The sequence below is a fragment of the Castor canadensis genome, chromosome 16, assembly GCF_047511655.1.
Source record: "Castor canadensis chromosome 16, mCasCan1.hap1v2, whole genome shotgun sequence".
Classification (NCBI taxonomy): domain Eukaryota; kingdom Metazoa; phylum Chordata; class Mammalia; order Rodentia; family Castoridae; genus Castor; species Castor canadensis.
This window is the reverse complement of record NC_133401.1, coordinates 67,350,248-67,494,426: the sequence shown is the minus strand read 5'-3', so window position 1 is coordinate 67,494,426 and position 144,179 is coordinate 67,350,248. Positions and strand designations below refer to the sequence as shown.

General features: G+C 42.2%; 2 protein-coding genes and 1 non-coding gene across 10 annotated transcripts; all 3 read left to right on the top strand.

Annotated features, from left to right (window-relative positions):
• The first annotated feature begins 26,844 nt into the window (after positions 1–26,844).
• On the top strand, positions 26,845–78,201 carry Gfpt2 (glutamine-fructose-6-phosphate transaminase 2). 4 transcript variants are annotated; one of them, XM_074057477.1, is made up of 19 exons: positions 26,846–27,045; positions 43,611–43,718; positions 45,876–45,974; positions 46,487–46,612; positions 51,000–51,058; positions 51,704–51,838; positions 54,901–54,962; positions 58,729–58,808; positions 59,470–59,587; positions 64,044–64,207; positions 65,365–65,460; positions 65,554–65,651; positions 65,955–66,075; positions 68,286–68,443; positions 68,791–68,905; positions 70,730–70,857; positions 72,574–72,741; positions 75,103–75,264; positions 77,303–78,201. In XM_074057477.1, exons 1-19 carry the CDS (start codon positions 26,865–26,867, stop codon positions 77,345–77,347), a joined length of 2,223 nt encoding a protein of 740 aa, XP_073913578.1. In that variant the 5' UTR covers positions 26,846–26,864; the 3' UTR covers positions 77,348–78,201. The 4 variants fall into 4 exon arrangements, with proteins under 4 accessions (XP_073913579.1, XP_073913578.1, XP_020019784.1 ...); XM_020164195.2 differs by lacking the exon at positions 26,846–27,045 and adding an exon at positions 27,670–27,791; XM_074057478.1 differs by lacking the exons at positions 45,876–45,974; positions 46,487–46,612 and having other exon boundaries at positions 26,845–27,045.
• LOC141418349 (small nucleolar RNA SNORA19) lies at positions 34,665–34,794 on the top strand. Its single transcript, XR_012443006.1, has one exon. It is a non-coding gene; the product is annotated as a small nucleolar RNA SNORA19 (small nucleolar RNA).
• Positions 78,202–84,208: 6,007 nt separating the features above from the next.
• Mapk9 (mitogen-activated protein kinase 9) lies at positions 84,209–137,357 on the top strand. 5 transcript variants are annotated; one of them, XM_074057474.1, is made up of 12 exons: positions 84,211–84,383; positions 95,298–95,468; positions 106,087–106,216; positions 110,761–110,819; positions 113,326–113,464; positions 123,192–123,357; positions 124,302–124,373; positions 128,859–129,041; positions 130,431–130,555; positions 131,366–131,429; positions 132,920–132,991; positions 134,369–137,357. In XM_074057474.1, exons 2-12 carry the CDS (start codon positions 95,347–95,349, stop codon positions 134,509–134,511), a joined length of 1,275 nt encoding a protein of 424 aa, XP_073913575.1. In that variant the 5' UTR covers positions 84,211–84,383; positions 95,298–95,346; the 3' UTR covers positions 134,512–137,357. The 5 variants fall into 5 exon arrangements, with proteins under 5 accessions (XP_073913577.1, XP_073913575.1, XP_020019786.2 ...); XM_020164197.2 differs by lacking the exon at positions 124,302–124,373 and adding an exon at positions 124,717–124,788 and having other exon boundaries at positions 84,212–84,383; positions 134,364–134,514; XM_074057473.1 differs by lacking the exon at positions 124,302–124,373 and adding an exon at positions 124,717–124,788 and having other exon boundaries at positions 84,214–84,383.
• Positions 137,358–144,179: the final 6,822 nt, after the last annotated feature.

Genomic DNA, 144,179 nt, shown 5'->3' with positions numbered 1-144,179 from the left:
AACACACATACATGTGCACGTACTCACGCGTACATGAGACCGCCCCGTTTGCTGAGACAGACACACTTTATGGTGCTTTGCAAAAAGTTAGCCGTGTCCTCACCTCTTAAGAGCAAGTTCTTATGTCTGTAAAAGTTCAAGTCTTGTTAATAATAATAACAACAGTAATAATAATAATAACAGTAATAATAATAATAACAACTTATAAGGACTGCATAAAGGCTGGAAATATAGTTCAGTGATAGAGCACTTGCCTAGCATGCACAAGACCCTGCATTGATCCCCAGCACCACACACACACACAAATCATAAAAAGGACTAGCTGTTCTCTGGCTGTTACTTTATTATTTTCTTTTTTTTTGAAGTATAGTTGACACACAGTAACATGCACTTACTTAAGCAAGCGGTGGTAAATTTATCTGTGTGTATGTCTATATCCTCCACTCAGATTAATATAAAGAGCATTTCCATTACCCCAAAGTTCCTCCATGCCACTGACTGCCCCAACTTGGTCAGTCTCCACTGCAGCCTGCCCCACACACACAGAGTAGGCAACCACTGTCCTGATTTTTCTTATCATCCGTCCATTAGTGGGGACGGTTCCTAAACTTCATTCCAGTTGGCTCATACTGTATAACCGTTCTTGTACGAGTCCAGGAGAACTGATGCTTCTTTTCCTCCTAGGTAAATGCCTACCGTGAGATTGCTGGAGTGGATCATAGAATAGCTACATGTTAAACTTCATAAGAATCTGCCCAAGTTTCCCAAGCGGCTGTCCATTCACACTCCCGCCAGCAGTGCACGCAAGGTCTAGTTGCTTCATATCAGCATTTCGTACTGTCTGTCTTCTAAATTTGTTGATGCTAGTGCCTCTGTAGTGGCATTCCACTGAGATTTTAATTTGTATTCTCCTGATGACTCATGATTTTTTTTTCCTTTTTTGGGAGAGTAGTTCTTTTTGATGAGCAGTTCGTTATATATTCTAGATACTAGTCTTTCATCAAATATATGTTCTATGAATATTTTCTCCCAGTCTGTGGTTGCCTTTTGGCTTTTAATAAGCAAAAGTGTGTGTGTGTGTGTGTGTGTGTGTGTGTGTGTGTGTGTGTGTGTGCTTAGACAGGATCTTGCTAAGTAGCCCAGGCTGGACTGAAATTCTAGATTCTCTTGCCTCTGCCTCCCCAGTGCTGGGATTACAGGCATGCACCACCATGCCTGGCTCCAGAAAAAGTATTTTGAAATGAACCATCAATTTAAATGTGAACTACAAAATAATAAAAACTTCTAGAAGAAAATATTTTTATGATTTCAGAGTAGACAATTTAAAACTAAATATAAAATGCATGAATCATCAGAGAAGATGATAAATATGACTTCAATAAAATTTAAAACTGTTGCTTATGCTATTGTACACAATATTTTTACACCCTTTTGGTTACTTTCTTTTTTTCTTTTTAAATTAGCATACATTAATAATACAAGGGCATTTCATTGTGATAAATTCCATAGATGCATACAGTATACTTTGAACAAGTTCACCTCCTCTGTTCCCTTAACAGAAGTCTTTGGTCTCTTTCCTTTTTGGAAGTACTGAGGGTTGAACTCAGAACCTGGTGGTTGCTAGTCAGGCACTCTCCCACTTAAGCTGTTCTGCCAACCACCTTAGGTCTCTTCCTAAGGACATCTTTTATCTGCTATTCTTTCTCAACCATTGTATACATGTTAATAATCCAAATTTGAAAGGAGTTAATCTGATTGCCAATTTAACACCACAATTGCCCTAATCAGGGGACCAATCTGACCCCATTACCAAGCACAGCACACTAGGCAGGAGACTCAGGTACACTATTTTCTCATGGGAAGGAGAGACGGTGCATGGCAATCACTGGGTTCAACATGCCACTACAGTTCCATAGTGTGTTGAATGTCCCCTCCTCTCCACAAGGAAAGGTCCACCTGGAATCTCAGAATGTGATCTTTGCAACTGTAATTAAGGTAAAGAACATGAGGTGAGATCATCCTGGATTAGGGTAGGCTCCAAATTCAACGGTGGGGCTGCTTGTAAAAGACAGAAGAGAAGATACACAGGGAACAGAAGGGCATATGAGGATGGAAGCAGAGATTGGAGTAATGTGTCCACAAGCAAAAAAACACCAGGATTATCCATACTCACCAGAAGGAAGGGGAGAGGCAGGAATGGCTTCTCCCTCAGAACCTCAGAAGGAACCAACCCACTGGCACCTTGATTTCAGAGGCCTGGCTTTCAGAACAATGAGAGAACAAATTTTTATTTTGGCCATCTAGATTGGGATAATTTGTTATAACAGCCACAGGAAGCTAATACGTCCATAGGCTAATGACTGATGCATAAACAGCCACTCTGAACTGATGGGCACCTGATTGTATGACAGAGCTGTGCTTCCAGGGTGCAGACAGAAAGTGCCTCCTTCTTCTTTCACATCACACCTTTCCTGTAGGCTACCTGACTGTCTCGTTGTAGCCCCAACAGGAACTGGATGGATTCCTGAATTTCAATGGTTCCAGCCTCAAGCTGGAATTCCTGTAGTAGAAAGAGGAGGCCTAGTGGTTCTGTCACTGTTCTGTGACATGCTCTTCAAGCTCTGGAAGGCTGGGAGGAGAGGGACCATTCTTTACTTGGTGTTGAAGCCATCTGAAGGTGGGAAATATCTAAATGTTGATTCCTTCCCTGCTGAGTGCCCCTGGAGCTCTCCCGGTGACCCCTGGCAGGGAATTCAGCTGCCAGACTGGCAATTTATCCTTGTTTGGCTGTGAAAGACCCTCCCTCTGCCTCTGACTGCAAGTTCACCCCGCAGGACCTTTGGGGTCAACTGAAGGCCAGCTACCTTCCAGAGGTCCAGTGGCCCATGGACAGCTTGCAGGTTTTGTAGTGCCAGTCTGTAAACACAGGCCATTCACAGCATGCTGTTCTCATTAAAGTGACCGTAAAATAAGATTTCACATCTGGTAGCTTAATTCCCTCTAACCATCTTACTTTAATAATTTCTTTGCAAACTTACACTTTGTTATAAACTTTAAAATTATCCAGTTCCCCCTCCTCCTCCTCATCTCTCTCCCCTAGTCCACAAAAAGCCAAAGCACATTAAATTCAAATTCTAATTTAGGGGAAATGACGTTTTAAGATGCTACATTTTTACCATCCAAGAACTTGATTTTAATCCACGTGTTCCACTTTTGCTCTGGGTCTTTCCATTCAGTTTCAATTTGCTCGTGTAGATGTAGCATCCTTTAAAAATATTTTGCCTAAGGTTTTATAATATCGGGACTGCATTGTTTGTGTTTCTGTTTCTAGCTGTTTTACCGGGAAGGGGGAGCATTTTTCTTAGTAAATATTTCATGGCATATGTAAGGCCCTGGGTTTGATCACCCAGCACTGAAAAAGAAATCATATTCTCAGCCATATTAAATTCTTTTTTCTTTCTTTTATTTATTTTAAAAATTATATTATTGTTGTATTGGGGATACATTGTGACATTTACAAAAGTTCTTACAATATATCACAGTTGAATTCACCCCCTCCATCATCCTCCTTTATTCCTCTACTCCCTAAATTCTCTTCTCTATCCTAGCATTCTTTTTCTAAAAATGTCTTTTCTGGATGGGTGATAATTTCATTTGCAAGTTAAAGATAATTTTGTCTGTTTTTCCAAAATATAACCACTCGGTTAACTTTGTTCTGTTTCACTATTCCTTTCTTTGCGTTGTTTTGTTGGTGGTGGTTAGTTGACTAGGTGGTTTTTTTCCTTGTTTTTGAGATAGGGCCTTGCCACTAGCCAAGGCTGGCCTCAAACACATGATCTTTCTGCCTCCACCTCCTAAGAATTGGGATTATAAACAGCATCACACCCGCCTCTTGCATTATTTCTTTAGTGAGCACCTTTAAAATGTCCTTGAACTGAACGGTCACGGCAGACACCCACTTTTTGATACTTTTAATGAAAATCATCTCAGTCTATCAGTGACTAGTATATTTGCTGTTGGTGTTTATAAATAAGCTTGCCTCAGTTAGCATTGTTTTGCTCTATTCTTGTTTTATTTGGCATTTTTAGTAGGAATGACTGCTAAATTGTATCAAATGCCTTAGCGTATTTCTTGATATAGTCACATAATTTGTGTAAATGTCTACATAGTCCTACACTCAGATAGAAATACACTCATATCCTTTCTCCAGGGAAGTCTCTTCTAGAGATTCCATGATAAAGGGAAGAAATCTCACCAAGGATATTCTTGCAGTGCGTTGTCTCTGTGACACAAAGAACATCATTTTATTTTTATTTAACTTCACTATTGTTTTTTTTTTTTTTGATGATAGTACTGGGGTTTTGAACTCAGGGCCTCATACTTTCTAGACAGGTGTTCTACTGCTTGAGCCACTCCTCCAGCCCTTTTTACTTTATTTTTCAAGTAGGGTCTTGCAAACTTTTTCTCCAGGCTGGCCTTGAACTGCAATCCTATCTCTACTTCCCAGGTAGCTGGGATCACCAGCATGGCCTAGTCTTTTTTTTTTTTTTTTGCATATATTAATCTTACAAAGGAGTTTCATTTTATTATTTCCATACATGCATATAATGTACTGATCAAATTCGCCCCTCTATTTCTCCTTATTATTCCCCTCCATTCTCTGCCCCCTTTTTAAAAATAATTTTTAAAACTTTTTTTATTCTGTCTTCACACATGCATATGATGTACTTTGATCAAGTTTACCCTCTCTTCTCCCACCCCGTCGGTCTCCCCCTCAAAGTCCCACTTTCACAATCACGTCATATTATTATTATTATTGTCATTATCATTATTATGTCTAGATGACACATATGAGAGAAAACATAATATTTGTCTTCTTGACCTTGGCTTATCTCCCTCAACAGGATGAACTCCAAGTCGATCTATTTTCCTGCAAATGACACAATTTCATTCTTCATAACTGAATAATCCCCATTGTGTATATGTACCACATTTTCTCTATTCGTTCATCAGTTGTTAGGTACCTAGGCTGATTCCATAGTTTAGCTATTGTGAATAGTAATGCTGTAAGAAAGAGTGTGCAGGTGTCAGTACCATATCCTGATTTACATTCCTTCAGATATATGCCCAGGAGTGGGGTTGCTGAGTCGTATGGTAGTTCTGATGTTAGTTTTTTGATGAATCTCCATACCAATGTCCACAGTAGCTGAGCCAGTTCACGTTCCCACCAGTAGTGTATGGTGTTCCTTTTTATCCCACATCCTCATCAGCATTTGTTGTTTTCTTGATGCTAGCCATCCTGACTGGGGTGAGATGGAATCTCAGTGTGGTTTTGATTGGCATTTCCTTTATGGCTAAGGTTGTTGAACATCTCTTTACGTATTAATTTGCCATTTGTATTTCTCTTGAGAACTGTCTATTCAGTTCATTTCCCATTTATTAATTGCATTATTTGTCCTTTTGCATTTAATTTTTTTAGCTCTTTATAGATTCTGTATATCAATCCATTATCTGATGAAAATCTTGCAAAGATTTTCTTCTGTTCTGTGGGTGGTCTTTTCATTCTGGTAATTGTTTCCTTTGATGTACAAAAGATTTTTTAATCTGATGCAATCTCACTTATTTATCTATTCTTGCTTTTATTTCCTGAGCTACTGGAGTCCTATTCAGAAAGTCATCACCTCTGCCTATTCCTTCAAGTGTTTTCCCTATGTTTTCCTCTTGTAATTTCAAAGTTTCAGGTCTTACATTAAGGTCTTTGATCCATTTTGAATTGATTTTTATATAGGGTGAGACAAGGGGTCTAGTTTTAGTCTTCTACATATGAACATCCAGTTTTCCCAGCATTTATTAGTTCTTCTCCAACATAGTTTTTGACACCTTTGTTGAAGATCATGTGGCTATAGGGACTAACTACTGGGTCTTGTATTCTTTGTATCTGTTCTTTGTATCTGTTTTTATGCCAATGTCATGTTATTTTTGTTGCTTTGGCTCTGTACAGTAATTTGAAGTCAGATATTATGATACCTCCACAATTGCTCTTGTTGCTCAAGATTACTTTGGCTATTCAGGATCTTTTATGATTTGCATATGAATTTTAGGATTTATTTTTCTATTTCTGTGAAGAATGACATTGGGATTTCGATGGGGGTTGCACTGAATCTGTAGATCTACTTTTAGTATAGTATAGTATAGTCATTTTCACAATAGTAATTCTGCCAATATTCTAGTATCTCCTTCAGTTCCTTTCTTTCATTGTAGATGTCTCTCACCTCAGATAAGTTTATTCTTAAGTATTTTTTTAGGCTATTGTAAATGGGATTGCTTTCCTGATTTCTTTCTTAGCCAGTTTATTGCTAGAATATCAAAAAGCTACTGATCTTTGTGCATTGATTCTCTATCTTGCTTCACTATTGAAAGTGTTTATCAGATATAAGAGGTTTGTGGTGAAGTCTTTAGAGTTTTTTAAGTATAGGATCATATCATCTGCAGTTAGGGAAAATTTGACTTTCTCCTTTCCTATTTGTATCCCTTTTACTTCTTTCTCTTGCCTTATTACCCTGGCCAGGAATTCCAGTACTATAGTAAAAGTGGAGAGAGGATACCTGTGTGTTGGTCCTGACTTCAGAGGAAATGGTTTCAGCTTTTCCCCATTTAGTATGATGACAGTGATAGGTTTGTCATCTATAGCCTCTATTACTTTGAGATGTATTCTACTCTATTCCTTCTATTCTTAGTTTCTTCAGAGCTTTTATCATGAAGGGATGTTTAATTTTGTCAAAGGCTTCTTCAGCATCTATTAAGATAGTCATGTAACTTTTGTCCTTAATTCTGTTTATGTGCTATATTACATTTATTGATTTACATACGTTGCACTATTCTTGATCCCTCAATGAAACCAACTTGATTGGGTTTATGATCTTTTTAAATGTGCTGTTGAATTCAGTTTGCAAATAGTTTATTAAATATTTTTGCATCTATATAAAGAAACAATTTTAATGGCACCTTCCTTAGTAACAATCATACTGTTTGTCCTTTAAGTCCCCAAATCTTCCCTCTTGTGGTTCAAAAGGAGTTAACTTTGAAAACTGGAGGGGCAAGGGTCTCATTGCCCCCCACCAAAGGCCTCAGCCTGAGGCCAAATAGGCCAGAAGGAGCCCTAGACCAGGAGAGGAGGTTGTGGGAGGCTCTATAAGAGAAAGGATCTGATGGCCCAAGGACTGTGGACACAGATGTTTGTAACAATAGGACTGAAAGGAGAGGTGAGTGAGAGGGTCCGCTACAGAAGTCACAGGCTGAGCGAAGACAGGGAAGTGAGATGCAAGGCAGGAGGTGGGGACCAGCCACAGAGACATGGCTTATAAGCAGGGAAGGGAGGAGCCATCTGGGGCCACATGGAGCAACTGACAGTGTTAGTGAGATGGGACAGACACACTATTAAGGCCTCAGGGCACAGCCCCAAATTTCAGCAGACACATCTGGATCTTTCTTGTGGGAAGCTATGTCCTGACCACGTGGCCTTCTCTGCAGCTTCTTCTTCCTCCCCAGTGGCTCTGTCTCTCCCCTATCCCTGCTTGCCTGGCCTCCAGCAGCCTTGCCTTGTCCAGCTGCTCAGCTGTGCTCCAGGCTGAGTCTGGAAGTCATTAATGGACAGCAGGGGCCTCCTGCTGTCTGCACCCGGTTAGGAAAGCAAACAGAGCTGGGGTGAGGGGCACAAAAGGGTCCCTAGTACTGCCTCAAAAAGAAGCAAGCTGGGGGAGGAGGAAAGAGAAGTGAGACAGGAGAAGGAGGGCATGGAAGAGAGAGGACAGGGGACTTGGGGGCTTGCATATCTTTGCAAAGGAGGAAGGGACCTGCACAGGACTAAGCAAGGGAGGTAGCAGTGACAAGGATACCACTCTGGCCACAGCTCTGTGTCTCCACAAAGGAAGACACTGGGGCTCAGCTAGGTTAAGGAACCTAGGGGTGGGGGTGGGGAAGATGGTGCAGGGCTGCCCTTGCTTTTCTGGGATCCTCCTCTGGTCATTACAAATGACACTGAAGAGTTGAAGAAGGTGACCCACCAAAAAGCCAAAGTCAAGGGCAACTGCAGAAGTGAGGCCCAGCTGGGTTGTGGTGGCTCACACCTGTAATCTTAGGTGCTCAGGAGGCAGAGATCAGGAGGATCATGGTTCAAAAGACAGCCCAGGCAAATAGTCCACGAGACTCTACCTTGAAAAAACCCATCACAAAAAAGGCCTGGTGGAGTGGCTCAAGGTGTAGGCCCTGAGTTCAAGCCGCCTAATACTACACACACACACAAAAGAAGACCTGGAAGAGGTCCAGGCCCAGAAGGGGTGCCATGAAGGTAGACATGGGGAGGAATGTCAAGGCCTGGCTCGGGATGGTTGGAGGCCAGGGGATGTATCTCAGGCCCTCTTCCCACTCTGAGAAATAGCACTGCTTGGATTTTTTTCATTGCCTCAGAAGTCTGAGGGTTCTGGCTGTCAAACTGAGCTTGTGTTTAAGAGAATAAGTAGAGGTGGGATAGGAATGAATCTCTGACCTTGCTGGAGGGCCAGCCTGAAGCAAGTGTCTTCATACCCATGGCTGATTGCATGGTCACTACTATCTGGGGTGTTATTAGCCCATTTGCAGACAGAAAGCTGTGGCTCAGAAAACAAGATCACGTGTGCAGGGTCACCAAGCTGGGAACTTTAGTCACCTGGGTCTTTTAGCCTCAGGCTCCCCAAGTCCCAAGAAGAACAGGGAGAGGAAAGTTGTGGTCCAAGTGTGTTCCTGCAGATGAGGGAGACTACTGGGCTGCAGAATGGGCATTCTTACCCATAGGAAGCCCTGCTTCTCCTGCCTCCTGCCCTCTAGGATGCTCCAGCACATTGTTGGCTTCTTGCTCCAGGCTACCCCAGAGGCAGACCTATCCTGGTGCCTTCCTGTTCAAGTTCACAGGCACAGGATGCAGACTCACAGTTGGAATTACCAGGTGCTCAAATGAGGCTGAACAAAGTTTCTTTTCTTGCTCCATGAGAAGAGTGGGGCTGGACCCTGGGCTCTTCACCATGCAGGGGAGGGACTTGGCTCAGCCAAAGGCTCCACCAGAAAAAAAAAGCACAAAATTCTCCAAAGACAGGCCTTCTCCTTTTCAGGGACTCTGCGTTCCAAGTTTAAAAGTAGTTTCTTTGAATTTTTGGCAAGGACTAGTTTCGGGTTTCCAGGATGGAGGCCTCCCATGTGTCACCAAGACGGCTCCAGGATTCTGTGAGCTGCTCCCTTGCTCACAGATCCTTCTCTGAGGACAAACACAAGCAAACACAGTCCCTTTCTGGCATTCCCTGTGAAAAAGACCTTTGAACATGCTTGGTAAATTTTTTTCTTTTGTGTGTGTGTGTGTGTGTGTGTGTGTGTGTGTGTTGCTTTAATTGTTTATAAATGATGATTTCACTAAAAAAATATAAAACAAAATTTATTTAAAAAGATAAGTCACTGCTTGGGTTATTTGGAGTTTTACCTAAAATGAAGAGCGGGGAAACTTTTCAGAAACATCTTAGTGTGCAAATAGACCAAACCTCCCCTTTCTTCCAGCAATGGTTTTAAGGAGGTTTGTCCCCCACAGTTCATGGGCTGGAAGCATAGTCCTCAGGCTGGCCATGTTAAGAAGTGGTGCAGCCTTTTAGTAGGGCTTAGTACAGGTAAATAGGCCCTTGATGACACTGCCCTTAGAAGGGATTAATGCTGGTCTCAAAGAGTGAGTTAGCTCCTATAAGAGTGGATTGTTATAAAAGAATATCCCCTTATTCTTCTGGCTTCCTGATTATCTCTCTATGCAACATCTCCCTCTCAAACACAGTCTCACCACTGTGATGCCATCTACTACAAAGTCCTTACCAGAGTCCCGCAGAAGCTGGTGGGTACCATGCTGTTGGACCTTCAAAACTGTGAGCTAAATAAACCTCTTTTCCTGATAAAGAATTCAGCTTCAGGTACTTTGTTGTAGCAACAGAAAATGGACAAAAACACATTCTAAAAAAAGTTACATCATCATTTGATTCTCAAGAGAAAGGTAGACAGAGAGGCCCTTACAAATAAACACAGGGACAGGAGCAGTTTGAGTTGTCAACCAACACTAAAGGTCCAAAGTTGAAGTCTCCATGTTATGAGGTGCTATTCTGCCTCTATCACTAGAACAAAACGCCCAAGATAATTAACTTATAAAGAGAAAAGGCTCATTTTAGCTTGTGGAGGCTTCAGTTCAAGATCATGTGAAGAGGTGTCTCTGGTGAAGAGGCGGCACACCATGGCAGAGTTTGTGGTGGAACAAAACTGCCCACTCATGACCAGGAAGCAAATTACCCTCAAGGACATGCCTCTTATGACCTAGGGACCTGTCACTAGGCCCCGCCTCTATAAGGGACCCCACCCTGGGACCAAGTATTAAAACACCCAAATCTTTGGGGGATGCTCATCCACACCATAGTGTCAGGTTTGGTTGGACCCTAGACTCCCCACCCACCTGATTCCACCCTCCATCCCAAACTCACACACTCTTCAGCCAATATAAGTGGACTGAGCTCCTACTGTGTGTCAGGCACTATTTTAGAATCTGGACAGAAGCAGTGGACAAGATGAACAAAAACCCCTACTGTCATGGAGTTGGCCTTTCCAGTAAGACAAACAGACAGTGAACACATAACTAGTGTGTCGTATGAACTCCAAAGAGAACTAAAGTCAGAGGAAAGGAGGAAGATGTCAGGACTTGGGGTGAGGGTAGGGTTAAGAGCTACACTATTAAGCATGGTATTTAGGAAAATGTCTCATTGAGAAGTGACATGGGAGCAGAGGCCTGAAGAGGTGAATGAGGAGCCTCAGATTCTGGGAGATGAGATTTCCAGGCAGAGGGAAGAGACCAGAATGTTCTAGAAACATTATTCTGTGTGGTTGGAGTGGCTGACAGGGAGAATGATGGAGGACGTGTAGGGCAAGATGGTGGCTCTGAGCAGAAGTTGCACAAGACCTCTTGTTGGACAAGAGCCGAGGCTATGTGTGGAGGATACACTTGTAGTGTGTGAATGCTGACCCCTACTATGGTTTGGATATTCTCATCAAAATTCCCATTGGAGTTTAACTCCTATTGTGAGATATTAAGAGGGTAAAAATACAACTATGGTATTTGAAGGTAAGAGCGGTAATTAAGGTTAAATGAAGCCAGGAAAAGAGTTCTAATCTCAAAGGTTGGTGGCTTTATAAGAAAAGGAGAGATGCTTTGCCTCACCATGAGATGCCTGCAGAGAGGAGTCAAAGGCAAACTGGCAGGAGACTCTGTGTCCTACACCCTTTAAGGTCAGCGTTATCCCACGTTACACAGCCCATACTTGTACCAGAATGACACCTACAGCTCATGACCCCAAGCCTTTGATTGCCCCAGCCAGAGTAACCATATGTGATGCCAGCATAGGGTGGTGTTGGTATCCACTGGGTGTGGGAGAGCGTTTTCATGATGTGATGGAGTAGGGGCAGGGTCTTGCTGACCTAGAGGGGTTGGAAGATAAAGGCCATCTTGTAGGGAGGTGCACAGAAGCCAGGCTTGGTGCCCACAAAGGCACCTCTGTGACTGAATGGTTTAAGTTGGTGTGAGCATCTCCCTTGGGCAATAAAGACAGTCTTGCAATGTGCCCGGATTTATTGGTAAATGTTCAGGGATAGAGTGAAGTGCACAAATATTTAGTTAAACATTGACTTTTGTTCTGCATGATTTTAAAACCATGTGCAGGACTGGGGCTGTGGCTCAAGTCATAGAGCGCCTGCCTAGCAAGTATGTAGACCTGAGTTCAAACCCCAGTACCACCAAAACAAATAAACACATAACAATAACAACAACAACAAAAAAAAAACATAAAAAAAAAAGGATTCTGACTTGAATTTCTCAACCCACAGAACCATAAAAATACAGTTGGCCTTCCGTGTCTGTGGGTTCTGCATTCATAGATTCAATCAACCTAGGACAAAAATACTGAAAAATAGAAAGAAAGAAATGTGTCTGTATTGAACATATGCAGACTTTTTCTCTCATCGTTACTCCCTGAACAATACAGCATCACAGCTATTCATATAGCATTTACATCAAATCATGTCTTACAGTTAATCTGGAGATGATTTAAGGTGTAGGAAGATATGCACAGGTTATATGCAAATGATACACCATTTTATAGAAGGACCTTGAGCATCCTTGACTTTTAGTATCCTTGGGGGGGTCCTAAAACCACTCCCCCTCCCGCTAGATACTGATATTGTGCCTTAGAGGGATTCTTGTGGTCAAGCTCTAATGATCAAGCAAAAAAAAAAAAAAAAAAGACAGAGTGGCACTATTTAAATATTTGTCTGGTTTAGAAACAAGCTCCCTTACCTCAAAACAACACAAAATTGTAGGAGACCCAAATTTCAAGCCAAGAACTCAAAAGTGCAAGAAATGAATGCCAAGTGACTTTGGCTTACCTTGCAGAGCCACTCTGCTTCCTGCCCCTGGAGCCTCGCCTCTGGAGTAAACCAACAGGCCTTCTTGAGAGGGGAGTGAGTAGTCATGATATTTATTCCCCAGGTCCTCTTCCTGCAGGGTCCATGCAGTCTGACCATGTTCCCTTGCCAAAAGCTGCCACATTTGAACTGATGACCCTCCAACACATCCTCCTCTTCCTTGTTTCTGATTAAGCTCGCTGCTCTGTTCCTACAGGCTTGGGGGGCTGGGGGGGCTCGCAGCACCTTGCTGTTAGGAGCTCTGAAATGCTGCACCCTCCCCTAGGACTTTCCTACACCCTCACTTTACTTTGGTAGAAATTCTTGATAAACTCCCTCAAAAAAAGGAAATCCTGCATTTGCAGTCACATGGATAAAATTGAGGACAATATGCTGAGTGAAGTAAGCCAGTCACAGAAGGACAAATGCCGCTGGATTCTACTTACATAGGTGTCTAAGTAATAGCCAATCTCACAGAAGCAGGGAACAGAATGGTGGTTGCCAGGGGCTGGGGGCAGGGGGAAATGGGAATTATTCCTCAGTGTCTTATAGTTTATTTACAAAATAATTAAGTTCTAGAGATCAGCTGTGCCCCATAGTGTTTATAGTTAATAATGAGCCCTTTGAACTATGTCAGGAGGCTAGATCTCACGTTAAATGTTCTTACATAAAATATGCACACAAAAGAACACAAGGAAAAAAATTAGAGGTAATGGATATGATTTTAGAGGTGTTATTTTTAGAAGTGTTAGCTGTGATGGTATCAGAAGTACATGCCTGTGTCCCAACTTACCAAAATATGTACATTAAAATGTGTGCAATTTTTGTATATCAATTCCACCTCAATAAAGCTTTAAAAACCTCTTCTCAATTTACTATATTTGAATGTGCCTGGGAAACAGATCCTCACACTGATCTCTGGGATCTGTCTGGTTGCTCACATATTTGAGGAACACGCAGATCTCAACGTCCTGCTAGGCAGAAATGGGACATGGGACATCTAGCATGCTGTGGCATCATAATTACTCAAAGGGTGGCTGGTGTTGGCTTGAGAGAAGTGCAGGTGAAGAGCAAGGCATGGGAGCATCAGCTGGCTGAGAAACTTAGCTGCTATAGCAACCAAGGTCCAGATGATAGTAATGATCCTAGTACATCAGTTTTCAAACTGTGGTCCCATCCACAGAGCTGTGCCGAACACTCACTGCTTATTGCTGATCAGAGATGATGGAAGTTCAGAAACTGAGGGTGTTTGGAAAACTAACATTTTGTCACAGCTGTGACATCCAAATGTATCCAATAGTATGACCAACATTTTCATCTTACTGCATAAGGCAGAGGTCCATTCTGGCATTGTCTAACTCTTCATGGTGAATCTCCCATGGTACAAGCTTGACCTTGTCACATACATCAGTACTGTGGTGTTACTATGTGTGAGATGTTAGTCTTCACTGTAATCTAAAAGCTTTTCAAGTATGGAATCCATTTCTTTCTTTGAAAGATAATTTAAGTTTTAACTATAACGTGTAGAATAAATTGTTGGGACTGACTGCCAATGAAGAACTGAAGAATTTTTAAAATACAATGTATTCACTATCTTAGCCCATACAGGAGAAGTTGACCTGCTTTCATATTGGGAATTATGCCCTTCTACAAGGAGACAAAGTTGTACCTGAATAAACGGGATACTGAGAGTAAAAGGTATTGCTCTTTTGGATATATTTTGCCCACCTTTCTGGACCCTTTCTCTACCTTTCTATATCCCCAGAGGCTGATCTGCATAGGCCATATCACAGGGATTTTTCCTCTGACTTCCCTTTGGGTTTAGCCAATGGGAGGTATTAAGCAGAAGACTAGGGGACAGAAGACAGTAAGATCCTGTACAGTCACTTGTATCCCACCACCAAAGGTCACAGCTTCTATCAGATAACCTCCACACAGCCCTAACAGTCTTGAATTCCAGACCCTTCTCCCTCCCTTGCCCTTCATGTGCAGGTGCAGTCATTACTGTTGTTGTTAGCACCTGAGGACTGCTTATGACTTCTCAACAAGTTGTCCATTCCTTTGCAAAGAGATCTTAAACTTTCCCACTTGAGGGTACCATCTATGTTCTGTAGGGACCTTGACCAATGCAAAACATAATTTCAAGTATTTTTGCTATAACTAAACTCAATTTGAATTCCACGAGGATTGGGTTCCATTTTAGTTGTTTTCTGGTCACTTCTATTAGTTCAGGGTTTCACACACATACATCACACACATTTGCCCCTGCTTTCTCTAGGGTTATATTTGAGTAGAGTGGCACTCTGATTTATGGGGACTAGTGCCAGTTTACATCTGTTGTCTTGTCATAGGTTCACTCTGAAAAGTCCCAGGTTTAGACAATAAATTGTGAAATGACTCTACAGAGAGTTCTGGGTTGGTTTGAGAGGGACAAACTCGTTCTTTTTTTTTTTTTTCCTTTAGTGGTACTTGGGTTTGAACTCCAGGCCTCATGCTTGCTAGGCCGGTGCTCTACCACTTGAGCGACTCCAGCCCTGTTTTGTGTTGGGTGTTTTCAAAATAGGGTCTGATGAACCATTTGCCTGGACTGGCCTCAAACCAAGATCCTTCTGATATCTGCCTCCTGAGGAGCTAGAATTATAGGCCTGAGCCACCAGCACCTGCTGACAAACTTGTTCTTTGTCTGTACTTTCCAGGTGACATCAGTCATACTACCACTTCCCCAGTCTAGCCCTGGAGTTTCCATCCTCAGAGTTTCTAACAGCTTCGTTCTCCATTCTCTCCTCCTCCTCCATCATCTCTGAAAACATGCCAAACTAAGGTGAGCTATGGATAAATTTGGGGGTGATAGAATGAGATCCAAACTCGAGAGCACAGCCCCATCAGAAAGATCCTCCTGAAGTCTGTACCCACCATCATTCACCTCGAGGGTCCCCAACCTGTTAGATGATTCCAAACCAGGTGCCAAGTCACTGGACCCCTCTCCCAGCTGTCCAATGGGCTCAGACCCATGGTCTGACTCACACACACTCTAAAAACAGGCAACACACTGATCATTTTCTTCATCTGCCCATGACAAGACAATCTCCAAAAATCTCTTTCAGCTGGGAGGGGTGACAGAAAGGCCATCTGGCTAACGCCCATCCTGTGGCCAGTGATCGTTTATTTCCCAGCTGTGTGTTTGGAAGAAAATAATTAAGATTCTGAATGCTGCCAACAGGGTAGCTCGTGCTGTCCTTGGCAGTGACCCCTGCAGCAGAGCCACGCAGTGAAGCTCTCTTCTCCTGGCTCCAGCTCCACCCACCGGTCTCTACAAGGGCCACTGGCATTTAACTCACTTGGGAAATCAGAAGCAGCTGCCCCCTCCATAGATGACCAGCCCCTTCCTGCACTGAGCTCTTCAACCCTCCCTGGCCTCATACCTGCTCCAACTGCCTGTTTCCCTGCTGTCCTCTGAGCATCTACCTGTTCTTCCTGGTTTGCAAAAGCCCATTCCCATCTGACCTCACTGGTCACTAGCTGCCTAGGAGCTAGGCTTTCTCAGCCCCATTGTATAAATGGTGAAACTGAGGCTCTGGGAGATGAAGGGGCCTGACCAGGGTCCCACACCAGCAAGCTCAAGCACTAGAACTCAGATCAAGCCTTCCAATGTGGATTCCTCAGCATCCTCTCTTCCTTTCCTTTACCCTGCCACCCTTCAAATCCATGTTTCCCATCTTGGATCTGTGTCTAGCACAGAATCATATTCCATAGCCTATAGACCCCTCCACTGGGGGAGAGGAGAAGGTCTATTGGCACCTCAAATCCAACTAGACCCAAATAGCCCCTCCAACCTGCCATCTTATATTCCGAAAGCCAGAAAATGACTCTCCTGTTGGCTCCTAGAGCTGGATCCATGGGGGCTAGACTCTGCTTCTCTTCCCTTCATGCCCCATACTCAAGAGCCCTGCAGCCCTGTTCGTACTACTTCCCAGGGCCCCATCCCCTCTCCTGCCCTTTCATTCCATGCCTGCACTGAAGCCTGCCCACCCAGCCTCCACTGCCCCACAGATCTTTCTAAGATGAAGTTCTCACAAGGTCACTTCTGCTAAAAGACTTCCACTGAGCCTCTGACAATAGACAGGGTGGAGGCCCTGTCCAACCTGCCCAGTCTCTGGGTCCCATACCCCAGACCCCTGTACTCTGGCTTCTAGCCCAACCCAAGGTTACAATTTTGGCTGGCTGGCTCCCTAAGTCTCTCTTACACTCTCTGTCCTCCCAGAAAAGATTGGTGATAGACGAAAGGCTTTTATAGTCATGTCTTTGTTCTGGTAATAGCACTTCTGATTTTATTTAGAGATGTCACCCCCATCCCCACGGATCATGTCATGTGATTGACTCAACTCATGGATGCATGATTCCCTGGACAATCCAAGGAAGTCCCAATTCTTCTGAAATGTTTAGAGGAGGATGCTGCCTGTCTGCTGGACTTGCTAAATTAGTAGAATATAAGCCAGGAGCTTCCAGGGGCCATCAGATAAAAAAACTGACCTAAAGAAACACAGAAAAAAAATCAGATCCTGGAAAGGCCCAGAGATGGCAAGAGAAAGAATCTTCATCATCTGAGCACCTAGATCCAGCTGTACCTGCACTTACCCCCTGAATTTTTCAGTTTTATGTGAACTAGTAAGTCCCTTTTTGATTTGTACCAATTTGATTTTTTCCTTCCAGGTGCACACCATCAAGACAAGTTCAAATAACTTCACTTCTAGTACCATGGTGGCTCCCTGTACTTGTTCCTCATCATCTATTACACTTTGCAGCACAATGGGTATTTGTGTGTTCTTCCAGCTTGACCTTGAACTGTCAAGAGCAAGGAAGGAAGTTGATTCATCATTGTCCTTCAGGGTCAGCACAAGTCTGGCTGCCCTATCAGCCCAGGAAGTGCTCAGGAATGAATGATTCTCTCCCTAGCTGGGAGAGGAAGCCAGGAGAGAGGTTTCTCAAACAGACACTCATCTTTGCCTTTGCTGTTGCTGTACGTTCCTCCCCTTCCGCTCAGGTACTGTCAGGGAAAGAGAAGGCCTAAGGAGGAATAGTCTCCCTCCTTTGCAGCCTGTCCCCTCTTGAGTCCACCTGAGACCCTGGGACACTCAGTGAGTTTGCACCAGGACCACCTAGTCTCCTCTTCCTTCCCCTGGTGGCCCCTTTATCCTTCATTTTAGGTGATTCCAGGATGAACTCCAGTCCCCAGCTTCCAGAACAGACTTGTGCATGGCGAAGTAAATTCACCCCTCTCTTTACCATGGTGGCTCATTGTAATGACCTCCCCCTCGCCATCAGGAGGGGGCATTTGCCTGAGGCTAAGTGGGAGAAAATGGGAGACAAGAGGAGCATATGAAGACACTGGCCAAGGCTGTGGATCTACTTGCTGGAATAGTAAACTTTTTTCTTTTTGGTTGAGGTGAGTTCCCAACCCATGAACTAAGCAGAGACCTGAGGCCAAAGCTGCATGGGACTCCATGACCTGGTGGTAGTGTGCGTGGGGAGGGGGAAGCTGGTAGGAGAAGGCAGGAAAGGACCAGGCAGAGCCCTGGAGCAGAGGTGGGGGTCTAGTCCATCATTAGTCATCAAAGTCTTCCAGTCACAAGGACTTGCTTGTGGGTTGGCAAATGAGAGAACACAGTGTCACATCCCAAATTATCTTCAGACAGACAGGGGTTGAAGAAACCTGGCATAAAGTCACACGGTAGCCAGGGCCCAGGAGCCTCAGAATGGGCAGTCACCATGACCGCCCTGTGTGTTTAGTGTCAGTGGGAGCCAGGACAGGGTTAGGGTTTCCTTTCCCAGAAAGCAGTGGCTTGCTATCAGTGCACTTGGGCGTATCAGGGTGGAGGGCAGGAGTCTGGACGCTGCCTTGTTATCAGTTACTTTTGCTCACCAACGTCTAAAGATCCATGAGAAGGTCCAAGGCATTTCACGCTACAGACTGAGATCATGACACGAAAACATCTGTACCCTTAGAGGACACAGAGTTCCTTGTTCTTCTTGCTCTGGCTTCTCCACCGATGAGGAGGCCAGTCACACTACCTGGTGCCAAGAAGCCCTTGACTCTTGCTTGATTAGCAGGCTCAGTGGGTAAGGAGGCACAGGAACCTCCGAGAGAAGCTAGTGGTGGGAGGGGACACTTGGATCATCACACCCACATGGCCAATGTCTCTCCAGTGAGCCTGTGAGCTCCAGGGGGCAGAGATCTGGTCCCCCTGTGAGTCAGCTCATGCCAACTTAGTTCCTTGATCTCACAGCACTTCAGGGGTCCTAAGTCACAGGCCTGCCACTGATCATTTTGCAGAAAGGACAGGAGGATCACATAACTTCTCCCAGGCAGGGGGCCAGCCTCTCTGCTTCCAAGAGTATGATGGACCCAAGAAGACTTTCCTCCACATCTGGGAGCTTGTTCTCTCTCTCTCTCTCTCTCTCTCTCTCTCTCTGTCTCTCACTCTGTCTCTGTCTCTCTCCTTCTTTCTCTCTATCTCTTCCTCTCCCTCTCTCTTTCTCTCTTTCTCTTTTAGAAGGATGATGAAAATGTTCCAAAGTGATAGTGGGGATGGTTTCACAGCTCTGTTACACTAAAAGATATTGAACTGTACACTCTCTTTTCCCCCAACTTTATTGAGGTGTAATTGACAAATAAAACTTATATGCATTTATGATCTACAATGTAATGTTTTGTTAGATATATATCTTGTGAAACCTTTAACACAATCAAGCTAGTTACCATGTTCATTCCCCTCACACAGTTACTGACTTTAGGGTTTTTTTTTTCTTTTTTGTAGTGAGAATATTTAAGATGTACTCTCTTGGCAAATTTCAAGTGTCACCATTAGAGTCACCATGCTATGTGTTAGATCTCCAGAGCTTACCCTTCTATCTAAATGAAACTTGGTAACCTTCGACCAACATCTCTCTATTTTGCACACTTTAAATGGGTGAATTGTATGGTAAGTATATGATAGTTAAATAAAGCTGTTAAATATAAAACAAGAGCACAATGCCGATTATGCAGTACAATAACGTATTCATGGCCCTCTTTTCCTATTTAACAATACAGCCTGTGCTGTCATCTGGAGCCTCTGGGAAGGTCCATTCTTCATGTACCAGCCCCTACTAATGGATGCTAACTATTTCCAATGTCTGCAAAGTATAACAGCACTAGATAAAAATCTGGGCTATATTTTGCCCAGTTGTTCCTTAGCTCATTGGAATAACGTTGTATCAGAACATGTATATTTTAAGATCTTTGATATATACTGCCAAATTTCCCTCAAGAAGTTGTGCCCATTAATGCTATCTTGGGCAAAGCGTGAAGAGTCCTGCTGTCTCTGTGGGTGCATGCTTGATGCTGCAGGGTGTACAGAGCTCAGCCCTGGCCATCCAACATCAGGGCCAGCTCTTTCTACACCCTTGCGGCTGCCTCTGGCTTGTGCTGGCATTTCCACCCCTCCCTCGTCTCCAGTGTGCTGGCTCTGGGCCCTGGAGTGGCTGATCTTCCAGCAGCATGTGGTCCCTACACAGTCTTGGTGTCTGCCAGTGAGCCAGGCAAGAAGGAGGGGTCCAGAGGAGCACAGTTACACAGGCTTTGCAGGGTGGAAAAACACTTGCTGCAGTCAAATATTCCAGGTGGCAAGAGCAAGTGACACGAGGGAAGTTGTAATGTTTTTATCAATTACATATTTCAGAAGTTTCAGAGACAGCCACCATTGCAATGGATAGATGCTGTTTGTATTATGATTTAAACTGATAGGCTGAAAGTAATTTTTGAGAACTGGGATGTAAAAATCTTGGTTAGCATGTGTGATGCCCTGTATTCGATACCCAGCACCAGATATGAGAGATAATTAAGGAAGTTTGAATAACAAATGAATGTTGGATAATATAAAGGCGTTATCATTTTGATTTTTTTTCTTTTTGGTGGTACTGGGACTTGAATTTAAGGCCTCATGCTTGCCAGGCTTGCTAGACAGGTGCTCTATCACTTGACCCACTCCATCAGCCTTAAAGGTGTTATCATTAATTTTGTTTGATATGATACCAGCATTGTGGTCACAGAGTCTTTATTTATAAATCCACCCAAAAAATTATGAACAAATTAGACCATATCAGAATTTGTCGCAGGAAAGCAAAAATAAAAGCTGGAGGACTAGTGAAACAATAGTGGTTAAATGCAGATAGTGGTTGACTCAGAGAGATGAGTAGGTGCGAATTCATCGAACTATTTTTGTAATTTTTCATAGGAAAAAGTACATGCTAAGACCAAAAATATTCTCTGCAAATAATATTGAAGAAGGAAAGTTGAAAAGTGTACACTCCAGTTTCTCTTCATGAGAAGGAGAAGATGGTTTTTGTAGGCAGGTCAAGTTATTTCCTAACATAAGCAAAACATTGTGTATCAGCAGATATGTGGAAATCCTGTTTTATTGCCCATCTTTGTGTGTGTGTGTGTGTGTGTGTGTGTGTTTTACTGGGGATTAAACTCAGAGCCTTAAGTGCTTGCTAGACAAGAGCTCTACTACTTGAGCCACACCTCCAGCCCTTGTTGGTCTTACGTATGCAGGTGTTTTCCCTCCCAGAGGCATCAAGGTCTGCCTTCTTGTCAACTCTGCCTAGCAGAGAAAATCTCCATCCTTAGCAACAGCACCATTCACTGATGCAAAAGAGACAGAACAAACATCCAGGTAAATGCTCGTCCGGTCTCTGGCAACTGTTTGCCCCGAGCAACGTTAGCTATGAGATTTCCACTCTCAGCATTTTATGGAAGATGGAAGTTAGGGGAACCATCATCTCACAAGATATATACACAGATTGTAGTACTTCCAGTGCCCCATGAAAACTTCAAGAAGTTTCTCCAGGATCAGTGCCTGGAGGACCACATCACAGGAAGGACACCCCAACCCCCAACCCACCGCAGTGTGCATGAAGGTGATGAATGCCTAGTAACTGGGCAGGACAGCTGGAAGAGCCCCCAGAGAAGCAAAGGCTAAACAGTGCAGAGTCCCTGAGGGAAAGGGTCAGCCTCACCAGGTAACCCAAGGCTCTCACCAAGCAAGGAACAAAAAAACCTGAGACTTGTCAGTATGCCTGACAAGTATGCTGGATCCAGGCACACAGGTCTCCTTTCTTCTGTTTTATCTTCACTTTGAGTCCAAGAGACAGCCATGGGCTCTTTTTAACTCTGCTTTGTAGGCAAGAATGCAAGGAAATGAGAAGACAGTATTAGGGTCTCTGTAGGAATCAGGTGGCAGATAGAGTGACCAGTCTTCCCTGTTTGCTCAGGATTGAGGAATTACCCAGGACATGGGAATTTTAGTGCTAAAACTAGGACAACCCTGGAAAACCTCAGTTAGCTGACTCTCCTCCCCCTGATCACACCCTGAGCTGAAATAATTGAAGGGACTATGCAAGGTTAGAGGGATTCCAGCTGGAGTATAACCACTCCTAGACCCAAAGGGGCAGACATGGGAAAGGCCAACAGGCAGACCTTTTGGGGACATCATCACCTCTTGGAGAATAAATATCTTGATCTCAGTGCCCTTTCTCCTTAGACCTTCTGCTGAGTGAAGCCAACCAGAAGCCAGATGGCCTGGTGACTCTGATGAAGCTAGCCTCACAGGACATAGAGCAGGTTGAGTGGGTACAGAACTTATCTGCAAGTATAAGGGTAAATACTATGTACAGAGGCAAAATTATGGTCAAGAGACCCAAAAGCAGAAGAATACAAACTCACCAAGGCAGACTCTACCTCAGCCTCTAGCTCCCACCTCTCCCTGATCACCCTGGCACAAGTGAGTGACCCAAGCTACACGAGGCTCCTCTTGCCTGCCTCATCTCACCCCTCCCGAAGGATGTACTCTGGTAAGCAGAAATAAGGTCCCCACACTGGGACAGAGTTCCTCTAATACCTGTAATACACATGTATCTTTCTGCAGAAAGCATGCAGACCTGGTCTTTTGCCAATCAAAGTATACCTTGTGCAGTGCAGTCAGGGCCCTGCCCTATCCCTGGGCTGCTTCTGGGGTATTCTGGATGGTTCTGGAAGGCAGATCTCCCATGAACCCTGTTGGTTTCCTGATCCTGGTTCTCTGGACTTCTCTTTGAGCTCCTCACTCACTGCCAACAGCAGATGGAGTCTCGGTTGGCTTTAAATGCTCACAAAGTAGACTAGTACAACCCCTCTTCTACTGAGGGTTGAACTCTATGGCCAGTCCTGGACTGAGTAGTTCCATTAAAGCAAGGGTCAGCAAAGCAAGGTCCACCAGGCCAAATATTGCCCTTGGCCTTACTTTCATATGCCCAACAAGCCAAGAATGGTTTTCAGATTTAAAAGGATTGTGCAAAACAAACAATAACAATAAAGTATTTACCTAATAGACTTTGTCTTGTCTTTCTCCGCTGGGCCACTTCCCCAGACTTCAAGCTAGGCCGAGTTCCTCATCATGACCCTGACTGTCAGGGAGCCTTGCCTCTGGGATTCCACAGGGAAATGCTCCACGCAACGGGAAAGGCTCTGATGGGCAGGTGGACCTGCAACTACCTTCTTCCAGCTATTCAGAGCACCTAAGCTTCCCAGGTCAGCACTGACACCCAGAAATTTGCTGCCAAGAACTCCCTACCATGTCTTTCAGGAATGGCCTGTTTATACAGAATGGGAAAATTAATAAAACATGAAATACTTACCTTGAGTTATTAAAGAGAGGCTTTTGGGTCCTCCCTCTCTAATCCATCTCTGCCCAGGGGTCAACATCATGTCCCCTTTTTTGGTACCAAGAAGAGCCTTAAATGGGGCACATGATCCCTGTCTCTATAGTCCCCAGTATTCCCTATTTTCTCCTACTCACTTTTCTTATTTACATCCACTGCTTGGACCTGTGAGCATTTGGTCCTAGACAAACTGTGATCAGCAATCACACCATGTTTAGTTCCTATGCCTGACGCCTGACATGCTTTTGTCCCTCCCCTGGTCCTGACGCATGGGTTGTCCTTTCTGCCTGAATACTCTTCCCACTTCATTTGCCAGTTGAATTCTTTCACAACTTACAAAATGCAGTTAGAATCTGAACCCTTCTGTATTCTCTCTCTCTCTCTCTCTCTCTCTCTCTCTCTCTCTCTCTCTCTCATGCGAGTGTGTGTGTGTGTGTGTGTGTGTGTGTGTCTACTAGGCTATGAGCTGCCTAGGATGGAAGCTAAGTCAGTTTCTTGTCTGTACCCCTGCCTAGCATAGGACAAGCACATGGGGCCATCAGGAACATTTGTGGAAAGCTTGAATGAACATGCTTTAGTTCATCTAATGGTCCACAATCGTGAGGCCTCTCTCTACTCCTGCAGGGCCCTCAGTGTGTGCTTTTTGTCCCTGAGGAGATGCTATGCAGATTGGCATGGGGTAAGCTTATGCAGTGCCACGTAGGACTAGAAAGACCATCATCAGTTCATCCACTGTGGAAATCAGTATGGAGCCTCCTCGAAAAACTAAAGCGAGAACTACCATTGCAATCCTGCTAGTCCACTCCTGGGAATACATCTAAAAGAATGTAAGTGTGCATACAATAGAGACACCTGCACACCCATGTTTATTGCAGTGCTATTCACGACAGCTGAGTCATGGAATCAGCCTAGGTGACCATCGACAGAAGAACAGATAAAGAAAATGTGAGATATAAATGTAGTAAAGTATTCTCAGCCATAAAGAAGAATGAAATCATGTCATTAGTAGGAAAAAGGCTGAGCTGGTGGAGTGGCTCAAGTGGTAGAGTGCCTGCCAAGCAAGCATGAAGCTCTGAGTTCAAACCAAAACCAGTGCCACCAAAAAAATATATATATATACTATTAGTAGGAAAAAGGCTGAAACTGGAGGATATTACATTAAGTGAAATAAGCTAAACTCAGAAAGATAGATATCACAAGTTTTCTCTCATAAGTGGAATCTAGATTAAAAAAAAGAGAAAGACAGGAAAGCAGGAGGACTATTTGAGAAGAAGGGGACCAGTTGAGAGGGACAAGACAGGGTGATGAGGGATGAATATGATCAAAGTATGTTATGTACACATATGGAAATGTCATAATTAAGCCCATTATTTTGTATAGTTAGTATACACCAATAAAAATGACAAAGGAAAGGTCCCAGCAACTCAGGAAGTAGAGGTAGGAGGATCACAGTCAGAAGCCAGCCAGGTCAAAGTTAGTGTGAGATCCTATCTAAAATAAAAAGCAAACTAAAAGCAAAAAGGATTAGGGGCGTGGTTCAAGTGGCAGAGCACTCAAACCTAAGTCCTTGAGTTTAATTTCCAGTACTGCAAAAAAAAAAAAAAAAGAGAAACCACCATTAGCCTAGTCTGTGCAGGATACTTTAATAAAATACCATAGACTTGGTGGCTGATAAGCAACAGAAATTTATTTCTCACAGTTACGGGGACTGAGAAATCCAAGATCAAGGCAATAACTAGGCTGGAGGAATGACTCAAGTAGTAGAATGTCTACCTTGAAAACATGAAGTCCTGAGTTCAACCCCCAGTACTGCAAAACAAAACAAACAAAAAAGGAAGCAGCAGATTGAGTGTCTGATGAGGCCTGTTTTCTGGTTCATAAATGGTGCCTTCTCATGTGTCCTCACATGGGGGAAAGGGAAGGCAGCTCTCTAGGGCCTCTTTTATAAGGGCACTCTTATAAATCCCCTTATAATTTGCTCTCATGACCTGATCATCTTCCACCAGTCCACCTCCAATCACCATCATCTTGGGGGTTAGGATCTCAACAGGTGAATTTGAGGAGGACTCAAATATTCAGGCCACAGCACTAGCTCTCTTGTCTTAGCCAGAGAGCTCACAGGGATCACATAGCTTAGGGTACACCTGCCACTCCCTCATCACCTGCTTCACAGCCAGTGCGTGGTGCAGTATCAGGTCCTGCTTGGACCTCACAGACCCCCACACTCTCCCTGCTGAGCAGAGTGAAGGCCTAGCTGTTTCTGTGAGCAATGGTAACAGAAAGGTTTTCCTGGACCAGATCCCATATTTGCAGCAGGTTTGAAATTCTTTCTAACCAGAACTCAAACTCTGGCCACAAAAAATGTTTCAGCATGACCATATCATTTAAATAATGACCATATATAATATATATGTATACATATATACATATATTCAGAAAATAACTTTGGGAGGGGTGTAAAAAGACAGTGGATACCCTTTAAAACTTTTCAACTGTTATTTCTTAAAACAAATGTGCATTTCTTCTGTAAAAAGGAGGCTATAAAAATGTATTAAGTAGTCTTATTTTTCAGAAAATTAACCTATGGTCATAAAAGAATGTGGGAGTTCAGCTTTGTGGCATACCTCATCCTAAGCTCCTGCAGAAGAAAGACAGCAACAGAAGTCATCACCAACTGCTCGGCCACAGCCTCTGTGTGTGTGTGTGTGTGTGTGTGTGTGTGTGTGTGTGTGTGTGTGTGATTGGCATTTCTGCACTGTGAGGGGTAAAAGGAGAACAAGCAACCACTCAGGTTCCCCCCACCCACCCAGCCACGGCCTAGCCCGATTCCAGCAGAACTGGGCAGGTGGAGACTGGTAGCAAGGCCTTGAACAACCTGAAAGTTGATGAAAGTCCAGGACCCCCGCAGGAGTCACAGGGCAACTTTCACTATATCATGTTCCCTGTAACCCTCCCCAGACCCTAGCAGAAGGGTCCCAGGGAAAAGCAGCTGAAAGGGGATTGTGCTTGGGGGCTGAGGGAAGGGGACAGTCACATATGATATCTATCCAGACGACCATGGGCTGTTTATGTTGGCAGCAGTGGGGTAGGAGGAGCACAGTTTGGATCTGTTCTCCTGCACCAAGTCCCTAGCACTGGGACAGGCTGCAGTGGGCACTTGGGAATTAAAAAGCTAGCAAATGAATGAACCTGCACAGTAAAGGGTAAAGAGCACATGCTCCCAAACCGATTCTGCTGTTTCCCAGCAGTGGTTCAGACAAACCCTCTCCTTTGCTGTCCCTGAGACTCAGTTTCCTCAACAATTCAATGGGAACACCACCTTCTCCCCTGTCTACAGAGCCCTTTGAAGTGAGAGAGGGATTTATCAAGAAAAACACCCTAGACAAAACGTTGCTTTTTTTTTTTTTTTTAACATTACTAGGGAGTATCTGTTTAGAATTTCAGGATTTAAAAACAAAACAAAACAAAAAACACCAGATGGCTTCAAAGCACGCAAATGTTGGGCCAGTTCTCGTGACCTTCCTGGGTGTGGGGTGGGGTGGGAGTGGGGCGCGCCTGGAGAGCAGTGGGGAAGGAGGAGACAGCCAGGAACCAAGGAGGGGGAAGGCCAACCTCGGTGACTCATGGTGGGTCAGATTTGGGCTCCAGGCCACTCCAGGGCAGAGGAGCCCCTTGCTTTCTCATGCTGGCTAGCTGCAAGCAAGACAGGTCTGTGGGCGCAGCCCCAGGACGGGGGTGGCTTCCTGGGCCACCCCGTTTTGCTTCCAACTTGGGGAATCCCCACCTACAAGTTCCGGCTCTACGGTAAATCCCGAATTCGAATTCTATCATGGCTGTGGCTGCGGAGATTTGATAAAGTCCCTTTCCATCTCCAAACAGCCCTGGTTTCTTCTCCCTCAACCAAGCTGTCCTCTCAGGGTGGGAATCCAGCTTACGGGTATAGTGTGTGTCGCTTTTTCATGCTCTGAAAGGAATCTGGTACACAGAGGGGGCACTCTAAGAACAGAGGCACACTGGAGGTTTTCTTGTATGTGTGTATATGTACCTATATGCGTATGTATATGTATATGCCTATTTTTGTATCTATATCTATATGCCTGACATGTTTTCTGTGCCTTACCACTACCGTGGAGGTAGGTTCTATTATCCCTAGCTTACAACTGGGAAACTGAGGCTCAAAGCCATCAGTTCCCTGAGCAAGGTCTCACGCCTAGTCAGTGGCTGACTTGCGGTCTGAATTTAGGCTGTTTGCTGCCCCTCAGGCAGAAGCCGTCGCTCACAGCCGCGATTTGAGCTTGAGAGCCGCCCCTCACCCTCTTCTCTGGCTCTTGGGGGGCCCAGTCCCCGCCGTTGTCACGACAACCGGGGGGCCAATGGGGAGCAGGCAGACGGGAGGAGGCCCCGCCCCAGCCCCACCCCTCTCGAAGGGCTCCGGGCTATAAGGGCCGGAGGCCAAGCGGCGGGAGCCGGAGCCTGGAGCGCAAGGCGCGCGCTGAGTAGTCGGAGTGTCTGGAGCGAGCAGGTCTCCTGAGCAGTAGCCAAGATGTGCGGTGAGTGCAGCGCCCACCCGCCGCCCCCTCCTCCATGACTTCGCAGGGGCCGAGAGCCAGGCGCAGGGGACCTGGTTGGGGGCGCTGATCTTCCCCTGTACACGACCCTGGGGCTTGCTTTCATTGGCCAAGCCTGCCTCTCCCTGTTCTCGCCCCCGAGTGTTGTCTTGAGGGGGGTGGACCCCAACCTGTCTCCGACATTGTGAGAAGACCCAGGCCCAGACGCCTTCAGAGGAGAGGCAATGGGTCCGGTCTTAGGCCTGGACCCCCATAATACAGAGGTGCCGCTACCTCATGTCCGGTGAGGGCGCTTTCTTCCACTTTGCCCGAGTAGCCCACAAAGGCCGCCACGCGCAACCTGGGCGCGGGGTGGCCAAGCCCTGTCTCAGCCCACCGCGCCCAGCCAGGACAGGCGACCTCACCTGCGCGCTCTCAGCTGCCCGCCAGGCTCGTCCCCGGGGCATCCAACACCGGGTGCGCCCAGGAAGGGCCTGCACGTCTTTCTGACGACCCTAAATGAACCTCTTGTCCCTAGAAGGGTGGATTCAGTGTTGACGCTTCTTTGCTGAAAAGAGCCAGGCGCGTAGAAAAGACTTTGTCGGGGAGCCTCGAGCTGAAGCTAAGAAAGGGAGTCCAGGTCAGGGATTGGGGCATCGCTCCAGGCGATTATCGCGGCGACCAGGAGCTGTCCTGTTTGGGGCAGAGCGGAGGGCGGCGGCGGCTCTAGGCGCACATCTGCAACTCCTTACTTTCCTGGCTGGGCCGCCTCCACTGGCTGGCCGGGAAAGCCGGGAACTTCTGCTGGGACAAAAGGTCACTGTGCTTCCCCCATACCACCCCCCCCCCCCACCTCCTCTAGTAGGATTCAGTTACCCACTCCAGCCCCCTGTGGCTGGAGAACCTGGTGGAACTTTTGAAGCCATGAAAGGCTCTCAGACTGCTGAGGGGTGAAGGGTGGAGTGTGCCAGCGGTGAGCCCTGGGCCGAGGTCTATACAGGCCTTGTTTCACAGGCCAGCTGCTCAGGAAAAAGGAACGACTGACCAAGGAGTTGGCACCCGGTTTTGGGATGCAGCCTCACACAGGCGGAGAAAGCATTGGTTTAAATTCCTGAACCCTCAGCCAAAAATCTCAAGACTCCCAGGCATTGCTGACCATGCGTAGGACTGGCTCCAGGTGTGTCTGGGGACAGAGACAAGGCAAAGGTGGCAGCTTTGTCATATGGCAATATCTCAGGTTCCAAACCCTTCAGTGTAGCATTGGAGGCCATTGGCCTATTGGTGACCTTAAAGCCAAACTTGTATAAGGAGACCATAAACCCGTGAGGCTTCCCATCTCTCCTTCTCTCAGCCTCCTGGTCCCCACTACCACCCCACTCCTCCATCCTCCTTCCTTCTTGCACCTGACTTTCTCCCGTGTCTTTCTGAGTTTTGGAGGGCTATCACCTTCAACTCCTCTCAGAATCAATTTTTTGTTATTGTTGTTCTTCTTTCTTTCTCTTTTTTGGCAGTACTGGTATTTGAACTCAGGGCCTCGTGCTTGCTTGGCAGGCACTTTACCACTTGAGCCATGCTTTAGTGATTTTTCTGTAGTGTCTCACATTTTTGCCTAGGCTGGTCTGGACCTCTATCCTCCCCTTTAGGCCTCCTTCATATCTGGGATGACAGGCATAGGCCACCACACCTAGGTGTTTATTGGTTGAGATTAGGTCTTGAGAACTTTTTGCCTAGGTTGGCTTCGAACCACAATGTTCCCCATTTCTATCTCCTGAATAGCTAGGGATTACAGGTGTAAGCCACCACATCCAGTTTGTTCTGTATTCTTAAAGGTCTGCACATGTATTTTTCCCTTTGGGAAAGGTTGTGCTTTTGGTTGTAAGTAACCTGTATCTTCACATCTCTGGCACTGATTGTTGTTGAAAGTGAAAAGAGCCCTGAGGTCACCCACCAAAGGACATCCAGGACTCAGGAGCAGCCTTGGCCCATAGGGGTGCCCATTCAGAGCCAGAAGCACGGAGGATGTACTAGACTAGGAAGCTTCCTCCAAGTTCATTTCCCTAGGGACGATGCTTGCTGATGCCCTTCTCCCCACTCTCCCTGCCTTCATCAGGGGAGTCATGCAGAATTCCCCTGTAGGAAAGTCATTTCCTTTTCAGACAGCGCGAGAAAGACTCAGCTTGACGCTAATGTGTCCTTAACGTTATCTGACACTTACCAAGCACCCTTTGCACAGAGGCAGCTGCCCCTTGGAGGGTGGGGGGGGTTGGCCAGAACTGAATATGTTAGTCTGGGGCTTGGGAGATCATGTACTATGTATGTATGGCAAAGGATACTGTTCTTCCTTTTATGATTGTTTTCTTTTGTGATGGATTCATTTAAGTTTTTGAAAATGTAGTCAATTTTACAGAAAGTCAGTTAAAGAAATGGTAAAGGATAGAGCTAAAATTGTAAAGATTCATCTAGAAACATAACCTCTTTAGTTTACATTGGGGAAAATTGAGGCCCAGAGAGGTTTATAGACCCCCCTGCGTTGCACAGGACTCATTTTAGATCATTTCCCTGGGCCATGCTTGCTGCCACAATTCAGTGTAGCCTCAGGTCTCAGATCTTCTGGGCTGTTCTTACAGGGGTCAAGACTAAAGGCCCTTCCTTATCAGCTGGCTAATAACCATGTTCAGATGGTGTCTTTGATGCTTCTCCCACAGAAGGCCAGGACCCAACAGTAGTTGATCCTCCACAAACTGAACAAGTGCCCTCAAAAACAATCGTGCACTGAGTTTAGCTGACATGATACTTGCTCATGTGTGTTTTTTGACATTTGAGAGTTGCTGGCATTTTGCTGACTTTTTGGCAATAGGAAGGTTACTTCTATTTCCTTTCTCTGTCACTTCTTTCTGCCTTCCTACTTTCCTTCTCTCTTCTTCATGTAGTCACTAAGTGAATGAACACTTGTGGAAAGGCTCTATCCTTTCTAGGCTCTGGGGTTTCAAAGGGCACGGGAGTGTGCCCCCTCAAAGAAGGGTCAGATGAGTTGGAGGGCCAGGCTAAGGCCAGTCACTGACTGGGCATAGGAAAACTCAGAGTTTTCTTGCCATAGAGGAGAGCCAGGCAGACAAACATCTTTTTGTTCAATGTACAGGCTTTAAATATTTTTTAAAAATTAGTTACCAAATTAAAAAATTGGGAGGTTTCACAGAAGTAGGTGTGATTTTTTTTTAACTTCTTTTTGGAAAAAATCCAAAGATCTACAACTTTGAGTCCATACTTCTGTAGTACCTGGGTGGCCCTTGGATGACGGGCACCAGCTCCCAGTTCTCCCAGCTGCCTCGCTCACTAGTGTTACCTATTAGCAGCCAGTAATCTGAGCTTGGGACCGTGGCACAGAACAGACATGAAATAACTTTCCCAGGAAGAAGGAGACAGACCTGGGACAGTGCCACAAGGGTCCTGGCTCAAGTATGAACTCTGCTTATAGAGGAGGCTAACAGACCTGCCAGGTGAGGGGCACAGCATCACTGTCTCTGCCTCCGTGGTCATATGGCCTCTGCCTTCCTCTTGGAAGGACACTTGGGATTACTTTTAGAGCTCTCAGATTATTCAAAGTAACCTCCCATCTCAAGATTCTTTAACTTACACTCATCTATAAAGACCTTTCCCCATAAAGCAGTGGTTAGGGCCTGGTATCTTTGAGAGTCATTAGTCACCATACTACATTTGGACTGTCACTTTCAGGTGCCCTTCCTCCAGAACAGACCCAGTGTCTCAAACACCAGATGCTCCAGCCTTGGCTGTGAGGACCTAGGCCAGAGCTCCACCAGCATCCCCTTCCCACAGTGTACCGCAGTCACCTGTGCCCACATTCTCAGACTGGACCCATCATGGTCAGAAGTAAGTGCAGGCATCAGTGAAATACTCTGCTCACTGGCATGGTGCCACCTACCCAATGGAACTGAACACATTTCACTGTCCCTTTAAAACTCAGCCACCATGTCATATCCTTATGAATTTCACTGAATCTTGCCCTACATGTGGTACATATTCTACCTGGTTCTTATATTCCTGTGAGAAGTGGGCATAAACTTTAGGGTTTTTTTGTTTTGGTGGTACTGAGGTTTGAACTCAGGGCCTAGCACTTGCTGACAAGCATTCTACTACTTGAGCCACGCCTCCAGTCCATGTTGCTTTAGTTTATTTTTCAGATAGGGTCTTATGCTTTTGCCCAGGGCTAGCTTTGGACTGTAATCCTCCTACCTCTGCCTCCCATATAACTGGAATTACAGGTGTGAACCCATGTTTGTTTTTTGAGATAGAAACTCACTAACTTTTTTGCCTGGGCTGTCCTCGAACCTCAGTCCTCCCATCTCTGCAGAATGTTATAGGTGTGAGTTACTATGCCCAATTAACAGGCATGGTTTTTATTCACCAGAATCAAGAGGGTCCAGGGACACACTCACACACTTGAGAGTGCTTGTCTAGTGCACAAAAGGCACTTGCCTCTCATCTCAGATGGAACTGAGATCCTCTACATTGATAGCTTGGGAAGTACATTCGGGGAAGTTAAACCACTCAGGAGAGGGCTTACCTTTTCTCTTCCCACTTCCTCCTGCTCTCAAAATTTCATCAGAGCAGAGGAAGGAGGATCAGGGTTCCAGATCAGCCTAGGCAAAGTTAGTGAGACCCTACCTCAAAAACAAATAAAAATCAAAATAAAAGGTCTAGGGACATAATTCAAGTAATAGAATACCAGCCTAGCAAGCTTGAGGCCTCAGGTATAATCCCCAATACCACAAAATTTAAAAGGTAAAACATAAACCTCTTTAGACATAACACTCCTTTCTTCCTTGTAACGTTTAAGTGTGTAGATGAATTCCTCAGAAAGATATAGCGTGTTTTGGAGGACTAGTTTGTGAGGGCACAGATCCTGGGGTCAGGTTGCCTGGCTTGATCCCTCTCCAAGCCCCTCTGGTAGAAATGGGTGGAATAGAGACCCCTACCCAGTGATGTGTTGGTGCATGTTGAACACCAGACTTTCTGGTGTACTGATTTCTGTGGTGTAAACACTCCCACCATGGCTAGTTTCAGATCACCCATGTGAGTAAGGTTCCTGACTGTGCAGTTGGGAAAAGACAACACACAGTTAGCTCTTGGAAACCAGTGCTAGAAGCTCCAGCACTCTTGGGTAGAGGATTTGGACTTAGTGGAGTCTGCCCAGAGCAGGGCTCCCTCTTCCGCACTGGCCTCCTCCCCACTGTCCCCTTCTGCCTGTCTCGGTGCTTCATCCATGGGTTGGTCTTATACTGTCAGGGCTTTCTCAGATTTGGAGAAACCGTCTCGAAATATTGTAGCGTTAATAACCAGTGCCTTTAAATGGAGGAATTATTTTTGTATTTGGCGAAATTAGCTTATAACGAGAGATTAACTGGAGGTTACAAACAATTGGGGAGAAAATGCTGAAGGTGAAAATGATGGAAAAGCAATTAAGCAATTTCATCTGATTATCTGCCTCTTTTTGGTTTTCAAAGGAAACATTTCTCACTGGAAAAAAAGAGTTAGGGCTTCTTCTATAGCCACATTTTGGCTATTTGAACAAACTATTTTTTTTTGAAGTTTTTTTTCCTGGTAATAAAATTTAGAGTAAATAGCACTTCCTGCTTTGTGCTTTGTTCTTGGGGAAATCTAAGATGCCACTGACATCAGGAACTCTTCTATTAAAAATAACAGTGTCTTGTCCTATGTTTGCTCCAGGAAGCAATCCACTGCTGTCTGGTGGATTTGTCTGGTGGTAACTTTAACCCAGGGACTTCTAAGGAGGCCTGAGGCGAGATTAGGCTGGCTCTGGGGAGCTAATCTCTCTACCGACCCTAAGCCATGTGTCGGGTCCGCTCAGGGCCCTGCCTGGCCTTCAGGCTGCCTGTCTGTAAGAACTTGGCCGTGGGAATGCATCTTTCCTCCTTTCCTCTCATTCCTTCTGGAAGGCAGGAACTGTCATCCTGCCATAGATAAAGTGGTCTGCTCTAGTCTGCGAGAGTGAGGACCAGACAGTAGAGAGAGCACAGTCTCCTCTGCAGTTCTCCCCTTTGACTCTGTGGGCCTTTCCCAAAAGAATAGACTTACTTCACCTTTCCCCAACACTCCTGTTCTCTTCCTCTTCCTCCTCCTGCTCTCTCTCTCTCTCTCTCTCTCTCTCTGTGTCACTCTTTTTCTTGCCACCCCCCACCCCTGGAATTTTATGAACATTCTTTGAGATAGAGACCTACTTGGCTGTACTCTCCTGTTCTTGGGGAAATTCTAAAATGGCAGGAAGCAAGAAGTAGTCTCTAGGATTTAGAGTCGTAACTAATCTGGATTAGGTTCATGGACTAAAAAGGTCAGCCCCTTCAATTCTGAGAAGCAAAGGATGGTGGTGCAGAGCCCCAAGGTCCCCCCTGCCCAACCCTTTCAGACACCCAGCCTCTGTCACAGCTGCATCTCCTGCTACCCCTCCATCCTTTATCATTCCACTTGACAGATAGAACTGCTCCCAAATTCTGAAGCCCTGTGCCTCTTCCCTGTTGGTTCTACAATCAGATTTCCAAGTGTAAAAAGCATTAAAGAAAGTGTGCACACACTCCGCCCGCCCCCACCCCCACCCCAGACTTCTTTCTTCTTCATTTCAATGAAAAAACTGAGAAAATCAGAAAGGGAAGGAGTCTGTCCCATACTGGTTTGGTGACTAGGTTTACTGCCCCGTCAACTTGGCTTATTTAAACTCCTGTCACCTGTCAGTGACACCTCTTCTAAGCTGTAGGCATCCTTTGGAGTGGAGGCCACTAAATGGCAAGAAGTGGAGGTAGAGTGAAGGACAACTTAGAAAAAGGACAAAAAAAATGGAAAAGGGTACACATTTCATTGTCTTTTTTTCTTTATATCAAGAGAAAAGAAATTTCTGATGTGCTAAACAAGCCTTTGGAGATAAATTGGCAGCATGACTAATTTAGCCATTGCTGTCAGTGACCTTCAGACAAGTGTCAATAGCTTCCTGAAAAATTTTGTATTTTTGCATTGTATGACGTTTTTGTATATTGAGAGAATTTCAGATGTTTTAATGTCTGTTGCATAGAAAATGTCATTCTTGTCCAATTTAACGGAGTATATAGAAAGAAAGAAAAAATGGAAAAGGGAGTTCAGAAAAGCGAAAGATTACTTTCTCAGGGTGAGATCAGAAGAAGTCTCACATGGAATCAGAATGGGGACAAGGGGAGGGGGACCTGAAGGCTGGATACCTCAGAGGGGCATGGGGAATCAGGGTGCGTGGGTGAGGTTGAGTGGGAGGAGAGGTTGATACCAGGATGAAGACAGCAGCTGTGAGCTTGCGGGGAGGGAGAGATGCATTTGAAGCCTGCCTTGCTGTGGTTACCGAAGCCCTAATGAGGAGGGAGCTGCCCAGAAAGCAAAAGGTGGAATCAGAAGCAAGTGTGCCCTGAGGTGTGCCAGAGGAGAGGGAATCCATGAGGCCCATGAGGCAGCACCTGACCTGGGCCTTACCAGAGCAGCTTCGAACTCTGTCCAACCAGTGAGGGGCGGACATCTCACCCAGGGGCAGAGAGTGGAGCTTTTCTCCCTCCTTAAGCCAGGATTCTCTGCTCATGTTGGGGCATCGGTGATGAGCCAAGGCTTACAATCAAGCAGCCCAGACTGTGAAGCTCTTCCTGGAGCGCTGGAGCGTCAAATACCCTCTCTATCCATAGGAACCACAGTCTGTCTGCACAGCGTACTGTGAGGGTTAGACAGTGTAAGGTCAGAAAGATGTGGCACAGGGAAGTCTATGTAAAAGTCTCTGATAATGACTTACCCTGTAGCCCACCCAGCAGAGGTTTGGGATCCTTCCCCAGGTCCTGGTCTATTTGTCTAGGAGGCTATTCTCATATCAGTCCTGGGACCATCACAGTGCATGGACAGTGTGAGAAAGGTGAAGGACCTAAGTGCCTGTGTTTGAGTGTCTTGGGGTTAACCCTGAATGCTGGCAGTGCCACCTTGCTATTTTGTGGTTCCTACCTTCCTGGCCTTTTCTTTCTTCATGGGTTCCAGCAAACAAATCTTCTGCAGGGCTGAGCATGGCTGTGTCTCATGCCCAGCTTATCTTTGGTCATCTCTCTCCACTCATGTATCCAAGCACTCATTCATTCAAACTCTTATCTGAGCACTTAACATATTCTTGGGCTAAAAATTGAGGCTACAATAATGGATGAGACAGATGAGGTCTCCATCCTCATGAGGGCTGCAGTACAGGAACAAGGGAGCAAATACTGTGTGGGAAATAAATGGCTATAGGACTTTAAAAGGGGAGGAGTGGGAGACCTGTATTAGATCTTATGGGTAACCTGTCAACTGAAACCTGCAGAATGAGACAAAGCCAACTTTGTAAAGAGTCAGCTCTGTTTGCTGCTTACCTCCAATTCCACAGGAAGCCCCTTCCCACCTCTCAGCCCCCAGCCTCTCTACCTGCAAATCCGCTGAGGGCCTGGGAGGCCCTGGTGCATTGGTGTCCTCTCTTGGCCCACTCTGTGAGGTCCATCTCACATCTTGCTGCACCCAGCACAGTGACAAGGCCCTCACGAAACTGTTTATGGGATGAATTAAATCTTGCGCAAGTCACAGCCAAATCACACATAACCATCGTTTCCCTGGGCAGAAGTCCAAGAAGAGATAATGGTGACATGGTACAGTTTTCCCCTTGGTTTTATTTAACAATAACTTCTCCAGGGCTGACCATGCATAGCAGGCATACACTGCATTTGAGCCAACAGCATCCTAGGAGTAGGAAGCTCCCCTTGCTTGTTTTATTTGAACAGCCACTTGTTACAGGGCAGGCTCTGTCGTATGGGCTTTTTGAGGACACTGAATTGTCACAACAACCCTAGTGAGTATTGTCATCACCAATAAGAAAATTGAGGGCTGGGGGCCTGACTCAAGTGGTAAAGTGCCTGCCTAGCAAATGCATCCTCTTACCACTGAAGAGAAGGAGGAAGAGGAGAAGAAGAAGAAGAAGAAGGGGGGAGAGGGGAAAGAAAGAGGGAGGGGGAGAGGAGAAGGGGAAGGAGAAGAAGTAGGAAGGGGATAGGGAGGGGAGGAGGGGAAAGAAGAGGAGGAGGAAAAAATTGAGATATGGGAATTCAGTGACTTGCTGAAGGTCACACAGAAAGCAAGGGATAGGGCTGATAATAGAGATAGGTATCTGACCCTGGGTACAGGCATCAGCTGCCACCCTCAGTACTCAGTGCTGTCAAACAGCTAGTGGATGGCACAGGGAGGAAGGAGGCCAAACCTAGGTGGAATGACCTGTCTTATTATGGGTCAGATGGGAAGTTGTGCCCAGGTGGTCCTTTGTGCTCTTTTGTGGCTGCTGTTCCTTCAAGTGAATGGGGCTAGAGAGCCACAGTGAGGTTGAGTTGGGCTGGTCCAGCTCTAAAGATAGAGGGACAGGAGGGTCTGGCCAGGCCTGGGGCTGGCGTCTGAGGCCCTGCAAAAGGGAAGGGCAGGGATGTGGCAGGGAAGATCCAGGGGAAGGTTTAGAACAGCCCAAGATGTTCTGTTCCCTGGGAAAGAAGAGCTAGGTAGAGGTTAAGCTAGAAGTCCCAGTACCTCACCATCACTGTCCCTACAAGCTCTCAGCACCCCCTCACTGGAATGGCTGTCCCTAAAGGAAGTTGGGGTGAAGCAGGGCTGTGTTGCATTCATCACTATCTAGATAACTGTTATGCATTCACCATTAACTAATTCATATTGTAGCATATGGCAAAGTACTAGGTACTGGCCTGTGGGGACAAGCAGTTGAAAGAGGAATTTTTTGCCCCACATTCATTGGCCTTTTCAGAGATCACTGTTCCCTGGGTCTTGCAGTCCCTTCTGGAAGCACAGTTGTCCCTTGGTACCAGTGAGATTTAATTTCAGGAACATGGATATCAAAACCCACAGACATTCAAGTCCCTTGTATAAAAAGGCATAGTATTTTCACATAATTTATGTACCTCTTTCTGTATATTTTTAATCTTCTCTAGATTCTTGATAATAACTAATGTCACATAAATTTTGCTATACAGTTTTGTTTTGAGAATAATGACAAGAAAAAACATCTGTGCATGTTCAATACAGACACAGCGTTTTTTTTCCTAATGTTTTTATTCTGCAGATTCAACCAACCTTGAATGGAAAAATATTTTGGGAAAAAAGTCCAGAAAGTTCTGAAAAGCAAAACTTGAATCTGCCACATAGAGTACTATGCTGAATCCAAGAAAATGAAGTGATGTAGAGGTGATTGAAAGTCAGGAGAGGGCTGGGAGTGTAGCTCAGTGGTAGACTGCTTATCTAGCATGTGCAAGACCCTGGGTTTAATCCCCAGTATCAAAAAAAAAAAAGTATGAGGAGGAGTGTAAGTTATATGCAAATAGCACACCATTTTATATAAGGAACTTGAACACCTTCAGATTTTAGTAACCTTGGGGCATCCTGAAACCAGTTCCTGTGCAAAGACTGGAACTGTGCAACTCTTCCCCACACTGCATAACTTCCTCATGTCCCTGCTTTCTTCACTTGACATACCTTGAGATTTCAATTGCTTTCCAAAACTCATCTTTCCAGTCTCATCTCCTTTGTGAAGAGCTGCTTGCCTCGCTCTGTGCACCTACACTGGTCCTTACCTGGTCCCTGCCAAGATGCTTCAGTCTTTGGTGACCATAAACAATACTGAGCACACATGCATCTCTACAAAGATGTCTGTTGTATATATTTCTAAAAGTGCAACTGCTCTGGTCAACACACATGTACATTTTTTATTTTGAGAGACTGACAAATAGCCTTCCATAGAGAACTAACAAATTTAAACTCACTTATTGTCAAACTATTTGATTACTGATCTAGGTTTAAAAAATGGATTTTCACTGTAGCTTTTATTTATGAATGAAAGCGATTCCAAGAGGGAATTCTGACTAGAGAAATTCCTGGGAGAGCAGCTTTGTTTTATTTTATTATCTCTTTAAAAATTTTTAAATAATAAGAGCTATTGATAATCAGCAGTATAAATGGTATTTTATTCACTTCGGTTCGGCAAAGTGCAGAGAGAATCCAGCCAAGAGGATGATCTATGCAAGCAAAGAGACAGTGCTCCATTAATGAAAGAAATACTGACTAGATATTTCATGTTGAAAATGAGATTTATGACTTCTTGCGCAAAAGACCTTGAAAACCACTCCTTGGCAGCCTCCCTCACTGAAGTCAGCTCTCAAACTCTGTCCCAAGTAACCGCCTGGCTGGGTGTGGACACCTCTGGTGGTCCTGAGGACAAGGACTCTTTAATGGTTCCAGCTCACCTCGGGCTCTGATGACATCCCATGCCCCCCTGGGAGGATGTTGTGGATCTGAGGTGCCATGCGCACAGACGTGGCAGACGTGTGTTCAGTGAAGTGTGGCTGGGAGAAGGGGAACTGCAGAGGGATCTGGGGAACTGAGCCGGGGGGGGGTCTCTCCTAGAAATAATTCAGATTGAAAATCCTTTCTGACTTGGTGATGCTTACCTTTCTTGGCCTTTATGTCATGTGCAGTGCCTATCAGCTCCCCTTAATGAGCACAGGTATAATTCTGGAACATTTCCAGAATGCTAGGCAAGTTTAGTTTAAAAAACTCCAAGAATGGACCTATAATAGTCCCTCCTTACCCATGAGGAACCCCCCAATGGATGGGCACCTGAAATTGTGGGCAGTACCAAACCGTGTAACTTAGTGTGTTTTACACCTCTACTAAACACTTACCAAGCACTGTAGCTGTAAATTTGAGGTGGAGTTGTGGCAGCAAAACTGGGGTGAATTTCTTTTTCCTTCTTCACAATTTCATGGATAGAAGATTCATTCTTACCACAGATCTTAACAATCTTCTATGATATCTTTTAGTTTCTTATTCACCCAAGAACTTTCACTTTTTCATTTAAAGGAAGTATGTTATAGCTTCTCTCTAGTATGTCTGAATTGCTGGCATCACTACTCTAGCACTTTGATGCTATTATTAAATAAAATAAATTACTTGCACAGAAGCATTGTGGTACTGTCATCGTTGATCTGATAACACAGAAAGCTACCAAGTGACTAATGGGCAGGTAGCATATACAGCATGGATATGCTGTATCCATATATAAAGGGATAGTTCACTTCCTATGTGGGAGCAGATCTCATTACACTACTCAGAACGTATGCAATTGAAAACTTACAAATTTCTTAGTTCTAGAATTTTTCATTTAGTATTTTCAGACCAGGATCAAAAGATTATAATTAAAACCTCAGAAATCAAAATTTCTTAAGCTATTCCAGGAAGTAGGTGGAGGGGAGATAAAAGAGAGTGATGGAGAAGGTGAATTCAAGTATGTATATTTGAAGAAAAGAAAAAGAAAAATCAAAATTTTGGATAAAGGGAAGACCACTGTATTAATTTGCTCCGTCCTTCATATAACTGTCTCCCATAGATGTACACCCTTTTATTATCTGAAATTTAGCCATATCACCCAGGGAACTTTTTCATTGTTTGCAGAAAAATTAAAGTTAGGAAAAATTTCATCTAAGCATAGATTGTGGCAATGCCTGTACCACTTTGTAAGTAGACTAAAATCCATTGACTTGTGCTCTTTAAATGACATAAAATGGGCTGGGGGTGTGATTCAAGCAGTAAAGTACCTGCCTAGCAAGTTTTGAGGCTCTGAGTTCAAACCCCAGTACTGTCAAAAAAAATAAGATATCATATTATGGCATATTTATATTCTAAGAAAGATATAAAAATTTTATTGTTGATATTAAAAGGTAACTTTTTAAAAATAAGTAAGGTGACAAAAATACATCTGAGAGCCAGATGTCTTTTCAGTTTGAAACGCAGGTATAAAGTGTGAGCCCCTGCATCACTAATGGTCAGTAATAGGCCTGCAGTGGCAGGCCCCTTCTGTGCAGGGAAGGTGCTGCTCCACACCCCTGGGAAAGGACCCAAACTGCACACACAGCCTTTCTGTTCAGCACCTCTCACCTGACCTGACGTCAACAAGGAAGACAGAAATAGCCAACTGTCAAAACCGCCCTTGGCCATTTTTAAAAGAAAAACATCTAACGGCTCTGAAAGCACCCTGTGCATATTTTTTTTTATATTTAAGCCCTGTTCTTAATCTGTGCGCTTGCACACATACAAATAGTATACCTATATCCCATGCAGCATAATGTACAGTGTAGAGGCATACTAAATATAATTTAAGTACTATTTTTTAACCAAAAGTGTATAGATTAATTTTAGTAAGTTAATTTGATGGTATGATGGGTCCCTGCCTACTGCGTGGGAATACAGCATTTCATTCTTTGAGGCTTAATCATTCATTCCAATATCCTAGGAAGACTTGAATTTAATCTTCTTAGTGATTGGAGATACTACAGGTATATAGTGTATAATCATGGTCAGCCCTTGGTTATCTGTGAGCAGGTTGTTCTCTGTTAAGGCTCATTGCTGAAAAAATTGTAATCCTGGTCTGATCTTCCTCTTGACCTAGAAAAATGTAATTGGAAATCAAACATCTTTGGGCTTCACCCAATTCATTGCAGGGGCAGCAAGACATTGAACACTTTTGAGATTTGACTGACAGCTTAGTGGGAAGGAGTGGCCGGTGCTGGGCACAAAGTTGGTTTTCAGTAAGATTGGTTACTGGCATGGTCTAAGTGATTATGTTACCCTAAAATTAATATGCCAAAATCTTCTCTCCAAAGCTGATGGCATTACGAGACGGGGACTTTGGGAAGTGGTTAGGTCATGGAGGTGCATGAGAGACATGAGGAAGGGCCTTCATCCTTCCACCATAAGGTTCCAGTGACAAGACGACTGTCTCTAAGGAAGTGGGCCTCCACAAGACACTAAACCTGTTGGCTCATTGATCTTGGACTTCTCAGCTTCCAGAACTATGCAGAATAAATTTCTGCTGTTCATAAATCCCCTAGTCTGTGGTATTTTGTTATAGCAGCCTGAATGGACTAAGACAGTTGCCATGGATATGCCTGAAGCTTAGTAACTTCTTTATGTTCCATGCTGCTGCTTTCTTTCCTTAATACAGATTTATGGTCATTCTGTGCCACATATGTTGTTGAACAAGGACAGTGTGCCAAGACACAGAGAAGAATAGAAAGATGTAAGTGCTGGCCTGTGCCCTTGTCTTAGTCCATTTTGCGTCTCTAGAACAAAATGCCAGTCTGGATACTTTGTAAGTAAGATGTTTGTTTGGTTCAGCAACCATGATTGTGGTTGCTGAAAGGTCCAAACAGTATGGCGCCAGTGTCCCAGTGAGGGCCTCCTTGGCACATAACAGCATAGCAAAGAAGCAAAAAAATAGAGCTGCTGTGTGAAGAAGAGGCCAAACACAAGGGAGGACTCACTTCATAACAACCCACTTGTGAGAACTAATTAATTCATGTGAGACCCAACCAATATCACAATATCACTATTAATCTGTTCCTGAGGGTGGAGCCTGCGTAACCAAATTACTTCCCACTAGGCCCCAACTCTTAAAGGTCCCACTACCTCAACACCACCACACTGGGGACCAAGCTTCCAGCACATGGACTTTTGGAAGACAAACCACAGGAAACCTAAATGTCCCTTGATGCCAAGACTTGCATCAGAGATGGGGGCACTTCTGTTGGAGCACAGATGGCCTCCTCTGGGAGGTAGGGTTGGGGCTGAGCTTTAAGGTGGGCAAGTTTTACCAAATAGGGACAAAGAGGATGAAAGGACAGAGGGATGACAGGATGGGGACAATTTCAGGGCAAGAGAGAAGTAGATCAAGGGCCCATATTGCTAATGGGGTGGAAGAATTTGGAACACAGCATCAACATGACAACTATTACTTCAATCTGAGAAAATAATATTTTGAATTATAAATCCAGAAAATAAAGCCAAACAAAATCTTCTTGGCTTGCCAGGCTACCTTGACAATAAGTGTCCCCCAGGGGCTAAGGGACATGAGATGGATTTACTTTTGCTGTTGTTAAAGTATGCTCACGGACAGTCAAGCCCCAAGCCATATGGACAGGTAGAAAGTGGAAGCAAAGGCTACAGCTCCTGTCCCACCTGCCACAGGGCTTCTGTGACTACCTTATGACATCCCGGGCTGCTGTGCAAAAATCCAAGAATGCATGGAAGTGGGACCTCGCATGTCTCCAAGGGTTTGGGGATGCTTTGCTAATCTTTATGAACAGAATGTGCTGCTGTGACAGGTGTCTCCTGCAAGTGCATCCAGAGGACGAATTCTCTGTGGTGGAGTTGCAAGGCTAAGGGGCACGACACAAGGTTCATAAGTGTTCTTGTCACAGAGAAATGCAGAGCACACGCCCTTCCAGAAGCAGGAGGGGAGCACCATTCTTCTTCACTTATGCCAGGGACAGCCCCAGTTTCCTGTGCAGGCAGCCTGGGATCCATCTTTGCTAGCATCTTCAGGAGTGTTTTCTTCTAAACAGGATCCAAGTGGGTTTTTGTTGTTGCTTTGTAGTTTTTTCCTTTTTTGGTGGTACTGAGGTTTGAACTTGGTACCTAGTGCTTACTAGGCAAGTATTCTACTACTTGAGCCTTCCTATGCCTCCTACCTATGCCTCCCACATAGCTGGAATTACAGAAATCTAATACCACAACCAGCTTATTGGTTGAGATGGGGTCTTACTAGCTTTTTGCTGAGGCTGGGCTTGAACCTTGATCCTGTCAAGTAGCTGGGATGACAGGTGTGAAACACTGTGCCTGGCCCCAAGTGTTTTTTTAATATGCCATTTCCCCCTCTTTCAACAGGAATCTTTGCCTACATGAACTACAGAGTCCCTCGTACGAGGAAGGAGATCTTTGAAACCCTTATCAAGGGCCTGCAGCGGCTGGAGTACAGGGGTTATGATTCAGCAGGTAGGTGCTGCAGGTCACCTCGTGATCTGGGGTACACTATGTCACAGCTACTTCTTTCACCAGTTTTCTTGATGGTGGGACTTTTTATAACCTGGGCATTTTGGGGAGCACTACTTAACATTTCTTTTCAATATAAAAATAAGACTTGTTCATTAAAGAGATAAGAAAATTATAGACAAGGAAAAATATTTTTTGAATCTAGAGAAGAGAAGGAACAAGGGTTAAAAAATATCTCCATCAGGCCCCCATTATGTTACATGTCCTTATTACACATGCACAATAATAATGCTGAGAGAGAGGACAGGAGGGAATTTTGGAAGTGATGGAAAGTCGATGGCACAGCTTGTAGCAATGTTTCCCTGAATGGACACTTGCTTCTAATCCAACAAGTCATATACGTTTAGAGTGTCTGGCTTCCTGTGTGTCTGTCATCTTTCCATCAGTATCTTGGTGCCTCTTCTCTAGTCACTGCTGTGTGTTGGAACTGTCTGGCACTGGCAGGGTTGAACTGTTGTATAATAGATGTTTCTTGGTTTTCCCTAATCATAACCATGAAATTTTGAAATAAATACATATAATTAGTCTCCTTTGGTGCTAGCATTTGAACCCGAGGCCTCTCCCATGCTAATAAGCACACAAGATACCACTGAGCTATAGCCCCAGTCCTGTAGTTTTTGATTCTTTTTTTCCCTTATCTTAGGATTTCCATTGTCCAAGCTCTTCCTCAAAGTCTCTCTAAATGACTACCCAATCCTCCACTGCATGGCTGTCTGTTTCTTTCACCACGGGCCAAACAGGTGGATATTTAGTTAGTTGTTTTTTTTTTTTTTTTTTTCAGTGATACTGGGGTTTGAACTTAAGGCCTCATGCTTGCTAGGCAGGTGCTTTACCACTTGAGCCACTCCACCAGCCCTGGTGTGTGTGTGTGTGTCTTACAAACTATTTGCCCAGGCTGTCTTCAAACCACAATCTTCCTGATCTCTGCCTCCCCAGTAACTAGGATTACAGGCATGAGCCACTGGTGCCTGGCTTACATTTTTAATTGAGCAGCCTGCAGAGAAGAATTGATTTTATATCCCTATCGGTTCTTAACAGAATGCAGTCAGATTGATTAAAGGTTGCCGGCACACTAATGGAGTAGAGACAGCAGCTAAAGTATATTAATGCAAAGAGCACCAGAGGATAAAAGCCCTTGAATGAGCCCTTTGCCATCAAGAGTGGGTGTGTTAGTGCCTCCCTGGTAGCCAAACCCAGGGATCTAAACACACACACACACATGTCTCTGTTTCCTGTGAAGTATTTGCCACCCTTGTGGCTTCTTCTTCCAAAATAGATTTTCTGAAACTGTATAGTTCTCCTTTGGTCAGTGAGCCTGGGGAGCAGCGCTGCAATGGGGCTCAGGTGAAGTTCAATGGTAGATCGTGGATGTAGCCTGGGTGAGGCCCTGAGTTACGCCTAGCACCAAAAACTACAATAAACAGACAATGCTGTGTAACCTAATAGTGGGCAAAGCAGTCATCCCCTAGTGTCCATGAGAGATTGATTCCAGGACCCCGGGATACCAAAAGCCACAGATAACTTGAGTCACTTGTAGAAAATGCCGTAGTATTTGCACATAACCCATTTGTACACCCTCTCATATGCTGTAAATCATGTCTGGATGACTTAAATACCTAATACAGTGGAAAGGCCATGGAAATAACTGTTATACTGTCTTGTTTAGGGAATAATGACTAGGAAAAAAAGTGTGCACATGTTTAGTACAGAGGCAATTTTACTCATTTATTTTCGAATACTTTCCATCCTTGGCTGGTTAGTTCCACAAATACAGAAACCTTGGATAGGGAGGGCCAATGGACCTTGTATCGAAGTGTGTGAGAATCACTCTCCCTATCCTCGAAGGACTAAAACCTAAATTGCAATATAAAAGTAATGTTTATGGTTTCAAATTTATGAAGTTCTAGGCCAGCAAAACAGTCTATTGTGATTGAAATGTGAATAGTGCTTGCCTTTTGGGGGTGTATGTATCCTGTCGGGGTGTGGGTCAAACTAGTGTGTGCACTTATGAAAACTCATTGATTTGTGCTTTTGGCTGTTTATAAATTACACTTTGATAGAAAATTTAAAATGTAGAAAGTAATACTGTCTAAACTACAGGGGTGGCCATCGATGGTAATAATCACGAAGTCAAAGAAAGACATATTCAGCTGGTCAAGAAAAAGGGGAAAGTCAAGGCTCTGGATGAAGAACTTTACAGTGAGTGGATAACGCCCTTCATTGGAGAAGCTGGGGAAGCACGGGCCATTGAAAATATTTTATTCCAACAGCTTCAAGACTAAAAGTATTTATCTAAGCTTGGATGAATAGCAGGAGGCTTACGCCCACGTTGTAAAACTGCATCTCAAAAAGTGTGGGATGACTTGTTTCAGGCAGTGGCCTAAGGTTTTTAAAAATTTTAATATTTATGTGCTTATATTTCATTTTCTGTCAATTGATCCTAATTTTTTGTTTATAGTAGTAATATATCATATTAAGATCGGTTTATTTCAGTTAAGAAAGGAGTTAAGTTACTACTAAATACTAAGTAAACTTCAGTGTGGGTGGTATGTGGATCGGACAGACCCCCCAGGTGGAACGTGCATGGTTGATGATGGAGACGTGCTGTTGGCACAGATGATTCTCTTGGTGCAATGAAGTCAGCTCACCTTAACAGTCCCGGGTCAGTGCTGACTTTTGAAGTGTAGCAAACTGACTTTTATTTCATTTAGAACAAGACAGCATGGACTTAAAAGTGGAGTTTGAGACACACTTCGGCATTGCTCACACGCGCTGGGCCACCCACGGGGTCCCCAATGCTGTCAACAGCCACCCGCAGCGCTCAGACAAAGGCAATGGTAGGTAGTGTGACAAGCGTGACCTTGTTTCCTTGTCCCTGGAGGTTGTGCCTCACCTTGAACTGTCTGTCGAGGATGAGCCTAGCCAGAGTGGGTTCCATGTCTGTCTCAAACTGACTTTTCCACCTGCCCTGTCTTCCCAAGATAATCCAAATGTCATCTTTCCTAAAGCCCAGGAGATGACCCTGTGCCCTCGTGAGGAGGCAAACTCGGCCAGGCCCCTGAGTTCTGCGACCTCCCAAGTGCCCACAGAAAATAATGGCACTTTACCATGAGGACTGCTGGCTTTTTGGATTCCAGCCCACAAGTAGCATATCATAGTGCATTAGTTCATCTTCTATTGCTGTAACAAAATACTCAAAGCTGGGTACTTCACGTAGAAAAGAGGTATTTATTTAGCTCATAGTGTTAAAGGGTCAAAGTCCTCAGACAGGTTTGACCTCTGGTGAGGGCATCCTTGACTTCATCCTAACATGGAGGAAAAGCAGAAAAGGAAACTGGCTGCATACAGAATGGGCCAAGTGTATGGGTGGCCTTGCTTTATTACAACCCTCTCTTTCCGGAGCTAACCAGGATCCCACAAGAACTCCATTAATTTCTTCTGAAAGCAGGCCCCCCAACAACCTCCCACTAGGCCCCACTTCTTAAAGGTGCCACCATCTCTCCACATTGAGGACCAAGCATCCAGCTCAGGAACCCTTGGGGAACACTCGGAAGTCATATTCCAGCCATAGCAGACAGTGTGAGGGATTGAAGGGCCTGGGAACTGCTCGCTCCAAGAAACCAGAGTTCTAGATGGCTGGGATCTTAAAGGGAAGGATAGGGTTCCTTCCTCATGGTGTGAAACCCACCTCCCTCCCCTGCAGAGTGTTCCTGAGTGAGGGCAGGTGACACTGCTGATGGTGACTGGTGTCTGAGGTGCCAACTCCAGAGTCCCAGTAGTGAGGCCTCAGCAGCCAAGCACTTAAGGCTTGGAGAAACAGAGAATGAAAATGGCAGCCCAGCAGGAGAGTCCTGGACTTGGCTTGTTTCAGGATTTAAAAATGAGAATTATTGTATTATTATACATAAAAATCCAGATTTTTGACATCCCTAAAAAACTGGAAGATATGGGGATACAGTGGCTTAGAGTTCCACTGACTGGCAGTGGTCCAAGGTCACAGAGCAGGGATACGGGAATTGCCCTTGGCAGTCTTTGGTAGGGTTGGGGCTCCTTCGCTCTTCCAACTACCCCTTGTGCTGCCTCAGCTCATAGACCCCCGTCACTTGCCTGGGCCCCCAGGATGGGTCTCCATGCCATGGCTCATGGTCTTTCATGGGGGAAAGGATGGCAGGTCTGGAGCTCTTTGTGGCAGTTGCCAGGGTGTTGGGCCTCCAGCATCCGGACACAGTGAGGAGTAAGATGGAGAGAGAATTTAACCCTTCACTCCTCCCAGGCTTCCAAGGGCAGGCAAGCATCTAAGACAAAATCTGGGCTCCCAATAGACCAGGAGGTTAGGCCTGCTCATATCATGAACCCCCGATGACCCACCCTGGGCAGGATGAGGGAGAGTGTCCAGCAGAAAACATGATTTCTGGAGTCACCCAGGACTCCTCCTCCAAGGCATTCTCTGGCCTACTGTAAGCAGTTGCCAAGCCTCATGTGAGAATAAGGCTTGAACACATCAGAATAGTAGTTGGGACTTCTTAGAGGGCACTTAGGGACAAATCTCTGCAGTTCGCTTTTGTGATGTCAGGCCAGGGAGAGAACAAATCCTCCATGTGTCCTCTATCCACGGGGTCAGTGTGCCCAGGGTGGTGGGCAGCACCAGGTGGAAAGGGAAATCACCAGCACCCCCAACACAAGGTGCAGGATGGTGGAGCTTCTGCCCAAAGCACGTTAAAGAGTTCACCACAATTTTGAAAGGAAGGCATCCTGCTGAGAGTAGGAGGACAGAGCAGCTGGAGGTAGCTCAAGGGCTGGGGGGATACACATGTGTCCGCATGGTCGGAGTCTTTGGGTAGTCAGGATCTTGCTGTGGGCTCTTCCTTGGGTTTGGCCCATGCCCTAGCAATAGGGCATCCCACAACTGGAATAGGCACCCTAGTAGACCCCAGAGTGCTGAGGACCGAGCCAAACCTTAAGTCAGATGCAGAAGCTGGTCCCTGGAGCAGCTGAGAAAACAGCACCAAGTCCGTATACCCTGAGATGTTGCAACTCCAGCCACAGCCTGCTACCCACCCTAGTGACAAGGTGAACCTCATCAGAATCCCCACATACACTTCGGGTGCAGACAATGATTCCTATTGTGTTCCCAGAGCAGAGAGGCTCCAAGGAAACTCACCTACACCCAAACTTGGAAACTCATGCTCTGACTCAGGATGAATAATTGAAAAACAGAACAACACAGGCAACATGCAAAGGTTCATGCTGGGTGTAGGGGTGCATACCTGTAATCCCAGCACTCTAGAGGCTGAGGCAGGAGGATTGCAAACTCGAGGTCAACCCTGGGCTACATAGCAAGATCCTGTCTCCAAAAAAGCCAATGAAATAAACAAAACAACACAGAGATTTGTAAAATTTCTTCAATGACTCATCAGCAATGGCTAAAGATAATGCTTTTAAGGAAGTCTTATAATCAGTGATTGCATCTTACAAGGAAATTACACAGAAATGTTTTTTGCAGGTGTGAGGGTATAGCTCAGTGATATAGCACTTGCTTAGCGTGCACAAGACTCTGGGTTCCATCTCTAGTATACAAAAGAAAAAAAAAGAAGTGTTTGAAAAAAAATAGACTCAAGGGAACACATAAGACAATAGACTAAGAGGAAAGAAAATGTGACAAAATTAAGAAAATAATGTAAGGGAATAATGCCATAATACAGAAAGGAAAAACAACTGGAGAGGGAGATAGGTATAGAGGCAGTTAAAAGAGGTCCAACATGTGGATAATTGGCATTCCCAAGAAGAGATGGGGACTGGCGGAGTGGCTCAAGTGATAGAATGCCTGCCTAGCAAGTGTGAGGCCCTGAGTTCAAACCCCAGCACTGCCAAAAAAGAAGAGACCATTTCTGTTCCAAGAAGAGATCAGAACAAACAGAACTATAAAAAAATAAGTATGTAAAGCTGTAGCACAGTTCAGCTGTAGTCAGAACATCTGCTGAAACTGGGCTTTTCTTTTTCTTTTTACTTAATTTTTAAGATTTATGTTTTAACTATCATGCAAAAACATTAAAATTGTACATATTTTTGGGGTACCATTTGATATTTTGATACATGCATACACTGTTTTAATCACAGGCTTTCCTTATTCAAACCCATTAATTTTTTTACGTGACCCCTCATAAACAAAAAATAGGATTTCTTAAAAACAGAGAGGAAGTTATGGTGAACATAAAGAAAAATAACAGGTAAGTTTCCAAATGTAACAGGAGAAATCTCTCCTGAACTGAAGAAAAACTTGAATTGGAGATAAAAGGACTCCCTGAACAAGAATCAATATTTATGAAGGGCATCTAACATCTAGAACATCCTGAGGAAGCTATTGGATCTTAAGGTCTATCTTCTAAGCCGACCATGGTGGTACACGCGTGTAATCCCAGCATTCAGAAGGCTAAGGCAGGAAGATTGTGAGTTCCAAGCCAGCCTGGGCTACCTACCAAGACCCTGTTGTCTCAAAAAAATGAAAATAATCTATCATCTAGGATAAAGAAAAAAGGCGGTTACTTCTTCTTCCCCTGCCCTCAAACTCTCAGGCTGGCCTCAGACCTGTCCCCTGAGTTACTCCATCAGCTATTCATTCAGACAGTGCAGCAGTGACTGAGGCAGACACATTCCTTGCCCTCCCAGAATCTTTCAGGGGCTCCACCTGTACGTGGAGTGATCCAAGGTGAGTGGTTGGTGCTCAGAGGAAGTGGAAGAAGCTACGACAGGTAGACCCTGCTGCAGAGCCGTGGTGTGGTCACATAGAAATGTTCAAGAGTCCAGTGAGTCCAGAACTTCCAGCTTTTTTTCTCCTAATAATTTTAAAGTGAAAACTCAAAAAAAAAATGTAACCCAGTTTTTTCATGATGCAGCATGAGTCAAACAAAGCCCATCTGTGGCCTGTTTGTGATCTGTTTGAGCTAAAGCCTGAGAGGAATGCCTGGAATCTTCCCTGAATAACGAAGGGTTGATCATGCATCCTTTGACATAAATGCCAAAGCCTGTTTGATAATATTCTAAGACCATTTGTAAGAGCTCTGTGCATGGTCAGGTTGGTGCAGCCTTAATCACAGCCAACGAAGTTTGCTCAACAGAAGTCTTTGTAGGAGCAGAATTTGCAGAGTTTTCAAGCTATCAAATCATTTTCCTTTGCATGTGACTTGACTTAGTAGCATTTCTCTCTTCTCTAAACTTTTCTTGCAGAATTTGTTGTCATCCATAATGGGATCATCACAAATTACAAAGACCTGAGGAAATTTTTGGTAAGGCTTCCCCTGGGTAACATTAAAATGGAGTAGTATTGGTCTTTTCCCAGAAACTTCCCAACCAGTTCATTTCTCTCCAAAAACAAATGCAGGAGCTGTGTGAGACCCACTGTTGGCCATGTCACAACATTTTGCATGAACCTCAGCCCCAGCTGAGCCACCACATCCAGATCTTGTTTAGGAACAAATAAGGCATTAGCATTTATCTCTAGGGCCCCAGTGGATTCACAGAATCAAAATAACATGAACTTGGTTTTATTAAAGTAGCTGCACTGTGGACTCATACACCAAATGGAATGTGGGTGGGAAGTCAGACGGTGAGTGTCCACAGTACGAAAGGTTGTGCGGTGTTAGTTGGGATGTGGGTGGTTTTGACTCAACATATTTTATCACTTGGGCTGCTGTTATTTTGCAATATCCAGATTAATGGCAAAGACAAGCTTCTAAAGAGGAATGATCTCAGAGAATACTGGGATGACTCAGAAGTGTTTGTCAGTGCAATTCTGGCAAACATTTTTTGTCCTTTCCCAGTTTTCTTTGTTCCCGCCTTAAGTAAAATCCTAAGGGACTAGAGGAAGTTGGCCAGGCCAGCATTGCACAATGACCATTATCTGTCACCTCATGTCCAACCTCTTATTCCAGGAAAGCAAAGGCTATGAGTTTGAGTCAGAAACAGACACGGAGACCATTGCCAAGCTGATTAAATACGTATTTGATAACAGAGAAACTAAGGACATTACATTTTCAACCCTGGTTGAGAGGGTCATTCAGCAGTTGGTGAGTTACAGATCCCATCTGTTTAAATCATTCATTTTTTATAAACTTTTATTATGCAAATTTGCACAAAGTACTGAAGAGGAAAGATGCTATTTCCCTGTAGATTTCACAGAAGTTTTATGGTTTGGGTAGTAAATATCAAAAAGTGCCTCACTTAGGACTGGGGAGGGGTGTGACTCAAGGTGGAGTGCCTACCTAACAAGCACAGGGCCCTGAGTTCAAAACCCATACCTTCAAAAAAAAAGTGCCTTGCTTCTTTTCGGGGGTATGAGGAAGAAGACTAGGGTTTGAACTCTGGGCTTCTCTCTTGCAAGGCAGTTGTACTACTGCTTGAGCCATACCTCAAGCCCAACCCTGCTTCATTTCAACACCTCTGGGATGATGACCAACCTTATAATCTATGGCTTTTCACAATCGTGGGTTGTGCATATAAACATAGTCATGGTGATTGATGTTGTCACATTTTCAGTTGAAATCTGTGCACTGTTAATTACATACATTACATGAATTTAGCTGATGTTGGAGATTTAAAATCGTAGATTTTCCTCCTTATTGGTAAAGTAGTTTTTGGCCGCAGGGGAGGAATGCCCACAACTTCTTACTAAATGGAAAAGGAAGGAGGGAAAGAAGGAAGGACACAGGGAGGGAGAAAAAGAGGGAAGGAGGGAAGAAAAGTAGAAGCAGAGCCAGCAGGTGCAGATTTATGAGATGCTTGATTATAAATGGGCCCAAAGAAATGGCTCTGGGCAAGAGATGGTTGGAGCGCCCAGCAAGGATTGTGTTTGTGACAGAAGAAATCACAGCACACCTGTAGGCTGAAGGGAAGGGCCCAGGAAAGAGAGCAAGAGAAATTGGTGAAGTCCCAAAGGGCTAAATCCAAGAGGCAAAGCCCCCCACAAAAGGGAGCACACACTGGGGGGATTGTCCAAGGGGAAGCCCCTCCTTGGAGAAGGAGGTAGAGGCCTGCACAGGCCTACATGGGATGGGTAGAGAAGGAGGAGGAAAGGGCTGCAGATACTCCCAAGCCCATCCTCTGGGGCATCATGGCATCCAAAACTCCTCCAAGGCCATGGCAGCCCGGAGATAGTGTTCAAGGCCCAGAATCCAGGACATCTTCAGTCAGCTGTTGCTATGGGCACCATACTGTGGCTTAAATTTATCATCCTTCAGTGAGTATTTTCAGAGTCTTATTTAAAATGTGGTCTACTATCCAAATTCTTTGACCTATGACCTCCTCCTTTGGGGGGGGTCCATAATTTAGAGGGCATATTAATAAACAAAAGTGTCATCCTTCAGTATCATCAGAGAATTGAATCCAGGGCCCCCCATATATCAAAATCTGTGGCTGCTCACGTTACTTATATAAAATGGCATAGTTTTTGTATATGACCTGTGCACAACCTCCTGTATGCTTTAAATCATCTCTAGATTACTTAAATCATCTCTAGATTACAAGTGCAATGTCAATAGTTGTTAAACTGTGCTGTATAGGGGCTAATGACGGGAAAGGTCTATACGTGTTCAGTACAGATGTAGCATCATAGGTCTAACGACACAGTGCACATCAGCAACAACATAACATGGTTTTTTTTGTTTTTTTGTTTAGCATAACATGTTTTTCAGATTTTTTTGTTTGTGTGGTACTGGGGATGAAAACCAGGGCCTCACACACGCTGAGCAATCATTCTACTACTACCCCATAGTCCCATTCAGAATATTTTTGATCCTCATCTAGTTGAATCTGCAGGTGCAAAACCCCGCAGCTATGGAAAGACAACTGTATTCAATGTACAATATAACAAATTTTGTAATGTGCAGTAAACCAATTTGGTATCGCAGCACAGTGTTTCTTCTTTTCTATTTATAATTTTAAATTTTGGAAATACCTTCCCCATAATGCTGCTTTTAAACTTGTGACTTTTTGTACCTGAAAGCAACATGGGACTCTTTTGGGTAGAGAACAATAGGAAGTGTACTTCTATCCATTCCTTCTTCATTTTTGACAACGCAGCAGAGAAAATATGAGGCTGTTCAGAGTCTGCCTGAAGCCTCTTCATTCTGGTCAGTTTAAAAAGCCCTTTGAGACCTAGGGACACTGACCCTGGGTTCCCCTGGCCATGTGGCTGAGTCAGCAAGCTGGACATAGCATGCTGACTGCACAGGGCCTTAGGTCTTCCCAGGATTCCAAAACTTGGGGATTTCACCCGGAAATTCAGGTTTACAGCTGGTTGTACATAACTGACATCTACCAAGGTCATAGTAAATTAGTACAGGATGGTCAGATGTAGGGGAGAATTTCAAACTAAGAATTTAAGTAGAAAGAACATTTGGAGTTAAGAACTAGGAGAACTATATTCTAGTTATGGCTTTACACAAATCAGCAAGCCAAGATGCAGATATGATGCAAATGACAATCATATCCATAGAAATAATAATAGTAACAATAACAACAACTCAGATTTCTCTGGGATTCTCTAGGGACCAGAAAATGATCTAAGCACCTACAATACGTCAGCTTTATAATCACAACGTCAGAGAGCAGGACTGCTCTCATTTTGGGGCACAAGGAAGGCTGAAGTGTTGCCCAGTTAAGGGATAGAATCAGGATTGGATCCCAGACTCTACCATGTGTTGAACTAATAATGTATTTTCTCGATGAGCCCCTTTAACCTCACAGCTGCTCCCTGAATTGGTCCCATCCTAAGGCTCAGGGTAGGGCACCCTGGCCTTGGTTTTCATTTCCTGGGGTTCTAACTGCACCAACCACCCAGCTCATCTCAATTCTGGACATCCTCGATATGGTTTCTTTGTGAGCTTGGACAGGCAGGTATGGCTTCTGCTGCTCACAATGAAATTCACAAGTTCTGGTCTTTAGTGCGGTATGGTCTGTTCTGCTCTCCCTCTTGACCTCATCTTGCACAAGCTGCCCCTGCATTCAGCTGTCCAAGTAAGCAGGACTGCCTTCCTTGTAGAGGGCCAGGGGAGGCCTGCTGGGGCAGCAGGCTGCAGTGGTTTGGCTAGCCAGAGTGAGCTGTCCTTCACTTTCTTTCTTGTGTTTTCAGGAAGGTGCATTTGCATTGGTTTTCAAGAGTATTCACTACCCAGGAGAAGCTGTTGCCACAAGGTGAGGCAGAATGCACTGACACTTCTAATAACAAATAAATAAGATAAAATCACTTAGCTTGAGGAGAACTGGAAGGTACTTGCTGGGTCTAAGGCTTAGCCTCAGGTGCTGTACTCACTGGCTCTATGGCCAGGGGCACTAGGGCTTCTATGGTTTTTTTTTTAAAAGGGAAACCAGAAAATTGGGTTTTTTAAGATGAAATCTCCAAATTTTTAGAAGTTGACAATGAATTCAAATTAAAAAATAAAAGAAGAACCAGATTCAGGTTTTGTGGGGCTTGAAGTCTATACAACTTGGGGGACCCCCCACTTTAAGAAAAGCGTACAAAATTATGCACAACTAGGAACCAACGTGAACATTGATTTGGATCCAAACTGAAAAGTCCTCGAGGACTGGAGGTATGGCTCAAGCAGTAGAGTGCCTACTTTGCAAGGAGAACCCCAGAGTTCAAACCCCTGTCCCACCACACACACACACACACACACACACACACACACACACACACACACACAGTTCTTGAAAGCCCAGAGCTGATGTCTCATCAACGTGGCAGGTGTGTCCCAGCATTGAACTAGAGGTCTGGTTCAGCCCCCGTGTCCCTCTGTTATAGCACCCCCCCCCAATGGACCCCAGCCCTGCTTGGATTCACAGATGTCACTAAGTCCCACCCTATTACATTCAGATGGAGAGATTATCTGTCCACCCAACTAATATGTGTTGAACACTTATTATGTGCCAATTCCTGGGGACCTTGTGACATTCAACTTGATCTCTGTCCTTAAGGACTGGAAAGTTGGGCAGGAAGACAAAGGAGAATAGAAGGTAGCAATGATCTGTGATAGGGGCTGGACAGGTCAGTGCACCAGGGGCCTGAGGGGAGCAGGTGTCATCCTGGGGAAAGCAGGTGGCAGGAGCAGCTTCCCAGGAGGAGGGACTAGTGGCAGAAGGGCAAGGGCCTAGAGAAAGTGTGGCACTCCACCATCCCAGTTTGACCAGCATGGTGGTGAGATGGAGGGGGCCCTGAGTGAGACTTCCAGTCTGCGTGTTGTGAGCCAGGTATGGGGAACAGCAATTGACCAGGTGATGTGGATGGTACGTACCCCACGAACTTCACAGGCTATTGGGAAGAGATGGACAGACGCTAGGCTCCAAGTGGCCTCAGTGCCCTGTGGGCTGCAGACTTCACTCTGAAGGCACAAAAGAGTCATGGAGAAGCTATCTGAGGCCCCAGGAGACCACTCTTCTCTGTCCCCCTGCCCAACTGTCCTTGCAAAACTGTTTAGTATCTAAGAAGAAAATAAGAAGAATTTATCATGATTTTATTTTTTCTAGGACTGGAACCAATTTACCATTTGGGATACAATTCTTTCAAATCATAGAATTATAAAGTACCAGTTGGTTTCTATCAAATTTAGAAATCCCCTTTAAAATATGATAATATTTGATATTTCTATTTAAAATGAATGCAGAAGAAGACAGTGTGAAGAAGCAATAAAGTTTTATTTTTCTAAATTGCCTATAACTGCTGGCTCTGTAACCTCCAGGACAATCTTTGGAGTGTCTTGGGAAAACGCTATGTCTCAAACTCTCAGGAATCCACAGAGCTCAATCTACAGCAATAAGATTTGGAGGTAGCTGTTTGCCAAGAAAATTAGATAACCACATACTTTCTCACTGCCATTATTAGAAAGACAATTTAAGCTAGTTCCCATTGGACCCAGAACTGGGTCTCTGATTTGCTTTAAACCCAATAAAAGATTGCCCAAAATATTCAGGGTGTTCAAAACACCTTTTTTAATGCTGCAAACTTTCTCCCCCACTTTGAGAAGTCAGAACAGGGGTCCAGACAGGGCAGCACTATTGGAAAACAAGGTCTGTTACTGCTGGAAAAAGAGTAAGGACCTCTACGAGTCAGCTTAACAAACCAAATGCACTTGCCTGAGCTGGATTCAAGCTAATGGTTCATTAGTTCATTGGTCTACATTAGCAAGAAATTGGTTGAGGTAAATATTACCGCATTTGTAGAAGGAATGAGTTTTAGAAGCTCTCTTGAGTGGTTAACACGTCTTCACGTTTTCTTTTTATTAATAAGTTAACGTGGCGGGGGGAGGGGAAGCACCTTAGTAACTACAGTACTCCCCATTTCCAAGGTTCCAGTTACACAAAGTCAATGGAGAGCCAAAAATATTCAGTGGAAAAATTCCAGAAGCCAACAGTTCATAAGTTTTAAGTATCTTTTATATTAGCATAATGTTATAATTACTCTATTTTATTAGTAGTTATTGTCACTAGTCTCTTGTGTGCCTAATTTACACATTAAACTTTATTAGAAGTATGTATATATTGGAAATAACATTGTACATGTAGGGTTCAGGATTGTCTGTAGTTTCAGACATGCACTGGGGATCTTAGAACATACCCTGAATGGAAAACAGAGGGGAACTATTCCATTGGAATTTTATCTGCCTGGTTCTGACTAAGAATCAGAGGTCCAAATTGTATAACAAAAGTGATCTGCTTATTTCTCTGCACACCCATTGTAAATTTGATTTGACTACTATACTTTATAACAATGAGCAATGAATTAGATTTTGAAGTTAAGATGCTATTAAAATTATGAACTAATACCTTGAACGCATTCACCCATAGAAATTGTGAGCTAGACAGAAGTACTGTAAAGCACTTTACTGAAGATTTCCTCCTCCCAAGATGCTCAGAGCACCTGGCACTGGTGGTTGAGACAGCACTAGGAAAGGAGAACCAAGTTAGGGGCTCTCACCCTGATCTGCTGCAGGAATTCCCTAAGCTTTTGCTTTGTGAAAATAACTGTCCCTTTTGTAATGAATTCCACCTTGAACACACTGAAGATTCTAAAATTCACCTCTGAAGTGTCATTCAGACAAAAACAAAACCACCCAAGAAATTGCATTAAGCAGCCCACAGAGTGTAGTACAGTCCAGGGGTCCTGGAACCAATCCTCCAGCAACACCAAAGTCCCCAAGTCCCTTATATAAAATGGCACAGTTGTATTTGCATCTAACCTCCTGGATACTTTAAGTCATCTCTAGATAACTTGTAATACCTAATACAATGTAACGTCTATGCAAATAGTTTATGTAGCTATATTGTTTAGGGAATAATGACAAGAAAGAAGCCTGTACAAGTTCGGTACAAATGCATCTTCTTTTTTCTGAATGCTTTCTATATGTAGTTGGTTGAATCCACAAGTGCCAAAAGTTAACTAGTTTGGTGCCTACAAAAGCTGGGGAACCACTGTCCCTGCTACATGAGAAGAGGAACAAAGGGGAAGTCCTTGGGCAGATCCAGGGCATTAAGCAGTCCTGTTCTAAGGGTTCACAGCAAATGAAGACTTCATGGAAGTGCTTCTGTGTGCCATCAACACTTCCTCTGATGTTAAAACATTCAGCCTCTGTGACCTCACTGCGTGGGTTAGTCACATGTGGGGTTTCAGAGAACTAACTGTAGGAGCCCCAAGTTTGTGAGAATTGGGTCAGGACAGATTTCCAAGCTTATTGGCCATGTGGTTGGATTAGTGAGCTGGGATTCATGTACAAGCTTGTTGGCCCCTGCCCTAAGCCATGAGAACATCTTCCTTTGATCAGAGCATCCATCCACGGCATGTAAACTCAATTCTCTGCTCCAGGGAAAGGGCTGAATTTGGACATCTCACCTCAGTTGCTAGGAGGATTACTAGCCCCAGGGTATCCAAAGCAATAAGTAACTTGATGCCTTCTTCTCCCTACAGGAGAGGCAGCCCCCTGCTCATCGGAGTGCGGAGCAAATACAAACTCTCCACAGAGCAGATCCCCATCTTATATAGGACATGTAAGTTTCCCAAGAAGGACTTGAACTGTGCAACTCCAGGGCAGCTGCTCTGGTGCCATCAGCCCAACTCTGAGACAGGCATGCCTCACTCTAACTTGGACCCAGCTGGCACATGGCTTTCAGGCTCAAAGATTTTCATGCAATGAAGACTTGGCTCCATCTTTGAAAAAGCTTTTCATTAATAAGGGCAAAATAGTTTCTGCTGGGTATTGAGGGGGTAGGGGGGAGAGGGAGGGGGCAGAGTGGGTGGTAAGGGAGGGGGTGGGGGCAGGGGAGAGAAATGACCCAAGCCTTGTATGCACATATGAATAATAAAGTAATAAAAAAAAGAAAAGAAAAGAAAAAGCTTTTCATTGTGGATATTTCAAACATTCACAGAAGAGAGAACAGCATGCAGCTGGGTATAATGGCACCTGTGCCCTGATTTGAGCATCTCTTTAGTCTGTTTTTGTTTGTATTACCCTCCCACTGTAGCCAGTCAGATGCTCTTTTGGTGGTACTGTGCTATTTGGGGAGCTTTTACATGATTTGGCCGACGCAGCCATAGCTAAAAATTGCAATCTTCTCCCACACATATTCAAAGGGAAAATGGGTTCCTTGCTGCGTGTTATGCAAATGGAATAGTCTACTGAGGTTTGCAATCTATTCCTTTATTTACTAGGCAATATTGAGAATGTGAAGAATATCTGTAAAACAAGGATGAAGAGACTGGACAGCTCCACCTGCCTTCATGCTGTTGGTGACAAAGCCGTGGAATTCTTCTTTGCTTCTGATGCAAGGTAATAAAATCCTTTTACCTTCCTGTCCTAGGGATTATATAACCAAAGAATGACTGTCTAAACACTATCTGTCTTTCTTTTCTTTCCTCTATGCTGCTGGGAATTGAACCCAGGACCTTTTACATAGTAGGCAAGCACTCTACCACTGAGCTATATCACCAGGCCACCATTTCTCACTTATCACCCCCCTTTGAGCTGTTTTCTCATAGCTCAGTAAGGGTTGAAGTCAAGTCAGATGTCTGCCTGGTCCTCCTCCTGGGATCTTCTTGTGATGAGCAACTGTGTGACTCTTGTAAACAGCCCTGGTGGCCACAACCTGACTCCAGTGGCCCACTGTTTGGGGCCTGTATAGAATAATTAAATTTGTTGCCAATATTTTGAAATTGGGAGAGTTTATAGAAAAACCTGGATTTCTAGATTCTCTGGCAAAAATAGCAGATCTGAACATGTTGGCCTGTGCTCCCTCAGTGCACACCCTTCCCTGTCCGCCCCCTTGTCTGGGAGAACTCCAAGTCCATCCCTTAAGGTGGAGCAGTGTCTCCAAACCCCAGTCCTTCCTCCACCATCCCTGCCTTTGTCCAAGGTCTGATTATTCACAAAAACAAAGCAAAGATTTAGGGGGTTTGTCTAGTTGTCTCTAAAGTGCTTGTTCCCATCAGTCCACAAAATACTAATTTTTGAAATTTTAGAAACTCTGACATATCTGTTTTGGTACATAAATTTTATACACACACACACACACACACACACACACACACACACACACAGAGGAAGAGAGGCAGGTGAGGAGAGAGAGAGACAGAGACAGACACCTCTATATAACCTCTTTCATCAAAGCTTTTCTTCCTTTTCATCCTGTTTGGCTTTTCTTCTCCACCCAACCTCTAGGAAGACCTTTTTCTGAAGCAGGGAGCACTCCAGGCCAGGTCTTCTGGAGACCTGTGAGGTCTGTTTCTGCCCATACCTGGCATCATACTGACATTGACAGTTAAGGCCAGTAATTCCCAAATTGTTTTCCTTAGAGCACCATTTCAGTGAGACGCTAATATTATTTTGATGGTTCACACAATTATCTTACATATTTTGGTCTGTATAAGTGACATCTTGCAACTAAAATTTTCTCAAGTTCGTATTTTATAGGAGCATAGAAAATAATTGTGACCTTACAATCAATGATATCTTGTAGTCAGTGAAATATGGGAGTTGATTCTAAATTAGAAAAAGACACAAATGCCTAAAAAGATGAAGCATTTATAGGCAATATAATTATGCACATTTTAAATCCAGTTGAAAGGCTATTAGGTCTAATTCTGCAGCTAGTCTGAAAATAAAGATGTGGAAATCTTAGGTCCCAGCAATAGTCATAGGCGGTCAGCTGCCTAGACAGGAGCCATATCTACCTTATTACTTGTATAATAGCTCCTCATGTAACCAGGCACTGTAGGCTGGCACTCAGCAAAGGTTTGCTGAGAAAGAAAAAGCAACACTAAAAAAAAAAAAAAAGGACTTTAAATAAATTCCTTAGAATTAATTTCAACACAAGTAATCCAGAAACAGAAGACTACAAAAGTTTATGATGAGAAAAAAGAGATTTGAATCAAGGGAGGTATTCCACGTTGCTTGGTAGGAAGGCTTAATATTACTTTTTTAAATTATTAGAATTATAATTTTAATTTAATGGTTCAGAATTGTTTAATTTTTTTAAAAATCTTGCTTCTCCATAAATAAATCTGTAAACTCAGTACTGCAGTTTAAATCCTAGAGGACTTTTTTTTGTTTAGGTTGTTGGAACTTAAAAAAGTGATTCTATGTAGTATATAAATAAGAAAGCCAACTGTTTTCACCTGTTTTCTGTTGCTATAACAAAATGCCCAAGAGTAGGCAACTTATAAAGAATAGAGGTGGTATTTAGCTCATAGTTCTGGAGTCTGAGAAGTCCCAGAACACGGTGCCAGCATCTATAAAGGGCCTCTTTGCTACGTCACAATGTGGCAGAAGGCACCATAGGGTGAGGTAGAGAGAGCTCACGTTCATAACATAGCTACTCCTATAACACCTCATTAATCTATTAGTCCGTTAACCCATGAATCCATGAATGGATTCATCCATTAAGAGATGGTCATCTCTTAAAGAACCCCACCTCCATATGACTTTGGGGATTAAATTTCTAACACATGAATTCTAGGAGACATACCCAAATCCTAGCACCAACATATACTGAGAAAGACGAATAACAATGGTGACCCTCTCAGATATGAAGACTCACTGTACTATAGAGCCCTCGGGACAACAGCAGCCAGGACAATGCTGTTTAGTGATCATAGTGTACCTTGGGTGAGGGTACAGAGGTCACCTCCTGTTCTAAAGAGCAAGACCATGGACAGGGCTCAGAGGGGTTCTCTATGTCACCAGAGGGCACAGGACATGTAAGACGGAGGTAAGCTAACTCCTCTGCCAAAGGTCTTAATACCATTAATAGATTATCATCTGCTTTGTAAATTAAAATAATAAGTACACTTACACATCTAGATATGCACACATAAATACAAACATACATCAAGCTTGTCAAAGAGCATTGCTGCAATGGAAGCAGTGTTTATCTCTTGGAGGTGAGATTGGACCATTTTTATTCTTCTTTTTATCACTCTTTTTACTTTGGATGCAATGGGTTCATGCTGTTTAAAATATTTTTTTTCCAGTGCAGTGGCTTGCCATCCTTTTTAATCTTTTCCACCCTGGGGTCTGAATGAAGTGACTTCTCAGAGCCAGAGAACTTGATAGTTTGTGTATTTAACTTTGCATCAGGAATTTGTGATTTTCTACAGAGCTGTGGGTCATGGTGGAATGAAGGGTTTTTCTCCCCAGGGGTTCTTCATGTACCCCCTCACGGCTTTTCCCATATCTGTGGTCCCTCTGTGCTTTGATTGCCCAACATTTTTTTATTAACCACTTTCCTAACTTTAAGCTTATTTTTAAAAGAAACTTGATATAACAATATCAAGGAGAAAATCACTTTCCATTCAGAAAAAGTTGTTATAAAAAATAAACACAACCCTGTATTTTATTGGTGGGCCTATCTTGTTGATTGCCTTAAGGTCCCACACACACACTTTTGTCTTGCTGTGTGTGTGTGTGTGTGTGTGTGTGTGTGTGTGTGTGTGTGTGTGTGTGTTAAGAAATGGGGCCATTTATCTGATGCATTCCCACTGTTTGGATTTTGCTTAATGCATCCCTTATAGTTTTGTTAAACATGTTCCTCTGTCTACTGTAGTTCCTATAGAGTTTAAAAGTTTCTAGAAGCTTGATCTTATTCACAATTGATTTTTTGGCAAGACTCCATAGGTGGTGGGTGTCCTTCCATCAGGAGGCACTTCAGGTCTCATTGTTTCTCTTTTTGTGCTAAGGTCAGTCAGGCAGCCAGGGGGTGAAGTGTTGCCAGCCTTATCCATCCATTGTAAAGTTTCTCTCAACTTTTCACTTCATGGTTTCAGCAGCCACTGATGGTCCTTGATTAGAGCTATTAATATGATGAGTTCAGGACTGGAGGCATGGCTCAAGTGATAGAGTCCTTGCCTACGAAGTACAAGCCCCTGAGTTCAAGCCCCAGTAACACCAAAAAAAATTTAAAAAGTTAATAATTAGGAGTTTATAAACTGATTATTCTACTTCTATCATTCCTTCTATATTAGCTGAATTACTTTTCTTTTTTTCCTTTTTTTTTTTTTTCTTGGCAGTACTGGGGGTTGAACTCACGGCCTTGGGTTTGTTAGGCAGGTGCTCTACCATTTTTGCCAGACCCCTATCCCTTTTCCGCTTTGGTTATTTTGGGGTTCAGGCTGACTTTGAACCTCCTGACCTCCACCTCCCAAGTAGCTGGGATTAGAGAACTGAATCACTGCACCAGGCCTTAGCTATATTACTTCTATAAAGAGAAAGTTGTTTTCATAAACTATGAGGTTATTCTGGAGGACAACTGTTTAAAAAAAAATGCTTCCTTCTTTCCCTGAACATTTCAGAATAGTGCATTGGTTTCCAAGCTTGAAGAAACCAATTATAAAAATAATCCATGAGATTGTTCAGTGAAATTTGAATATATTGGAAATTCAATGATTCGAGGGAAGAACTGTAAATTTTAGATATGATGTTGGTATGGTAGTTGGTTTAAAAATAGTCCTTATTTTTTAGAGATATAAGCAAAAATTTTACAGAAGAAATGATACCATGTTCCCATACATTCTATAATGGGTTAAAGTTAGGGTTCGGTCTAACCTTAACTGGCTTCAAAACAATTTTGTGGGAGGAGGAGAGAGATGTGAAGAGGGGGAAAATTCACTGCAAATTTGTGTTTTTAGTTGGGTGCTGTGATAACTCCTCCAAGGCCACTGATAAGGAGTTCATACTTGGTAACAATTAAGGGAAAGGTACAATTTTGATGCCTGTGTTTCCCTCACTCCAGCGCCATCATAGAACACACCAACCGGGTCATCTTCCTGGAGGATGATGATATCGCTGCAGTAGCTGATGGGAAACTCTCCATTCACCGAGTCAAGCGCTCAGCTAGTGATGACCCATCTCGAGCTATCCAGACCTTGCAGATGGAATTGCAGCAAATCATGAAAGGTAGGTGTCCTCTGAGAGCACATGTGAGCAGGTCTGGTGGGAGGAGGGGTCCTGACACTTTGCCTTGTTCTTGCCTTCCTACCCTCTATGATCACTGGGGAAGGGCTGCAGGTGACCTGTGACTTACACAGCTGAGAGGCTGTGGAGAGCCTGGCTTAGCACCTCCTAAGGGGAGCTCCTGTGTATATTCAGAATCTGCTCGATATGACCCCAGTCTGTTCTCTGACTCCCTCAAATAACATTCCTACATCTCAGTCATCACTTGTCCTCTGGACAAGAAGTCTTCAGTAATGGGATGCTGTGACCCACTTTCTCCCGACAAGTAGAACCTGTATCTCTGCACCCACTTTTGTTGTGTGGGGGCATTTTTTCAGACAGGATCTTGCTATGTTGCTCCTGCCAGCCTCATAACCCTTGATTCTCCTGCTTCAGCCTCCCAAGTGCTGGGATTATAGTTGTATACCACTGTGCCTGGCTGTTCTGCACTTACTTTTGTCCTCAACAATCTCTACTCCACAAGGCAGCCTGAGGAAAGTTTTAAGAACTTGAATCAGACCCTGCTATCATCTTGCTGCATAAAGGCCACTAATAACTTCCCAGAATTCTTAGAATAAAATCCAAACTCCGTGCTTTGGTCCATAAGCTCCCCACCCCCACCTAAGCCTGTCCCCACCATATTCAACTCTTTGCTTATCATACCCTGCCCTGACCAGGCTGCCTCACTGTTTCATGGGAAGGCCAACTGCTTGTCCACTTGGGGGTGGGGGGGAGTCCCTGATTTACTATCCTAAATCTAACACTGGCTTCTTTTGGTTATCCCAAGTGCCTCTGAAACATCACCCCTCACAGAGCCCTTCTCTGATCCTTTGCTCCATGACCCTTCCCAACCCCCTCACCCACGGTGGCCACCTCTTCACTTGCTTTATTTGCTTTGTGGCACTCTGTATAAGTACCTGACCTGCTTCCTTTAACTTGTCCCCATCATCAGAAGGTAGGCCAATACCTAGGGATGCCCTTAGGAATCTACAATGGGCTTCACAGGTGTCACTGTCGCTACTGCATGCAGGCTTTAACCAAGCTTTTCCCGACTAAAAGCTAAGCCACAGAAATGCAACTAAATGAACACTGACCCACCTCACTGATGTTTATTTGACCAGGTAACTTCAGCGCATTTATGCAGAAGGAGATCTTTGAACAGCCAGAATCGGTTTTCAATACCATGAGAGGTCGGGTGAATTTTGAGACCAACACAGGTAACCCCAGTACTCAGTGGGAAGCCCCCTACTGTGCACCATAGTCACTGTGTAGAGTCAGCATTAACACCCTGCCTGCCATGTGTCCTGCAGTGCTGCTGGGCGGCTTGAAGGACCATTTGAAAGAGATTCGAAGATGCCGAAGGCTCATTGTCATTGGGTGTGGAACCAGCTACCACGCTGCTGTGGCTGTAAGTGCAACACACTGCATCATTGATAACGCAGGGGAATTAACAGTGGTCTAGGGTGAATCACTTAAATTTTATCATGCATTGGCCTTCTGTATTTGACAAAGTCCTTGAACCCATTCCCATAAGCCAACTTGAAAAGTGGCACTGAGCCCTTTCTTCTTCACGGTAGCCTGTGAGAGACTGAAGCCCCCTCAGCCTCTGGACAGGAACGCACCATGTCACAAACTGACCCTAGAAGCTCAGCTGCCCCATATCCTTGCACTGCCTATAACTGACGTTAGTTTCCATTCTTTTTGACTTCAGACACGACAAGTTTTGGAGGAACTGACAGAGCTCCCTGTAATGGTTGAACTTGCCAGTGATTTTCTGGACAGGAACACACCTGTGTTCAGGGATGATGTTTGTTTTTTTATAAGCCAGTCAGGTAAGGGATACAGGCAACATTGCCAACTGTGCATTCGTTCATCTCTGGTCTCTCTTTTCTCTGCCCCATATTATATTACATCACCTACCATGTGCCATACACTCTCCCATACATCAGGTCACTCAACCCTCAAAGTCATCAGATACTGCCATCATTTTATAGGGAAAGCCTGCAGCCAGGGTATGATAGAGCCGAAGTGAGGCTAAGAATCCAGGCCCATCTCCTGCTATTGAAAGTTCAGCAATTCAAGGACCACTGACCAAGGTTCGCATAAATGTTTGCTGGATTTAGTTGAGAGAAAAATCTCCAAAATGCTTGGAGATTGAGAGTCATGTGTAGTGTGGGGCTCTGTGCCCAAATCCCAACTGCCAGATGTTGCAGTGCCCATACTGTCCAGCAGGGGGGAGATGTGGAGCAGCCCTGCTCTGGTTTAGGGAGAAGGGTGCTCCCTAGCTGAGTTAACCCTGCCTGGGCGCCCTCCTGACACTACTTGTGGAGTTTGCTGTAGCTGGGTGGGTTACTGGGTCTGGGAGGGATTCCATAGCCATGTCCTTGGAGTCTCCTTGAGCTTTAGGAAGATCTTGTAAAATGTTTTAACTATGGAGAATTCCAAACCCTTATAAAAGTAGAGATTCATGTAGTGAATTGTCTAGCCTCAGCAATGATCAATTCAGCCAGTCTTGTGTCACCCATATCTGCCATTCACCTGTTCCCTTCTCTGGTTTATCTTGAAGCTAGTGCTATACGTCATGTCATTTCTTCCGTAAGTACTTCAGAATGTACAATAAAAATGATAAAAGAAAAAAACATAGCCACAATGGGAAACTTGACAGTGATGCTGTAACATCCATAGGGCCTTTTTAATATTGCTTCCATTTTGACTTTTTTTGTGTGGTACTGGGACTTGAACTCAGGGCCTACACCTTGAGCCACTCCACCACCCCTTTTTTTGTGAAGGGTTTTTTCAAGATAGGGTCTCACGAAGTATTTGCCCGGATTGGCTTCAAAACGCGATCCTCCTGATTTCGGCCTCCTGAGTAGCCAGGATTACAGGCATGAGCCATCTGAGCCCGGCCCATTTTGAATTCTTAATACCATTTCCATTTTAATGACAAGCTAAGAAAAACTAGTGCAGACTTTCCCACCATCTCACTGACCACCTTGTTACACAGAGGTTGCTGCAGTTGCCTTTGGGTTGATGATTCCATCAGACCCTAAAAATATTTCAGGAATCAATGGGAGCGATTAACAAAACAACAGAGGTGGATTTCCTGTGAAAGTAATGAAGTGCAGCACTTGAATCTCTACAGAAATGTTAACTCTTCAATGAGATGGGTGGGAGGGACCAATCAAGGGCTGAGGAAGGTAGCCCCGCCCTTATCCCTTCCCACCCCACCACTGGTGCTGAGAAAGGCCTGATGACCCTCCAAGCTCTAAACCTGGAAGTCCAAAGAGAAAAAAAGGAGAGAAACTGCAGCAAAGCTAGGATAAGCACAGCCAAGAGCTGTGGCCACATGGACGGGTCCAGAGAGTTGTGCAGTCAGTGGTTGGGATTTTATGGTCTGGTTTATATTTAATTTAGTTTGGGTTTTTTAAGAGTTACCAAACACAGGGTATTTGTGCTGGGTTATGCATGAACCTGTTTTAAGTATTTTTTATTTTATTATAAAAATGATTTTGGTACACATTGGGAGGCTGCAAGAAGTATTCCCTTTCGAACAAGGTCTATTTGAGAAACACCACCTGTGTGTGTTTGGTGGTGATGTGGAGGGGTGGTTCTTGCTCTTTAAAAGTCGAATCTTAAACCCTAGCACTTTGTGAATAAGGCAGCTTAGAATCATAGAAAGCGGATTGGAAGTCAGGCCCACTGTGGCCCGCAGCTGTGTGGCCTTGATGGGGACATTGATTCCATCCTGGCTCTGAGCCCTTCATCCTAAGGTGCAAGTGGGGAGAGTGGCCCCACAGGGTTGTCAAGAGAATGCAGTGAAACAGTGGATGAGAGAGCGTTCCCCACAAATAGTAAGGAAGCCTTGAATCTAAGAATCTACAGGAGAAAAAAGTTGAGCTTGCATCTTTTCCTGCATGCTGGCTGGCTGTGTCTTGGGTGCCATTTCTTGTAGGAGCTGGCGTTAATGGGTGAGGAGGGCGGGGGAGGGGGTTAGGCTGGCAGAGCGCCCGCACTTGCAGACTGAAAGGGCCCCTGTGTGCAGGCGAGACTGCAGATACGCTCCTGGCTCTGCGCTACTGCAAGGACCGCCGCGCCCTGACCGTGGGCGTCACCAACACCGTGGGCAGCTCCATCTCCCGCGAGACGGACTGCGGCGTCCACATCAACGCAGGGCCGGAGATCGGCGTGGCCAGCACCAAGGTAGGCTTTGCCTGCGCTCCTTGTGGGAGAGCCTGGGTGGGTGGATGGATGGGGGCCTTGAGGGGTGGCCTCCTCTCCTGCAAGCAGTTACGCCATGCTCTGCCCCGCACCTCTTTGTCCCTTCCTACCCTTCTTTCTCCCTTCCTCCCTTCTTTCTTTCCTTCCCTCCCTTTCTCTCTTTCCACCCTCCCTCCTTCCCCCTTCCTGGGTATTTTTTTCTTCTTATTTAGAGTTTCATTTTGTTCATACATCATTTTCCTGTCTTTGTCCGTGTCATCCTTTAGTGCTTCAAGCATCTTTGAGACAATTATTTTAGAATCTTTTCTGCTATTCTTCTTTGTCCACAGGCTTACACCAGTCAGTTCATCTCTCTGGTGATGTTTGGTTTGATGATGTCTGAAGACCGAATTTCACTGCAAACTAGGAGGCAAGAGATCATTCGTGGCCTGAGATCTTTACCTGGTATGTTACAGAACTCCCTTCCTTCCTTCCTCCCTCCCCCCTCCCTTCTCTCTCTCTCTCTCTCTCTCTCTCTCTCTCTCTCTCTCTCTCTTCCCCCTTCCCTCTCCCTCTCCCTCTCCCTCTCTCTTTTCTTTCTTTCAATAATGTCTCACTGTGTAACCCAGGCCAGCACTGAACTCTTGATCCTCCTCCCTCAGCCTCCCTAGTGCTCTATTTTCAAATCCCATGGACTGTGCTTGGCCACTCTCTTCCTTGGCTCTTTCCTGTAAACAATACTGTCAATCCCTCTCTCCCCCTAGGACTATCTACCCACCATTAAATCCCTCCAGAAGTTCCCCTTGGGCCAAGATTCAAACCCACCCTCCTCCCCAGGTCCTGGAGCCCTACGCACTGAGCCACTATTGCCTGTGACCTCATCCTGCGCCCTCCTCCCTGGGCTGCCTTAGCCACTGAGTACTTGGCAGACATTTGTTCAAAAATGAGCAAAGTTGGCACCTCAAGAGAAACAAACAGTATTTGTTGCCAATAATATACATCAAGCTTTCAATCAAAACTTAGAATTTTGGAAAACTTGTACCTACCATCATGAGTTTGACCAACTCCCAACATTTAAAGACTTTTCTGAGACCATAGTGATGTTTTTCTTTTTTTGGTGTAACTGAGGTTTGAATTCAGGGCTTCATGATTGTAAAGCAGGTGCTATACTACATCTCCAGTCCATTTTGTTGTAGTTATTTTGAATATGGAATCTTGAGAAATATTTGCCCAGGCTGGCCTCAAACCTCAATCCTCCCAATCTCAGCCTCCCAAGTAGCTAGGGATTATAGGCATAAGCCTGAGATCATGGAGATTTTAATAAATGTGATTTCTAAAATATATTTTATAATGAAATGTGTCCATTTTTAGGGGATTTATATGACTTTATGCAGTGATGTTACACAATTATGCAGGTGTAAATGAACCATTTGAAGTGAAAAACAGACCAATAGATTTTTTTGTAACAAACTAGAAAAACTTTGTTGATATAATTTCAGATTCTACATCTGCAGCTACTGTTTTTACAAACTATTGCTTCTCAAGTTTGCTATAGTATTAAACACAACAGATTAAATGCATAAGCAGAGATGAGAGTTGACTGTCTTTAATTAAAAAGTCAGACATTAAACAGATATGCAAAAATATTAAATAGTGCTACTCTTCTCACCCATCTTTTCCAGAAAATAGAATAACTAACACAATAGGTTTATTATTATTTTTAAATGAATTAATAAATATTTTTAAATTTCTCAGTGTTATTTTCTAATCTAGTAACTTCAGAGATATAACCCACAAAAAACAAAGGCTGTTAGGAATTTGCAATAATTCTTAAGATTGCAAAGGAGTCCTGGGGCCAGAAAGTTCAAGCACTGCTGGCCTTAACACTGGCTTTACCTTGAGACATAGCACTTGGCAGGGAAGAAAGTGTTAATTTGGAGTGTAGGTTCTGTGTCTTGCCAGCTGGTTGATTTTGTTTTTTCTCTCTAAGCCTCAGTTCCATTCCTGTTAAAAAAAAAAATACTAGAAATAATAGTTCCCTACCTTCCTTTTAGGTACTCAAGGAAAGTATTCACACAAATTTGAATTAACGCTCAACAAAGTCCTGGTCAGTAACTCAAGCTATTTCCCATAAGCTAAGTTTAAAACCCTTCTAAACTAATGCAAGATGCAAAGTATCGAAAGGGACATGGGTTCCAAAACCTTGTGTTGTACCCTATTATTTTTGTTCTGAGTGTTGTTTTGAAATCAGAATGACTGGCTTTTTGCTCTGTCTTGTGCTTGGCCTAGAGCTGATCAAGGAAGTGCTGTCGCTGGATGAGAAGATCCACGACCTGGCTCTGGAGCTCTACACACAGAGGTCGCTCCTGGTGATGGGACGGGGCTATAACTATGCCACCTGCCTGGAAGGAGCCTTGGTGAGCGCTCCTTGCCCGGCCCCCACCTCCAGTGGCCCGTACTGCTAAGCAATATGGAGGCAGGCAGAAGAAATCCGAAAAACACGGTGAAAAGGAGAGCATAAGTGGTCTTCGGCTCCCTCCTCTGTGGTGGGACGTGCTCTTCCCTCCCCACCAGCCCCCAGCCAGCGGTTCACAAGAAATGTTCAGCTGCATTGCAATCACTAGCCGAGCGGATTGATGCATACCTAGCTCAGAGTACAGGTGAAGGAGTGTAGAATTTCCATACTCTCTCCAGGTGCTCCCCCTTCCAGGATTCTCCATGTGTTCAGTTATCCAGAAGCTCTCCAAATACTCTTGTGTTTTGTAGAGGCTTCACTACATGGGTCTGATGGATTCAATCATTGGTCATGAATGACCAACTTAGCCATCAGCACTTGTGCCCTCTCCAGAGGTTGGGGTGGCATGGGACTTAAAGTTCCAGCCCTCTGATCCTCCCTTGGCCTATCTAGTGACCTGTCCTATCCTGAAGCCACTTAGGAGCTTCTAGCCATCACTCAGTTATTAGCGTAGAAAGATAACTGTCATCTGGAACAGTCTAAGGATTTTAGGAATTTTGTGCCAAGAAAGGGGTCTAAGACCAAATATGTCTTTCACAATATCACAGCCCATCACTCCCTCGTCTTTGAACTTGAATCATGTACAAGATTCTGACTCTGATTAAAGAAAGTGAGAAGCTGGCACACACTGCTTCTCAGGGGGCACAGGAGAAGTAAGGCCTGGGTGGGATGCACTTTCGGCCCCCAGGTAGTTCTGCTGCTTGGCTGGAAGGGCTCAGCTGCAGTGGCTAAATGTTGCTGGTCAAAGATGTGTTTTCAACTGCATCTCCAAGTTAGTCTTTAGGGAAAGCTGCTGCTGGCACAAGTCATTGGCCCTCTGTGGTCACTCAAAGGCCAAGCATTTCAGCTGTCTGTGGTCTTCAGGGAAGAATCTCGTTCTTTACAGTGTTTCCCTGACCAAATAAATAGCTGTAGGAGAATGGAAGGATGTTTTCTTTGACACTCTCATTGGTGCAATGGTGTAGACTTAATGGTAACTGAATAGAAATGGATGTAGCCGGGGTTGGGGATTTAGCTCAGTGGAAGAGCGCTTGCCTGGCAAGTGTAAGGCCCTGAGTTCGGTCCCCAGCACCGAAAAAAAAAAAAAAAAAAAGAAATGGATGTAGCCAAACATAGGAAAAACATCAACTAACAGCCCAGGGTGTGGAATTTTACTAGATAGGTCAATTAAAGCAAGACTTTGGAAGTTATTAAGGTTCTAAAATGGGGGTTAGGTGGGGAGGTGATTAACCAGGTAATTGAGTAAGGGTAGAGCTAAGAAGAACACAATGCCATAAAATGGAGAGGCCATGTGACTGACTTAGGACAGGGAAGAAGGCTGGCAAGACTCATGCCAATGTTCCATCCAAAGGGGGTAGCCAGGTGATGGCCTGAGGACACAGAGGCTGCCAGTGGGGCTTTGTGCATGTCCTGGACAGCAGTCAGACCTCTCTCCTGGCCCTAGCCTTGTGGTGGCTGCTGTAGATCCATCCATACATCCATTTGCTTTGTGACCCTCAACTCTCACCTTACATGCCCTCCCGCCCCCCCCCACCAGCTTTCTTCTTCCTCTCCAGCTGTTCTGCTGCAGCCCCTGGTCTGCCTAGTGTGATATGGATCCCACCTTGTGTTTCTCCAGAAAATCAAAGAGATAACCTACATGCACTCAGAAGGCATCCTGGCTGGGGAGCTGAAACATGGGCCCCTGGCTCTGGTTGACAAGCAAATGCCAGTCATCATGGTCATCATGAAGGATCCGTGCTTTGCCAAATGCCAGAACGCCCTGCAGCAGGTCACAGCCCGCCAGGTGAGAGCCCTTTTCAGGGCTGGGGCTCCCTCACCCCTGCTGTCTTTTACACATGCCCACCTCACCAACCATCTGCCAGCAGTGACTATGGATTGGGCTGGCAGTGAGTAGGTGTGAGCACACCCTCTCCTGGGTCCCTTACTGGACACATTTGGAAGGGAACTAACCAACCTACAGCCATGTCCTACAACACTTCCTCAGTGAGGTCCAGTGACCAGACTGTCCCCAGTTGCCCTGGATCCTAGACCTGGAGACCAGAGGAGGCACTCCTGGAAGAGAGCCCTGGGATCCAGATTTTCCCCTCCACAGTGACTGAAATGCAGTTCCAATGCTAATACTATTAGCATTAGAGTTAGGCCAGAATTCACAGGTTAAGGACCCAATCCTCAACATGCTGCTTTAATTTCCAGAATCACACTGGGGGATTTATAGGGCACCCACACCTTGGACCAACTGGCTGCAATTTGGGAGTTCCCATACCCCCCTCAGGTTTAGCAGTTCCCTAGAACAACCCACTGAACTTGGAAAAGTGCTATACTTACTGTTACAATGACTGTGACTCAGGACCATCCCCAAAGAAGAGACTCACAGGGCAAGGGTCCCAAGCATGAAGCTTCTGCACCCTCAGGATGGGTCACCCTCCTGGTGCATCAGTGTGTGTCACCAGGGAGCTCACCTGAGCTTCTGGCTTCAGGATTTTTATTGGGGTTTCACTAAGTAAGCATGGTTGATTGGATAATTGCGCCCCTTCTGACCTTCATGGCTCAAAGCCCCAACTGTCTGATCAGCCCCCATTCTGAAACTATCTATGGACCCATCATGAGTCACCTCATTAGCATAAACTCAGGTGTGATCCAAGGGGACCTCCATGAATAATGACACTTCTAATCACCGAGGAAAGTCCAAAGATTTATCTGCTCCCTCCCAGGAACCAGGGATAAAACCTAGCCAGTTTCTTTATTATACAACAGCTTCCCTGAGGTAGGAAGGCAGAGCCCCCCCCCACAGATGCATTCTGGGAGGGCTTCATGAAGTACAGGAGGTGAGATCCAATATGGCGCTTAAGCTACCTGGTGCCACATTTGTCTCAGCAGAGGTCAGAGAGATGGTATAAAACACTGTTGTATCATTTCCCTGCTGAAAATCCTTCTGAAGTGCCCCATCAAACTGCAGTGACCCACAAGCCTGAATTGTCTTCCCCTTCTTCCTTTCTACCTAGTTCCAGCTGCTCCCCCCTTCTTTCTGTTCCCCAATCATGTCAAGCTCATTCCTGCTTCTGAGCCTTTGCATTGGCTGTTCATGCTTTCTGAAATGCTGTTCTCACAGATCAGAGTCAGCCCCTCAGCATTAAGGTCTCAACTCAATCCAGATATCTCCTTTTGCGAGAGGCCGTCTCAGTCACATCACCCTGTTTTATTGCCCTTGTGATGCTTATCTAAAATGCATCTTTATTTCTTGGTTTGTTTGTTTATGATTTTGTTTTCCATCATGAAATTTTGAGCTCCATTAAAGTTCGGAGTGGGTCTGCCAGAACCTGTGTGTGTGTGTGTGTGTGTGTGTGTGTGTGTGTGTGTATAGTACTAGGTTTTGAACTCAGGGCCTACACTTTGAGCCACCACTCCACCAGCCCTTTGTGTGTGTGTGTGTTGGGTATTTTCAAGAGAGGGTCTCTCGAACTATTTGCCTGGGCTGGCTTCAAACCGCCATCCTCCTGATCTCTGCCTCCTGAGTAGCTAAGATTACAGGTGTGAGCCACTGGCACCTGGCCTGCCAGAATCTTTTAAGGCACTCTGAAGCCACTCAGCAGAACGGTGCAGAGTGATAGGGCAAGATGACAATCACCTCCTCAAGGAAAGGAAATAAACACCCCACGTGCCGTCCCTTACATAAATCATGCATAGGACCTCTCCTGTAATTCCAGCAAAATTAAAAGGTTAATGTTATCATTGCAGTAATGCTAAGTGCAGGACCTCTGCTGTGTGTAATGGCTTGCTTCTTTTTTAAAAAATCAATTTTTATTACATATAGTTATTAGCATATATTAATTGTATAGAGTGGTTTCGTTGTGGTATTTCCAGACATAAATATATTACACTTTGATCAAATTCACCCCCTCTATTACTTTGTTTCTCCCATCCCCCTCCCCTCCTTTTTAATTTTTAACAGTTTTTAGTGAGTTCAATTATGCTATTTTCATACTTAAATATAAATACTTCATCATATTCATCCCTCCCAGCACCCACTCCTTCCCCTCTCTCCCTCCCCCCCACTATAGTCCCCCTGCCCCACTGTAACAGTTCCACATTTACATTGATGTTTCTTTTGGAAACAATATTTTATGACCATGATTCTCTGCTTCAGGGTCGCCCAATTATACTGTGCTCCAAGGATGACACTGAGAGCTCCAAGTTTGCGTATAAAACCATCGAGCTGCCCCATACTGTGGACTGCCTGCAGGGCATCCTAAGTGTGATTCCCCTTCAACTTCTTTCCTTCCACCTGGCCGTTCTCCGAGGATATGACGTAAGTCTAAAAATTGTACTTAACATAGCAAAGAGAAGAAGGATACCCCAAACTACCTTGTCCATAAGTGGTTTTGTTTGTTTGTTTGGCAGGATTGGAGTTGAACTCAGGGCCTCATGCTTGCTAGGCAGGTGCTTTTACCACTTGAGCCACTCTGCCAGCCCAAGTTTATTTTTAACTGACATGTACCTGTACATATTTATGGAGCACATTGTATGTGTGTATGAACATGTACACATGTGTAATGCCAAAATTCTTTTTCATTTTTAAAATACTTATTTGGAGTAAATAGTCCTAGGAGAAATAATTGCATTTAAAGTAACTTTCTGTTGAAGGTGGCTTATACCCCTGAGAACTGCAATGTAGAGAAGACCATCATATCATTAAATCATAACCTCACCACTCAGGGGCAATGTAATTAACAAATTTAATATTTTATTCCACTGAACATGTGAGTTTTTTAAAAACATTTTTCAAACCAGGCACACACCTGGAATCCCAGTAGTCATGAGACCAAGGCAGAGGGATCATGAGTTGAAGTTAGCCTGGGCTACAATAAAAAGACCCCATCTCAAAATACCAAAACAAAACCCAAAATTGTTCAATATCATTTCAAGGATAAGGTTTTGCTTCTTTTTATTTATTATATTACACATATTTTCTATGAAATTGTTATGCACATTTAATCATTGCTTAAAAATCCATCACAATCTTATCACGATTTTCTTAACAATTACTTACCCAGTCTTCTATTATGTAAACTTGTCCAGTTTTTCATCTTCGTAAGTAACACTGCAGTGAACATCTTTGTACATATATCTTTGCTCCACATTGAGGGTTTATTCTTGGTCAAGCAAATGGGTTGTCAAATGAGCAAGTGAGTCTCCTAACATATATTGCCAAGTTATGTTCCAAAAAAGAATGAATTTATGATCTTACCAGTAAGTGTATAAAAGTGTATATTTCATTGTGCAAAGAAATAGGTGTTTTATTATAGTTTTGTTTTTTTTTTTTTGGCAATATTGGGGCTGGCAGGAACTTGAAAGTTTACTAGGCAGGTGCTCTACAACTTGAGCCATGTCCCCAGTCCAAAATTCATTGGCTTTATTGTCCACTTTGAGATTTGTTGTTGTTGGTACTGGGGCTTGAACTCAGGGCCTCGTGATTGCTAGTCAGGTACTCTACTGCTTGAGCCATACCTCCAGCTCCCTTATTACAGTTTTATTTTGAGAACCGTTTTTAAAACACATAACACAAAGAACAATATAACAGAAACCTGATTGTTTATTACCATCCAGAATTAATATTTGATAACATTTCATCACATTTGTTTCATCCTTTCTTACATAAATAAGACATTACAGACAAAGTGGAAGCTTACTTTATCAACCATTCCAAGTCATGTTTCTGTGCCACTCTCCACCCTAAAATAACGAGTCTCATGAAATTTATGTGTATCCTTCCAAGAAAAGTGAATTTTTTATGATTTATTTATATATTTTTGTCATGCTGGGGACCAAACCCAGAGCCTTACACCTGCTCAGCAAGTGCTTTACCATTGAGCTATACCGCTAACCCTGAAAAGTATCTATTTTTTTATTTTGAGACAGTTCCTGCTATGTAGCACAGGCTGGCTTTGAACTTGCTGTATAGTCAAGGCTAGCTCACTCTTCCTGAGTGCTGGGATTTCAGGCATGTACTACCACACCCAACAACTGAAAAGTGAATTTTTAGCAGTACACATCAAGCCAATTGTTTTTAAATGCATGAGTCATATTCTTTTAATAGTGTTGACACAACATGACACATATCAGGTGCACAAGAAATGCTTATTGGATGAACTAAAAACTATACAGTTAAATGAAGCTTCTGGAGTAAGGAATCCGCTTCCAAGATGTAGATGGTCAGGTAGCTCATGGTTGGCAGTGACCAGGAGTACCTGTCTCCTTGGGTTCAAGTACTTTGATAAAAGCCATTAAGATGTCCACCTGTTGCTGTGTGGTATGTGGGTTCCTGAGGCTCCTGTCTTTCCTTTTAGGTTGACTTCCCCAGAAATCTGGCCAAGTCTGTCACTGTAGAATGAGAACAAGATCATGATAAGACCATCAGCACCGTTAGTCTGATTCAAGATCTGTCCCAACCGCAGGGACGCCACGTGGGAAAAGAAGTGGGATTCCACGTGTTCCCAGTAGAGCTTGACAGCTTCGATGTGCCTTGTACCCAAGTGCTTTGGCTTACAGCAAATACTGTTTCTCTGTGTCCTGACATCGCCCAAGGAGAAGGGGGGATCATTGTTTACACAAGGGGATCAGAGCAGACTTTTCCACTACTGTGCAATAGAGATACCGCTCTCTTCAGAGTAACTGTGAACCTTTTTTAACCAATACTAGTTAGTTTTTAAAAACAAAATATTTATAATGATGACTGTATAGCTTTTAAGTTATTTTTCTAGTATGTGGCTTTCTGTAGTGTGCTAACACCTAGACTGTGCACCTCAGCTATCCAGTGCGCCATCTTTGGTCTCCCTCCTCACTAGTGGCATTCATCTCAGATTTGAGCACAAGGCATTGACCCTCTGGACTCCTTTCTCCTTTTCCTTCCTGTTCAAGCTGCTCCTGATTCCCTCCTCTGACATCAGTGAAGCCCCTCCAGCTATCTTCCTATATCTTCTGTAAGTCCAGTTGAAATCTCTACTTCTTTGAGCATTTTCTTCTCGAATGGACCGAAATCCCTCCAACTCTCCAGTTTCTGTTTCATCAGATCATGGATCTTTTTAACCCCTGCCAGCACTTTGATCCCTACTCACATAAAACAGCTTGAAATGTCCAGTGCAAGAGGGCAGTTTCAAGTGGGCTACCCTGCTCTCTACTTAAAAGCGTGCACAATCAAAGTACTATGCAATTTTAAGACAATAAAGACAGTACAATTTGGGGTGCTCTTGAGTGTTTGCATTTGGTTAACCTCATTCTTATTGTGCACTTTGAATTTGGCGATCGGCAGTGTCGACTGGGAACAGCCCTGTTAGTGATACAATTGGGATATGGTTTGAGCGTGTCCTCCAGCAGTTCATGTGTTGAAATTTAATCCTGTTTGGGAAGTATAAAGAGGATGGAAACTTAATCTGACTATGGTGTTTAGAGGTTGGGTCTTTGGAAGGTGATTAAGATTAAAGTCATTGGGGCAGAGGCCCCATGATTGAATTACCAGCGACTTGATTAAAGAGGGAGAGAGACCAGGACACACATGTACCATGTGATGCCCTGCACCACCCTCAGGACTGTGCCAGCAAGAAGGCCATCACCAGATGTGGCTCCTCACTAGGGGAGGAACTTTGACTTAAATAAACCTCTCTTTATCAACTTACCTAGCCTCAGGTATTTTATTCTAGTAAACCAAAAAAATAATAAAACCAATATAGCTAGTAACCATTACCATCACCCATATATCCATGACCTGTGTGCTTCTCATACAAAAGTTAGAACTGTTTTATCTGATGCCACAAAATATAGGGGGTTTGGGACTCTCAACTGAGGGTCTGCCAAACCTGGAGGGGGCTGAGCCATGTGACACTGCTTGAGATGGAAGAGTATGGAGGCAGAATGGAGGGATGAAACTCAAATTTATTCTTCTTTCTTCCCAATGAGCCTATTATAATCATTGATCATATTACAATCAGGCAGGAAGATAGAAAGCCAGAGGGTTCTGAAGGTTTGTGAGTTTGGCATTTAGGCTAGCTACTTGCATCCTGTTGCACATATAGAATGGTGTCTTCATGACTGCTGCTCAGTAGGGTAACACTCAAATCTCAAATCTTTGTTCCAGATTACCTGGGGACTCCACAACTTTTCCATCCTCTTTTATTCTGTTCCCTGTATCAAACGGGCTGGAAGCGTGGGAACTACATTTGCGAGTTAAACTCCACCAGTGAGAGGCAGCCATGGAAGAGAGTGGAGAGGCAGAAATCATTATAGATGGTTCCCAACTAATGGTGATTCAACTCACAAGTTTTTGACTTCACTCTAGTGCCAAGGGACAGGCATTCAATTGAAACCATCTAATACCCATATGACCATTGTAGTTTTCATTTTTGAGTACAGTATTCAAGAAATGATGCTTTATTGTAAAATAGGATTTGTGTTAGATAAGTTTGTCCATCTGTAGGCTACTATAGTGTTCTGAGCACATAGCTAAAGCTATGATTGGACAGTATATTACATGTGTTTTCAACTCACAGTGTTTTCAGCTGATGCTGGGCTTATCTAGATGCTACCACAGGTGAACAGAGGAGAATCAGTTATGCATTTCTATCCTGGCAGAGGCAAATGGAAATGTGGCTTCATCAGTAAGGGATTCTGATATGGCCCTTGAGTACTCTCCCAAACCCACCAACTTCAGGGCTCTAGGCAGGGATGACCACAGACAGAAGTTTCCTGCATCCCTTTCAAAACTCCAACCCTTGAGCACTGGCAGGAACTCAAGAGCTACTGTGGCTTTTCTTGACCTCCACCTTCCAGTCCTCACAATGAAGAGGTAACTCCTGCTGATTTCTGGCTTTCCAACCATACCATGACCCATACAACTCCTAAAATTAGGAAACTATTTACAAACTAGTCAGGACATTTTTATTTGATCAAGACCTCGAAAAGCGTATTTCACCTTTATGCCTAAGAGGCAATAACCATACTGACTTTTGTGTTAATTATTCCCTTTTCTTTGTGGTTACACCTGTATATTATCTTAAAATAATAATATACAGTTGGCTTTCTGTATCCATGGATTTCACACCGAGGGAGTCAACGAACCACATATGGAAAATATTTGAAAAAAATTCCAGAAAGTTCTAAAAAAGCAAAACTTGGATTTGCTGCACACTGAGTACTATGCTGATTCCACATGAATAAAGTGATATGTGGGCATTGTATTAGGGATTATAAGTTATTTAGAGATGATTTACAGTATATGAGAGGATGTGTATAGCTGCTACACAAATGCTATGCCATTTTGCATGTGGGGAGCACCTACAGATTCTGTATCCATGGGGAGATGGGGGGTAAGTTAGAACCAATCCTCTAGGGATATTTAGGGGACTGTGTTGCCTAATTTTGAAAATGGAGGACAACCACATACTGCCCCACTGGATGGAGGCTCCAGGATTGGTCTCCAAGTCATGGGTTGGCTTCCATTCCTCTTCCCCTTCTGAAGAAGTTGTGAGCAAGGTCACCGGCAAGTTCTGAGTCAGGGTTGTCCACAGTTGGGTGCCTGGCAGGGGTGAGGTGTGGACCAGGTACTGGACATGCAGCAGAAATGCAGTCAGAGGTAGAGGGTCTGCTCTGTACCTTCTGCTTCTAAACCTACCATGGCCTACCTCCAGCAGGGTAGAAGAGACCCTTGTAAGCACATAGTTAAGCCAAGCCAAGTACTGTTGAGAACCTGAGCCAAGCTCTCCTGGGTATTCAGTCCTCAAGTTAAAAAGATGGCTCCTAGGGAAGTGAGAGTCTTGATGATGACAGTCTATCTCAGGTCATATGGCTCATCTGGAGCACAGCTGTCATCCAGGATCACTTTTCATCATTTTCTAAGAAATGCCTTCTCAGATCATGTGTTGGGCTCCTGTTTCTTGTATCTATGTGTTCTGAGCTTTTTTTTTTTTCTTTTTTCCTTCTTGAAAAAGTGCTTGGGGGTACTATGGTTTGGATGTTCCTAATAAGCCTCATGTTGAAATTTAATCCCCATTGTTAGATATTAAGAGGGTAAAAACTCAATCTAACTACAGTCTTTGGAGGTGAGGCCCTCAGGAGGTAATTAAGAATGACCCCATGAGGGTGGGTCCTATCCCAATAAGATAGTGACTTTATAAGAAGAGGAAGAAAGACTTGAGCTAGGACTTTGTCCCTCCCACCATGTGATGCCCTGCACTTCTTAGAACTCTGCAGAGAGTTCACACCAGCAATGACCTCACCAGATGCAGTTGCCCAATCTTGAACTTCCAGCTTCCAGAACTAAGAGCCAAATAAGCATATTTTTCCTTATAAATTCCCAGTCCGTGGTATTTGGTTAAAGCAACAGAAAACAGAGTAAGACAGGTGTTTTAGTCCATTCAAGCAATACCATTAACTAGGTAACATAAATAATAAAAATTTATTTTTCACTGCACTGGAGGCTGGGAAGTCCAAGATCAAGGCACCATCAGATTTTCTGGTGAGGTTACTTCCTGACTCATACACAGAAATCTTCCCTGTGTCTTCACACAGTAGAAGGGAAAGTGAGCTGTGCCCCCAACTCATATAACCCTCTTTCTGATGGTTGCCAGAGAATAAGCCCCTAGACTTCTGCCATTCCAGCTGAGTCGTCCTTTCTCCAATGTAAGCCTGAGTACCAGGCCAGTTGACTGGGCAGGGGTGGAAGCCCCACCAAAGGGGGCTCTCAGAGTCCTTCACTGTGAGTTTTCAGACTTGACTTGGGACTGAGAGCCCACCCCACCCTTAAATGGTGGAAGAGCAGAATGTGATGCAGATTGTAGGCAATCCACAGTGAGGACACTGATACAGAAGAACAGGACACAGGTCCTGGCTTCTGAGCCTTTTGGCCTGAGTGCCTTTTCTGCCTATGCAACTAGTCCAACACATGACTGCTGGCTTTCCAGTCTTAGCCAGGCCTCCTCCTATTCAGTCATTAACTGCTTCTCTCCAACTGATAGGTGCGATCAGGTCTCAGTCATGGACACATGTCCCATGCAGTTCACGTCACACTTCTGGCAGGATCTTTTCATTTGGAGACCTCAACCAGGATTCCTTATACTCTTCCAAGTCATGGACTAGTTCCCCTCTCCTTTGCATCCATAAAAATTCACCATATTTCATAAACCAGAAAAAAGCATGGTCTCTGCAATGAACATAATCCTCATAGAAAACAGCATGAAATGTATCTAGCTATGAATATATGTACAGTGAGTTTTGGTGCCTGGTACAGGCTATGCAGGTGCTCTTCTGCTTGAGCCACACCGCCAGTCTTTTTTTTTTTTTAAACTCTGATTCTTTTGGAGATAAGGTCTTATATTTTGCCTAGACCTGCCCAGCTGAGATCCTCCTATTTAGTCTTCCTGTCATCCATGAGATGACAGGTGAGGAACACCATGTCCACCTTTTTTTTTTTTTTTTCCATTGAGATGGGGTCTAGCAAACTCTTTCCTTTTGCACAGGCTAGCCTCAAACTGCAGCTCTCCCAATCTTGGCATTCCAAGTAGCTAGGATTATAGGCGTGAGCCAGCAACATCCAGCAGTAACTTACTTTTGATGGGACAAGTGCTATAAAATTAGGCATGGGGTGTGACTGGGAATCAGTGGCCCCATTCTACTGATGGCCAGGTGGACTTTTACTGACAATTGTTGGTGCCCTGTTTTCTCATGACCTGAGGTGGGTGGCAGGCCAGGCTGAGGTGAGGACAAGTGTGGGGGGATGGACCTTCCTTAATGCAGGCCACACTCAGCGCTAGAATTTTGAGCAGGGATGACCCAGGCTCAATTTTAGAAAACTCCCTCTGGTGGCCAAGGTGGGGGTGACCAAAGAGGGACATCATGGCTGGTTCCCTAGCTCTACCTCATCCCTCCGGAGGCCTGCTAAGCCTGGCTGTGCCCTCAGCATCCTTGGAACCTGGGTCACAGGGTTGCTGTCCTCTCCAAATTCTTCCACCGCACCCCTCCGGAGGCCTGCTAAGCCTGGCTGTGCCCTCAGAATCATTGGAATCTGGGTCACAGGGTTGCTATCCTCTCCAAATTCTGCCACCACCCTCCAGATCCCTCCAGTCTCTTAACCTCCTCATCTGCTGGGTCCTACTACGTCTCTCTACTCTGGTCTTGGTCACTCCCTAGCATCCTGAGACTATCACTTTAAGAACAGAGCTTCCATTTGTCAACAACTGTCTCCACTTCTCCAGTCTAAAAAAGCCAAGCCCCAGGACCAGCTAACCACAGATCTCTGAAGATTCGCCCAATGTGTTCAGTCTCTCCACCTCGCTTCCAGCTTTACTATACTGAAGCAGATTTATGGATACCCCAAACCGTGACTTATCCCAACATATTCTACCGCCCAAGACTTTGCTGAAACCCGATCTGAGGGCCTGAAGACTGCAGAAGATGCATCAAAAACAGCTCGGTGTCAAAGGACCCCAGTGTCTAGGGGCCTCTCGGCACTGTACTCCCCTTCCCCGACCCTCTACTCCTGAGACAGAAGCCTAGGCCCTACCATCAAGAGCCCTCTTCCCCCTACCCCGCTGCCTATGCACCGGGATCATGGTGTTCTCTCCTCACCACACCTCTACAACCTGACTCCTGGCTGCTCCCATTCAGTGTGGCCCGCGAAGCGTCCCCCGCAATGGCGTGCAAGAGACCAAGGCCCCGCGCCGGGTTCGTGGATGCCGAGGCCTTGCTCTCGCCCCGGGCTCCTCCCCAAACCCCCGGGCTCCGGTCCCTCTCCAGTCCGCCTCGCCGCGGCGAGCACCTGTAGCCTCGATGCCCGACTCCCCCTGGGACCCGGCAGCTCTGAGGCGCTCCGCCCTCGCTGGTCTTGCCCTGCCATGCTCTCGGTCCCTTCGGCCCACCCTCTCCGCCACCTCCTGGCTCCGCGTCCCACCGACACGCGCCGCCCCTCTTGCCCGGAGGGCGGGCTCAGCTGGCGGGCAGAACCATGCCGCGGTGGCCACTCGGCCCACGCGGCTGACCACCCAAAGGACACCGCTCCCCACAGTCCAGCGCTCCCCATACCTCCCCCAAACCCTGACCCGCGGCGACAGTCCGGCCTCCAGGCCCCGCCCGCGCTGCCAGGCAGCGACCCACCCTTTTAGCGCGATTGGCCGCGCCTTCTTGGCTCTCTGCGCGCTGATTGGTCGGCCCGCGGATCCGTCAGGCCGAGCGCCGCGGCGGCGGCAGCGGCAGCGGAGGAGCAGCCAGCCGGACCGGAAGGGTCGAAGCGCCCCGGCGCCCCTCACACCCACTGCGGCGGCGACGGGGCGGAGCGGGGCGGGGCGGCCGAACCCCGGGCAGCGGAGCCGGGAGCGGCCAGCCTGCAGTGCCGCCAGTCCGCCCGCCCGCTCTCTCCCCGTGGCGCGGCGGCGGGGAGGCGAGGTGAGCCCAGCGGACTGGCGGGCTAGGCCCGGCGGGGGCTGCTCGGGCCCGGCCCTGACGGGGAGGGGCGGCGGGAGGTCGGCCCGGCTGGGGTCTGCGGGGTGGGCGCGGGGCCGCCGAGCCGGGGAGGGCTGTGGTCTACGGGCGGCCGCCGCCCCTGTCCACCGGGATGCCGCAGTCGCCCCTCCCGCCTGGCTGTCAGCAGTTCGAGCTGCGGGCCCTTTCTCTGGCCTGGCCCCAGCAGACCTGTCCGTGGGGTCTGTAAGGCGCCATCCCTCCCAATTGTGGGGCACGCGGCTGCACACCCTGCCCGATGCTCAGGAACTCGGGGTCTGGTCCCCGCGACCTTGGCCAAGACTCTGATGACCCTCGCTGTCCCTCGGTTTTCCCCCTCGGGAAAGTGGGGGAAATGTCTACTATTTTTGGACAGGGTTGTTGTCAGGTTCTATGACTAGGAAAGCGCCAGGGCGCATTTGCGGAATACCGGGATATGAATGTCCTACCCCTCCCCATCCATCCAGGGTCCTCCCCCACTCCTCCAGTGCCTTGTCATTGTACACTCAGTGCCCAGCAAAGCCAGAGTGGGCCCTGCCCACCTCCTCTATTCTCTACTGCCCCCCCCCCCACCACACACACACACACACACACACACACACACACACACACACACACCCCATCTCACGTCTCACCTGCCTTATACATGCCAAACCCATTCATTTACCTCAGGACCTTTGCACTTGCTGCTTCCCGTATTTGGTGTTGTCTCTGGGATTTTGGTATAGCTGGCTCTTTCTGTTCCTTCCCCTTGCCCAGATGTCTCATTTTTAGTGAGGCCTGCCTTGAGCACCCTCTTCTTATAGTCATTCCGTTTTTCATTGTTCTTTCATTTTCTCCCTAGCACTTACCCTGGTTTGAAATGCTTCTATTTATTTGCCTGTTTATTTTCTGTAGCTTTAGGGAAACAGGTAGTTGTGTGATTTGTCCACTGGTTTCCCCCAGTGTTTAGGAAGCAAACAGTTAAGTATTCAGTAGTTTTAGTTCAATGAATGATCTAAGGAATGTTCCCGCCTGCCTGTTGTCTCTGCTTTATCTTTTATGTCAGTGACTTCTAACTAACTTGTGAACTTGTAAGCAGATGGAAACTTGTTCTCGTTTTGTGAAATATTTTAATGTCCTTGACCCCATTATTTGGTAACTGTCAGAACAAGCTGTGATGAAAATTTTACATTTTTATAAGAATTTAGCTCGAGCTTCTTTCCACACAATCAGGAGGCATCTACTGAATTGTACATTATCTAGGTCATGTTTTCTGTGTCCGTAGGGACACAAAGAAGATAGCAACAGGGTCCCTTCTCCCAGAGAACCCAGGAGCCTAGTTGAGATGGCCAGCCTGTGGACAGTTCCAGGGTAGGACCTGATGCCAACTATAATGGAGAGTCTTTGTCATGGAAATGTGGAGGAGGTGACAGGTCTTGCTCATGGGCCTTGAATGGTGACCAGGAATTTGTCAGATAGGGAAAGGGCAAGGCCATTGTTAAAGTAGTAAGGCCTCTGAAGGCCCTTTGTGAAGTGTGGTGCTCTCAGGAGCAGCCAGACAACCATGATGTGATGGAGATGCTGGAGTGATGGGGTCCCTGGAGAGTCAGAATTGCTAGAAATTCACCCAGTGATTTCCTAAAAGATTGCAGAACTCCAAATCTGTGTCTGGACATCCCTGATTCTTAAATGTTGATAATAGCTAATTAAAATTTTTAAAGATGCCTTGAGCCAAGCCAAATGTAGACCCTATACAGCATGGTACAGGATTGTCAACCTCCAGGCCAGGCTGTGTGGGAGGGAGATGTTGGGAGGAGCTGGAAAAGTAGCCTAGGGCCAGGGGAGCTAGGCCCTGTGCCCAGGTACCAGCCCAGGTACTCATTTAATTGTGGCTGGAGCCCTGTGAGTAGCAGCTGTGAAAACTGGTTTACATCGGAGGAAACACTCAGCTCTCTGCTTCATAGCAAGCATCTGGTGAGTGAATTCGAACCCAGGTCTCCCCCAAGTCAACATTGTTTCCTGGGTCTTCCACTCTGAATATTCCTGTTTTGCTTTTAATTTATTCTAGAAGAACAACAGCCAATCTATTTAATGCTTTCCTCCATTTAATCTTTATTTTTATTATTGTTCCAGAAGAATCCTGTGGGGTTAAAAATAATCCTTTTTCTCATAGTCTCTGGAGTCCAGCTTTGATTTTTCTGAGAATTTGATTCAGAGTGTAAGGACTTTATAATAATTCATTAACAGATTAAAATGTGTTTACCTGGTTCCCTAAATAAATGTTTGAAGGAACAAGTTTGAATTTGTCTATTTAAAATAAAATCAATTGTCCAGGTTAAAAACATGCCAGACAAAGCAATTAATAGTGAGTAAACCAATTGTTTTCATGATGTACAGGATAAACATAAGCCTGACTATTGATTTGGCAGTAGGACAGCTATTTCTGATCTAAATATGTAGTTATCTTTCACACTTGGCTAGGAAGGTGTAAGTCTACATAATTTCCTTAACAACAACTCATTCTTTTTTTTTTTTTTTTTTTGCCCAGCAATCTCTTTATTTTTTATTTATTTTTTTAATTTTTATTTATTCATTTTTATTATTCATGTGTACGTACAATGCTTGGGTCATTTCTCCCCCCTGCCCCCACCCCCTCCCTTACCACCCACCCCTCCCCCTCCCTCTCCCCCCACCCCCTCGATACTCAGCAGAAACTATTTTGCCCTTATCTCTAATTTTGTTGAAGAGAGAGTATAAGCAATAATAGGAAGGAACAAGGGTTTTTGCTAGTTGAGATAAGGATAGCTATACAGGGAGTTGACTCACATTAATTTCCTGTGCATGTGTGTTACCTTCTAGGTTAATTCTTTTTGATCTAACCTTTTCTCTAGTTCCTGGTCCCCTTCTCCTATAACAACAATTCATTCTTAATAATTTTCCTTGGCTTTGTGTGAAATAATTTCAACACCAGTCTATTATTTTAATTGTTTATTATGGGGATTTTCAAACATACACAAAAATAAGCAGAATGTTATCCAGCAGCTGTTATTAACCCCTGACCAATCTGTTTCATCCCTAACCTCATACACATACCCACTCATAACCCGTCTCAAATTATTTTCAAGCCAGTCCTAAATATGATTTCATCCATGAATTTTCCAGTATGTCTGTCAAAGATAAGGGGTCTTTTATATTTGAAAAAGTAATTCCTTAATGTCTTCAAATAACCAGTCAGTATTTAAATTTCTAGTTTTTTCATGAATTTTATAGTTTCCTTAATTGTTTGAGGATATATCCAGATAAGAACCATATATTGTGATTGGTTGATGTGTCTTTTAACTTTCTTTTAGGTTGTAGATTCCTCCTTTATGCCTCTATGTCTTTTGTTTGTTTTCTTTATAGTTTACTTGTTGAAGCAATTGGGTTATTCTATAGCATTTCCATAGTTGGGATTTTGCTGATTACATCTCTGCAGTGTAATTAAATGTGTTTCGGGGGAATTAGTAGTTGGATCTAGATGAAGCCTGGTCAGATTGAGGGTATGCTTGTGTCAAGATTCTTCTCAGATGGGCTGCACTGTCTCTTCTCGAGGCAACTAAGAATCTGCCCTCACCCCTGTTTTACAGATGCATGCAGTCACTTGCCCCAGGTCACCCAGATAAGCAGCTGACCCTCTGGCAGTCCAGCTCCAAAGTCCTGATTTTAACTAGTACTCCACCACATTTATTCTCCCACTTAGTTTTGCCTTTAGCAAACCTTAGCCGGGCTGCTACTGAAGGGAGCTGAGAAATAAGTCAGACATATTTTCTGCTCTTAAGAAGCTTAGAGTAGGGTAAAGGTAGGCTTACCATGCAAAATAAAAGGAGTACAGGTCAGGATGGCAAAAAGAGGTCATACCCAGCAGTTTCAAGGGAAAAGCTGTAGAAAGAAACTTACAAGAGAAGCAGGTGCCAGAACTAGATTTTGAAGGAGGATGAAGGTTGGCCAGAGCGCAGGGGGCAGAAGGAAGGCATTTCAGGCAGATGGAGCTGCTTGAGCAGAGGCCTGCAGGTGTTTAATGGCAGTATGGTTGCCGTCCCATGTGGTTTCATTGCACAGCAGTGGGCCAGGGGTCCCACCGTCTCCTATGCCATGTTGAGGATTTCAACCCAATTTTAAAAGTCACTATTAAGGAATTCAAATAGAAGAATGGTATGATTGCTGCATATTTTCAACAAATCTGTCCTGTTTTAAAATTTCTTACTGTGCAATAATTATAGATCCAAAAGAAGTTGCAAAATCCCACAAACCTTTCACCCAGTTTTCTGTAATGATTGTGTATTTACATAACTATAGTACAATATCAAAACCAGGAAATTGGCATTGGTGCAGTGTGTGTACAGTTCACTGTCATCACATGTGGAGATTCATACAACCACCACCACCCAGGATCCTGAACTGCTTTATCATTCCAAAGATCCTTGTTGCTATCCCTTATAGCCATATTACCCACCTTGCCCACCTACCAAACCTAACTCCTGGCAACACTAATCTGTTCTATATCTCCGTAACTTTGTAATTTCAACAGTATGTATGGGATCATATAGTATGTCATCTTTTGAGATTTTTTTTTTTCCTCTAACTACAGTTGCCTCTCAGTATCTTCAGGGAATTGAGTCCAAGACCCCCTGTGGATGCTAAAATCCATAGATGTTCAAGTCCCTTGTATAAATGGTGTAATAATTGCTTATAACTTGTTCATATCTTCCATATACTGTTAGTCATCTCTAGGTTATTTATAATACCTAATACAAAATAAATACCACCTATATAGTTATATGACTTAGGGAATAATGACAAGAAAAGAACTGTACATGTTCAGTTCAGATGCTGTTTCCCCCAAATGTTTACCTTTTTAGTTTAAAATTATTTTCAGTGGATATATAACATAAAAATTACACTAATGGGGTGTCATGTAATGTTTGGTACATGTGTATGTTGTATAATGTTTAAATCAGATCAACCATTTATCTTTTTTTTGTATGGTACTGGGGCTTGAACTCAGGGCCTGCACCTTGACCCACTCCACCAGCCCCATTTTTTTGTGTTGGGTATTTCTGAGATAGGGTCTTGTGAACTATTCGCCTGGGCTGGCTTTGAGCTGTGATCTTCCTGATTTCTGCCTCCTGAGTAGCTAGGATTATAGGTGTAAGCCACTGGTGCCCAGCTTATCATTTCTTTATGGTGAAAAACTTTCAAAATCCTTTTTTCTAGCTTTTTAAATGTGTGGTACCTTATTATCTATAGTCACTTTAGTGTGTAATAGTATACCAGTATTTCTTGCTCCTGTCTAACCGTAACTTAGTTATTGATCTTACTAAATATTTTTGATTGATCTTACTAAATATTTTTATCTGTGGTTAGTTGAATTAAAAACTGCAGAATCCACGAATATGGAAGGCTAACAGTGTAATGCTCTTGAGATCCACCCACTTTACTGTGTGTTGGGTTCTTTTCAGTGCTGGGTAGTATTCCACTGTATGGATGTGTAGCCACTGCACCATTCACCCATTGAAGACGTTTGGATTGTTTAGTTTTGATCTGTTACAAATAAAAGCTACTCTGAGCATTCAAGTACAGGTTCTTGTGTCAGCAGATCTCTCTAAAATGTTGTGTGTATGGCAGTAGCAGGTTTGGAGGCTGGAATGGCACTTCTGCTGCTGCCCTGTCCAGGAAGCAATGCAAAGGTCTTACCAGTGGGGCTGGAGAGGAGAAGAATGGACAGACTCAGGTGCCTAAAAGCAGGGCTGGCAGAAAGGAAGCTTTCCTGGTTCCTTAGGTTCAGTAGTGGATGAAGTGATAACCAAATATGAGTTATTATTCTGTATTGGAGAACCTACCTTAGTCTAAGAACTGATGCTCAGAAGGATGGACCTGTGAGGTTGTAAGGTTCTTGTTACCAAAGAAAGTTTGGGCCAGGGGTGTAGCTCAGAGGTAGAGCACTTGCCCGGCATACGTGAGTCCATGAGTTCAATCCCATCACTGAAAAAAAAAAAACAAACAAACAGATAGGAAGGTTAAGTTGTGATAAGCTATTTTTTTGTAAGTGTTTTGGTAGAGGGAAGCCAGTAGAATGAAATGAGAAGGCCAGTGTTTTCTGACCTAGTCCTGACCAGCACTTACACACATGATTTTTACTTTCTAAATAAAATTTGAGATACTGGAGTGCTTTGTTGGGAAGAGCATGAATATTGTGGCCATACCTCAGTTCAAATCTGGGTCATGCTGAGAATTTGGGCAACTCCCTTACCACCTTCAAGCCTCAGTTTCCTCATTTGCACAGTTGTTCTGAGAGCATTTAAAAATGTGTCTTAGAGTCTAGCCCATTGTCCTTCCTCTAGTCTTATCAATCTCAAACCCATTCTCCATACAGGTGACAGAAGTATCATTCTGCAGCTTTTCGTTTAAAAATTTTTGTTTAATGTGTTTTTTAATGTGAATATGCATGATTAAAAATCAGAACAGAAAGTTAAAATCGAAAGAGGAAAAGTTTCTCATTTCCGTTTTTCAGTTCTTGCTAGCAGAGAGAGAGAGAGAGAGAGAATAGATTGGCATTTACTGTGTGCACTCTTCTTCAACTTGCCTATTTCCTTTAAATATCTGAGACATCTTTCTTTTTTTGTGGTACTGGGATTTGAATTCAGGGCCTTGTGCTTGCACTTGCTAGGCAAATGCTTTTCCACTTGACCACACCTTCAGCCCTTAGACATCTTTCTATATCAGTATATAAAGTCCCTGCATTCAGTTGTACTTTTCTATTGTAACTTATTCCCTCACTCCACAGTACATGTTTTAGTTTATTTGTAGTTTTTTGCCTGTTACAAGAAGTGCTACAAATATACTTGCATAAATGTCTTTGAGTACTTGTACATATGTATCAGATACATTTGTAGAATTGTAGCAGCCAGGTTGGAATTCAATACATTTAAATTTTTCATTAGCTTCTATTTGTATTCCTTCCCAAAAAACATTTTGCCAACTCATAGCTCTCACCAGCATGTGTAAAATATCTGTGTCCTCATTCCTCAACTGGTACTGAGTTCAGGTCTTCAGGTCTTGGTCTTGCCTTTTGCATACACCCCTCCTTTACCACCATCTCTCTATACTTGTTCACTTATTCCTTTCCCTCTCTGTTTGTTTGTGTGTGTCTGTGAGGGAGGTCATGGAGGATGCTGGGATCAAGTCCAGAGCTTATCCATGTTAGGCAGTCCCTATACCACTGAGTTACAGGGTCCTGTATGTTTCCCCCTGCCAGGCCCCAGTCTCTCTCCTTTTAAGGAGCTTATGGGCTAGAGAAGGAAGTAGCTTTTGTAGCACAGTAGGTGCTGCCAAGTACAGAAGTGGTGTTGAGGGAGCACCGTATTGGACCAATTATGGTGGCCATCTTCACAGTGTGAATAAGGGTGAGAAGCTACCATCTACTCCTGGAGGCAGCCAGTGGAGTGGAGGCAGCAGTTGCAGATTTCAATGTGTTGTTGATTCAAAGAATGCTCATGTGAAAAATTCTTGTACTTCCCAATTTGTGAAACTTTTTCTGAGTCCTGGCTGATGCTCCCGTTTGTTGCAGTATAATCCTAATGGGGTAGATTCATTAGTAGCTAAATTACATGCTTTATCAGGTTGCCTTGGGGTTCTTTGTCTTGCTCTCATGAAGCCCAAATGTGACAAAAAAGGTGACTTTGATAGACTCTCTCTATCTGCTTAATAAGGGCACTTTATTTTTAATTTTAGAATAATTTTAAATCTGAGATGAAATTATGTTAACAATTCTAGAACCTAATATGACTGGATGTACTCTCAAAATTTAAAGAAGCTCACCTAATCTTGTGCCAGTCAAAGTATGAGTTGCAAGCAGCTATAGCAGAGAGTTCCAGAGTTGTTGAAGATTGATTTATGTCCTTCTCAACATCAGCAGGTGGTTCACAACTGGGTCTGGCTTTGTGGTACAAAGTTGTTCAAGAATTGGCCAGCATGTGACTTCCTTCCTTGGCTATATGGCAGCTAATGCATCAGCCAGCAGCATGGGAGAAGGATAGATTGGAGATCAAGCAGCCTAGAGAGGGAGGGAGGGAGAGAGGGAGGAAGGAAGTGATCTGGAAGTTGCACACATTACTTCTACTTACATTTCACTGGCCATACCTGACTGCCATGCCAGGAAAGCTACCAGAATGTTGCCTCTAGCTGGGAAACCATTTCTCCAGCAGGGGCAGCATGGCTCCTGTTAATAAAGCTAGGAAGGAAGGAGTGGATCCTGGAATATATCAGCAGTTTGTACCATAGTCTTACTGCTTATCTCACCTGTCCAAAACCAAACTCATCAACCCTGCATGTGTCTCCTTACCTCCATCTTCTTCGCCCTGATCATCTCCAGGTCAGCACATCACATAAACCTTTCTCAAAGCCATATGTCACTGTCTTGTCATTTTTACCTGGTCTCTGTCTCCAGTACCACTCCAATCCATCCTTCTAAGCTCCCAAATCACCTGTCTGAAAAGCAAGACAATCATGTGCTTCTGGTTCTTTGATTCTGCCACATCCTTCAGAATCAAACGCAGATGGTTCTGAATGACTTCCATGACCCATGGTTATCTGGCCTAATTTTTTTCTCCAGCTTCACTTCCCCACTACCTGCCCCGCCCATTACCCAGCAAACTAGACCTTAAATGACTTCAGTGTACCTCTTCCTCTTTGTACATACTATTTTTTCTCTTACCCCCAAATTTCCCTGTCTTTCTGGGTTTAGGGCCCTCATTTGGTTGGGACTCCTCATGAGTACGCCCACATGTGCTTTATAAGCTTTCTGAGAACAGATACTGTGTTCTGCCATGGGACCTCATCAGCAGTGGGTAAATGTTTTGTAAACGAACAGCATTGCTGATGTATTTACAATATGGCAAAGGAACGGCTGCCCCAGTGAGCGGTTGTAGAGGATATCTGACCTTTTGTGGAGTCTAATCTGTGCATGTGCACCTTGCTAGTCAAGCTAAGCAATTCACCACATCTGGATATAATGAGGTTGAGCTCTGTGCCTCTACTGTCTGTCCCTGGCAAGATGCTCTAAAGCACACAGATTCTGCCTCTTTCATGAAACCTTCCTTGTCTTTTGTCCCCCGTCCAGGCTCTCTTGTGCTTTTTTGCCTTTGTTTACATTTTTCTTATGACCCTTACCTCATCGTAATTAAAAATATATTAAAAATATAGATAATGGAACTCATTCCTCACACTTCCACAAAATAGTGAATTTTATGCTACTTCAAGATTGTTCACAATATATTTGTACTTTCATGTACAAATGTTGAGTTTGTTTTAGCCTCTTACAAACTATAAACTCATCTTTATAAAAAAAAGATATTCAGATGTCAATAAAACATAGTAGCAATGCGGGGAATGCTCTAGTTAGATCAGTAAAGGTTTATTGAATACTTAGTGTCCCAGGGGCCGGACCCTCCCTGTTCTGTCCTTGGAAAGTAAGGTGACATAAGCAAGACTGACCTGTACCCACCCTCTTGGAACTTAGTCAACAGTAGTCTAGAGCTGCTACTGAGTCCCTTCCTCATGGCAGTGTGACCTAAGCAGGTGCTCTAGTTTTCAAAGCCTTGGGTTGCTCCAGTTTGAGTTGGGGCTGATGATTCTGCTGTGGGGGTCGATGTGAGCAGTCAAGTTCGTCTAGCATCTAGTGTAGTTGGGTCCCAGGGGGGCACTTCCTGACCAGGTGTACTAATGACTTGGTGGAAATGGCTGGTCAGACTAACCTAAGAATGGTGAGAAAAACATGGATTGATGAAACCATTAATTTGACTTCAGGTCTTTGTTTGGGCTGACACTAACTTATTTCCATGTTTAAGGGAAATGCTAGGCATCATTGGGTAGACATTAAATATTAGATGGTAGAACAAAAAGGCAGGAATTTTACGGAACTGTAGAAAAATTAACTCTGTGTTTTTTAAGAAGTGCAGGATATTTACCTATATGATTTTGTTGCTGGCTTTTTAATTAAAAAAAAAAAAAGGCCAAAGTAGTAACTTGCTAGCATTTCAGTAAACATCACCAAGGGACCAGTAAATGTTTGCTTCTTCTCTGTGTAGACTCATCCAGGCTCTTACAGAGTGGGAATTTAGCCTCTACCTAATCCACAGAAAAGCTACTTTCTGCAGCTACTAGTTTATATTCATATATAGGTGAATAAGCTTTATAGTGTCAATACTTTCTTTACTGAAGAGTACAGCAAAATTTGTGGGACAAAGGGAATGCAGGCCAACTCCAGCCCACCTTCATGAGCTGGGTCCATCCAGGGGTATTATGACATACACCAATGTCACCAGTCCTGTAACAGGACTTTGGCATATGAGTTTTACTTTCTGATCCATCACTTTAACCTGAATCTGTAAACTTAGCAGAAGACCAATCCATTTGCTTGTCTTCAGGAACTGTAGAAGAGGTCATTCTGAAATAATACCCCATCTCTGGTTGAGACCGCTAGACTGTCAACTAGTCCCCCAGGAACCAAACTGATAAAAAGCATTTAATGACCTAATAGTCTCACTGTGGCTAGTACTAATATATAAATTCTTTTCTCCAAAGGGAGTTATTTTCTAATCCAGTTCCTTAGAAGATGGTCCTGCTGAGCTTCAAAAATCATTCCTTTAATAATGGTCTTGTATCACTGCAAAGTTTTTGCATTTGTGTGTGTGTGTCTTGTTTAAGTTTAGAATTTGGTAAAATTGAGTTTATCAACTTCCAGCCCTGTCGTCTTACATCCAATAAATTTGAAATGCTATTAAGTGAACTGTGTGTGTTTAATTAAGTAAGAATGTATGTTCATTCTGTTTTTCTTTTAAGGACTGTGACAACAATACCAGCTCCTTGGAATATTTTATGACACTACATCATGAGTGACAGTAAATGTGATAGTCAGTTTTACAGTGTGCAAGTAGCAGACTCAACTTTCACCGTCCTAAAACGTTACCAACAGTTGAAACCAATTGGCTCTGGAGCCCAAGGAATTGTTTGGTAAGTATGGACAGTTTTAATAGTGAGGGTTGAGTTTTTGCTATCATAAAAAAGTAACACTAAATCACTAAGATTTAGAAACACTAATAAAAAATACTGTCTTATGAATTTATGAGCTAAATTGAATCAAGACTTGCTGTAGTTACATGTAGTGAGGTTATAGGATACAAACGCAAATTCTTAGAATACTGCATAAACTTAAATAGGTAGCAGTTTTTCTTTTTCTTTGTTTCTTTTCTTTTCTTTCTTTTTTTTTCATTTGCCCTGTCATTATTATAGCAGAGTAATAGGTATGACAGTGAGGTGTAACAGAAATTTGGAGTTTTATTCATTTCTTCATCATGGCCACCTTTTCCCCCTCCCCCTTTTATTCCCAATCACTCCTATTCATTTCTAGGCGCCATCATTGCAGTGCCTTGCCATTCATTGGCAGGATGAGGCCAGTCAGTGTCATTATCACACCATGGATTAACCAGGAAGGGATGCTGTGTGAGGGGTTGGGCTGGCCGTCTCTTCCTTGGTGTCTCTCTTCAACTATGTGTCCAGCCCAGAACGTCAGAACCGTTAGTCTGACCCTGAACCTTAGTCTCTTGCATGGTAAGACAGTCAGCTGCTGCGACATCACTGGCCAGCTAAAGGTAAACTTTTTCACATGTTTTCTAGACTATAGTTATCAGCACCTCCCAAACATTTTATCCCTTATTTTTCAGGGCAAAACTTTTTTTTTCTTTTTGTTCAATAAAAACAAGATTATCTTTGTCTCTAAAAGAAAGTGTAATGGAGCCAAGTATCTACTGTTAACAGCTAATAGGCAAAGGGGGTTGAAGATAAAAGAACACTTTTGGATGTTCTGGCAGGGGAATTTATGTTTTCCTGTAGAGATGCTGAGCTTACAGAATCTTTATCAGTGGTTTTTAAATAATCTTCCATGGCAGAGACATGTGATCAGAGAAATGAGTAGACCTAAGTGATTAAAGGATCTGAAAGCTAAGAGGATTGCAGTTCAGAACTTCTGAGAAAAACTAACATGGGAGAAGGGGTTGCTTAGAAGGAATGCCCAGCTTGTATCTAAAATAATGGTGATCTTAACTTCAAATGATAACATGCTATGTTAGTACAGGTTAAATATACCTAATCTGAAATGTTTGGGAGCAGAAGTATTTCTGGTTTTGGATTTTTTTCCCAGATTTTGGAATATTTGTATAGACTTTACTGGTTGAACATCCCTAATCCAAAAATGCAAAATCTGAAATACTCCAAAAGCCAACTTTTTGAGTGCTCAGAAAGTTGCAGATTTTGGACCATTTTAGATTTTGAATTTTTGAACTATTGATGTTCACCCTGTACTTAAATCCATTGTGCCAACAAAGGTTTTAAAGTCAATGGATGGTTCAAATTTAGAAACTTTGATGATAATAAAGAGTTATGAACAATTAAAATATTCTTTTGATTTATAATCCCTTTCTTATTTGGAGTTAGATGGCATTTTGTGAGAGAGACAAGGAGGGAAGAAGGTAAGAGGAAGGAAAAAAGAAACAGAAAATATCAAAGGTCTTGGGGAAGAAGCAGAAATTATCAAACTACTGCAGCCATTTTAAATAAAGGCTTCATTTATTGCAATTGGCTTATTATCCACTTGTTTTTTTAAGGTTAGACGTGATATGAATAGTGTATATTATGTAATCACTGCGAGCTCTGCCATAATCTTCACTGTGTAAATGGTGCAGCTAAGGACTAGGAAGTGTCATTGACTGCTCCCTGTCTCATAGGGTGTTAGAAGTAGGTCTGGACCAAAACCCAGATGTTAGTCTCTTGGGGCATTGCTTTTACTCAGGTAAGGCTTATTGATGATTTTGAGCCACCAATACTTTTTGGTTTGACCAGCACTGTCACCTAATCTAATCTGTATTTAGAATCTTAGCAATAATGAGTAAATAAACTTGTATTAAATAGCTATTTGAAAATTCTCAGTTAATTGAATTTATCTTCATAGTATAACTATCATGTTCAAGAGAAGTTTTAATTTTTTGGGCCAGTGTAGTGGCTCAAGTGGTAGAGTGCTTGCCTAACAAGCATGAGGCCCTGAGTTCAATCCCCAGTACCACTAAAAAAAAAAAAAAAGAGAAGAAAAGTTTTAATTTTATAGCTAAAACTAACATTCTGTTTTATGATATCCTCTTATTATATGTTCTAACTTGGGAAAGTAAAAACTTTAGAAGTGATTTCCTGCCTTTTATCCTATTTCTCTTTTATAACCATCCTTTATCAAGGTATAAGACATCAACTAGGATTGGGGAAATAATCTGGTAATGGCACATTCCTATTATAATAAAATAAAAAAGAACATATTTTTGCTAAAAATAAACTCGGCAATAAATTAGCTACTACCTTGACAATAAGAATTGATTTTCTGTCATTGCTTATTAAAATATTACCATTTTACTATTAATTGATTATCTGGAACTTCTTTTGTCATTATTACACCTTAAAATCATCCAGCAGTGACTTTTTGAGGGGGTGTTGGGCAGAATAATACCCCCCCAAGATGTCTACATCCTAATCTCTAGACCCTGTGAATATGTTACTTTATGTGGCAAAAGAAAATTTGTGGATTTGATTAAATTAATGATCTTGAGGTGGGGGATTAGCCTGGTAGGTCCAATATAGTTGAAAGTGTTCTTACAAAAGGAAGATCTAAGGGTCATAGTCAGAGAGGGAAATGTGATAACAGAAGCAGAATATGGAGTGATACATGGGGCCAGGAACAGAGGAATGCAGGAAGCCTCTAAAAAGCTAGAAAAGGCAAGGGAATAGATTCTCCCCCTAAAGCCTCAGAAAAAACACAGTTCTGCCAACCCCTTGGTTTTAGCCCTTAGGACACATTTTGGGCCTCTGATAATGAGAATTGTAGACAATAAATTTGTGTTGTTTTAAACCAACAATTCATGATCATGTATTAGAAAACCACAAAGGCATGTGTGTTTTCACATTTGTGAGACAAAATATAACAGCAGTAGTGTATAGTTTCTAAAACTAGTCTTCTATTAAATTAGTGCATTGTAAAGACATAGGGACATGTGTACACATATACCAAAGTGCAGGTTCGGCCAGTAATTTGTACAGAACTATATGGAGAAGTCAGAACCAGAATAAAAGATTGTGACCCCTAATTTTGTTTTTGTTTTGGGGTGCTGAAGATCAAACCCAGGGCCTCAGGCTAAGCAAGCTTTTTATCATTGAGCTGCATACTCAGTCCCCAACATCTAACTTTAACTTGTTTTTACAATTGTCATTGACTGATTTGTTTGTTTTTGTTCATCAAAAGATGTTAGTAAAAATTTACTAGGAAATAAGTTTTTAAAGTTTAGCATTTTAAAGTACTCATGAATATCAACTAAGTTGATAGATTAATTGTAAGATTTAGTGGGGAAAATGCATGTACACTTTTCTTTCTCCTTCTAAAAATCTCAAGTTGTTCAAGTAGTAAAGAATTTTTATTTTTATGAAACAATTGTATGAAATGTTTAATCTTTTAAACATCATTTTTAATTTTAGGTCTGGCAGTTCTTAGAAGTAACAATTTCAATCTTAACATGAAATGATTGTTGTAAATCTTACTCTCTTCTTCCTTCAGTTCTGTATAAGCATGTACACTGGAAGCATTTTACTTACTTTCTGTTAATATAAAGAAATAAAAAAACAAAAGTTATGTCCACAACAAAATTTCTGTGATAAAGGTGGTATATGGTACGAGCACAGAGTGGCTATGATTGGGACTTGAACTGTAACTTTAGCTGTGGTCCTCATAGCCATAGTTCTTTGTCACCTTGGGTAACCCACTTGTCTTTGTGAGTCTTAATATTTTCATTTCTAAAATGATTGTTTGGAACTTCTGACTTAAGATGGTAAATCAAACACCTAAACCAGGAGAACAATGACAATAAAGAGTGAATGAAAATGTTAACAATTTTTTAAATATTAAAAGTAGTTAGAATCCTGACACAGATAAAACAGAAGAGGAAGTAACAATAAGTAAGAAGGCTGTTTGTGACAAGAAAGAGAACCTCTCTGTAGTAGAACCCAAAGAGGTTGTGAGTATGGAGATGACAATTCAGAAAATAAAGATAAAACAGGTGGCTATAACTAAGAATGTTAATTAAGTATGTCTATGAAACAGCTGTGCTGTTTTGCTCCCAGCATTCCAACAGCCTCTTCCATGCTCAGCATTTATCCCTAGCAAGCTAAGTTAGTGAAAAATCATTAGATCAGATACAGAGAAGAACAGAAGCCTAGTGTGTGGAGCCTGGCATTTGGGACAGTCTTTCCTTTAGGGCCATTTAAATTCTAGTGCTTGGATTGTCCTGTGACTAGGAGATAGAAATCAGAGTCCAGGACTCTCTAACAGGACCTAGTAAACTTACTTTGCTTTGTGTTAGAACCACTAAAGGGCCACATCCTAGAGGCTGGGAATATAGGCCCTTGGCTAGCATGTGTGAGGGCCTGTGTTCAATCTTGAGCACCAAAAATAAAGGGCCACGTCCTAGAAATAAAAGTGAACCAGAGAGAAACAAGCCAGTGAAGGCACTGCCACTCAGCTTCCAATCATCTTCTCATTTGTTGAGCTTCTGTAAAGTTGAACCTAAACTGTTAGTGCCCATGTGCCCAGCAGAAACAAACAGAAATTCTCCCTAAAGGAAGATAGATCATACTAGATAACAAATTATTCCTAGATAGCAGCTCTACAAGGTCCAACACATAATCAAAAATAACTAGACATATGAGAGATAAAATCCAGCAGAAATAATAGACAAAAGAAACATCCACAGGAGAGATACTGACATTATTAGATAAAAATTTTTAAATATCTATGATGTTATGTTCTAGGTGATAAAAGACAAGATGAAAAACTTCAGTGGAGAAATGAGGACTTTGAAAAAAATAATGAAGTAAATGGAAATTCTAGAATTGATCACTACAGTAATTGAATTATGAACTTAATGAGTTTGACAGCATATTAGCTATAACTGAAGAAATAATTAGTGATCTGGAGGATAAAACAGCAAAAAATATCCAGAATAAGCCCAGAAAGACAAAAGAGTAAAAAAAAAAAAAATCATAGAAGAAAGGTTGTATTAGTTTTCTATTGCTACATAACAAATCATTACAAAGTTAATGGTGTAAAACAACCCACATTTATTTTCTTACAGTTCTGTAGATCAGAAATCTGGGTGATTTTGGCTATATCCCCTGTATCTCACTGAAGACTAAAGTCAAAGTGTTGACTGGGCTGGGCTTTTATATGGAGGCCCTGGGGAAAATTCTGCTTCTGAGCTCATTCAGTTTGTTGGCAGAAATCTGGTACATCTGTGGTCTCTTTTAGCCAAAGACCATTGTCTGCTCCTAGAAGTTGTCTGTTTTTCCTTTCAAGTGACCTCCTCCATCTTAAAGGCAGAATGGCATGTCCAGTACTTATGAATCAAAATCTCTGACTTTTCCCTCTTCATACCAACAGTGCAAAATCTGCTTTTAAAGGGCTTTTGTGATTAAATTAGGCCCACATATATAATTTGCCTTTTGAAAGTTAACCAGTATGTATAGTCCCTTTGTAGATCATAGTGTCAATACTGAATACAAAAAATGAGAAATTGCATTTTTATATGCTACCAGCATTATAGAAAATGAAAATTCAGCAGCTGGGCACAGTAGCACATTCCTGTGCCTTCTAGCTACCTTGGAGACTGAGGTAGGAGGATCACTTGAGCCCAGGAGTTTGAGGCCAGCTTGGGCAACATAGTGATGAGTCCCTGTCTCAAAAAAATTGTACCATTGAAAATCTGATAAAGTATTTTGGATTATTGTACTTCAGGGGCAGGAGGAGTCTAATGAAATGTGAAAGACCTTTGCAAAAAGCTAAAAAATATTAGAAAAAATAAACTTAGTGGTAAGATATATAGTATTATGAATAAATACTATGAAAGTATCAGTTTTCAAACTTGTGTATAGACTGATTACTAAATCTAAACAGATTTTCTTTTTTAAAAATGAAATTAACAAGTTGATTTTAAAATATATATGTAAAAATAAAACATCTTAAAAAGTAAAAAAAAACAAAAAAAGAAAATATGTATGTAAAAATAAAGTGCCAAGAAAAAGGAAAGAGGACTCATTCTTTCAGATATGGAGACTCAACTAGCAAACAGGGTGATTTGGTGATGTAGTATGGACATAAAGAGGGACAGCCTAGCAGTGGAATACCATAAAGGACCTAGAAGTAGAACCATGGATGGCTGGGCTTCTGATCTATTATAGTGTACCCTTACAGAGCAGTGAGGACAAAAATAAATAAATAAATGGACATATGAATATTCACATGGAAAAATGTGAATTTTGATCACAACTTCTCATCATACACAAAAATCAACCTTAGTTGAATTGCTCTAAATGTGTTAGGCAAAACAGTAAAGCTATTTGAAGATAATATAGAATATTTTTGTGATATTTGAGGTAGAGGACTTCAAATAAGACATATAAAACATTCATCATAAAAGAAAAGATTGATAAATTTGTATTAAGATTAAGAACTTCTCATTATTAAAAAACCATCGAGAAGTCAAAAGGATAAGCATAAAGTGTGAGAAGATGCATAGTTGGCTTTCTGTATCTCTGAGGTCTGCCGATCACACATATTTGGGGGAAAAATTGCATCCATATTGAACATGTACAGTGTTTTCCCTGTCACTATTCCCTAAACAATACAGTACAATAAGCATTTACATTATGTTAGGTTTATAAGTAATCTAGAGATTATTTAAAGCATATGGAAGGATGTATGTAGGTTATATGCAAATACTGTATCATTTCACATAAGATGTTTTAGCATTCATGGATTTTAATATCCATGTGACTCCCAAGTCTCGTCTTGCACAGATACTAAGGGATGAGTGCATGACTGGGAAAAGTTATTTAGAATATATGAAGAATTCCAATCAACAAAATAATCAGACAAACAAATAGAAAACAGGTTGTCATAAATGAGGATATTCAAATAACCAATAAACATAGGAAAATATTCTTACTGTCATTATTCATCAGGAAAATGCAAATTAAAATTGTATTCTTAAATACACAGTAAAATACTGTACAATCAGCACAATAGTTAGAAATTAAACCGTTCATTATATCAAGTGTTGGCTCTTTCATGTACTGGTCATGAACTAGAACTTGATAGAATCACTTTGGAAAAGAGTTTAGCATTACCTACTAAAAGAGAATATGTACATGCTTACTTTTAGCTGTGTACTCATCAGACACACATGCATGGGGGATCCAGAGCCATGTACAAGAATGTTTATACAACATTTCTTATAATCAAGTGAAAACTAGAAACAAAAATATCTATCAACATTATGTGATAGAGTTCATGCAAAAGAATATTATAGCAATGACAATGAATTATACTCACAGAGAATAGTGAATGGATCTCAAAGATATAATGTTGAACAAAAGAAGTCAGATACAAAAGATTTCAAAAACCAAGCACAAACATCAGGGGCTCACAGATACATGTTTACCTGGTGTAGGCAAGAAAGTAATTGTCATAAAAATCAGAAGTAGTTATTATCTTTGGGGGACAGGAGTGATAGCATTTAAAGGTGTGAGGGGCTTTTGGAATGCTGACAGCACATGGCTCCTTGGGATAAATCATTGAGGTGAGGAACACAAAGCAAAATAAAGGAATGAGTATCAGACATCAACTTCCTCCCCAACAATACTCAAAGCTGGAAATCAGTAGAGCAGTGGCTTTAAAGTTCTGAGAGAAAATTGATTTTCAACTCAGAAGACAAACTGTCAAGGATAAGGGCAGAGTGTACATATCTTCTGTGTACTTTTCTGGGGAAGAGACTTTGAAGATGTACTCCAACAAGCAAGACAATACAAGATGGTATAATACAAGAAACAGTGGAGGCCAGTGAAAAGAAATCCCAGGATAATAGCTGTGTACCAGGCTTTAAAACAAGTTTTAAGAACATGTATCCAAAGAGAATGGGAATGAAATAGGTTCTGAACAATAAGTAATGTGAGTAAAAATATAGGAAATACTGGTGAAGATATATTTTTTTAATAAGGAAAAATGTTTATTAGAAACTTGTGGGGAAAGCTAGAAAAAGTCATGATCTAAATGTAAAATTAAAAAGGACATGATTTTTAACGAATTGATGGAATGTAAGAAAAGAGAACCCATTTGTCCTCAATGAGAATGTAGAAATATTCTCATTTTTTTGTGTGTGGCAGCAAAGATCATGTGGTCTTTAGAAAATAAAATGTAATCCCAGTTATTTATGTGTACACATACATATAAACACTCATTGTATTGGTCTTCAATTTTTAAATACATCCTGAAAAAAGAACAAGAAGGCTTAGCTATAAGTATAAAATAAATGTGTTTGTAAGCTTGACTATTTAACACAGAAGTCTGGAGGAAAAGAGAGGAGAGTGAAGAAACAGAGAAGGGGATGGAATATAATGATCTCATTTCACATACTAGAGAGTCAAGAGGTCCCTTTGAAAGTTGGGCCTGTTATTTAGAGTTACAGGTAATTGAAGGAAAATCTAAAAATAGCACAACAACAAAACTGGCAATCTTTGAGGATTTCAGGAAGTATCTTAATTCTCAGCTTTCATAATGGGGAGAAATGGTTGTTTTCTGAAGTTGATAAATGAAAACATCATGGTAGAAATGTATATTTTTTAGAGTTAAAATGTAATCACAAGAACCAAAACCATGAATAATCATGGAGTTGGAACCAGGAGTTAAGAAACATGTGTCCACTCATACTTAGAATTGGTCCACTTGGTTTATTTGGACATATTTTTAAATTGAAGAATAAAAAGTGTATATGTTTGTAATATAGCATGTTTAAAATGTGTATACATTGTGGAATGGCTAAAATGAACTAATTTACATCTATATTATGTTTTCTATGATGAGAACACAAACTATTGTCTTAGAGATTTTCAAGAATACAATACATTGTTATTAACTGTAGACACCATATTATATGGTAGAGCTCTTGAACTTACTATCTAACTGAAATTTTGGACAAAAATTTATGAAACCAGAAAGATACCTGTTTTCAGATTCTTGAGTCTGAGAAATATATAGGTATAAATATACATACGTGTACATGTACATTAATTAATGATTTATTTCACAAGCAAATTTATCTTCAACTTCATGATTCATATGATGGTACATTTGTATAAGGGTATATGGATTTATATATGTGTATACACATATACTTATGACTGAATTAAAGTGACATTTCTAATAATTCTTAATCAAATGCTACAATAAAAGCCTTTAACTTAAAATAGATTGAATTAAGTTAGTATGTTTGACTAAAAAGCATTATTAATAGAAAAGAATAAATATAAACAGTGTTATAAACTTAATAGAATAAATAAACAAATAGAAGCAATATTCAGAATTATGTCTGGATTCTCGCATGGTCTTTAACTGCTTTGAACCCCTGATGAGTAGTCGAAGGATAATAACACTAATGATACTATAGTGCTAAATTGAAACTGAAAATACGTAGTCAGGCTACTCAATTTTTCATGCCTAATTTCTAGAGGAAAATGAACACCAAATTTCATCAAGGAACTTGAGATATGGGAAACACAGGCTCTAGATTTTATTCTTACTATAATAGGAGGAGGTATTTCCAGCAAAATTTTATATATAGCAATTGCTTACGTCAGCAATCTTGTATCTTGGGGATTTACCATGAGCTGAGATTTTGGCTTCTGTTTCCTTTTCAGATTCTTTCGTCTGGGAAAAACACAATCAATCAAAACTCTATTGCATTCTTTCCATGAGCTCAACCATTTCCTCTGCTGTGATATTCCATATCTGCTGTGACATGCTTATATTTTAATCGTTGATACCTGAATTTTTTCAATTTCTTGACCTGTTTAAACCAGAGATCTCATTTCTGACCAATCTAACATTCTTTGTATTGAATTACCTGGTTCTGAACATAATCATCTCAACTATCAATGAAAATTTGATGTGGAAAAGATTACTGAGTCCCATCCTAACTGCAGCTGAAATGCCCCTCCTCTGTAGGGAGTTAGTTCATCCTCAGGCTTAGCCAACTCACTTTGCTTTTCATATTTGTACTTTCACTAGAAACAAGCAAAAGAAACATTTTTCCTTATTTGTTAACTCATTTTCAAAGACAGTGCATTGAATGGGTGGGCACAGTGGCTCAAACCTGTAATCCTAGCTACTCTGGAGGCTGAGATCAAGAAGATAGCAGTTCAAGGCCAGTGCAGGCAATAAATTCATGAGGCCTCATCTCAACCAATGACTGGGCACAGTGATGTGCACCTGTCGTCCCAGCTCTTCGAGGAAGCATGAATAGGAGGATCGCAGTTTACTCAGGCCCAGGCATAGAGCAAGATGCTACCTCAAAAGTCTGGCAGAGTGGCTCAATGATAGCACTCCTGCCTAGCAAGCACGAGATCCTGAGTTCAACCATTGAATGTATATTCTCCATTGCTATTTTTTCCAAAACCATTCTGATAGATTGTTTATTTTATTTCCTAATTATAGTGCCGCTTTTGATACAGTTCTTGGGATAAATGTTGCAGTCAAGAAACTAAGTCGTCCTTTTCAGAATCAAACTCATGCAAAGAGAGCTTATCGTGAACTCGTACTCCTAAAATGTGTCAATCATAAAAATGTAAGTTATGTATTGTTTCCTTTGTACATGTGCTTTGATTATCAATTATGTGATAATCTTCATTATCTTTTGGAGATACACTGAGTTCAGACCCAGGATAAATTAATGATAAGAATAACTAGTAAGATGCTTATATTTTATTGATAAAGTTCTTAATGAACTGGAAAAATTGAATAGGAAGAGGCTTCATGGCCCATAGAATTTTAAGCCACTCAACTAAGGTAGGAATACCTTTTCACTACTTCTTTTTCTATAAAATGGGAACAAATATTGACCTAACAAATAGAGGAAAAACTAAATATTTGTGGAAAAATGTTGTATAAGTAGCTTTTTATCCTGTATGTGGAGATCTCAGTTTTAGATATAAGTTACTAGATGATGTTACATTTAGGAGCTGTAGTTGGCACAGGAATCAAAGCACTGAGTTTTGTTTTTTTGTTTTTTTTTTTTTATTCATATGTGCATACAAGGCTTGGGTCATTTCTCCCCCCTGCCCCCACCCCCTCCCTTACCTCCCACTCCGCCCCCTCCCTCTCCCCCCTACCCCCTCAATACCCAGCAGAAACTATTTTGCCCTTATTTCTAATTTTATTGTAGAGAAAGTATAAGCCATAATAGGAAGGAACAAGGGTTTTTGCTGGTTGAGATAAGGATAGCTATACAGGGAGTTGACTCACATTAATTTCCTGTGCGTGTATGTTACCTTCTAGGTTAATTCTTTTTGATCTCACCTTTTCTCTAGTTCCTGGTCCCCTTTTCCTATTGGCCTCAGTTACTTTTAAGGTATCTGCTTTAGTTTCTCTGCATTAAGGGCAACAAATGCTAACTAATTTTTTAGGTGTCTTACCTATCCTCACCCCTCCCTTGTGTGCTAAAGCTTTTATCATGTGTTCAAAGTCCAATCCCCTTGTTGTGTTTGCCCTTGATCTAATGTCCACAGATGAGGGAGAACATACAATTTTTGGTCTTTTGGGCCAGGCTAACCTCACTCAGAATGATGTTCTCCAATTCCATCCATTTACCAGCGACTGACAGCATTTCGTTCTTCTTCATGGCTGCATAAAATTCCATTGTGTATAGATACCACATTTTCTTAATCCATTCCTCAGTGGTGGGGCATCTTGGCTGTTTCCATAACTTGGCTATTGTGAAAAGTGCCGCAGTAAACATGGGTGTGCAGGTGCCCCTGCAGTAACCTGTGTCACAGTCTTTTGGGTATATCCCCAAGAGTGGTATTGCTGGATCAAATGGTAGATCAATGTCTAGCTTTTTAAGTAGCCTCCAAATTTTTTTCCAGAGTGGTTGTACTAGTCTACATTCCCACCAACAGTGTAAGAGGGTTCCTTTTTCCCGGCATCCTCGCCAACACCTGTTGTTCGTGGTGTTGCTAATAATGGCTATTCTAACAGGGATGAGGTGGAATCTTAGTGTGGTTTTAATTTGCATTTCCTTTATTGCTAGGGATGGTGAGCATTTTTTCATGTGTTTTTTGGCCATTTGAATTTCTTCTTTTGAGAAAGTTCTGTTTAGTTCACTTGCCCATTTCTTTATTGGTTCATTAGTTTTGGGAGAATTTAGTTTTTTAAGTTCCCTATATATTCTGGTTATCAGTCCTTTGTCTGATGTATAGCTGGCAAATATTTTCTCCCACTCTGTGGGTGTTCTCTTCAGTTTAGAGACCATTTCTTTTGATGAACAGAAGCTTTTTAGTTTTATGAGGTCCTATTTATCTATGCTATCTCTTAGTTGCTGTGCTTCTGGGGTTTCGTTGAGAAAGTTCTTACCTATACCTACTAACTCCAGAGTATTTCCTACTCTTTCCTGTATCAACTTTAAAGTTTGTGGTCTGATATTAAGATCCTTGATCCATTTTGAGTTAATATTGGTATAGGGTGATATACATGGATCTAGTTTCAGTTTTTTGCAGACTGCTAACCAGTTTTCCCAGCAGTTTTTGTTGAAGAGGCTGCTATTTCTCCATCGTATATTTTTAGCTCCTTTGTCAAAGACAAGTTGGTTATAGTTGTGTGGCTTCATATCTGGGTCCTCTATTCTGTTCCACTGGTCTTCATGTCTGTTTTTGAAAGCACTGAGTTTTAAGGAGAAATAACATGTCTCTAGAAAATAGGTTTTGCTCAAGCACACTGTTTTTCCTATTAGTGGTCTCCGAATATTATTTTGATAACCTTGCCCTGTGATGAAATCATAAGATGTGAAATCTGGGAATGGTTTTGGAGACCAATTCATGAGGGAAGAATATTTAAGATTACACTAAGTTATGTATGGTTGCTTGTGTTTTAACATTTATGCTAGATCTTTCTTGTATAGGGAAGTTAAACATGAAACTAAGCTTCATTGTTTTGAGTTGGTTTTAATTTCTCCAGTGCATGTTTTAATATTTTTTAGGTTACAAAAATATATGTTTATTATTTTTAAATTTTTGAACAATGGTAGAGCGCCTGCCTAGTAAGCATGAGGCCCTGAATTCAACCCCAGTACTGCAAAAAAAAAAGAAAATTTGAATATAAATAAGAAAGCTAAAATCTGAGTTCCACCATCCACAGACACAGATTATTAGCACTAACATTCTGGTTGGCATTCCAATGCATGCGTATGTGTGCACGTATATATAAAGAAGATCAATTTTGTTATTCTACATCCTGTTTTTCCTCTTGGCAGAATGTCAGTAGATTTCATATTCTTCAATGAACATAGAAACGAACCATCTTACATACTTGCTTAATGTAGATGCACAATAATTTGTTTAACCAATAGCCTATCATTGAATAGATTATTTCCAGTTTTTTGCTGTTATAAGCAATACCACAATGAACACCCTCGTACATGCATCTTTGTGCACTTATCCAGGTGAATCTCTTGGCCAAGATTGCTGGTCAGAGAATAGGCACACTTCTGATTTTAATAAATGCTGACAGTTGGCCTCAGAAAAGACTGTCAGTTTTACATTTTCATTTGAGAATGTTTTTCACTTCAAAATCCACCAGTATTATAAAATCAATATATTATTTCCTGTTTTCTTTTTGTTAGTCTGATAGATAATAAAATCTGTTTTTCATTTGTGAAGCTGAATTTTTTTTACATATGTTTATTAGTCATTTATTGAGAATTTGATTTTCATGGTCTTTGTTCATTTTTCTTAGACTTCTGGTCTCAGGCAATTATAGGAGGTATTTGTGTGTTAAAGCTATCAACCTTATTCATTCACTCATTCACTCATTGAGACGAGGTCTTACTACATAGCCCAGGCTCACCTGGATCTTACTATGTAGCCCAGGCTGGCCTCAGTCTCCTGAGTGCTGAGATAACAGTTGTGTGCCTTCGTGCCCAGTTTAAACCTTTTTTTTTTCCATTTGACATTATTTATGTTGCTTTCATCATACTGATATTTTTCTATTTTTGGTTTTGTTTTAATGTAATCAGATATCCTCAGTTTCCTGTCATACTTAGAAAGTAGAAAAGACTTTTCTACACCAGGACTATATAAACATTTACCCATATTCTAATATCTTACAGTTTTATGTTTTAGAATTAAATCTCTGTTTCATTTTGAGTCTGTCTTGATATAAAGACTGAAGTATGAATGGAATTTTACTGTTTTTCCTTGACTAGCCGGTCACCTCAGTTTTGTTTTTTGTTTTTTTTTTTTTGATACTAGGGTTTGAACTCTGGGGCCTTTAGGCAGGCACTCTACCACTTGAGCCATGCCCCCAGCCCTTTTGTTTTAGTTAGTTTTTGAATAGGATCCCCCATTTACACCTGGGCCAGCCTGGACCATGATCCTCCTACTTACACTTTGCACTTAGCTAGGATGACAGGTGTTGTCACATACCCAGCTTCTTGTATTGGTTGAGATGGGGTCTTGAGAACTTTTTGCCTGGTGGGCTTCAAACCACCATCTTATTGATCTCCATCTCTCACATAACTAGGATTACAGGCATGAGCCACCACACCTGGCACAATTCTGTATAATGAAAAACTGTCTCTCCCTTGGTCATTTGAAATGATTGAGAGTGGATGTTTGATGCTCAGAGCAGTGAGACTCAACTATGGGGTTCATGAAGGAAGTCTGCAGTATGATCAGCTCTTTAACCCTCTTTAAGGAAATATATAATGCTATAAAGCATTTCATCTTTATAAGATGAAGCTTAGCCTTCATATATTAAAATTTTTTAGAAACTTATAGATACTTTTTAAGTTTTCAGAGTTTATGTATTGCTTGAATTTGTGTTTTTTCAACCATAATTTCTAGTCTTTTACATTCAAAGCCAAAAAGCCATTATGTGTTTACTGCAATAATAATTTAAGCTATTAGGAACATATAAAAGTGATCTGATTAAAAGTATATCTTATTTTCAACTGATGCTTAACATTTTTCAAATGCAATGTAATAGAATGTTTTGATTATAGCCATCATAATAAATATTGAACTCTACTATGATTTTTTCCATTTTTAATATATTTTAATGTTCAACTTAATTTTTATAATTCAAGAGTCATCTGACATACTAATTTTCTCTTTTCAGATAATTAGTTTGTTAAATGTGTTTACACCACAAAAAACTCTAGAGGAATTTCAAGATGTGTAAGTATCATTTTAATCAAAGACAGAACAATTTAGAAAAGAAGGTAACTGATTTTTATACTTAGGAAATGAAGTGACCATCCATTTTTAATGATATCATTACATTTTTGTCTATGGATTGCAAATACTAAGAAAGTGGGTAGTAATCTTTAGTTGTTTTTATCTAGAGGTTTATCATCTTTGCTAAGATAACTGGAAAGAAATCCTCAGAGAATACAGTAACTATTAATGGTTCTACCCTGTTTTACTGAAATATAAAATGTTATTCTCCAGTCCCCCAGCCAGGACTGCAGGGAGGCTCAGGTGTTTACAAGTATTATTTGAAATGATTATGTCATGTATTCTGTTTCCAGGCTCTTAAATTGAATTACCATACTGACTAACAGTAAAAATGAAATAACTTACTATATTGAGGCATAATGCCCAACTTCATCCTACATTTATTGATATAGTCAGTCATTCATCAAATATTTGATTCTCACCATGTGCTACACATTCTGTTAGCCTTGGTGTACATTAGTGACCAACAGAAGCAAAACTTCCTTTCATCACTTAAGAACTTTAGGTGGTAAGTTCCCTCCTAGAGCCTGCCAGGGGAGCCAGAAAAGATAAAAGTGTTTAGTCCACTGGAATGTGTTCAGTGCTTTGGGAAAAAATGTTAAGCTGGGTTAGGAGATGAGAAGTGCTACAATTTGAAAGTTAGGCTGCAATTTTAAATCAGGTGGCATATTGGTTCTTGAGAGAGAGAGAGAGAGCCAGTAGGGAAAAGAGAGAGAGAGAGACCACACTATGTGAGAGGGGATTTATGAGCAAAACTGGCTCATATGACTTTGGCAGCTAAGAACGCCATGATAGGCTTTTTGTAAGCTGGAGACCCTGGGATGCTGCTAGCATGGTTCAGCCCAAATCCAAAGACCACAAAACTAGAGAGGTCAGTGGTATAACCTTTAGTGTGAGGCTGAAGCTCTGATTACCTGAGGAACTGCTGCTATATAAGTACTAGAATTCAAAAGCCAGGGGACTTACAGCTCTGATGTCTAATACAGCAGAAGAAGTCTCTCAGCTCTTGGAGAAGAGATGTTCGCCTTCTCTATTTGGTTTCTCCAGGCCCTTGGCCAATTGGCTGGTGCCTGCCTACTCATATAAAGGGACAAATATTCCCTATTAGCTCACTCACACTCACATGCTAATTGCTTCCAGGGACACCCTCCCAGACATACCGCAAATAATGCTTTACTGGGCTTCTAGGTAGAGTATTCCTTAATCTAGTCAAGTTGGCACCTAAAATTAGCCATCACAGGGTAATTGGAGAAAGAACTCACTGAGATGGTGACATTTGAAGGAAACCTTGAAGGTGATGAGGGAGTTAGTCTTAGAGATATGTGGAGCAAGGTGAAATGGAGATAGAAGGGTCAGAAAGAGCAGAGCAACAGCAGTGGAGGATGCCTGGTGTGTGCTAAGACCAGCAAGAGTGGCTGGAGTGGGAGGAGAAGGTGGGCTCAGAGAATTGGCATGCTGGACACTGCTGAGGCCTCTAGGACACTGTAAGAGGATCCCTTTGCTGTAAGGCATGTCAGAGTACAATTTCTAGCAGAACAATGAGCTCACCTGGCTTGTGTTTTAAAAGAATGACTAGGGGCTGGTGAAATGGCTCAAGTGATAGTGGGTCTTTCTAGATAGCATGAACCCCTGAGTTCAAGCCCCAGTACCACCACAAAAAGAAAAAAAGAAGAAGAAGGATTGGTTTCTGGGTTGAACCTACTGTAAAGTGGGAACTCAGAAGCCCAGTTAGTAACAGAGCCTATTGGAGCAATTCACATGAGAGATTATGGTGGGTAATAATGAGAGTGAAGGGAAAAGATTAGACACAGAAACTGTTTTGAAGGTAGAGCTGCAGCATTAACTGACAGCTAGGATGTATTGTATGAGAGAGAAGAGTCAAGAACCACTCCTGAACACCTGCCAGAGGAATGAGCTCTCAGCCAAGATGAGGAAGGCTATGAGAAGAGCAGATTGGGGGTGGGGAGCAGATAGAATCAGGAGTTTAGTTTCAGACATGGACTTGGAGATGTCCATTGGACATCCAAATGGAATTGTGAAGTAGGAGAATAGATAGGGTTGAAGGTCTGGGTTGAAGCTAGGATTTCAGGAGTCTATAAATGGTATTTAAAGCTGTGAAGTAGAGATCACCAAGGAAGTTGAGTGTAGTGAGAGAAGAGAAGATGGATCAATTACTGGCCACTCCAACAGGAAGAAGTAGTGGGGAACAGGAGAGGGCAGGACATTTGATAAGTTAGTTGTTTTTCATGTTCTTTGGAAAATTTTTGCAAAGTTCAGTTATACATTTGATTCTTTTCAAGTACCTTATACATGTTTAGAGAAAACAACTTGTCTTTTTACTTCAGCCAGTGCAATGATTAGATAGTAAGTTATTACTGTTTCATAAAACTTCTGGTTTAGTAACCATAAAGAAATTTTAGATAATTTCTTTTTTTTTTATCCTCAGGTATCTGGTTATGGAATTAATGGATGCTAACTTATGTCAGGTTATTCATATGGAGTTGGATCATGAAAGAATGTCCTACCTTCTTTACCAGATGCTCTGTGGTATTAAACACCTGCATTCAGCTGGTATCATTCATAGAGTAAGTAGTGACATAATTTATTTTTAAAGAAACCCTTTTTTGATTATCACAATCCTTTAGACACAAAAGAACTTAATTTCTTTTTTCAATTTGGCAGTGTTGAAAATCCAGGTAAGCTATGGAATCAAGTTGTATTTCAAAATATTGTTCAGATCAGAAAACATTTGTGAAGCAAATGGGCCTGGTTTGGCCAGCCCAGTATGAGTTAGCTACTATGGACACAGGGATAAGGGAGCTACCTCCATGCTCCTGCAGCTCAGTCTAGTTCTGCAGAAGAATCCTTTTTTCCTTTAACTTTTCATTAAAAACTTAGAGGAAACTTGAAACTTAAATTCAAATTGCAAAAATACTACAAAGAACTCTCAATTACCATTCATCCAGATTCATTTCACATTTGAAATCCTCTTTTAAATAAGCAAGGAATTTAAATTTGGGTCCTGGTAAAGTTAGAAGCCAAGCTGTATGATGGTATTACCTACATATCAAGAAGTAACATTTAAAAACTTGGGAGATAAAATGTAATTCTCTCAGCTGGTTATTTTTTGACTTGTACTGCTATATAAGCAAAACATCATGATAGCATTGAGTGAGACTAGAAACAGATAATATAATTTTATTGGAAATAGGTATTCTTAGCATTCCTGAATTGTTACTATGCTCATTTTGTTGACAGACTGTCTAGATTTTATGTTCCAATAGTGAGAGAAATCCTCTTGTCTGAACTAAAGTCTGTATGGGGAAGCAGACAGTGAAACAAGGACAATGAAGCCTGTTAATTCAGAGAGGAGTTACTGGTGTTTTGACCATATAACAGCAGTGTTAATTCTTCCTGATCTGTTGGTTGCCAGGATCTCTTGGGTCCATCTCAGCCACTGAACAGAGGCTTCCTGTGGCAGCAGAGCCCACCCACTCAGAAAAGGGAGAGGCCTGGGTCCTTTCGTGAACCTCAGGTCTGCGGCACAAGGCCAACATCAGGGCTTGTCCTTCTCCCAGGGCCTGGCACACTGATTAAGCATACAGTCTGCCAACCAGTGTGCTACTGTTCAAAGTGTAGCCTTGCTGCCACCAAGTGGTCAGTTAAAATAATATAAATTACGGGGGTGAATTCAATATAAAATTGTGACACTACGCTCCTAAATTAAAAATAAAGATTCCTAACAAACCATTCTATTTATCTTCCTAAATTTTTCACAGACATTTAAGTAAGGCACTCTTAATATTTCTTACATAAATTTTTTAGTTAAATTTATGCTTTATCTAACCAACGTACAATATAAGCCTATTTGTAATTGTCACAATGAATTCCCCCATACAATGAATATATCGCAATTTTTTTTTTTAAATTATGCTTTAGACTAATTTCCTAGATTCTTAGGCTGTATTATTTTTGGAAGGAGAAACAGTTCGCCTTACTTGTTTCTCCCTTCTCGGGCCCAGGAGTAAGTGTTTTGGAAAAGACTGTTCCACAATTCGTGGAGACCTCCTACGAGCTCTAGCACACACTTTCTATTTTTTTGGAATGTCCAGTCCTTCAGCCCAGGTCCACTCCTGTCAACCAGCAGGCTATGTAGGACTCAAAGAAGTGTGTGACTTGCCTAGCACAGTGTTTAGAAACCCAAGAAAATTATTCTGTGGCCCACTTCCATACCTTGTCCACCAGGGCCTTTCTACTTCTTTCCCATTCTCTTGTACCCTCTTGCTTCACATTCATGTTGTGTTTACTTGTGAAGGTGACACACTCATTGAGAAGTTCCAAAGAGGGCACAAGGACATAAAACACAGAATGAAAGTCTCCTATTGTAATCTCACCCTACCACACCACACCCCATCCAAGTCCCAAGAGGTGAGGGACCCTAAGTTAACCTTTTAGCATGAAAGCCACCTGGTATGAACTATACCAGTCCTTTTTCCTACCTACAGTACCATACAAAGAGATATGCACCTCTAATTTTACTTATTAAAATGGTTTCACACTAAATATAAAATTTAATTTTTTGAAAAGGAAAGTTTTACCTTCTACCACTTTTTACTTTATATAATTCCCAAAATTAAAACAAGTGAAAGCACCACCCCTCCATTACCACATGGAATGGTATATTTCCTCCTAACTTTGCACAGAGCCTCTTCATTCATGAGTGTTAGTACTGCTATATCTGCCTGTACACACCTAATTTTCAGCTGATAGTTTTCAAAGGTGTGATTATCTTAAACCTAATTGTTACACAACTTGCCGAACAAGTTGATTGGCTAGATTTTTATTTTTATCAAAAATCAAATAGTTGTATAAATAGTCACAAAAAAGCAGATCCTACTCCCTCCTCTCTCTTCCCTCCTCCATTTTATTTTGTCTCCCTAGAAGCAAACTCTTTTTGTTGTTGCTGGTGGTGGATTGGTTGGCTAGTTGTTGTTTTTTTTTAAATCATTATTATTGTTTGTTTCATTTTGTTCTGTTTTTGTAGTGCTGGGGATTGAACCCAAGGCCTGTACATGCTAGGCAAACACTACCACTGAGCTATTCCCACAGCCCTACTTTCAGTTCTTGTAAGTGGTTTTTTTTTTTTCAGCACTGAGGTTTGAACTCAGGACCTCAGACTTCCATTCTTAGCACTTGAGCCGCTCCACCAGCCCTTTCTTTGTGATGGATTTTTTTTTTTTTTCAAGATGGGGCCTCCAGAACTGTTGCTGGCTTCAAACCTTGAGCCTCCTGATATCTGCCTCCTGAGTAGCTAGGATTACATGGGTGAGCCATTGGCACCCGGTGTAACTGATTATTTTGGTGTTTATCTCTGTATCTCAAAAAAATATGTTTAGCTCTTTCTTTTTTTGTTGTTTTTTTTTTTTGGTCCCAAACATTGTATGCACATATGAATAGTTCTTTCTTCAGTGATCTTTTTTTCATTTGGGACATAAGATGCTGATTTATTTCTCTTTCACAAACCCAGCCCTCATTATTACCACTTCTTTTCTTCTCTACCACTCCCGGTTTAGTTATAATGTGATTTATTTGGCTCAGTGTTGTGTTTTACATGATTTTGATCATGTAAATGTTTTTCACAGTGGAGCCTTATATTTATACCCTGATTATATTTCTTTCCCTTTCAGCATTTTGTTCCTGTAGTAACTAACACTTATCATTTGAGGTATTTGCTTTAAAGGCAGAATAGCATTGTATGTTTTTATTATTAATATAACCCTGTGTTTTCTGCCAGGTGTTTAAATCTTGTCTCATTTCATCCAGATGTTAATAGCTATTTCATAAGCTCCATCTTTTTTTTTTTTTTCATTTTTCTTTTATTATTCATATGTGCATACAAGGCTTGGTTCATTTCTCCCCCCTGCCCCCACCCCCTCCTTTACCACCCACTCTACCCCCTCCCGCTCCCCCCCCTCAATACCCAGCAGAAACTATTTTGCCCTTATTTCTAATTTTGTTGTAGAGAGAGTATAAGCAATAATAGGAAGGAACAAGGGGTTTTGCTGGTTGAGATAAGGATAGCTATACAGGGCATTGACTCACATTGATTTCCTGTGCGTGGGTGTTACCTTCTAGGTTAATTCTTTTTGATCTAACCTTTTCTCTAGTTCCTGGTCCCCTTTTCTTATTGGCCTCAGTTGCTTTAAGGTATCTGCTTTAGTTTCTCTGCATTAAGGGCAACAAATGCTAGCTAGTTTTTTAGGTGTCTTACCTATCCTCACCCCTCCCTTGTGTGCTCTCGTTTTTATCATGTGCTCATAGTCCAATCCCCTTGTTGTGTTTGCCCTTGATCTAATGTCCACATATGAGGGAGAACATATGATTTTTGGTCTTTGGGGCCAGGCTAACCTCACTCAGAATGATGTTCTCCAATTCCATCCATTTACCAGCGAATGATAACATTTCGTTCTTCTTCATGGCTGCATAAAATTCCATTGTGTATAGATACCACATTTTCTCATAAGCTCCATCTTATCAGCAAATCTGTCCTGAAGTCTCAGTCTTTCTCCCATCTGGACTGGCTGGCCCTGTATCTGAATGCAAAGGGGTGAGCCTTGATCTCCCTCAGTATTTTCCTGGGATCTCCTTCACCTTCCCCCTGTGTTGGAGTCCCTGCTTCTTGACCTTTCTTGTCTCTTTGTGCTGGTGAACTGTATCTTCCTGTAGCTCCCCATGGACTCTTGATTCTGGCCCCTCACATGTTAATGGTTTGGTTGTATAGAATGCTTAGTTACATATCAGTTGCCCCCACAGTAGTGAATGTAATACCCGATTGTAGGAAGGCATCTGGCATGGCTCTGGAGCTTTTTTTGTTTGTTTGTTTGTTTTATTATTCATATGTGCATACAAGGCTTGGGTCATTTCTCCCCCCTGCCCCCCACCTCCCTTACCACTCACTCCACCCCCTCCCTGCTCTGGAGCTTTTTAATGCCATCTTAATACTGATCCTTTGTAAGTGTCCTGGTTTTAGTTTTGTTGTGATTTCATCTCTAGAAATTTTATTCTTTGCCTTAATATAGACATTTTTTTCCACTAATTGTGCTGGGCATGTGACCCTTTAGTCCGGAATCACATGCTATAAAGTTTGTATTTCTTTTAGAATGTCCTCTTTACTCTGTTTTTCATTCTTTGTTTCTCTGAAGCACAAATTAAACTTTTAATTCTTTAAAGTTCCTTTTTAACAGTATTTTTTTCTTATTGCATGTTCGCACTGTCTCTCTGAGGGTAAATTTTTTTGAATTTTTTTTAACTGCATTGTTTTTCTCTTCTGAGTGTCTTTTCTTTTTTTTTTAATGTGTTTGGCCCCTTCCTGCCATGTGCAAGGCTTTCTTCAAACATTTGGTCATCCTTTGCCTCTGATCATGTTTAAGACTGAAGCATTAGAAGGCCAATTGGAAGTGCCAAGTGCAAGGGTAGGAATTACTGATTGACAGGATTTTCTAGGGCAGTAGGTAGCTACTGTCTATAGGTCATTTCTCTGGGGGACATGTAGTTTCTCTAGAAAAGACTCCTCCAGTCTCTTGATGAGGAGATATAAGCCTGGTTACTGGTGTTTTAGGGCTGTGTAGGTGGAACAGGGGTTCCCGTGTGACAGAACACAGACTTCTACTAAAGAGCCTTATCCTTAGGCAGGACCCCTTGCCCATGCCCTTCCTTGTGCCTAATACCAGTATGTCTGCTAGTACTTTGCCTGGGGCTCCAGAGTAGGGAAACCTGGTTTCAGTGGGAGTAAGGACAGTGCTAATCCATGCTGGGGGGACAAGGTTCTAGGAGATCTACCTGCTCCTTAAAACAAATCCCTAGTGTTCTGCTGCCTGCCTCACCCTTCCTTGCACAGTACCCAGTTCACTTCCTGAGCCTTTCCTGGGTATCCTGGTCCAAATTGTCTTGCCTTGGGCCTGTCTCAGAGGTTGGAATCCCCTTTACTTGACCAAGTAATTTACCACTTCCCTGCCACTTCTCATCATACAGTATGGTCTTACATTGAAGGCACAGCAGTCCATGATGGGATTAGATATGCAAGAGATTTATTAGAGGACTTGTGAGGGGGAAAAGTGAGAGTAAGTCAGAAGTTGTCAGAGGACAGTAGGAAGGGAGGTAAAGGAAGCACAGTGGCAAGTCACAGTATGGCTCAAAGAAAGCTTTGACTTAGCCATGGGAGACCTGAAGTCACCCAGTAGTGGTTCCTGGTATCTCACAGGAATGAGCCAGCCTCAGTCCTACTGCCTGCTCAGTCACTAGCTGATAGCCACCATGCAGGGGTGAGGCCATGGTATGAACAGAGGAATTAGATCCAAGAAGCAACAGCTCGGGCCATCTGTCACTTGTACTTCTGCAATGGGAGACCACCTAACTCATTTTCATGGCTCCAGCCAGCCCCCCACCAAGCCCTCATGTCTACTTTTCCACATGGGTTAGGAAACAGCTCCCCTCACCAGTTGCCTTGGTCCCCTCTTCCTCAGGGGAAGTTTAGAAAATGGAGTCAGTGGGAACAGTCCCCTGTCATGCAGTTGATCTCACAACCACATGAGTACTCATTCTCTTCCCCCTCCATTATTCATTCCCTAGCTGTCACCTCGGCAGATTTCTGTGGCTTATCTATTGTGTGATCCAAACCTTCGTTCTGGAAGGGTATGGGTTCTGATGGCTCACAGTGGGCCACCCCACCTCAGAGCCACTCAGTGAACATCTCCAAGTCTCTGAATGGCTGGATTTGATATATGTGGCAGTTGGAGTAACCCCACAATAGTTCCTTGGTCTATGAAGTAAAAGTTATGAGGATAAGGAAGACCAAATGGAAACCCTAAAGTATCTCCCTCCAGATAATAAGTCAAGAACATTTACTGCACTTTGCAAGGTATAGGGATGGATAGAGGAGATTAGTGATACCATTAAAACTTCAAGGATGTCTACCTCACATCTCAGTTTAATTCACTCATGCAGCCCTTGAAGACATGGGTTCTGGAGAAGTGCTACAGATTCCCATGGACTTAACCATTGGGTGCTGCTGTGCTAGGTACTTTTAGTTGCTAAAGCAAATTAATGAAGCCTTGGGCTGTCATGTTGATTGGGCAAATGCATTCCTCTATGCCAATTGCAAAAGATGGTCAGAAACCATTCACACTTTTGTGTGGTGGACAATGATATTCTCTACAGATTTTCCAGTTCCGTGTTAACTCTTTCACCTTTTTCAACATGTTCTAAAGAGCTCATAGAGAAAGTATGGTGACGCTTGGTCTTTTTAGGTTTCAGCATCCACTTGGAACTTATTTCCAGTCATCCTCAAAACATCTGGTTTTTCTCTTTTCCAGTGTGCAGCCATCTGAGTGAAATCACCTATGAGGAAATCCAGACAGTAGTCACTTGTCACAATGTTCAGGGTCCTCCTAGGACACCTCTTCAATCAGTGGGTCTAGATCTGGGAATTGAGCAAGTGGTGGTCGATCAGGGTGGCCCACCTAGGCCCCTGCTCCTCTGTTCTTGCCTTTTTTTGGTTGCAGCTGTTGGCTGCCCCTGTAGCTGCTATGCTCTTGTAGCCATCTCCACAACCCCTTGTGTGTCTGGCCTGACCTGTGAGTCAGGTGTTGTTTGTGTCTTCACCTGTGTTTCTTGTTTCCTTGTTTCAGAAGGTTCTTAAGATTTGAGGAAGCAGAATTGTCTTGATTCTTTCATCTTGAAACTGAAAGTTAAGTTTTGGAATGCTGGTGGTTGTATTGTGAAGCCTGATTAAAGTCTGCCTGTCAAGGGAGAGCTCTCAGGAGCCTCTGCAACCTCTTTACCCACCTTCTCATTGGCAGACATGGCCACCTCTCACAGTCAAGAGGGTGATGCCTTTCTGTGCATTGCATGGGAACACAGCTGTCTAAATCACAGACATCCTGATACTGGATTTTATTATTCTCATTTTCCAGCAGATGGCAGTAAAGTGTAAAGTTGTTCCAACAAAATTAGTCTACACTGACAGTTTGCTGGCAGAAGACAGTATCTTGAAATGTTTCACTGAGGTTCATCCAGCTGGCAGATAAAGGTGGTTTCCACTGTTGCCACTTGTATAGAACCAGTGCTACTGTAACCATCCTGACCTATGCATCTGTGCTCTTAGCTCTAGGACAGTCTGGAAGTCAGGGACTGCTGGATAGTAAAGTACAGTTAGCTTCCATACCCTCAGGTTCTGCTTCCATGGATTCAGCTGATTGCAGATCCAAAATATTTGGGAAGCAAAAATTACATCTGTACTGAACAAGTAGAAACTTTTTTCTTGTCATTATTCCTTAAACAATACATATTTACATAGCATTTCCATTATATTAAACACCATAAATCACCTAGAGATGATTTAAAGTATACAAGATGATGTGCATAGGTTATGTACAGATACACGACGTCTAAGCAACTTGAGTATCCTCAGATTTTAGTATCCATGGAAGTCTTGGGACCAGTCCCCAGCTGATACTGAGAGATGAAAGTATTTGTGCAATATCTTAGGTGGACTAGAGGGAGTAGGGAGAAAACCTGGTAAAAATTTATTTCATGTATGCACGTCTGTGTTAATGGGGATTGACCCCAGGACATTATGCTTATTAGGCAAGCACTCTACCACTTTATCTATGTCTCCAGCTGGACATTTTGATTGCATTTTTAACATTAAATATAAATTTGCCATTTAAATTTCAGTGGATCCAGGTTTAAAAAGAGAGCATCTTACAGTACTGAAACATAAATGTAGCTTTTGTAAATTTTTTTAATGTTATCAGCTTATCTTGATAACAGTTTCATGGTGTCACTGTCTTGGCACCCCTGAAACTGGCCAGACAGTTGGGAAATTTTCAAGTCAGGTGCCAGACAGTTTTATTGAACTTGAAATTTATACTTCAGGTATCTCCATGCTCTCCATGTGGAAATGACCTGTCATTTTGGCATTGCAGCTGCACATTCAAATACTCCTGTGAGAAGAAAAGATGTGGGTTGTTTAGAAGTAACAGTTTCTAGGGTGCGCGTGCAGACTGGACTTCCTAGGCAAGGTCAAATTCTTGTGGCCTGCGGGAGGGTTTGGGGCATAGGAGGTCAGTGCAAAGAAAGGCCCTTATGTTATGAGAGGGGAAAGTAGAAGTTGTGTGAAGCCATCGGAAATGTAGTGGAGTATATCCATTCATTTAATAAATATTTTTCTCAGAGTGTACTTATGCCAGGCAAGCTTCTGAGTCCTGGGGCACTGCTAAGTCCTTGCTCTCTGGGAGTCAGTGTTGGGAAGGGGAAGAGAAGTGGGAACCAGAAAAAGAGAAGGTGATTTCATTTGTATTACATTCAGGCTATGGAGCCAATTACACAGGTATGTGTTAGCGTGGTAAATCATTGTGAGGGGAGAAAGATTTGAGAGTAGCAATCACGGAATTCTTCTTCCAAGGAGAGAAAGAGCACAGGAAGATCCCAGGCTCAGAGAAGTCTGGACCTGGGCTGTCCAGTGTGGAGCCACATAAGGACATTGAGTGCTCAAGGTATGGATTTCAAAGTCTCAGTAGCATAAGAAGAATCTAAAATACCTCAGTCATATTTTTGTGTTAGGTATGTTCTAAAATGATAATACTATGGATATATTGGATTAGATAAAATATACTATGTAAATTAATTTCACCTGTTCCTGTTTACATGGCTACTAGAACATGTAAATTATAGACATTGTTTATATTACATTTCAGTTGAACAGTACAACTTCTCACTGATGAGTGTGAGGACCTCAGTTGGAGTGTTGGAGGAACTACAGGAAGAGGAAGCGTGGAGGATGGAGTGGGTGGTAGGCATGAGGAAAAGGTTTGAGCAAGGCAGCCTTAGGGCCCAGGAAGCTAAAGCCAGGGACTTTCAGACTCTTAGGTTTTAAGCAAAGAAGCAAAAGGGGATGAGGGAGACCACCTTCACCAAAGAAAAAGATTTCCTTCTTGTTTAGTTTTTTTGAGACAAGGCCTCACTGTGTAACCCAGGCTGGCTACAAAACTCACAATCCTCTTGCCTCAGTTTTCCCAAGTGCTTGGGATAGTGGGTGTGTACCACCACACCCGCCATCTGACTTCTCTACCCTGATTTGCTTCAATTTGAGAGTAGGATTTTCCAAAATTGTTTTCAAATCCCAGAGTTCATTTCTACCTGTCCTCCCTACAAAAGTCAGTAGTCACTGACTTCACAGTGCCTTACCAGTGAGAAATTGTGTCTCTGATATGCTTTGGTTCATTTTATTAATTTAAACCACTCCTTTACTAGGACTTGAAGCCTAGCAACATCGTGGTAAAATCAGACTGCACTCTTAAGATCCTTGACTTTGGCCTGGCCCGGACAGCATGCACCAACTTTATGATGACCCCCTATGTGGTAACTCGGTATTATCGGGCCCCGGAAGTTATCCTGGGCATGGGCTACAAAGAGAACGGTGAGTACAGACAGAACTATAAGAGCTAGGATCTTTAAAACTAGATCATGGCTGGCTGCTTCTCTTCCCTTTAAACCCTGTGAAACAGAATGTGTTGCACATTGATTATCAGAACCCATAGATGAGGAGTCTTTCACTTCTAAAATTTACTTTGAAATGATCAGTTTTGAACTGTTTTTAATCAAAGCAAAACATAGAGAAGTATGCACATCTTGAGTGTGCAGCTTGCTTTGGCCTCCCTGTATGCCCTGTCTGGGGTCTCAACCCATACAGGTGGCCATTATCCTGGTTTCCAACAATATAGATTGATTTTATTTATTTTTTGTACTCGATATTAATGCAGTATGTTCTCTTTTGTGTAAAATTGATGGTTTTAATATCAAAACTTTGCTTATTCTAGCAATATCAAAGATCTTTGAAACTTAGCTCTTAACAAATTTGTTGAAAAGAACTAAATCACATTTACTTGTAAGAAAAAATGAAAAAAGAATGAAAGTTTGCTCAGGTCTTCTGAAATAAGTTGGTAAATTTATTTCGATACTTTGTAACCTGTGCTCAGTTCCTTGTGGTTTCCTGGGGAAGGGGGAGATAATCAAATCTCCTGTTAACTTCTCATGTGCACCAACCAGTATCAGTATTTAGAGAGCTCTGCCTACTGTATATGAAGCACGGGGTTCAGCTGGGCCCCTTTCTGGGCACCACAAAAAGAGGGCCAATACCTTGCAGGCCTTGCCTGGAGTCTAACCATTCCCCATTGAGCACTGCTACCTTTCTGATGTGGCATTTTAGAAAATGATCATTGAGAAGATGTAGTGTCAGGATTTTACAACAGCTTCCACAGACAAGCTAGTGATGTTTAGTGAGTCTGTCCTTGTTTGGGAGGTGGTTTGGAAAAAAGAAATGGGGGCTCTCTAGCTTGTTTTTAATCACCTGGTGTTTGGTAGTGGACATCTGGTCTGTCGGGTGCATCATGGCAGAAATGGTCCTCCATAAAGTCCTGTTCCCAGGAAGAGACTGTATCCTTCACAGGGAGAGACCCAGCACTGGCCATGGAGGCTGGGTGGGGTGGGCATGTGGCCCTGAAAAGCTTTGTATTCAAAGGCACTTCTTGTTTTTTGTTTGTTTTGTTTTTGTTTTAAGCTGTAAAGTATTGGAATCTTTGGCACTAAAACCCCAGATTGCTGCAAACCGAAGGCTAAAATAGAGGTCAGCAATCATTCATATTGTATGAAAAGTTCACCCTTAGCTAGCAATTTATTTTTCCATATTCGTGTGTTTAGTACACTGTTAGAATTCCTTTATCTTCACTTTTGTTTTTTTCATGCACTTCATAATTTTATCATTTCATTTTATTTTCAGTTGATATCTGGTCAGTGGGTTGCATCATGGGAGAGCTGGTGAAAGGTTGTGTGATATTCCAAGGCACTGACCGTATCCTTCCCCAGGACCTTGACCCTGGCCATGCTTTCCATACCAAGGGCAGCATGATGGCACCTACTTACATGAATGCTCAAAAGGAAATGTCGTGATCAAGACTGTGTTCTAAGGGGGTCTTTGTTATGTTCGTTAAATTAGTGTCACAAAACCAAGTGGTTCAGTTTTATATTTTCTTTTTAATTCAACTACCTGTGATGATTTTGTACAGACTTAGAGTTAAGTTAAACCAATTATACTAGCTCTTAGGTTTATCAAAATAGCTGGATGTATAGTAAAAGAAATGACTTACTCTTTGATAAATGTATTCTGATATTTAAATGGAAACACTGTTTTATAAGTTAGTTCATACCACTAATTTAACTAAGGAAGATGCTATCGAAATTTAATAGGCTAATATTCCTGTGGGATTTAATCAAAATACTATTTTGCTAATATCATATGCATTAAAATATTTCCTGCAAAGTAAGAACTGAAGCATATTATGTGAGAGCTAAGTGAACAAGGTTACAAGGAAAATTTTGTGAGGAACACTATGTTAAATTTCCTACTTTGTTACTTTGCTGACATTTTATAAACATTTTAAAGAACTCCATCTAGAGGGTTATTTTGTGACACACTGGGGAAGGTAAATTTAAATGCAAAAGGTTAGTTCATAGTGTGGTCAGCAAATAATGTTAATGATATAAAGGAGAATAGATAATATGATAGTTATAATCATTTCTTTACTCATGCAGTCATTCTTCCATCTTTAATATTTTTTACCCTAACATGATTCTTCACATAACCCTTTTTCTTCATTTGTGTTCTAACCTCTTGATATTTTCACTAGTCTTTGATTTTGTTTTTGTTATAAAAGTTTACAGTGTTCTCTATCTGATAGCAGATAGATAGTTATTTTTATGTTTTATTATTTCTTTATTTTTTTGCAGTGTGAGGGTTTGAGCTCAGGGCCTTGAACTTGCTAAGCAGGCATTCTACCACTTGAGCCATGCCTCCAGCATGATGGTTAGTTTTAAAGGAAATCAGTCCCCTGTAGTCAGAGTTTTGTATATATTTTGTGAAAACACTTCTAGTTTTAATAATTTTATAAAGACAGTTTTCTTAAAATATGAGTTCTTCACAACATAAACTTGGAATGAAACAACTTTATTCCTATCATTTTATCTACCTTCCTTTACATTTTCCAAGTCATAGGTTATAGTGAGGTTAATATATGAGGTTAAATACAGCATTTCATTTTATTCTAATAGTTTTTCTGGCATGTTTCTATAGACATATCTCAGATTCACTCATTTCAAATTATAAATAAGGAAGTCTTCATTTTTCAAGTAAACTTAATGAAAAATGGAAAAGTTGGTGTTTTTTAAAAATTAATAATTTAGAAGTATCTACCTAATAATGTTTAGTTTGATTTAGTTTGATTTCATTTTATGCCTTTTTTGTTTTACTAAGGAGTATTTTCTCCAAAAAGTACAAAAAAAAGAATGTGGATGCTTTTGATTCATTTTAGTAATTTAAATTTACATATTAACATCCAATGTCAGTAATTAATATTTTGGAGGGCTTTTTGGTGGGACTAGGAATTAATGGTTTATATATAAAGTGACCTAATATTAGTCTCAAAAGTCATACAGAGATTAACATCATTTTTTTAAGAAAATTTCACCAACTTTTTCAAATATTAAATTGAAAATTTGGGAGGTGTAAAAAGGCCCCAAAAGCCAGACTAAGGTTCTCAGAGATTTGCTTTAGATTTCTGATCTGGGGTAAGAAAAGGAATTTTTGTTCCCACCGTGTTCTATGAGAATGAAAAAACTTTTAGCCAGGCTACTTTGAGCTCAGGTTCAAACATCCCCATGGTAACCATGTATCCTCCAGAAATTCAGGGTCTTTCTGAGCCTTGGTTTCCCATTTTGTAAAATGAGGCACCTGTGCTCTGCCACTCAGGGTCATGGGAGTTAAATGACAATAGTAACTGTATACCAGAGAAGGTCCACCAGATGTGACAGGATTGTCGTTCCTTCCCCACCCTCCTGCATCTATAAAAATGGCACTACATTATTAACCCACAGATATTCATTGAGAGCCTACCCATTTCTAGGTGCCTAGTCTGAGTTAGGTTTTAAAAGGCTCACTCCAGCAGTAGAGTTGAAGGTAGACCGTTAAGGACAGGGTAGAAGCAGGAGACCACTGCAGAGGTGGTGAGTGAGTCGGCAGTGGGAGATAGCAGAGGCTCAGAGAAGTGGGTAGGAGTGCAGGCAGGGAGAAGGGCCTGTTCTCCCATCTGCTTTGAAGTTCTACCCTTCATATGGCCTGTTGAGGATTTTTTGGAGGTAACAATCAGTAGAAATAGCAAGTGTAAAATTGAGGGAGAGATCTGAAATTAAGACATAAGTGTGGGAGTAATTGGTCTGTTAATAGCACTGAAACCTTGAGCTGGTAACAAGCACTAGGAAAGAGAGGAGAAAAGGACCAAGAACCAAAAAAAGGACTGAGAATTGAGTGTTGGATTTAGTGATGTGGTGATGGACACTGATGAGCAATTTTCACAGAGTGGAGTGAGGAGAAAGTCTGATGAGAATATGTTTAGAAGAGAAGAAGAGACTGGAAATTAGAGACAGAAGTATAGATAAAGAAGTTTCACTGCAAAGAAATGGAGTGATAGCTAGTGGGAATTAAGGAGGTTAAAGAAAATGGCTATTGTGTTAACATGGGACAGAAAAAAGGCGTCATGTTTGAATGATGGAAGGTTCCAGTGCAGAGCATGTTGACAGTATAAAGAAGTGAGAAGGAAGAATAACAAGAGTTTATCCTTGAGTTGGTGAGATGGTAGGACTGGCTTTAGCCAGGAGCCCAACTGGTTCCCAGTGGTAGATGATATACAGATGGGTTGGGGCATCACAGGGGGTCTTGTGATTGACTCAGCTTCACAGGGAGGAGTGCACATGGGAAGAGGTGTTGAAAGTATAAGGAAAGTGGGATAAATGTAAAATAGTTTTCACGTTGTAGCTACAGAGGTAAATAAATGAAGAATTGACTAGTGATTTGAATCTCTGAAACCCATTTTCTAAACAGGACTTCTGAAATGCAACATTTTGAAAGAACTAGTTTATGTGCCTAGGCCCTGAGTGGTTTCATGAGGACATAGTTCATGGTTCTGACAAGTTCCCTGGTCAGTCACTATTTTGAGCTGCCATGTATATGATTTTCCACCTTGCATTCACTCATGTAGCTGTTTACAGTTTCAGTATCACTTTCCACACACTCTATTCCAACTGTCCCAAGCCTAACAAGTACCCTGTGAACCAGGTGAAGCTGTTATCATCTGCACTGTACAAATAAGGAAGTTGCCCCAAGGAAGATTGACTTCCCTGAACCTTGAATTTGAAACCAGGTCATGTACTTTGAAAGGAAATAAAATGCATTACTAGTCTTTGCAGAGATGTTGGGATGGGTCAATGCCAAGTAAAACAAAATGACATCTGAAAGCTGTCACAGTCTCAGTCTCAGGTTTCAGGAAGGAATGTGGTCCTCTAGGAAAGGCCTAAGCTGAAAGTGCAGAAAGGCCAGAGCCCTGGTTCCTGCCCCTTCCCTCATTGCGCCACCCTCGGCCAGCCTGTCCTATAGGGCTTTGTTTGCCAAGCTGTAAACTGGGCAGATGAGTTGCTTGAGCTCTTCTTGCCCTCAGAGAGAAGTAGCTTATTATGAAAATTGATTTCAATTTGCTTATGTAATGCTTACCTAATTTCATGTTTAATCATTTCTGTCATAATTTTGAACTACAATGGGAAGGCATATTGACATCATTATTTTGATTTAATAAACTGTGATAATAGTTTATAAAGACACAGAGTATAAGAGGTTTGTTTTGTTTTTTTTTTTAAGTAGTCTAATTTGGAAACCCAAACCTTACTTGAATATTATTTCTAAATGCTTCTCTGGCTCGGGAGGGTGGCTTACTTACTGTTCCATAGGGGTAGATACAATCTTCCTTCACATGATGCTACCACATGTAATATGAGTATAAGGCATTTCAGTTGTATTTTCCTCAAGAGAATCCTTAGATATTGATCAGTGGAATAAAGTCATTGAGCAGCTAGGAACACCATCTGCAGAGTTCATGAAGAAACTTCAGCCAACTGTGAGGAATTATGTAGAAAACAGACCAAAGTATCCTGGAATCAAGTTTGAAGAACTCTTTCCAGATTGGATATTTCCGTCAGAATCTGAGCGGGACAAAATAAAAAGTAAGATGTGCTTTTATTCTGCTACTTTTGCTTTCTCAGGTTTGTGTTCTAAAGCCTGTGAATGTTAGGAAATAAAATAGTTGAAACCGTGAAGCAAAGTCACCTATAGACTCTAGTCTGATGTGTGAAGGTATTGTGGAGAGAAAGCTTAAAGACTAAGAGTTTCATCCTCAATAAAACAGTTTAACTAAAGCCTTTGGCCAAAATTAAAATATGCAAATCAGTCTAAAAGACTCTTACATTACAATATCAGCAATCTGATTTCAAAAAGTCTTCATATATGAAGAACACTTGAATAAAGATTCTAACTTTGTAAAATAGGCATGATGTGCACTATAATCCCAGCACTCAGGAGACTGGGGTAGGAGGATTGCAAGTTCAAGGCCTTGTTCTTGCATAACAAGAACCTTGTTCTGCGTAACAAGAACCTGTCTCATTTAAAAAAAAAAAATGCTGCTGTCTTGGAAAGTGAATATGATTAAAGTACATTGTGTGTGTGTGTGTGTGTGTGTGTGTGTGTGTGTGTGAAAATGTCAAAGTGAATTATTTTGTACAATTAGTATATGCAAAGAAAAAGATTGTAGAGTTAGAAACCATATGAGAGTATTTCAGTAAAAAAAAAAATGTTCCTCTTGCCATTCTCCTGTGTCTTTCCCTGAAATGTGATTGCCTAATGAAAAACAGTAGCTTTGTTTCTCTCTACATCCAGGTAAGCTATACATTAGTCAGAAAAGGCCCCCACCCCCACTCTTTTTTTTTCATCTCTACATGTTGTAAATTGCAGTAGCCAAAACCTCACTGAGCCTTCTGTTTAACTTGTTGGGTTTTTTCTAACTGTTAATCTCTAGATTTTATATATATATATATATATATATATATATATATATATATAAAATGTTGCCAGCACTGTATATAGCTAATAAAGCAGGGGCATCTGTGAAGTGTGTAGTACTGTGGGAATTGAGATTATTTTCTGTTTTATGTCTGTTCTAATTTCGTTTTAAGGTGACATGTAGAAAAAACACTCCCCTGCACTTCAGGCCCACACTCAGCAGCACCACCCTGAGCTAGGCACTCACCACCTTTCCAGCCATGGTTTCTCAGCTGCAGGCCCTATCTGAACACTGGTCTGAGGCTGCCTACCTAGTACCCTCACCCCACACACCAGAGCCCATGTTTCCCCTCCCCCATCCCAGACCCAGGGCCTTAGAGCCACATTGAAAGTCATGGGCCCTATTGATCTTGAACCCATTAAACATTTCTTCAGATTAATCTATCTTTGTTCTATCTGTGCTGTCACATTCAGTTCTTTCTTTCTTTCTTTCTTTCTGGTTTTCCTTGTTTCAGATTAACAGCTTAAGTATATTAATTTAGTATTTTTTATCCTAGCAAGTCAAGCGAGAGATCTGTTGTCAAAAATGTTAGTGATTGATCCTGACAAGCGGATCTCTGTAGATGAAGCCTTGCGTCATCCATATATTACTGTTTGGTATGACCCTGCTGAAGCAGAAGCAGTAAGTATCTACTTAGAAAAGACTAACATGTAGAGGCAGGGACAGATCTCTTTTTTTGGATCTTTTGGGGGACTTGCTATTGAGGCTGTGGCTCAGAGTACCTCAGGAGTGAGCGTGTTTATGCTGTGGTGATATAGTTGTCTTTGTGCAAAGCTAATGTGTGACAATGATTTATTAAGCATCTGTTCTGTGCCTGGAACTGTGCCATGCCCTTGGTTATATCCTCTTTTTTAAGTCTCTGAATCAAAGGCACTAAGCAGCTTGCTGGAAGGGACAAGTTTGTTTATCCTTCCCCAAGTCATCCCTTGACCCTTGCACGGGGAGTTCCTCTCCATACTTGGTGTTCATGTGCATCTTCCATAGTGTCAGTGGTGTGAATGATCTTTAACTGTGACAGATTTGTCACATTCAGCAAGTTGCTTAGCCTCTCTTAATTCAGGGGCACAGTGCCAGGCTGAGATCAGCTTTTGCATAAATAACGAGGTACTGGGTTTGATCCTGTGCACTGCAAGGAGACCTCAAAGAAGCACTTGTGGTTGTTAATTTTGTAATTGCATTTAGGCAGATATCTGTAGAGTGTCTTGGAGTCATATGATTATTAAGAGGATTATTATTAATAGCTTTCTTTTTTGTTTAATTTTTCTTTGCTTCTGAATCTTATGTACTAACACCCAGCAAAAATATAATAAACTATATGTTAAGGAAATTAAATCCATGTCATAAGTGGACTAGAAATATTTCAAATGTTACCTTTCCACCATGCCTCACTATTCTTTGAACTATTGACCTTACATATCATTTAACTTTTAGCCACCACCTCAAATTTACGATGCCCAGTTGGAAGAACGAGAACATGCAATTGAAGAGTGGAAAGGTGAAGGCCGCTTATTTTGATCCTTCCTTACGACATTTGGTACAAACCTGGGAAGCCGAGGGGTTTTGGTTTTTGACATTAGCCCTTTGGGAACTGGCTGGGGACCCAGCAACCTAGCCTTCTTATCTCTTGCTCCCCATTTCCCAGTTGAGAAAGAACTTGAGGATGACAGCATTAGAGAGGACATGTGTGAATTCATACTGCTTGCCTCAAGAGTGAAATATAAGGGCTTTTTCACATGATTTTGTAGTACCAAATACTGGTTTGTAAATTGAACTCAGTAATTATATCATACTTCTCTTGATAACATTTTGCAAATTTGTCAAGTAACCTCAATACTCAGGCCATATACTACCTACAGTTTCCTATCTAAGCAGACATGGTGGCTAGGGGTGTCTGGCTGAGGTTCATGTAGTTGTATATGTTTAAAACTACGTATATGTTTAAAAAACCTAGTTTGGGGAAAATTTGCCAATCAAAAATAGGTAAGAAAGTTTTATTAACCCCACGAGATTAACTATACAACCCACAATGAGCTAAACTCTTAATGAAGATATTGAACTATCAGCAGGATCAGAGATGGGCATAATAGTACATGCCTGTAGTCCCAGCTACTCTGGAGGCAGAGACAGGAGGATCACCAGTTCAAGGCCAGCCTAGGCAAAGGTAGTAAGACTCTGTCTCAAAACAAAAATAAAAATAAGAACAAAGGAGCTCAAGTGGTACAGCACTTGCCTAATATACATGAGTTCCTAGATTCAATCCCAGTACCACAAAAAAAAAAAAGGAATAGTAGTAACTGAGAACGGTGGTCAGTGCAGGTCAATGGTGGTGACAGGTTGGGCCCTTCCCAGGATTTGGTGTGCTGGTTACCCACAGAGGTACACGTGACCACACTCACAAGCCCAAGTATATGCTTGCCATATTCTAGTGTTAGTTCACAAATGCCAAAATTTTTGGAACTCCTAATAACTTATTCTCTTCAATTAGTTGATATCAGTGACTGTGGAGGGAAACTGAAGTTGCAGCCAAGACATGACTTAGGCCAGTCTGGAGTAGCCAGTAGCCCGCATGTAGATACTGGTTACACAAGTAATGTGGAGAGAAATGCATTCACATGGCTTTGAGACCATCCAGTCCTTTCAAATGTCTCTGAGTATTTCTCTCTCTCTCTCTCTCTTCCTCTCTCTCTCTCTCTGCTTTCATGTGGACTTACAACAGCCCTACATTATTTTGGCTGCCTTAAGCTATGATGGGGGCTGGGGATGTATCTCAGTGGTAGAGCACTTGCCTATCATGTGCAAGGCCCTGGGTTTGATCTCAGAACATGGATGTTTTGGTCCAGATAGACTGTATTAATGAATTAACTGTCTATCACAATTTAAAATAACACATCACAGTGCCCTTGGAATGGTTCACTTGATTTGGAAGCAAAGTTTAAAGATGTAGAGAAACTGACAAAGCATTTTCACTTGCATTTCCATTTGAAGAGCTAATTTACAAAGAAGTAATGGATTGGGAAGAAAGAAGCAAGAATGGCGTTGTAAAAGATCAGCCTTCAGGTTAGTGATTGCTTTAATTGTGTGCTAGGATAATCTCTTTGCCTATTCAACTGTTACAAATGGCAATAATGTGTTAAATGCCCATTTGGCCACCATTGGATGTGAAAATCCGGCAGTGAAATCGTCTTTCATGACATCATCCCTCCCTTTTTGGCTTGTCCTGGTGGTTGTGGTAGCTACCACTCACATTTTGTTGATATGCTAGATGCTGAGCTAACTGCATTTTGAGCATTCTTGTTTTATCCTTTCAACAACTGCTGTCAGCTCCCGTGTATTGACGAGGGGATTGAATTGAAAGGCTTTTCAGTGTGTGGCCCTCTTTGTACTTGTCACATCCAGGTAAAAAAACTAATGTAAATCTAGGTAAAATGGAATTTTGTTTTCTTTTAAGAAAATTGCTCAAATAATTACCCCATTTTTATACTTGACCTCCCTGGTGGCTAACTAATTGTGAAATTATGAGAGAGACTGATATTTATATCTGTAGGTTTCTACCTATTTACTAAGTGAAACATGTTTATTTTCCCACTCCCACTAGAAGTCACATGCACATACATAGAAGTATAAATTGCATGGTTTATTTCTTGTTCTTGAATTTTATATTCAACATGACATATGTGTCAGCCATCTACAGCTTACGTAACTTAAGCAAGAATTTAGGAGTTTGTTACTAACCAGGTATAAACTTAACGCTGCCAGTGTTGGTCTCTGAGAGCCTGGAAGCTTTATTTTTGCTCAAACTAGACTAAAATATGGATAGTAGGAAATAGGATAGTTTCATTTTCCTTCAGAGATTAAAATATCAATTTTCTGGACTAATAAACCAAAAATAAATTGTAGAAGAGGCTACTCATTTTTCCTTTTTTTGGTGTACAGTCTTTATCTCAGATGTTTTTATTGCAAAAATTTTCTTTGAATGTTCATGCACTTGTCCATAGACTTAGTGTTTATAAAATGGAAATGACTAATGACACTTGAATCCTATTCGGGCTTAAGCCTCTTGTGATACTTTTATAATAGATTCACAAGTTTTCTTTGAAGGTCAATTTGAAACCGACAAGTTTTGTTTTTTTTTTTTTTTTTAACAACAAGTATTTTTTAAGTAGTTAACGTTATCACACACAACCACTTACATGTTTAGCCACAGGAAGTAAAAGAAGAGTGTTATAGGGAAAGATATAAGATAAATGGGATCTTAGGGCAAAAACAGAAGACTCAAGGAAATGTTCAAAATGTAGATAGTTAACTAACTCATTGTTTAGCTAGGATTCGGAAACTGCAAAAGCACAGAGCCAAGATATGGCGTAAAGTTTCATTGCCTAGATTTACATCAATGTCGTGCCTCAGATTTTATTCTATTTGGTTTTCTTAGCACAGATGCAGCAGTAAGTAGCAACGCCACTCCTTCTCAGTCGTCATCAATCAATGACATTTCATCCATGTCCACTGAGCAGACCCTGGCCTCAGACACAGACAGCAGTCTCGATGCCTCAACGGGACCCCTTGAAGGTTGTCGATGATACCTTGGAAACAGAAAACTGTCATCAGTGAAGGAATGCTCACCTCCATGCTCCCAAAATGTGTGGAAGTTGATGGAACCAAATAGAAAACTCCATGTTCTGCATGTAAGAAACACGATGCCTTGCCCCTACTCAGTTCTCATAGGATTGCCTGTTTAGATTATAAAATGAAGCAGATTATGTCTGAAGAAAAAAGTGCAAGCCACACTTTTAGAGATTTTGTTCAAGATCATTTCAGGTGAGCAATTAAAATAGATGACTTCTTCACAAGTTGTGTGGTAATAGTGGTGACAATTTCCCATCATCCGTAACTGTTGGGACTTAATGCATGTGACCACAAATGCTTGCTTGGACTTGCCCATCTAGCACTTTGGAGATCAGTATTTAAATGCCAAATAATCTTCCAGGTAGTGCTGCTTCTAGAATGACCTCTTAATCCTCTTAAGTAATGTGGCATTTGTCCAGAAAAAAAGATTTATGTATAATTAATTGGCCACCATCATATTATCATATCTTATCCTCTTTTATGATATGATTTATTCTATCTTTTGTATTTCAGAAGAAATATAATTAAATCTATTTAATAAATAAAAGTTTAGCTTTTCTTAAATTTGTGATGTTTTTGGCTGAGAATTATCACTGCTAAAACCAAGACATTTATACAGACACTGTTTCCTCTAAAATTGTCTAGTGTGGGATGATTCAGCTTTACTGCATGATAAAATTTTCAGTTTTATGTGGCTTAAGACATATATATATATATATATATATACCTTCAAAATACTGTCTACATTATCTCTTTTTTTCTTGGTCTTCTGAACTTCTTATAACCTTAATTTCACCTTCTTTGTCAGACACCTAACACTCTCTCTCAGTAATATGCTGGCAAATAGATTCCTGAATCCAGTGTTAGAGTAGAACTTTACAAAATTGTCTCTCAAGATCCGCCATTTACAAATGCTTCCTTTTCTAGAGCCTGGCCTGGGTCTTCTGCTTACTCCCCCTCATTTGAGGTGAGATACAAGGTGATCTCACAAGACAGTGTGTCCTTTTGCCAACACCACATTATAACTCAGTTCTCTTTCTCCCTGAAAGAAGCCAGGCCAAGCCCCCATGGTATGTGGTAGGCCAAGCTGACTCAGAATGCCTGTTTGCTGCTGTTTTCCATTTTGTGGAAGCATTTCCTTTTCCTAAGGGAAAGCCATGAATGTTCTGGGGAAATTCTTCAGAGGGATATGGAGGAAAAACCCTAGAGAGTAGTGATTCACTCTTCAACATTTTCTGCTCACCTAAACTGCTCACCTGAAATTGATACTTTCAGACTTCCTGATGTGTAAATTATTCAAAATTAATTAAGATACTGAGTATTTGTGTGTCATGCAGAAATGGAGTTCCAGTGGTCACATTTCGGCTACCTGTGTTCGGAATGTTTTCTCCCCTTGAGCTTACTTTGTTACCAGTTCATATCTTATGTTCAATTATTTTGAAAGCTATTTGGTCAGCATTCTATAGACTGTGTTCTAAGGAGGAACTTTGATAAGAAAGTTTATCATAAGTATTATCTGGAATGTCTGAAATATGTGATTCTCTCTGTACCAATTGTATCATAATGGTTGGTCTTATTACTGGAAACTGGAACCCTTGATGAACAAAATTAATCTTAAAATAAGAAATAGTTTTATATCATGCCATTTGGACACTTTCAAGTACAAAGTGGAAGTGGTAACTTTATTGGAGACAGAAACAACTATTACATGGCTTAGGATTACTTTAGTCCTGGAAGGCTGATGTTATAGTTAAGAAAGTTGTCACTATACATACATAAACATCTTATAATGGCCTTCTCACTAATACACATTATTTTAAGCCTTCACTAAATCTATTTTTAAAAGGAAAAGCAATGGGGAGTATTGTAAACTGTGTTATCTGCCCTACGCTCTATAAATGCAGCATCCTGATGATGAGGGCTCGTCCAGGTCCCACTTACGAGGAGACATCTATAAGTGGACGAGGTGCAGAGTGGCTTTCTGCAAACCTATTCTCTCTGTGTGTCCTGTGAGCCTATTGTCACAGATGGTGCCCGTGCTACTGTGGAAGGTCCTGTCAGGTAGGCAAGTGCACTTGGGATTGTCTGCAGAGCTCCACAGAAATACCTCACCCTAGTTTCAGGGTCCTTCCTCCTGAGCCTACATTTGCCAGGGTCCTGAGGCAATCAGATGGTTTCAAGCTGACCTCTGTGGATAAACGCGGATGTTGGATAAAGAACTGAAAAATGTGCTCACCTTTTTCATCTTTTCTATTTTATTTTTGTAATTTATATTGTACACACCCTGGAAGTAACTATTTTGGACAAATATTTTTATAAACCAGGTAATTGATGATTATCTGGAATTTGAACTAGATTTGTTTCTTTTGTGGCTTAGTTTTGGTCAAAAAAGAAATGACCGTCTCCCCTATGTGCGGGTCTCAATTTCAAGCTCAGGTTCTAGAGTCCTGTCAGGATAGGAGAGCAGTCTAGGAACACTGGCTGCACGGTCCAACAGTCATGGCCTGCAGATGGAGCCAGCTCTGCTCTTATCTTTGGAACACAAAACTCAGAGCCCCTGTTCTGAAGGAGAAATCCCTGAGAGCCCCTTGCTGGTACCAGGGTCCAGATGAGAAACACTGAATGGGACACTGGTTGACCGAACTGAATGCTGTGTACGTCATGATAACAGTGTTTGAGTTCATCTGGTTGATTTCTGGTGACACACCTTTGGTATTTCATACTGGTAGTAAATATCTCAAAAGTAACATTGCCTAATGTTTTATAATAAAAGATATGTGTGTTTGATGGTAAAATATAATACAGACTACATTTGAAAAGAGAAATGTATAGCATGTCCAATTTTTGTGTGTTTTTAGTAGCAATTGACTGTATCTTTCTACATCACCATCTCTGATTACAGACTTAACATGAATGTGAGTAGATATTGGAGTGCTATGATTTCAGTCAATATTGCAAGTGTTTTCAAACTGAAAGTCAAAAAACCTTCTCTGTTCTCTTATTGAAAATATTCTCAAATTCCTGAATCTGAGCTTTCAAAACAATAGCCGTAAGTTTTGACTTCAAAAACATGCGTATATAGAATTGAATACTCTATATATATATATCTATATATATCTATATATATATATATCTCTATATATATATAGATATATATATCTATATATATATAGAGATATATATATATTGAGTATTAATGAAACTGTTTTCTCACAAGCTGTAACCAGGAGAATCTGCCAATCTGTCTTTATTTATATTACTTACAATCATCAGCAGTGCTTGTGTACTTGTATTGTGCACAGGATGAGTCACTTTCATCTTGATTCTGGTTTCAAGCACTTCAGGATGTTTGATACCTAAAATAGCAGGATTAGCAAGGCCCTCCTTTTCTCTGCTTAAAAGAACTAGAACCATTTCAGATAAGTGTCAGTATTAGTTTTAAAAATCTCTAAATTTGGAAAATACTTCTCTTATGTTAGTCTGAATTCCATTTCTCTATCCTACTCCTACCCCTCCTTCAGTGTAGACAGCACCTAAATACTTTTTGTTTATTGACTGTAGTGGTCGATGTAGGTGGGTGGGCTTTTAGGGGCTAAAGGGATGATAATATTCCAGAATAACCATGTAACCAGCCACTTAATGTCCTTAAGATTCTGTGCCTAGTCCTGTGAATTAAAGGGTAAGGTTGCCTTTGACAATAAGGCAGTTATTTGATATTTTTAATCAGGGAAGTCAGCAACAAGATCAGCAGTAACAGTGACAGAGGGGTCAGTCACATCTTGCAGCTGAATATGACCATGATTGAAGAGGGATGCATCTGTCACAGGGTTGAGAGCCAGTCATGTGTTATGCCCTCAAGGCCCAGGAACTGCATGCCCCTCCAGACTTTGAAAGACCAGGATTTAGGGCCTCATCGTGAGCAAAAGTACTTTCTACTTCCTTTCTTTGCCTTGATGTTTTGGAGTTGGAAGGGAAATTCAGTCATATTGCCTATCCCCCACCATGGACAGCAAAGTGAAGTGAAGAGAGAAGGCATACCTTGCCCAGGATTAGGAAGTAAATAACAGGTGTGCTCCTGATTACATATTCTCACCAATCTCATTCTTCTCATTTATAACACCTTTGAAATCCAATGAAAATATCACTCTACCAAATATCACAAGTACAGAATCTTGCCCATGAGAATCCTGGGCCCCAGTGGGTATCATATTAAGAGCCCTTCTAAATGGAGCTTCTAGAAGCTCCATGTTCTCTGGGAAGCAAAGCCAACAGGAGGGTTCTGACAGCCCTTTCAGCTCTTCCTGTCTCTGATACTTGTTCACAGACCTCAGTGTAAATAGGAATATATTCACTCTGAGCCCCAGCACACGTCAATTTTTTTATTTACGTCAAAAAGAGAATGTGTATCTTAGTTTCAATGAAATGCACCTTCCACATAGAACTTCTGTGCTTACAGCACAGACTTTTGACACATAGGTATAATTAAATGTATGTCTCAATTTAAAAGTAGTAATTTAAAAAGTCCTGGGCTGCACTTCAAAATAAATTCTCTTACTTAAATCTGTATTTTATTTTTTTTTAACTTTTTTGGGGTTTTTTTGGTGGTTGAACTCAATCTCAGGCTTGCTAGGTGGGCAATAGCTAATTCTCCAAAAATATTTTCCTCCCATCTCCCCAAAACTCCCTGTTGATTGTCACAATTTTTATAAGTATGCTTTAAAGTTAATTCCACTGATACACATATTGTAGAGTATGAATGGACAGAGATGTTCACATCCTGTAAGGTAAGAGTGATCCAAAGAGTTCCTCATAATAGTCATCCAGTCCCTGCTCAGATGGTTTTCATGAAGGGGATTCTCCTCCCACTGATTTTTTTGTTGTACTTTTGGCTGTTAGAAAGTTATTTCTTAAGTTGAAATGAGACCTGGCTCTCACAACATCCACTCATGGGTCCCAAGCCTTCTCTGGATTTATTCCAACCCTCTCTCAGATTAAAACCCTCAGTCACTACATCAGAGGCCCATTTGTCGGTTATCCCCTTAAAATATAAGCCCAGACGTGAATAAAGTATTCCAGATACAGCCTAAGCAGTGAACCACCCCCCCACAATTAATTCCTTAGAACTATGTATTATTCTGAGTCTGAGGTCCATCAGAATTCCTGGATTTTGCTAGGCACCAGTGACTCACACCTGTAATCCTAGCTACTCAGGACCTATCTCGAAAAACTATCAAAAAAAAAATCCTAGATTTTGTGTTGTTGCAGTTAATCCTGATTCTGTCATCTTTCATATACATTCTGCCACTTTGTGACATCTGTTTTATGAGCATGAAGATGCCTTCTAAAAGGCAGTTGGTGACAAGTGGCCTTAAATAGTAGCACAAAGCCTTAGGGCAGACCTCAGCAATTATAGGGGCAGGATCCATTGAGCCAATGTTGTGTACCTCTTCAGAAGGGTAGTTCATTCAGCCCATATGGAATGTTTATTTATTTATTTATTTATATATTGGTGCTACTGGAGTTTGAACTCAGGGCCTCCCTTTTGCTAGGCAGGTGCTTTACCACTTGAGCCACTCCACCAGACCTTTTTTGTGTTAGGTATTTTTGAAATAGGGTCTTGAGAACTGTTTGCCTGGGCTAGCTTTGAACCATGATCCTCCTGATCTCTGCCTCCTGAGTAGCTGGAATTATAGGAATGAGCCACCAGCACCCAGCTGAAATGTCATTCTGCCACAAAGAAGGACCTTGATGGACAACTTCAGAGAAATCATGAACACAGTTCTGTAGCACTCTCTGATTTACTTACTAGTCATGTTTCAAGAGAAGGAATGAGTTTGGTACCATGCACTTGTTCTCAGAATTCATTCTTTCCATTTTACTTGGGAGGAGCAGGTTGTGAGTGCCAGCATCCCCTTCAGAATCTATATTTTTGCTCTTTGGCCACTAAGAAAACATGACTGGTTTTGTCCTAGCACCCATAGGTGTATGAATGAGTAAGGGAGCAGGACAGAGCATGTCCTGGCCTTGTTTTGTTTCTGTTTGCATACAGAAGTGATGTATTTTGAAATCTGTGTAACTGTGACTCCACAAAGGGCCATAATACTAACAACAAGCAGCCTTCCTATTGCCCATTGACTACAGAAATGTTTCTGTCAAGGCAGAGTCTGGCTGGCTGCAGCTGGGTTTGATTTCAAGTTTATCATCTTGAGCATACCTGTCCTTTTTTCCAGACTCCAATCAAAGTCTGTGTATGTATGATGTCTGGTTTCTGGTTGGAATGTCTTTGAGTATTTTCTAATCCCCCATGAAATCAACTTGTGGTACCAGGCAGGTTGCTATGGCTTGTGTATTGTTTTGTCTCCCAAAAAAATTTATCAAAAACAAGACAGATTTCAAAAACTGAGGTCAGCATTAAACTCAAGAGATCAACAATAGACCAAGCCCAAAGAACAAAAAAGAAGGAATAATAACAAAGAGCAAGGATCAAGAAACTAGAAAACAAAATGAGAATAAAATTAGCAAAACCAAAAGATTAATAAAACAGACAAATCTCTGCCAATACGGATGAAAAGAAGCCTAGGCAAGAAACATGCAAGGTGGAAAGGGGGACAACCAAAGCCATAGAAGAAAACTTTTGCATCATTCTAACAAATGTGATAGTCTACACAAAGCAGATAGATTTCTGTAGAAATACAAAGTACCAAACTTGGCTCAAGAAGAATAGGTAGGCACATCATGCATGTTAACTTAATTCAGCTCAGCAGTTCTATGAGGTAAATATTACTGTCTTTATCCTAAGGTTAGGGAGACAGAGGCAAGAAGAGAACTTGAGTTCCCACATCCAGGGTCTGAGGCTGAATGAGCTGTCACCAGTTCCATCCTCTTAGCTCCTAAGTGTTCTGAGCTTCCAAAACACCTGAATGATTAGTGACCATCAAAGAAAATGAAGTGGTAACCAAAAGCTACCCACCCCCCCCCAGCACAAAACAATCTGACAGAACAGTTTTCACTAAACTTTCAAGGAACAGATGGACTCTACTGAAGATTTCCAAAGCTCCCCACCCCATCCGGTTACTGAAGTTATTCTCATATGGAGTCCCTCAAGATGGAGAGGATTATATGCCCTTTTCATAGACGTGAACTGAACCCAGCATTGGATGGTTTATTCAGAATACAAGAGTGCCTCCCACATTCCTACAGATAGCTTAGTTTTGTTTTCTTTTTAAAATTGGGGGAAAAAAACTCTACATAGAAAGGAACTTCCTTTATGGAATGGAAGGGCAAGGGGAGGCAGCAAATTTCAAACCCTCCCCATCTTAAATGTCTTCATGGAAGAGGGCAAAAGTTAGTAGTGAGGAGATAGGGCCAGCATGACTCTCTGCTTGTACACATATACAGGTGTATGCATGTGTGCATGCATGTACATGTGTACCTATAAACTGATGAGACAGAAGAGAAGAGGGCAAAGGATTTGACAAGGCCACTCACAGAAAAGGAAATCCCGTCAGCCTGCCAGTCACTCGAGTCTAGAAAGAACCAAATGGCCACTTACCCCAGCTGGAGGCAGAAAGTGCTCCCGGAACCCTTGACTACTCTACTCAAAACAACAGGAATCCTTCTGCATGTCCATGACTCCTCAGATAAGCAAGGATGTTCCCCAATCCCCCGGCCTCCAAGGGTCCTCATCTTCAAACTCTTCTCATCTGCTGTCCCACTAGATGCCATTCGTTTATTCAGTTTCAACAAACATTCTCGGAGCATCGCTCTTCTGGACTCGGGGCTGGAGATAGTCGCGCACGAGACTCACAGTTCTTGCCCCTGGGGACCTTCATACTCCATGGCTGCTGTCATGGTGGGTGTAATCAAATAACCACATCAGTCTGTCCGCAGCCTCAGCTGGAGATGAGTGCTGAGTAGGATGGAGCAGGGAAAGTGTAATACGAGGCTCACAGCTGATTAGGGAAGATTCCCACACACGCTTCTTAAGACAGGGTTTCACTGTGTAGCCCAGGCTGACCTGAATTCACCATCCTGCCTTAGCCTCAAAGTTGCTGGGTTTTAGACATGTGCCACCAGGTCCTTCTACAAAGATTTCCCTTTCCAAGACAAACATTCAGGGGGCTGGAGGGTGTAGTCAGTAGTAGAGTGCTTGCCTGACCTGTGTGAGGCCCTGGTTTAAAGAGAATTTAGCTCTCTGCACATGGTCAGTCAAATGCATAGTGTCATGTGATTGCAAACTACATTACATCAAATGCCTGCTATTAATGGAGGGATGCCTTTTTAGAACTTTGCTCTGAAATTTAACATACATACAAAAAATTGGACAGATTTCGAGGGGACAGCTCAGTGAAGTTCTACAAGCTTAACATGTCTGTTTTGACAGCAACACCCAGATTCAGAGATGAAACATTACACCCACCCCAGAAGCCCCTTAGACCTTTCCAGTCACAACCCCCAAGGGCAAGCACTCTCTTACTTGCTAATTACATAGATGAGTTTCACCTGTTTTTATGCTTCATGTTATTGAAATGGAATGAATGACACAGTAGGCACTCTTATCTAAGTCTCTATGTTATTAAATACAGTTAGGATTTATTTCCTCTCATTGTCACGTAAGATACCATAATTTACTCTTCCATCCTGCTGATAGGTATTTGGGTAATTTCCAGTGTGGGGCTATTGCAAATAGCGCTGCTCTAAGCATTTTTGTGTGTGGCTTTGGGTGTGCTTTTGTGATGGGAATAGAATTGCTGAGTCGGGGGATATGTTCAGTTGTAGTAGTATATTAGTTTTCTTTTGCTGCCATAACAAATTAGAACAAAGGTAATGGTTCAAGCAACACAGATTTGTCATCTCACAGTTCTGTAGCTCAGAAGTCCAAGTTGGCTCAAGTCGTTTCTGTGCTCAGGAGACTAAATTAGTCTCACGAGACTAAATTAAGGTGTCAGCTGGATGGGCACTTATGGGGAGGCTTTGAGAAGAACCTGTGTCCTTCTGATCTCCTTCACCTGTTGGCCAAGTTCAATTCCTTGCAGTTAATAGGGTAAGGGTCTCCATCTTCTTTCTGGATACTAGCTAAGGGAAGCCACCCTTAGCTTCTCCAGTCTTTGTAAATGGTCACTGCATCTCAGAGCTAAGAGGGACACTTCTGAAGTCCCTCTCATGCTTGGAATCTCTCTGACTTCCCTTCTGTTGCATCTGTTCTCTTCCAGCCAGAGAACTTTCTCTGCTTTTAAGTGTCCATATGATTAGATGGGCCCCACAATCACCCATGCTAACTTCCCTATTTTTAAGGTCTGTCACCTTCCGTCTTTTAGTCCTCTCTGCTATTATCATAACATACTCACAGGCCCCAAGGATTAGGATGTGAAGATCGTTGGGAGCGGAGGTCATTATTCAACCTACCACAAGTAGACAATATCCAACAATTTCCCAAAAATCCTTATTCCCATTTAAATTCTCATCAGCGTGATAAGAAATCAGGTTGCTGCATATCCTTTATAGCCCTTGACGTCTTCTGTCTTTCTCATTATAAGATGACAATAAAATACTCCATCTTATCTTATGTTTTACCAATTCTAGTGGATGGGTAGGGGTCCTGATGTGGCTTCAAGTTATAGTT

What these genes read in the sequence shown, in the direction of transcription:
- Gfpt2 (XM_074057477.1), top strand. Translation starts at nt 26,865, where the DNA reads ATGGTGGGTCAGATTTGGGCTCCAGGCCACTCCAGGGCAGAGGAGCCC. An exon ending in GGAGAAGCTGTTGCCACAAG is followed by an intron (nt 54,963 to 58,728) that starts GTGAGGCAGAAT and finishes TTCTCCCTACAG; the next exon opens with GAGAGGCAGCCCCCTGCTCA. An exon ending in AGCAGGTCACAGCCCGCCAG is followed by an intron (nt 72,742 to 75,102) that starts GTGAGAGCCCTT and finishes TCTCTGCTTCAG; the next exon opens with GGTCGCCCAATTATACTGTG.
- Mapk9 (XM_074057474.1), top strand. Translation starts at nt 95,347, where the DNA reads ATGAGTGACAGTAAATGTGATAGTCAGTTTTACAGTGTGCAAGTAGCA. An exon ending in CTAGAGGAATTTCAAGATGT is followed by an intron (nt 110,820 to 113,325) that starts GTAAGTATCATT and finishes TTTTATCCTCAG; the next exon opens with GTATCTGGTTATGGAATTAA. An exon ending in TGAGCGGGACAAAATAAAAA is followed by an intron (nt 129,042 to 130,430) that starts GTAAGATGTGCT and finishes TTTTTATCCTAG; the next exon opens with CAAGTCAAGCGAGAGATCTG.